Source organism: Cervus canadensis, chromosome 2 (assembly GCF_019320065.1).
Source record: "Cervus canadensis isolate Bull #8, Minnesota chromosome 2, ASM1932006v1, whole genome shotgun sequence".
NCBI classification, from domain to species: Eukaryota; Metazoa; Chordata; class Mammalia; order Artiodactyla; family Cervidae; genus Cervus; species Cervus canadensis.
In genome coordinates this window covers 50,795,549-50,915,904 of record NC_057387.1, presented here as the reverse complement: position 1 = coordinate 50,915,904, position 120,356 = coordinate 50,795,549, and the positions used below count along the sequence as shown (strand labels likewise).

General features: G+C 39.0%; 1 protein-coding gene and 1 long non-coding RNA gene across 4 annotated transcripts; one reads left to right on the top strand and one right to left on the bottom strand.

The window, feature by feature from the left end:
* Positions 1 to 10,200: 10,200 nt before the first annotated feature.
* Positions 10,201 to 33,015, bottom strand: LOC122436708. The gene is made up of 4 exons (XR_006268083.1): positions 32,727 to 33,015; positions 17,370 to 17,521; positions 10,998 to 11,059; positions 10,201 to 10,223 (listed from the first exon to the last, which is right to left on the bottom strand). It is a non-coding gene; the product is annotated as an uncharacterized LOC122436708 (long non-coding RNA).
* A 19,647-nt stretch (positions 33,016 to 52,662) lies between these two features.
* On the top strand, positions 52,663 to 87,257 carry ZNF326 (zinc finger protein 326). Of its 3 annotated transcripts, XM_043460711.1 has the most exons (12): positions 52,663 to 53,066; positions 55,376 to 55,420; positions 62,889 to 62,924; positions 63,021 to 63,132; positions 65,220 to 65,625; positions 67,989 to 68,187; positions 73,930 to 74,041; positions 75,833 to 75,980; positions 77,094 to 77,193; positions 80,943 to 81,073; positions 82,094 to 82,189; positions 86,081 to 87,257. In XM_043460711.1, exons 1-12 carry the CDS (start codon positions 53,051 to 53,053, stop codon positions 86,417 to 86,419), a joined length of 1,740 nt encoding a protein of 579 aa, XP_043316646.1. In that variant the 5' UTR covers positions 52,663 to 53,050; the 3' UTR covers positions 86,420 to 87,257. The 3 variants fall into 3 exon arrangements, with proteins under 3 accessions (XP_043316646.1, XP_043316647.1, XP_043316648.1); XM_043460712.1 differs by lacking the exons at positions 63,021 to 63,132; positions 65,220 to 65,625 and having other exon boundaries at positions 52,786 to 53,066; positions 62,889 to 62,978; XM_043460713.1 differs by lacking the exons at positions 52,663 to 53,066; positions 55,376 to 55,420; positions 62,889 to 62,924; positions 65,220 to 65,625.
* The last annotated feature ends 33,099 nt before the right edge of the window (positions 87,258 to 120,356 follow it).

Genomic DNA, 120,356 nt, shown 5'->3' with positions numbered 1-120,356 from the left:
ATTTTCTTGAACTCTGAAGAGTTCACGGTCAATTGATTTAAATGTCGCATTCCTTGCCACTGTTTGCAAATAGCCGTATTTTAAAAGAGGCTTCCTAAGAAATGCTGATTCATCCAACAGATTTTAAATGCACTGGGTCTTGGAGTCTCAGTAAAACAGCAGATGAGATTATGGGCCCAAATATACTATCAACCCATATGTCTTCACAAATTTATGTTGGCACTGCATGCTCTAGACACGGGTAAAGCACAAGTTAAAATGTACAAGTTTGGCTTACTAGCATTTTCGTATCTTCTAAAGTTCCTTGAGCACCACTTGAGGAAAATTATTTTGAAGTATCTTTAAATGTTCCATGTATACACGAATCCCTGAGAACCTGGCTTATTTTCAAATGTTTGACTTTTTCCCCATCAACATTCAGTTTTGGCTTAGCAGAGAGGATTGGCTTTTACAGGGGTTCAGAAAGATGAGCTGAGATTGTTACTGGGGCCCCATTTGTAGTAGTGATTTGTTGTTTAGTCTGTAAGTCACGTCTGACTCCTTGCAACCCCATGGACTGTAGCCCACCAGGCTCCTTTGTCCATGGGATTCTCCAGGGAAGATACTGGAGTAGGTTGCCATTTCCTCCTCCAAGGGATCTTCCCAACCCAGGGATTGAACCCACATTTTCTGTGTTTCCTGCACTGCAGGTGATTCTTAGCAATTTGATAATAGGTAGAAAGAGTTCATTCTCTGTAAGCCCTGGACAACATTCCTGATCGTTTGACATTTTTCATGTGCAAAGGAAAAGGTTTTATGTTTTATTAGTATTATTGCTAGTACTTTCTCTGACTGCCTCTCCTGGACTCAGCTTCAGCCAGCAGCTAAACTCAAAACTGCTGATGGAGCAAGTTCCCAAGTACCCTTGAGACCAGCGACCACTGGTTGTTTCCCTTCACCTGCTGAAGTGAAGCCAGAGGGCTGTCCTCTCCCTCAGACCTCTGGCAGCACTTGCGTCAGTAATTCATTCCAATAAAATGGTCCCTTTATCATCCTTAAACAAAGACTGCACTAACAAAAAGCCCCTTTCATGAAAAGAAGAAGGAAAAAAAAACCCTGGAAAACAGTTTTCAAATGTCCTCTAACTTGTGACTGTGACACAAAGAAGTGGCCCCATCTGGCCCAGCCAGCTGTGGCCCTTCTGGGACAGCACGTTAGATATTTAGAGCAGTGCCTGCTGGTGGGGAGGAGGCAGAAGGCCAGAGCCCTCGCCCCTCAAGTCTGGCCTAGGCTGGGGAGGTGGTCATACCACCAACATTGGGGAAAAGCCCCTTAACTCTCCATTCTTAAAACTCCAAAGAGGAATAGTGGTCCAATCTTCATCCTTACTACTTCCGGAAATACAGTAGAAAATTGCCCCACGTAAGCCACAACTTGCTGGTGGAACTGAGCAAGCTGTTTTGCTTGGTCAGTCCTGCAGGGCTTCATCTCTGATTCATGACTTGCCACCCTCCCACAGTGCAGGACCTCTCTGATAAAAACTGCCCCCGTCCTGCTTGCCATCTCTATCATTAGTTCTTTCTTTACTCCCAAGATATCAAGCTCTGGAGTGAGAGGGTCTGGATTGAATCCTGCCTCGGCCTCAGCTGTATGACCATAGCAAGTAACTTAACCTCTCTAAGCCTCAGTTGCTTTATCTGTAAATAGGAATAATGATGTGTGTCCATGTGTGCTCAGTCGCTTCAGTCGTGACTCAAAGTCAGGTATTGCGACCCCTTGGATTGTAGCCTGCCAGGCTTCTCTGTCCATGGGATTCTCCAGGCAAGAATACTGGAGTGAGTTACCAGGTCCTCCTCCAGGGGATCTTCTCGACCCAGGGTTGGAAACTGAGTATCTTGCATCTCCTGCATTGACAGGGGGGTTCTGTCGCCACCTGGGAAGCCTGGAAATAATGCCTTCCAATGGCATTTTTTTGTGAAGACTGAATGATTTAAGGGACACTGCCTGGCAGAGAGTAAGTACTCAATAACATTCAGCTAGCATTATTTTTATCCCCAACTGTGACAGAGACAATTAGCCTTCCTTAATATATATTCTCAACTTCCTTAGTCATGGGATTTTCAGTGAAAACCTGGAAACATATGTGTAAAATAATTTCCCAACCTTACTTGAGACTACATGTGGCCAAATGGGTTAATTCTAGCCCAGAAGGTGGGAATCAACGTGGAACATGCAATTTCTGAATCAGGCCCTTAAGGAGAAAGGCAACCTTACCTTTCATTCACCATGGCAACCAGAGAAAGGAAGGGTGATAGTTGACTGCTTATAATTATAATTAATTATATATCATTCTCCCAAGAACCTGAGGTTTTGAAGGTCCTACAACTGCTCTAATGACATACACGCTCGTGTGCAACACATGGACACCCTTCACAGGCTCAGGTAGCTAAACCCATTTCATTGTTTAACCTGCAGACTGGGTCTGGGTTAGCTGCTTGAAGCTCACCCAGCCGTGGGATGACCTGCTCAGAGCCTTTTCTGAATGTCCCTGGAAAACTGCCAAGTAGCCTGTCATGAAAATTGGCTGGAGTCGTTTCAAGGGTAGACCTGCCCAAAGGAATCACCCAGGTGTTAAGCCAAACTGTGTAGATACTGTAAAGAAATACATTTTTCACTTTGCCACTGGAAAACTGTAAATAGAAGCCACATGATTCAGTACTTTGAAATGAAGTACTGCCTGAGTGGAACTCTCTTTAAGACGTATCTTGAAGGGTTTAACTCAGATCTTTACAGCAACTTAGGACTGCTGGCTCTTTATCTGGCTTTGGTTGTGGTGAAAACAGCTGGTCACCAGCCAGATGATAACCCTCCATCTTCTTGAAGACGGTGATTAAATCACTCATCCTCTCTTCCCCAGGATGTTGTGAAGATTGTGTCAGCACAATGACTAGAGCTCCCTAGAGATAAACGGTGCCTAAATAGTTCGCTATTAATTTATCATCACGGTCGGCAGGAAATTCATTTGAAGACAGTGCTTTCATCTCTGCCTAACAAGTAGCTGATGCATAATCAGGCTTCTACCTTCCACTTTTCAATTCTAAGTAACTTCTGTTATTTTAGGAGATTATTTGGGAGATTATGTGTTTCAAGTTTCCATTTCTGAAAGTGGAAAAAGGAAGTAGATTGGACAATATAAGTAGGAATAATCATAGCTCGGATTCTATGCTAGATGAACACAACTCACTCTGATTTATTGACTACTTGTCACACAGACCTGGGAGGTGTGGATTATCCCTATGATAGAGATGAAGAAGACCCTGGTGCTGGGAAAAGATTGAGAGCAGGAGGAGAAGGAGGCGACAGAGGATAAGATGGTTGGATGGCATCACTGACTCAATGGACATGAGTTCGAGCAAATCCAAGAGGTAGTGAAGGTCAGGGAAGCCTGGCATGCTGCAGTCCATGGGGCGCAAAGAGTCATGACAAGGACTGAAGAATGACAGGAGATGAAGAAACTGTGAAGACAGGCAATCTGCCCAAGGTCACCTAGCCAGCAGGCGACAAGAATACTAAGTCAGACAATGACTTGTCTGATTTCATTTAATCCTCACAAGACCACCACAACAAAGGCATTATCCCCAGTTAGGAGATGAAGAAACTATCAGGCCGATTTGTCTCTGGTCCCACCTCATAAGTAGCAGATACTGGGCACAAACCAGAGCTCGGCTCTTCCACCCAACTACACGGCGGATGTCTGGGGCTTTGTCAGCAATTCCAAAAGAGGTTTTGAAATGTGTTGACATCCGGTTACATAAATCTGCCCCAGGCTAGGATTTTCCTTCATTCTTTAGTACTAGACAAAGTTTTTGATGTGTCTCAGCATCTGCCCTTAGCGTTGTGACTTGTTTCCTCTATTAGGCTGCCTGACAGTTGTGAAAGGGCACTCCACCCAAGGTAATGGAATTAGTTACCTTCACTAAATGTTCAAGGCATGACTGTCTTTACTCATGGTCATTTACTCTGAAATGAGAAAGCTCTGTCTGGGCTATGTGATGCAGAGTAAACGTGGTAGAGAGTGACATTCAACAGGTCCAGGAAGGTGAGTGCACAAAAACACAGTAATGTGTGCCAGGCCTTCTGGGCAGATGTGACTTTCCTGTCCAGCCTGGCATTTCAGACACAGATTCTCAAGCTGTTACTAACCCAGGAGGCACCCAGTGCCTGCATCATCCTGACATTTATTTTTACTGGATCTCTTCTGTTAGTCACTATACTCCACTATCTGGGCTGGAAGAGAAATGTGATATCTGTGGTCCATGTATAGAAAGAACCCAGTTTCACATAGAAGTATCTAAGGAGAAGAAATCAGGTACTGCCCACCCCCACCCCACCCCCCGCCCCGGCTTCACTGCTGGTATCTCTGTATCTACAACCACCACCTCCAGATTTGTATTTTGATTTTTTTTTTTGCCTTCCTTCCTTATCAATTTAAATTTGTTCTAATATCTTACCTAAAGTCAGCTCAGTTTGGTGGAACAAATTTTCACCAAAACATGAACTGCCATTTGAGAAACACTAATGTATGTTTTATAACTTGGACCCCTTGTAAAAAGTGAGTAGAGCTTTTACAAGCTAACATAACTCACAGACAACCAATACAAACAGAAGAATCTTGTCATTCGCTAGGACTAAATATCAAGTCTGTAACGACCAAGAAACTCTGTGTCTGGAGCATTAAGTCTGTGGGCCTGGGAAAAGGTGGAGATGTTTTTAAGTATTGTAAACAGTTATTCTATTATTTACAGAATAAAATTAGCCCAATGACACATTCTAAGTATGGCCTCAGTTCTTCCACCAGCCAGAGCTGAAGACATAGTAAATAATATGTGTGCTCAATTGCAGTGAATCAGACCTGTTGCAGATGCTTGGGGAAGCTTACAGAGTGAGTTAACCCTACTGATACTAACTTCTTAGTTGCTAAAATCTCATTGTGTGAATTTAATTTTCTTGGCCTCAGACAGAGCCTCATGCCAACAGTTCAGTGATCTGCTCTTTGTCACTGAAATGGAAAAACTGCAGCCTAGTGGCCAGGGTTCAAGCAACTGGAACTGTCTCACAGGCAAGTTACTTGACAGGGGTGTGCTTTGCTTCCTCATCTGTGAAATGGGGTTAATGATATATTTATCTCCTAGCATAGTTGTGTGGAATCAGTGAGTTAACACACATGAAGCACTTAGGATGACGTCTAGCATGTTGAATGCTTAGTATATTTTAGTGGTTTTTATTAATTAATGTTTCTAAAATACTTGGAGGATCTGTCCATAAGGAAAAAATAAATCTGGAAAATAAAGCTATTTAAATTATACTAGAACTCAGGAAGTGGACACTTCCCAAGTAGAAACTAATCATGCCTTTCTCTCCTTTCAAAAGCCAGCAAAGACAAGTCACTGGGGACTTTATGTCTCACAAGAAGCTTTTCATACATTTATTAATCTGTTTATTTTACTTAGCAAGTCAGAGGAACCAGACTTTGTATTAATAAGAACCCTCTTCAGTTGGTTATGAATGTTTCTAAGTAGTTCTCTAAACTTGGGTCAGACCCAATGACCCATCTGGCCAAAGGCCTGAAGACTGATTTCCAAAGAACAGCTGCAAGGAACTCGGTCTTGGGTTAATTTATTGGGTCCTTGTAAGGCATGTTGACTATTTTAGTTGTACAGGGGATGTGGAATTGGTTGCTGGTATAAGGGAGGAAAAAATGTATTTTCCCTCTACTTATCTTAGATTTGTTGGCAGGACCCTGTAAATCAGACAGAAAAGATACCAATAAGAGAAAATCAAACAAGTTTATTAATACGTGCATCATGGATACACCTAAAGATGAGTAATTCAAAGGAGTGGTTAGAGCTTGGGCTTATATAGCATTGTAACAAAAGAACAATAAAGTTTTAGAGAGGTGACAAGACAATGAAAATAGACTTTGAGCTCCTAAGGTGGCAAATTGTGGGAAGGAAAATATATGGGGAACCTAATGGTAAATAAGGGCTAGCATGCTACTGTGTGCATGCTTAGTCATGTCCAGCTCTTTGGAACCCCATGGACTCTAGCCCGCCAGGCTCCTCTGTCCATGGGATTATCCCAGCAAGAATACTGGAGTGGGTTGCCATTTCCTCCTCCAGGGGATCTTCCCCACCCAGGGATCAAACCTGTATCTCCTGCATTGGCAGGTGGATTCTTTACCACTGAACCACCTGGGAAGCCCATGAAATAAGGGCTAGTTTAGGTCAGACTTGTATAGATCATCTGGTGCCATCTCTGAGCTGGTAGAGGTCTAGAGTTGTCCCCAGGGATTAACTTCTGTCCTTAGTAAAGAGGAGGGACAGGAAACCTTTGCAAATGTAGTCTCAGTTTTAGGCAAATAGAGATGCACAGAGAGCTTTTCTTGTATTTGCTTCTTCTCAGTTTCCTTTAGCTCAAAATAATCCTCAGGCCAAAATAGCATATTTGGGGATGGCATATTCTGTCACCCTTTGCTAAGCTGACCAGTATTTTGTATTTCATTAACTTAAAACTTGTACCTAAGACTGGTCACTGGGGCTGAAACTATTCAACTTTTTCTCATTTATTCAAGAGGGTGAAAAAATCATCTCTGTGATCACAAATAGCTGGTCATTGCTTCCTTTAAAGAATTCATTTCAATAAATGTATGTGTGTGTCTTATTTTTAATATTTGATGACTGCAGTTTTAACACTACCAGTCTCAATCCACACTTAGAAATAAATGATTTAATGTAAAGAGTTATCTGAGAACCTCTGAGATCCTGAAAGTTCAGCCCAATTTATTACATTTTTTTATACTAGAAACAGTCATGAGGTATACAGGACTTAAATACTGTTTTATTATGTTAAAGATCAACCCTCCATTACATCCATTCTTTGTTTTAAAGATCCCTTTTAGGATTCAGTTTTACCAACAAAGAAGAGGGGAGAATGGAGAAAGCAAGGTGCAGAATAATTTAGGGAGTCTTCTCAGGTCTGTTCATTCATTTCTTCAAGAAATAACCTAGGTCCTACCGCACAGGCTGGGTAATATGCTCAATGCTGGGATGATCAGATGTACTTGATTCCTCTCAAGAAAAATTCAACCCAGGCTTTGTTTTCTCCTCTTGCCCCATCGTCTGCCCCATCTCTTGCCAGGCACCGATTGCACAGGCGTGCAATTACCAGTGGGCGGACGGAGAACACACAGGTCCTCAGAGAATCCAAGGGCAGTGCTCAGCAAGACAAGCATTTTAATCAGCTGCGATCTCTGCCTCCTACCATTTTCTTCCTCTTTCTCCCTCCCCTTTTTCCTCTGTACCCATAAGTTGGCATTAAAGCACACAGCTTGTACTTGTTTGTTTATTCTTATGTAGCCTTCTAAGTGTTCTAATGTCTTTTTTTTTTCCTGATTACAAAAGTAGCACGTGTTCATCATTACATAAAAGTCAAATATTTCAGAAATGCGTGTCCTTTGAAAACATATCACACCCCCCCAAAAAAAAACTGCACAGACTTTCCTTTTAACCGAGGGTAAAAGGCCACGCTTTGCAATGGTCTGCTGATTTGCACGCCTTGCTCTCTGATCTCGTGTCCTCTGGTTCTGCCCCTGTTTCCTGTGCTCAGCATCAACACTTGAGCAGGCCGTCACATCAGGGCCTTTGCACCAGCTGTTCCTTCTGGGGCCCTGCTCTCCCCCAGCTACCTGCCTGGCTCCTGTCTTAGTCTGCTCGGGTTACCGTGACAGAATACCCCAGACAGGACAGTTTAAACAACAGACGTTTATTTTCTCACAGGCCTGGAAGACAGAAGCACATATCAAGGTTTGAGCCAATTTGATTTCTGGTGAGAACTCTCTGCCTGGTATGCAGACAACCATCTTCTTGCTATGTCCACGCATGGCCTTTCCTCCATGCAACCTCATGACCTGGTTTAACCTCAAATACATCCTGAAAGGTCCCATCTTTGAGTACAGTCACACAAGGGTTAGGGCCTCAACATAGGGATTTGGGGAGGACACATACATTCAGGCCATAACAGCTTCTTCCTTCTTCTCTTCTTATTTACATTTCACCTTCTCAGAGATGCTTTCTCTGAGAAGCGTCTCCTTTCTCTGGCCTCGTAAAAACACTGATTTATTATTTCTCTCAATTCTGTAGATCAGCTGGGTTCATCAGGATAATCCTGAGGTGCAGTCATCTGGCAGCTCAACTGGGACCAGAACATATAAATTGCCTCATCTGCGCAGCTGGGCCTCAGTGCTGCTGAAGGCAGGGTTTCGCTCTTCATGGAGTATCGTATTCTTTTCTGGTCTAGTCCAGGCTTCCTCACACAACAGCAGGAAGGTTTCAAAAAGGCAAGAGTGGAAGCTTCCAGGCTCCTTAGGGCGCAGGCTCCTGATGAGCAAGTCAGGAACAGCAGAGTCCATTGCAAGGGGATGTGGATCCACGATGGCCTGATTTGTCAGTGGTCATAATTATCGCAAACTGCCACATGATCCGATTTAAAATTGAAATTCCACTCTTCCTCTTTTGCACAGTTACTATCGTTGGATAACAAACTACAAATTCTCCACAAAAAGTCTTTCTTCACTGATGTATCTCCATCACCTACAATGGAACCTAGCATGGTGGGAACTAATAAACATTGGTTGAGCTCATTGAAGACATTAATTTGAAGCTGTTTTCTGGAACCCTTCATCCTTAATGCTTTTATAACTTTGATTGTGCTTTTGCTGTTAAAAAGAACTTTCCGATAAAATTATCCCATTTTACTTTTCACAACAACTTCAAGAAACAGGCAGGATCAGTATCATTGCTCCCACTTTGAAAATGAGGAATCTGCGGCATAGACAGAAAGAGAACCTTGCCCAAAGTCACACAGCTGAAAAGAACAGGGCTTCTGACATCATGTCCCAGGCTTTCCACCAGCTGTCATGCAAACTTTCAGGTGAAAGGTACTTTCTGCCTCTTATATTTCCCTCCTCAGGGCTTCATGCTTGGAGAGCATGAAGAGTAAATAATTTCGGTTACCCAACTGGCTACAAGCCACAGGGCCAAGAGAAGCAGCACTATCTCTCTGAAATCTCTCCTGTAGAAACCAAAACTTAAAGGTCTTGATGACCCAGAGCCATTAAGGCACTAAAGGAAAGGCGGTCAGGACCTATCTTTATGGACCTTGCCCTGGGCTGCGTGCACTGTTTGTGTAAAGTTAAACTTTAAAGCCACGTGTCCAACCCATGGTTGCCAGGCTGTTCTGGTCTGGATAAGCCTTGGCCTGAGCCTGTAGGGAGCAGAAAACAATCTCCTCTCAAGCACTGAGTGCCTGTTCCACTGAGAGGTTTGATTAATAAGCAAATCTTAATATCACAGGGAAATGATACCAGATGGAGCAAGGCTACAACTCTATGTTAAAAATGTGTTGAAAGGCTTGTCCCCTTGCAGAAAAGTCCCTTGAGAGATCTCTTGCTGACTGGGGCTAGAAGCAAGTTAGGGGTGAAAGAGGTCATTTTTAAAATAGGAAGTTTTATGCTTTCTGCCTCATTCTTTCAACTTAATGATATTTTTAATTTGCTATTTAATATCATTCTAAGTAAAGAAAAAAGTTTTAGATTATTATCATAAATTTTACCATTCATCTTTTTATTGTGCAGTATCCATTTTAAATACAAATTTGAAAGCATTAAATGTGTACGGAGAACAATGAAATTACACAATTTGTATTTTGTAGCTCAAAAATACATGCAGATTTTGTGCTTACTAAATAAAACAGTAGAAACACTGGATAAAACTGAATCAACTGCTTTTATTTCATGTGTTGATACACACACATTCTCCCAAACCTTCACCTTTAGTTTACTGGTGAATAAGCAAAGGCTTGAAAAGAAACTGTGGGTCACCATTTTGCCCCTTCCTTCTATGTCATAGCTTTCCATGTTAGTGGTTAGCTAATTCAGGGAAGTAACATGAATAAGAAAGGATCCATAGGGTTCTTTACTCAATGTTTAAATTACATTTACATCTGGAGCACCATAAAAAAAGGCTGAGTACTGAAGAACTGATGATTTGGAATTGTGGTATTGGAGAAGACTCTTGAGAATCCCTTGGAGTGCAAGGAGATCAAACCAGTCAATCCCAAAGGAAATCAACTCTGAATTTTCATTGGAAGGACTGATGCTAAAGCTGAAGCTCCAATACTTTGGTCACCTGATGTGAAGAGTCAACTCATTAGAAAACACCCTGATGATGGGAAAGATTGAAGGCAGGGGGAGAAGGGAACAACAGAGGACGAGATGGTTGGATGGCATCACTGATTAATGGACATGAGTTTGAGCAAGCTCCAGGAGATGATGAAGGACAGGAAAGCCTGGTGTGCTGCAGTCCATGGGGCAGCAAATAGTTGGACATGACTGAATGACTGAACAACAACAACATATGTATAAATATATATATATACATATGTGTGTGTGTATATATATATATATATTCACAGACTGTTCTTTCCCTTTGCAATATGGATGTCCAACTGTCCATCCATTGATTGAGCCAGCCATCACCAAGCAAGCATTTATCTCCACAGATATCTATATGCAGATATAGATATAGATAATAAGCACCATTGCTCTATATCTAGATATCTAGAGCACCATTTCTTTCTGCATTCAAATCAAGTTCTGCTTCACACAGCAGGGCCTCTCAAGACTGTGAGTGCCCTGCCTCTCTTTCCCCCTCCAGTAGGTGGAACTCACTTATTGTTCTTGCCTTGAGTCTTGCTGGGCTCCCAGGCATCACAGAATCTGTGGGAGCTCTGTGCTCACAGGACATCCAGAATATTACATGCAAACAGAACAGCAAGAGAGAGCAGAAACTCATACTATACCTCTCTCCTCTGCTCATACAAGTTCCCTTGTCCCATCAGTGTGACTTGCAAAATCCAAGTCCAACGATAAAGTGATTTAAAATTTCAGAATGGGGACTTACCTGGCAGTCTAGTGGGAGCTGTTAAGATTCCATTTCCAATGCAGAGGACATGAGTTAGATCCCTGATCAGGGAAAGAAAATCCCACATGCTGCACAGCTCAGGCAAAAAGAAAGAATAATAAAAAATAGCAGTTTCAAAATTTAAAAATTTCAGAGCAGCAACAACAAAGCATTAAATTAAGTGTGGTGTGACCATACAGGTCTCATGACTTTAAAGCAGGACTTGCTCCTTGCTCCATCTCTGGGGGAAAGGGGAGTTTCTTCAGGAGCTGTAATACCCATCCTTCCAATTGAGTTCTCCATGGTTCTCATTATTTTCTCTTTATTTTCTTGGGCTCCAAAATCACTGCAGACAGTGACTGCAGCAATGAAATTAAAAGACACCCCTTGGCAGAAAAGTTATGACAAACCTAGACAGAATATTAAAAAGCAGAGACTTTGCTGACAAAGGTCCATATAGTCAAAGCTATGGTTTTCCCAGTACTCATGTACGAATGTGAGAGCTGAACCATTAAAAAGAGTTAAGCACCAAAGAATTGATACTTTCAAACTGTGGTGTTGGAGAAGACTCTTGAGAGTCCCTTGAACTGCAAGGAGATCAAACCTGTCAATCCTAAAAGAAATCAATCCTGAATATTCATTGGAAGGACTGATGCTGAAGCTGAAGCTCCAATACTTTGGCCACCTGCTGTGTAGAGCTGACTTATTAGAAAGGGCTCTCATGCAGGGAAAGATTGAAGGCAGAAGAAGAAGGGATGACAGAGGATGAGATGGTTGGATGGTATCACCGACTCAAAGGATATGAGTTTGAGCAAACTCTAAGAGATGGTGAAGGACAGGGAAGCCTGGTGTGCTGCAGCCCCTCAGGTCGAAAAGAGTTGGACTTGACTGGGCTACTGAGCAACAGTTCTCTTTACCTGGTCTCTCTCTGTCTTAGACCAGGAGAGTGTTGGTGCTTGTTTATGGAGTTCCCTATGTAGAAAGAGAGCAGGACAGGGACCCATCCTCCTCATAATTCATTCACTGCATAGATATTGATTGCCTACTGTGTATAAAACACAAATTCCTGATGTTCGGTTGTTCAATTTGACTCTCAATAGAAGTCAAGTAGAATGAGGGATTAAGGTTCAGGTCTTATAAAAGTAGAGGCAACCTATCCCTAGTATGGTTATTAAACATTCAGATTTTCTTGCAATCACTTGTCCTTTAAATATGTACTGTCTCTTGGTAGTGCTTCACCTAAGCCTAATTAGCAGATTTCAATGAACATTTTTGCCCTTAACATTTGTCATGTATAGGCAATGTTTCTTGCTGGTTAACTGCCATTGTATATTAATTTGTTTTGTATACACTTTGTTAATTTTTTATTATGAAAAATTTTAAGAATATACCAAAGTAGGAAGCATATTATAATAAATCATAAAAACACTTCATCCAACTTAACTAAATCAACTAATGACCAATATTTTTTCATCTATGATATATTTCTATGTATTTTCCCTGATTATATTTTTAATTTTTCCCCAGATTTTCATCTGAAAAAAATGTAAATCTATAGAAAAGTTGCAAGAATATTGTAATAGTGTAATAATCCACCCATGTATTCTTCACCTAGGTTGCCCAGTTTTTGTCATTTGCCTCATTTGTTTCTTCCCTCTCTTTCTCTCTTTGTCTCTCTTTCTATCTATATGTGTGCAAATATGTGTGTGTGTGTGTGTGCGCTGATAAAAGTTTAACAACTGGCTCTCGGGCAAGGTCGGGAGGAGGAGTCCTAGTTGTAGAGTTTGTTGGTCTTCCGTGGTGCGTAAATAAATGTGGGATCTTCCCAGGTCAGAGATCAAACCTGTGCCTCCTGCGTTTTCTGGCAAATTGCTTACCACTGAGCCACCAAGGAAGCCCCAATAGGGTGTTTTAAGTAGTTTTTATTTATGATTAATTTTGCTCAACCATTTGAGAGTGAATTGCTCATATTTTGATATTTCAGCTTAAATACCTTAGCACATTTCTCTTAAGAACAAGGACATTATAGTGATAATATTCAGGAAATTTAAATTAATATACTATTTCATCTAATATAAAATCTGTACCAGCCAGCCTCCAAGATGGCACCCAATCTTCATCTCTCTATATTCACATCTTTATGCAGTTCTCTCCTACTTTGAATCAGGGCTGGTTCTTATAACAAATATAATACAACAGGATGGAGGTGATGGTTTGTGATTTCTAAATCTAGGGGCATTACAATTTCCACCTTGGTCTCTTGGCTTGCCCATTCTGGGGGAAGCCAGTTGCCATGTAATGAGGATACCCAAGCAGCCACATGAAGAGGAGCCAATTTGGCAGCACTAACTTATACCGTTTGAGTGAATCACCTTGGAAGTAGATCCTGCAACCCAAGTTAAACCTCTTAATACAACCTCAAAATAGAGCCTGAGCCAGATCTGTCTAACCAAGCCACTCTCAAATGCCTAAGAAATTGTGAGAAATTAAATGATTATTGGGCTTTTAAGCCACCACGTTTTGAAATGACTGGTTACACAGCAATAATTAATACATAATTTGTACTCAAAATTTCCCCAAATGTCCCCAAAATGTTCTTTATTTTGACTCAGGATCTAATCAAGTGTCATGCATTGCATTAAGTTGTCATGTGATTATTTTTCTTCACGGGATATTATGTGATAATAGAAAAGATGTTGGTCTCTGCCTCTGGTCCCTGACACAGGTCTCCTAAATCCCTTATCAGCTCTTAAGTGATAAGACCAATAGGAGCATCTTTTAATCTTATGACTCTGGGTGGGCTCTGGGTAGGCTTCTGGATGGGGACCAATCACCAGAAAGACCAAGCAATGGTAAGAAGTTTGGAATTTTCAGCCCCACCCTCCATTCTCCAGAGGAGAGAGAAAGGCTGGAAATGGAGTTAATCCATGGTGGCTCAGACAGTAAAGAATCTGCCTGTGATGCTGGAGACCTACGCTCAGCCCCTGGTTCGGAAAGATCCCCTAGAGAAGGGAATGGCAACCCACTCCAGTATTCTTGCCTGGAAAATTCCATGGGCAGAGGAGCCTGGCAGGCTACAGTCCATGGGACCAAAAAGAGCTGGACACAACTGAGCTTCTGAGCATGCACATGCACTTGAGAAAGTCTCCATAAAATCCCAGTAGCATCGGGTTTGGGGAGCTTCCAGGTTGATCAGCACATCCACCTACAGGGAAGATAATGCACACCAACTCCATGGGGACAGGAGCTCCCTATGCTCAGGACCCTCCCAGAACTTGCCCTGTGTATCTCTTCATCTGGCTGTTGATCTGTATTCTTTATCATATCTTTTCATAAACTGGTAAACGTACTAAGTAGTTCCCTGAAGTCTATGAGCTATTCCAGCAAATAATTGAATCCAAGGGGGCAGAGATCATGAGAACCTCCAATTTGTAGCTAAGTCGAACAGAAGTTGTGTTACCTGGCAACCTAGAACTTTCAATTGGTATTTGAAGTAGGGTCTTATGGGCTGCTGCTGCTGCTAAGTCGCTTCAGTCGTGTCCAACTCTGTGCAACCCCATAGATGGCAGCCCACCAGACTACCCTGTCCCTGAGATTCTCCAGGCAAGAACACTGGAGTGGGTTGCCATTTCCTTCTCCAATGCATGAAAGTGAAAAGTGAAAGTGAAGTCGCTCAGTTGTGTCCGACTCCTAGCGACCCCATGGGCTGCAGCCCACCAGGCTCCTCTGTCCATGGGATTTTCCAGGCAAGAGTACTGGAGTGGGTTGCCGTTGCCTTCTCCGGGGGTCTCATGGGACTGAGCCCTTAACCTGTGGACTCTGATACTATCTCCAGGTGATACTCTCAGAAATGGATAAAACTGCAGGATACCCAGCTGATGTCATAGAATTCATGGGATGAGAAAAGCCACCAGACAAACCTCACACATCTGGTATCAGAGATGTTGTGAGCATGGCAGTAGTTTGGAGTAAAGAGGAAACCAGAATTGAGGCTTGTCACTCCACAGATATTGTTAAAATGCCTTTCCCTTCTTAATGGCCACTAATTGGTAATGTATTCTAGGCAGAATGATAAGAAATACTGAGCTCCATAATATTCTGTAATAACCTAAATGGAAAAAGAATTGACACTTGTGTATGTATAACTGAATTGCTTTGCTGTACTCATGAGACTAATACATTGTAAATCAACTATCCTCCAATATAAAATAAAATATTTAAAAAAAGAATTCAGGGACTTCCCTGGTGGCTCAGTGGTAAAGAGTCTGCCTGCCAATGCAGGAGACATGGGTTCGATTCCTGGTCCAGGAAGATTCCACATGCTGCAGAGCAACAAAGCCCACGCACCACAATTATTGAGTCTGTGCTCTAGAGCCCTGGAGTCACAACTACTGAGCCCATGTGCCACAACTACTGGAGCCTGTGAGCCTAGAGCCTGTGCTCCGCTATAAGAGAAGACACGGCAATGAGAAGCCTGCACACCACAACTAGAGAGTAGTCCCTGCCCACCGCACCTAGAGAAAAGCCCGTACAGTAATGAAGACCCAGCACAGCCAAATAAATAAATAATTATAAACAAACAAAAAAAGAGAAAGGAATACAGAACTTCAAGCCTCAGTCTTTTACAAGCTATAGAAAGTGAGAAGCTAGCATACTTTACACCACGGTGATGGTTTAGTTGCTAAGCTACATCTGACTCTTGTGACCCCATGGACAGTAGCCTGCCAGACTCCTCTGTCCATGGGATTCTCCAGGCAAGAATGCAGGAGTGGGTTGCCATTCCCTTCTCCAGGGGACCTTCCCGACCCAGAAATTGAACCCAGGTCTCCTGCATTGCAGGCAGTTTCTTTACCAACTGACCTACACCATGTAGGGAGCCAAATGGGGTCTTCTTTCCCTTATCTGTGCAAGCCTGTCCTGGGCGTTCCTGCCCAGTGCCATTTCATTCATTACCATGTCATCTTTCAAGGCCAGCCCTCTCTCTTTCCTGCCTTCCTTCAGTTAGGGTATGGCAAGCGATTTATGCTGAAATAACTGATTTGACTAGTTTTTCTGGCTGGCAGTTAGGTCAGCAAATCCAAATAAACAGAAATCAAAACCTTGTTCTATTCCACCATCTCATTGATCACTAAGATGAAGTATGTATTTTAATATTCATTCATCTATCAAATACCTATGGGGCTTCCTGGGACAAGAAGTAACAAGATCAAATTTAAGATCTTGAAGATCAAACTGACAACTGAGAAGAATGAATGTTAGAGGAACAAGAGTGGAAGGAGAAGAAGTTTTAGGAGACCAGAGTAGTACTCCTTGTGTAAGATGCCAGTGGCTTGGACCAATAGAGATAAGAGAAGAAGATTTTGGTTATGATTTAATGGCAGAGCCAACAGAACAAATGGATGGATTGGATATAGCGGAGGTGGGAAAGACATATCAAGGATGTCAACTAGATTTATGTTTTGATCAATAAGTAGCAGATAACACCATTTCCTAAGATACGAAACTAAAAACAACAACAAAAACCCAAACTTGTATTTTTGATAAGTGGGAAAAAAAATTATTAAGAATGACTCTTCCTTCTAAAGTGTATGTGTACTGATGCAATTTCATTCAGAAGCTGACATTAGAATAAAAGTAGAAGGGATAGAATAAGTTGGTAATTATCATTTAAAAAAAGAAGCTATCCTGATAAGTGTTATAAATGGTGGAAGTTCTCTGGCAAACAATATTTTTCATTATGATGCAAGTTTAATAGGCTCTTTTGCCTAAGCCTGGAATTTCCATGGAAAGGAGATGATTTCTTAGAACAGGGATGGATGGAAAGTTAGGGTATTTCTAAAGATCCACTAGTAAAAGCAGTAGTGTCTCAAGATTGCTTCCTTTTGGATTTCTACAAGTGATTTCTGTCATTTGAAAGAGTTTAAGAAAAAGTTAAATTTTTTTCTCCAGTTGAGCCTCTAACACATTTTTCTGGTACCACTAATATGATTATATTTCCAATAGAAAGGATGGTTCAGTAATAATTCAATATTATTGTTCAAGTCCTTTTTTTATTTTAAAGTTGTTTTTCCTTTAATTAGTTTCTTTGTCACTGGAAAGTTCAAGTGAAGTCAGTACTGAAGAAAAGGACAGAAAGAATGCCTTTCCATAAACTCTGAACCTCAGTGACCTAGTCCACAAGAATTCCCGGTAGGGCTCAGGGTTTTTAGGCTAAATCATTTTGGACAAATGTTTTCTTCCTTTGCCGTTAGGTAGACACAGCAAAAGAAATAATACTCTTTGTGTCAGCCTTTGTTCTAGCTTGATTTCTCAAAGGGAGATTGTAGAAACCATGGGAATGCCTCCCTGGATAATACAAAATTGCATTTTTACCATACCGTACTGCACATAGCAGATGCAGACATTCAGAAGATGTTAATTTAATTACATCTGGGTTCCAAGAATCTTCTAGAAATCTTAGATTGGTCCCTTTCATCTTGCAGATAGGGAGCTGGAAGTGGAGGGGGAGGAAGGGAGAGTAGCTCCTAGGCAAAAAGACACATGTTGGTTAGGAACGTCACTGTTTCCTTTGAAATCGAAACCTTCAGTTTCTTAAGGACACTTTATAGATCAAGGCCCAGAATCCATAAACATTCCATTTGCAGTGATCTTGCCAATTGTACACATGAACTTTAAAGTTTCTATTTACTGCTGGGGCAGGGTAAGCAGAGATCCTTCCCACCTCCCACTCCATCTGGGGAGAGCTTGGGGATCAAAAAATTCTATCCTAGGAAGTAAACATGCTCCACTAATGAAGGACCTTTCTAATGAAATAGATTTAGGAAGGAAACAAAAACTACTTTATCACAACAATGCCAAAATTTTAAAAAAAGGGTCAGGCCCAAAACACGTTAATACACTGAAAAATACTTTGTTCCTCTGTTCCTGACCTGCATTGTCTTTGGAAGAAAAGTAATTCTGACCATGCGGAGATATTTGTCCTTAGGTAGGTAATTCATGAAGAAACTTGCCCCGCACCAGCAGCCTCCACTGCCTGAGAGGGAAGGTACACCTGTGCTCCGCTACAAAACCAGCCCAGGTTCCTCCCGCTTCAGACAGAGCTGCAGGCTGGGCAGAGCAAACTTCCATCAACATCCAGCTGAAGCCCACGGCATTAATTTTTTCCCTTAAAAAGAAGGGACCGCGGCGACGTGGGGCCACTTCCTCTAGTGGAGAATAGGGTAGAATGGGACATTTTCTGTGGCAGAAGGATGGAGATGTTATCTGGGAAACTTGAGGGGAGCACATAAGAGGAGGACTGCAGAGGTCTGAGGAGAGAGAACGAGAGAGTGACATTTGGGATAGTTCCCGAAGACCTCAACTGTGAGTCCTTGTCCCATCTGCTCATCTCTACCTTTTCCCAGATGCTGTAGGGAGCAGGTTACTAAGATAGGATTATAACTACTAGTCTTCCTACTAGGAATGATTTTGCAGTACTTACCTGTGCTGTGCTTAATCACTCAGTCGTGTCCAACTCTTTGTGACCCAGTGGACCCACCAGGCACCTTTGTCCATGGGGATTCTCCAGGCGAGAATACTGGAGTGGGTTACCATGCCCTCCTCCAGGGGGTCTTCCCAACCCAGGAGCTGAACCTGGTCTCCCACACTGCAGGTGGATTCTTTGCTCTCTGAGCCACCAGGGAAGCCCAAGAAAACTGGAGTGGGTAGCCTATCCCTCCTCTAGGGGAATCTTCCCAACCCAGCAATTGGACCGAGGTCTCCTGCATTGCAGGTGGATTCTTTACCAACGGAGCTACCAGGGAAGCCCGTGATACTTACCTAACTTACCCTTTTTTGGTTATGTTATGGACCTGGGTTCTTGGCCTCCTTAATCAATAGAAATTGAAAAGAGGCCAGACAAGAAATTCAGGCAAGGATTTATTAGAGCTCCTGCTGCAGCAGGAGGGAGTGAAAACAAGTCAGCTTCCCTTAATCACTCCCCAGGTAGGGTAAGCTGGATCCTTATATGGGGTGAGGGTAGGGGAAAGTCCAGGGCTCAGGATGGCGTGGTGGCTGAGGTGGTTTGCCTACCCCTTTGGTGGTGTTGTGTTTATGTGCAGCACCCTGATTTTGCTCTGGATACCCTGTTTTTGCACCCAGTTCCTCAGAAGTCGCAGTTTTTGGTCTTTTTGTATCTTATTTTTCATAATTTGTCCCAACTGCACATGCTTGTGGTTAGTTTTGGTGCTGTATACCTAGACAGCATATTAAAAAGCAGAGATATCACTTTGCCAACAAAGGTCCATATAGTCAAAGCTGTGGTTTTTCCAATTATCATGTATGGATGTGAGAGCTGAAGAATTGCTGCCTTTGAATTGTGGTGTTGGAGAAGACTCTTACAAGTCCCTTGGACAGCAAGGAGATCAAACCAGTAAATCCCAAAGGATATCAATCCTGAATATTCTTGGAAGGACTGATGCTAAAGGTGAAGCTCTGACACTTTGGCCACCTGATGCGAAGAGCTGACTCATTGCAAATGACCCTAATGTGGGGAAAGATTGAGGGCAAGAGGAGAAGGGGACAACAGGGGATGAGATGGTTGGATGGCATCACTGACTCAATGGACATGAGTCTGAGCAAACTCCAGGAGACAGTGTAGGACAGGGAATCCTGGAGTGCTGCAGTCCATGGGGTCACAGAATCAGAAACGACTGAACAGCAACAATAATAGTTCCTTTGCATTTTGCAATAAAGGGTCTCAGTTTCCACCCTGTCTCAGTTCATCCATCAGTGTTTGGGGACTCAGGGAAACAGGTGTGGGTGGGTCTGAGAAAGACAGCAAACTCCCTGATCACTTGGTGTGTCCTGATGGAGACGGGTCTAAGAGGGACATGGGTCAGACTCTCTTTCATGATTAAAATAAAGAGAAAATTACAGGCCAGCAGGTGACTCCCTAAAATGGAAGACAACATGCCTACTTTGTCTTGATCCCCCCACAAGTGCTAGCAGTTCAGATACATAGCTGGACAGAAAGGGTTCATGGGATATCTGGGTCACATAACATTTAATTGTTATTATTACAAAGGTTTTCTCCCCTCTAAAGGATTTGTAGATGCTGGGCATAGTATGACCCTGAATATTCCTTCACAAATGCTAATTTAATCCCTTTAGATGGCAGACTTTAATCTGTGTTCTGAGCTAATCAATTCTCTTTGGTCTCTGACCTTAGTGATCTCATAATCTACTGGGGATGTCAACCATGAAGAGATTATTCATTTCAATTCAATTAGGTTGAAGAAAACACTGCAAAGAGAGTCCAATTAGTTCACCTAAGAAATGACAAGGATCTGAACAGATGCAGTGGCAAGAAGGATGAAATAGGAAAGGGAGGCTGAGTCTGAGAGATGTCTCTGAAGTTGTTTCAAGTAGATTTGATAGACAAATTGGAGACAGTAGGAAAGGGGGGTGTCAAACCTTAGACCACCACAACCAAAGGGAAGACTCTGCATAGTTAGGGTGGGGCAAGGGTCAGGGAGTCACTGCAGTTGTGGCATCGAGACATTAAGTATTCTGTGTCATGAAAGGTTGTTTGGCCTTTCTGGATGAGTGTGTGTATGTGTTGGAGAGTTTGCCGATTCTGGCAGTCCTAAAGGGGTGGGGCAGGGGACTAACCTCTGAGAAGGGATGGGAACAAAGAACACGGGCAGAGTAAACCTGTCCAACACCAACAGCAGATCCACCACCTTCCCCCTGGAAGAATGAAACCACCACCAAAATGAGGAAGATACATTCAGGAGGACAGTGAAGTGGCTGAGAGTATGGGCTCCTCAGTCAGACAGACTGGGCTGAGGAGGCTCTGGGCTCTTTACCCAGGGTGTCTGAACGCTTAGCAAAAGTCTGGCACATAGCAAGTGCTTAGCGAACATTAGCTTCTACTCTTCTAAGTAATTCAGGGCAGGAAAGGAAAGTCAGAAGTATTTTTTTCTAAACATGAACAGGAAGCTAGGAAAAAATAGCTTTCAAAATGGCAATAGAATGTAACTCCAGAGCAAAAGCAACAAAAGAAGAAAATAGATAAATTGGAAAGCATCAAAATTTAAAACTTGTGCTTCAAAGGATAGCATCCAGAAAGTGAAAAGACATCTCACAGAATGGGAGAAAAATTTTGCAAACCATGTATATCCAGTAAGAAGCATACATCTAAAAAATTATAAAGAACATTAATAACTCAATAATAAAATGACATATAACTGAATTCTTTTAATGGGCAAAGGATACTCCAATGACTAACAAACATGTGAAAATATACTAAACATCTTTAGCAAACTTGCAAACCAAAACTACAATGAAATGCTACTTCACACACACTAGGAAAACTATAGTGAAAATGATAAACAGCAAGTGTTGGTGAGGACGTGGAGAAATTGAAACAAACACTGCTTCAGTTCAGTTCAGTCGCTCAGTCGAGTCCGACTCTTTGTGACCCCATGAACCACAGCACACCAGGCCTCCCGGTCCATCACCAACTCCCGGAGTGCACCCAAACCCATGTCCATTGAGTCGGTGATGCCATCCAACCATCTCATCCTCTGTCATCCCCTTCTCCTCCTGCCCTCAATCTTTCCCAGAATCAGGGTCTTTTCAAATGAGTCAGCTCTTCACATCAAGTGGCCAAAGTCCTGAAGTTTCAGCTTCAGCATCAGTGCTTCCAGTGAACACCCAGGACTGATCTCCTTTAGGATGGACTGGTTGGATCTCCTTGCAGTCCAAGGGACTCTCAAGAGTCTTCTCCAACACCACAGTTCAAAAGCATCAATTCTTTGGCACTCAGCTTTCTTTATAGTCCAACTCTCACATCCATACATGACCACTGGAAAAACCATAGCCTTATAGGAATATAAAATGGTGTAGTCACTTTGGAAAATGGTCTGGAAGTTCCTGAGAAGCTCAAACATAGAGTTACCATATGACCCAGCAAATATATTTCTATTATACATGCAAGAGAAATGAAAATTTATGCCCACACAAAAACCCAAACATGAATATTCATAGCTGCATTATATAAAAGAGTCAAAAAGTCCCAAACATCCCAAATATCCATCAAATAATTAATGGATAAAGAGAATATGGTCCATCTCTACAGTGAAATATCATTTGGCAATAAAAAAAAAGATGAAGCACTGATCTATGCTCAACATGGATGAGCCTTGAAAATATTCTACTTGGTGAAAGAAGCAAAACATTTAAAAAATTGTGTATAATTCTACTTATATGAAATATCCAGAATAGGCAAATCCATAGAGACAGAAAGTAAATTAGTGATTTCCAGGGGCTGGAGATGTTTGAGGAGGTATGAAGTGTGAAGGATACTGAAAATGGAGATCCTTTGGGGTGGTAGAAATGTTCTAAAATCAATTATTGTGATGGCTGTATAATTCTGTGAATATACCAAAATATGTTTATTTTATACACTGTAAATGGGAGAATTGTATGATATATGAATTGTATCTCAATAAAGCACACACAGAAAACAGTATATTGAGCATTTTCCTGGGCTTCCCTGGTAGCTCAGTCAGTAAAAAATCTGCCTGCAGTGCAGGAGACCTGGGTTTGATCCCTGGGTCAGGAAGATCCCCTGGAGAAGGAAATGGCAATCTGTTCCAGTATTATTGCCTGGAGAATCCCATGGACAGAGGAGCCTGGCAGGCTACAGTCCACAGGGTCTCAAGAGTTGGACATGACTTAGGGACTAAACCACCACCACCAAGCATTTTCCTGGTTAAGATATATCACTTGGATGGCATGTTTCAGACTAATGTGTTAGTTAGTCAGTTGTGTCTGACTCTTTGTGACCCCATGGACTATAGCCTGCTAGATTCCTCTGTCCATGGCAAGAATATATCTCCAGGCAAGAATACCATAGTGGATAGCCATTCCCTTCTCCAGGGGATCTTCCCAACTCAGGGATCAAACCTGGGTCTCCTGCATTGCAGGCAGATTCTTTATTGCGTGAGCCGCCAGACTAATTGATTCACATTAAGTGAAAGTTTTCCAGTGACTGTACAAAATGGAAATTCATGGTCCTTGGATGGTCTACGTTTCTTGGGTTACCCAGTAAAAGACCACTTGTGCTAGATATCTTGCCCTTGCTTCTCCAGATCCACTCTCCACCCTCCACTCGCAGTAGAGGCTGATTTGTGTGGACTCTCCAATGGACTCCTATGACTTATGTTTGGGTCTGGCCGTGGGGAGCTGTAGCAGGAGACCAAGGAGAGGGAAGAGTGAGGAGGTTTTGGATGCTAACTGAAATACCACCAGTGTATAAGCAATATAAAGCAGGATCCAACAGGACCTGGGCTGGGAAGAACAATGGAGTGATTCTAGCAAGATCATGTTTAATAGGAAGTTCAAGTGAAGATGTGGTTACTACAACACAATGTGAAGTTGTGATTATTGTCAACTCACTGTGAATCAGGGGTTGACATGATGTACCCTTCCATGGTAAAATTGTAACTTCATAGTGCTCCAGATAAAGGAAAGTTTACATTCACTTCCTTTGTGGTCAGACCACTCTTGGAGTCCTGTGTTCAGTTCTAGGTGACATATGAAAAAATTCTCTGTGTTCAAACTACTGCAGGCTTTAATGCATCCATTTTATTTCCAGCTCCATCTTTTGGGTACTCAGACATCAGGAAACAGGAACTGGGAAATAATTTGATAGGTAGAAATGGGGCTGTTTTAAAGTTGCCTTCTCTTTCCAATTCTTAAGACATTGTTTTTGAGCAAAACTCTCACTTCCACTAGAGTAAATTCTTTCCCAGGAGGCTTCTGGAATCTTTATACAAATAAACTTAACTCATCCTACAGACCTTAAGCCAAACCAGACCTGTGTATACATTTTGGCCTCATGCATGTATGCATGCTAAGTTGCTTCAGTAGTGTTTGACTCTGTGCGACCCTATGGACTGTATGCCAGGCTCCTCTGTCCATGGCATTTTCCAGGCAAGAATACTGGAGTGGGTTGCCATGCCCTCCTCCAGGAGATAAACCTGCTGCATACTGAAGAACAATCTAATCAATAAATTTGATCAGAAATAATTTCTTAAAGGCCTGGTTTTAAATGTATGATGAAATTCAAGTTGAGGTCAAACAGTGTCAGAATGTTGATTCTAGAAGTATCTTTGATATCATTTAGTCCAGACCTCTGCCCTTATTAAGTAAGGAGACTGTGGCCCAGAGACATGAAGTGATTTGCCCAGAGTACCAGGACCTAGACAGTGGCAGGACCTAGACAACATCGGAGCTTTCCTGATTTTTAACCCAGAGTCTATTCACTGGGCTACACTGTTTCTCTGATGAAATCATGCTTCTAAAAGCTGATGCATTTGAGCCATCTTGTACTGGACTTGATGAGACTTTTTCTTCTTTCAATGTTTCATATCGACATTGTGATAAGGCACCACAGATCACGTATGCAAGGCATTTGTCTGCCTTAATTGAAACTAGAAAAATAGAGTGCTTGTAATGTTTACCAAGACACTTTAAAATAAAAAAGTTTCCCAATATTTCTTCTTACACAGGCATTCATTATACAAACATTTATTGAGAGTATTTTGTGTTAGGTAATATCCAAAAGTGTAAACACAACAAGTAGAAAAAAATCCTTATCTTCATAGCATTTATCCTGTAATTTTGTTTTTATATTTGTGGTGGACTTCAAGTAAATTGAGAGAATGCTTGTCTTGCTTCCTGTGGTAGCCAGCCTCCAAGTCAGTCTCCAGTGACCCCTGTCTCCCAGTATTCACTCCTGTGTATAATGCCCTCTCTGCTGTCCTGTATGCACAATAGAATACTGCAGAAGTGGCAGTGAGTGACTCTGATCTTCAGTCATAAAAAACATGGTAACCTCTGTCTTCATCTCCCTTGGATCATTTGCTCGGGGGGGTCATGTAGAAAAGCCATATGTAGGAAGGAATTAAGGCCTCCTATTAACAGCCAGCACCAACTTTTTAGCCATATAAGTGAGTCTTGGAAGTAACTTGGAAGTGAGTCATTGGTGCTGTCTTGGAAGCAGACCAGCTAACCTCTCTGAAGTCTTCAGATGACTGCAGCCTCATGAAAGACTTTGAGCCCAAACTGCCAACTAAGTTGCTCCAAAATTTCAGACTCATAGAGACTGTGAAAATATAGATGTCATTGTTCTCTGACATCACTAAGTATTGGGGTAATTTGTTATGCAGCAGTAAGTAATGAATACACTTCCCAAATTTTAGGAAGGCTCCCTACAGAAAAAAGATCTTATACATACCCTGTATATTATAAATTGGAAAGGAAGCAACATTTTCCTGCACTTCTGAGTCACAAGAAAACAGAACAAACTCATAGTGGGAAAGGCACCTACAAACATTGACTGTTTCAAACTCATGGTTTCTGATAGAGTGTTCTATGTTTTTGGTGCCACCAGAAATCTGGGGTTTCAAAACATGATTAGGAAGAGTGTAACGTAGATATACTTTTATTAATGGGAGAGAAGAGAGATGCATGGGTGAAGAAAAGATAGTCTTCTCCACTACAGTAAAAAAGGACTATAGCTATTAATTTAGGGCAGTTAAATTCAGCGGTAGGCATAGCAACAGAAAATTTTGTAAAAAGTGCAACAATTCAGCAAGACTATTTGCTGATAATTTATTTTCATCAAGAAAAGAGAAACATACCTTTGGAAACGTGCCAATTCTCAACAAGCTAATTTGTGGCAAGTCTTTCTTTGGGAAAAGAGATAATTAAATCTTTTTGAAGTTTTTGCTCTCTAACTATGATAGTCATTAGGGCTGTTCACCAATATTCCTCTTCTCTTTCCTTCCTGACATATGGTGGGTTGTACTTTCCCGCCCACTTGAAGATACTACGATGTGACTTGCTTTGACTGATGACGTTGAACGGAAGCTTTAAAAGTGATGATGCTTTGCCATTTTATCTTTTTTCCTGTCACGACAGCCAGCATATTCCTGCTGGTGGCTGCTCTGTTAGCCTAGGACCTGGAGTGAAGATGCAGTAGTGTGGGATAGAGCTTCTGGCTATGATAAAGAGCAGGATGAATGAAGAAATAAATCTTAAAATTTAAGTCACTGAAAATACAGAGCTACTTGTAACACAGCCTAATGTAACCTGTACTGACTGAAATGCTAAGTAACTGAAGTTCTTGTTCATCAGTCCTGCTCATCAGTTGCTGACTCAGCTGCTCTCAGCTGGTTGAGAAGAGCTACTATGTTTAAGAGTCTTACTGGGACTCTTGCATCTCAGTACATTCTCACAATAAACCTAAAAGGCAGGTATTATTAACTACATTTACCCTATAAGAACTGAGAAGGGAAATGACTTGCCCCAGCTCCCCAGCAAGCAGCAGAGCTGGGAGAGGAAGTCTGGTTTTCTGCATATAAAACCCAAGCAGCCTCACTAAGCTGTACTGGGGCCTCCTCTCACTGATTATGAACCAAGGTAATTTTAGCTTACTTGGTAGTTCAACTGTGACCTCTTCCTCTATTAGTCATTTTTGCATCCTCCCCCTTGCCTTTGCTTTTCTATCTTCCTTTAGAAGCTGAGCTGTGGGAAGCTCTCCTTCATCATGTTCCCTCACTTAGAGGTAATTGTCGCCCTCCCACTAAGTGGTGAGGAAATAAATCCTTGGTGTGCAGCCCCTGAAAAGTATGCTAAGCATTTTATATAGCTTGCAATTTTTTTTAGTCCTTATCTGAACCCTCTCGCAGTAGTATTGACTCTATGTTAAAAATGGACAAGTGAGTACCGGCATGTTATGGAAATAGTCTAAGGTTTCAGTTAATAATCATTAGTGGGTAGATTTCAAATCTTTGTCCCCCTGACTCCAAACTTCTTGCTCATTCCCATGCCTTTTCCCACAGTAATATTCCCTGTATCTAAATCCTTAAGGGAAAAAATAAAAACAGAATTGGAGAGGATTAAGACATCCTGCTTTCTGTTTAGATGGGCTTTTCTCTATAAGAAGTAGCTTTTTGGTAGCCCAGAGTCTGCAAAGATCCAGAGATCCTACCATCATGAAAGAACAGGGCCCTCCAAGCACCTCACGGTAAATCCAGGAGTAAGATTGGCTGGAAACAGTTAATTTCTTCTTTGAATTGCATACAGAAACTGCCTTTTTATGTATTTCTTAATAAATTTCAGTTCTCCAGGGGCTTGTCAAAGTTAATGTTAGACAAATGAGGCTTGTTTAGCCCTTGCAGCCTCAGGGTTTTAATTGGTCCTCTGAATGGGCATTTCCAGTCTCTGCCTTTTCCCATCAGCCTTTTAACACTTTTTTTTTTTTTTTTGCACTACCATGATCTAGGTACCAACTTCTTAGCCCTTGGTCCAGTTCTGCTCCTGTTTCACTTCTCTGTACATTAATTATCCAGATTCCTGTAAGGAATGAAAAGATGTTATGTTCCTGGGTATACAAGGCTAAATATGTGAGCAGTTGTTTACCATACTCCTTATGCTCAGCTGCTCATAGGTTGATTTGATGTGGTCAGGTCTTAACTTGTCCACACTATGAAGGACTCTCCTTCCTTGCCTTATCTGTATCAAGGGGAGATTCCAGAGGCTAAACCAAAGATCTTGAGGGCCACCTTTTACTTCTAAGGTCTTTTCAACTAGATCAGTTTCAACCTGAAGCCATGTCTGTGTTGGCTTAACAATTACACTGGTCACTCATTCAGTCAGTATTTACTGAGGGCTTTGCTTTGAGCCTCGCCCTCTTCTAGATGTTGGTGACAAAGCAGTGAGTGAGACAGACAAGCCCCTGGTCTAACCAAATTTATACTCGAGTGGGAAGAAAGAGATGAGAAACAAGTGAACATGGTAATTTCACTGTCATCATCACTGTGAATGAAATAAACAAGGTCATGTGACAGGGTACAAGAAGGGATGGGATCTGTTACTATACACTGGTGGTGATGAAACTCTTCTCTAATAAGAGATATTCTGAGCTAAGACTTCGATGATAAGGAACCAGATTGAGAAAGATCATTCCAAGCAGAGGGAATAGAAAGCCTCATGGTTCTCAGAATGGGGTAGGTTTGGGGATATACAAGCACCATAATAAAGTTGCAATATTACCATTCATTGATTTAATTATTATGGGCCTTGTTAGATATTTTCATATATTATTTCATGTTAATTAATTACAATACCCTACAAGGAAGTTGTTATCACCACTCCTTGGAAGAAAAGCTATGCAAACCTACACAGCATCTTAAAAAGCAGAGACATCACTTTTCCGACAAAGGTCCATCTAGTCAAAGCTATCGCTTTTCTGGTAGTCATGTATGAATGTGAGAGTTGGACTATAAAGAAGGCTGAGCACCAAAGAATCGATGCTTTTGAACTGTGGTGCTGGAGAAGACTGTAGAGAGTCCCTTGGTCAGCAAAGAGATCAAACAGTCAATCCTAAAGGAAGTCAACCCTGAATATTCATTGGAAGGACTGATGCTGAAGCTCCAATTATTTGGCCACCTGATGTGAAGAGCCAACTCATTGGAGAAGAGCCCAATGCTGGGAAAGATTTAGGGGAGGTGGGGGAAGGAGGCAACAGAGGATGAGATAGTTGAATGGCATCACCAACTCAAAGGACATGGGTTTGAACAAACTCCAGGAGATGGTGAAGGACAGGGAAGCCTGGCATGCTGCAGTTCCTGGGGTCACAAAGAGTTGGATATGACTTAACAACTGAATAACAACGTGTAGGTCATCAGTTTTATTAGCACTTGGGGATCCCTCATCTCTGTGATGATGCCCTAGGGAAGCGGTCTCAACTAGGGCTTTTTGGAAATTTGTGATTGGGCTCTACTGGTATTCAGTGGGTGGGGACCAAGGAGGAGAGGCAAGCTTCAATAGGTGAGATGCCTCACACTACAAAGAACCGTCCCTCATCATGGGTAATTCTCTAATGTCCTGCCAGATCAATGTTCACGTGGTGAAAAGCTGTTTATAACCTCCAAACCTAATACTTAATTCTCTTTGCAAATGCATAGGAAGCTGTGAAATAATAGCAAATATATAATTGGTTTTAGCTCCTGGCACAGAGCTCCTAAAGCCTTTGTAAATTCCTAAATGATAAAAGCACTAGGAGCATTCTTGTTCTAATAATTGGTCTCTGACCCTGATGATTTCTGACACAGAGCTCTCAAGTTCCTTGGGATTTCCTAGGTCCTAGGAGTGTTTTGTTCTAGTGAGGTGGTACTTGATGGGCTTCTGGATAGCTTCATGATGGTGACTGGTCACCAGAAAGATCGAGCCATGATTAGAGACTTAGAACTTTTGGCCACATCCCCCATCCTTTGAGAAGGGAAGGGAAAATGGAGATTGAATTAATGACTGATGAGGCACATGTGATTAAACTTCCATAAAAATCCCCAATGTATAGGGTTTGGAGAACATCTAGGTTGGTGAACACATGAAGGGGCCATGTAGAGTGAGTGATGTACCCCAAGAGTGCATGGAATACTCCACACCCCTTCTCACACACATTGCCCTGTATCTCTTCATCTAGATATTCAACAGTATCCTTTATCATATGCTTTATTATAAAGTAAACCAGTAAACAGGAGTATTTTCCTATATTCTGTGAACAGTTCTAGCAGATTATCTAATCCAAGGAAAGGATCTTGAGGATCTCTGATTTGTAAACAAGTCACACAGAAGTATGGGTAAACTTGGGACCTTCTATTGCAACTGTGGGACCCAATAGTTTCAACTGGCATCTCAAGTTGGGGTCAGGACAGTGTTGTTAGACTGAGCCCTTAACCTGTGGGGTCTGTGCTAACTTCATTTAGTGCCAGAATTGAGCTGAATTGCAAGGTACCCAGGTGGTGTCAGAGAATTTATTGGTATGGGGGAAGCAACTAGAAATTCAATCACCAACTAAATGGAGGGAATATCATATTCTGTTTTATTTGGAACTTTATCAAGAAATGGTCACCGTTTCAGAAAAATTACAATAGCTACTCTAACACTTGCTGCTCATGGTATTTGAGTCACTGGAATGACACAGCTGTATCAATCTGCCTTTGTAACTGTCATGGGCAAATATGTAAGAGGAGATCGGACATTCCTATCAGCAGACTTAAAATCCAGCATTTCTAACCTAGCAGAGACATATGAAATGCATTCTCTTGTTTCTCAATTCATCCATTGTAAGTGAGTGAAAGCAAATGACTACTTCAGTATGTCTTCTAATGTAACGTGGTCCAGGCAAAGGTTTCTAATGCACGTCATTTATTTTTAATTCCTCACCTTTTATTTTTCCTATATATCATACACAAGGCTTAGTGCTAAAAATCTAGTGTCCCAGAAAACCCCAATCCTGGATAAACCAGGATTGCTGGTCACCGTAGGTAGTGTTTTTTTTTTTCTGTAATTATATGTAGGTGGGTTTTATCACGTAAGAATTTAATTCCATGTTCACAAAGGACATGTTACAAAATATTGTAAGAAAGAAGTGTGGGGTCTGACTGTGTGGAGAAACACTGCCCTAGAGAAAGTCCTGACTCATGGAGTAGTTTAAGTATAGGATTTGTTTCCACAAGCTGTCCAAAATGGGAAACACCCAGCGAGTCCAGCCCTTCCTGCATAGATAAGAGTTGCACCTGTGAAGCTGGGCTAGTGTCTTGGGGCACAGAGGTAAATCACAGGGCGTTTGACATCTATATTCCCAGCCCACGCAACCTCTAGGACAAAGGCCTAATTGATGCATTCAATTATAATTTTTATTTTTGGAAAATTATAAGGCAGGAGAACTTTGTTTTTGCTGTACTCTTACCTTTTGTTGGCATTCCTATTCTCCCTACATTCTCCTGCTGAAAATTGTCCCCAGTCTAAGCATAGAAGTGAAGGTTTCGACCTCAGTCAGACTTGGATTCAGATTCTTGTTCTGACCTCATCATTCTGCTTCCTTCACTGTGAAATGATGATGATAATAATCTATCTACTTCACAGAGTTAATGTCAGGAATAAATAGAAGAAATGGGCTAACATCACTAATTCTTAGCATGACACATGGTATATGTCTAATAAGTTTTATTTATCACTATTCCTAGGACTCCCCAGCTCTGCCCTTCCCAGCCAGTTCTACCCTTCCTACTAGAGACGCATGAAGCAAAATTACTGGCATCTCCTCTCTCACCTGTGTCACTGATTTCATATTGTTAGTAGGAAACCATTCCACTTAATGAAGGAATTCATATTAAGGTGTGAATGATCAGTAGACCACTCTTTCAGCAGGCTGCCTGCATTTTAAATCTTATTATCCTTCACCAGAGGGCTTCCCTGGTGGCTCAGAGGTAAAGAATCCTCCTGCTAGTGCAGGAGACCTGGGTTCAATCCCTGGGTCCGGAAGATCCTCTGGAGAAGGAAATGGCAACCCACTACATATTCTTACCTAGGAATTCCCATGGACAGAGGAGCCTGGCAAGCTAGAGTCCATGGGGTCCCAAGAGCTGGGTACAACTTAGCGACTAAACCACCACGACCAACCTCCACCAGAGGGTTGTGCATAAGATATTTTTTGAACTGAGAGAAGAGTGGTAGCAGATTTTCCAATGTCCCCTGTTATGGACCAACTGTGTCCTCCCAAAATACATATGTTAAGCCCAAACCCTTAGTACCTCAGAATGTGAATGTACTTGCATATAGGGTCTTAGAATTGATAATTAAAGTTGAATGAGGTCACTGGGGTGAGCCCTAGTCCTATATAATTGGTGTCCTGTGAGAAGAGGAGGTTAGGTCCCAGACATGCACAGAGAGAAAACTATGTGAAGACAGAGAAAGAAGCCAAGGAGAGAAGCTTCAGAAGAAACAAATGCTGCTGACAACTTGATCTTGGAATTCTAACCTCTAGAACTGTGAGAAAATAAATTTCTGCATTTAAGTCACCCAGTCTGTGGTAGGCAGTCCTAGCAAACTAATATACCTCCTTATTTCTGTCACTGACCTTTTGCAGATTAAAATCACTGGGCCCAAATCCCAGTTAAGTTCCTTGAATTCCCTGTTCTACTTTTTCATCCTTCTGGCAAACCCCAGAGATTCAGTCTATGAATTCAAAACGGGGAGGAAAGGAATGATTACTTTTGAGTTCTACAGATGCCAGGCATTTAATCATCATGGTAATTTACAGGGTTATCATCAGAGATTAAGAAACTGAGGGTCAGAGAGGTTACCTTTCTTCACAAAAGTAACTGTTCATTCAACAATTTATTAAACATCCAAACCCACATCTATATATCAGGCAGTATAAAAGATGCTGGCAATATATCAGCGAACCAAACTGACTCACTCCCTGCTCCCATGGGGCTAATAGTTTAGTAGGAAAAACAAATTTTAAACAGATAATCACACAAATAATTATATAATCATAAATGTGATAACTTATAAAGGACCATAATATTTGTAGCAGAGCCAAATCAGTTTAATTTCATTTAATACAATTTTATTGAGCACTTGTTGCATGCCAGACATTGTGCTCAGTGCTTAGGAAATATTGGCAAACAAGAGAGACATGGACTTTACCCTCTTAAAACTTCCATGTCTAGTGGGAAAAGTCTCAAAAAAGCCTTGCAAATGAAAGAGAAAGATACTAAGAGAGATAACTTCAAGGTTACCTGGGAGTATTTAGCAAAATCTAAATGATATGATTTAGTATAGGAAATTAGGCTAGGCCTCTGGAGAAATTGCTATACTTACTGAGACTTGAAGAATCAAGTAACAGTCATCTGAGCAGAGGTATGCAAAGCTCTCTTCAGTCAGGCCATCTCCAGTTCAGATAATGCCTTTCTCCTTGTAGATTCTTTCTCTGAAGGCATATTTTCTCTGCCTGGTCATAAACAAATTGTTCAGCTAGAACTCTGAGCGCTAACCAGAGAGCCACTTCCACACTGTCTCATCTAGAATGGGATTTGTACATTTGAGAGGATAAGCCTGAAATTTTCCTATCTCAGCGGGTGAGTTAGGGCACTTCCTCTTCCCTGCTACTCTGTGGCAGACACTGCAGGTTGGCTTATCCAAAGCCTCTTTCCTTATTGCCCTCTACTACTAAAGCCATAAAAATCACACTATGTTTTTACCCAGACTCCTTTGCAGGGATGGTTGGTCACATGGTCCAGTTCTGGCCAATAAGCAGACATCACTGGGTGGGCTTTCCTGAAGAACATTTTTAAAGGGACAGATTGGTTTTTTCCCCTTTCCCCACATCGTCTTCTTCTTTCTTGCCTTGAATCAAAATGAATGAACTGGAAGCATAGCGGCAATCTTGTGAGTACAGGAAGGAAAGTCTTCTCTGCACGTGTGCCTGCTAAGTCACTTCAGTTGTGTCTGACTCTTTGCCAGACTATAGCCGGCCAAGTTCTTTGGTCCATGGGATTCTCCAGGCAGGAATACTGGAGTGAGTTGCCACGCCCTTCTCCAGGGAATCTTCCCAACCCAGGGATTGAACCTTCCTCTCCTGTGTCTCCTGCATTGGCAGGCAGGTTTTTTTTCCCACTAGTGCCACCTGGGAACCCCCAGTCCCTTCCTTGTACTTGTGTTAGTCACTTAGTTGTGTCCAGCTCTTTGCGACTCCATGGACTGTAGCCTGCCAGGCTCCTCTGTTCTTGGAATTCTCCAGGCAAGAACACTGGAGTGGGTTGCCATTCCTTTCTCCAAAGAAACTTCCCAATCCAGGGATTGAACACGGGTCTCCTGCATTGCAGGCAAATTCTTTACCATCTGAGGTACCTGGGAAATCCCAGTCACTTGCTAGGGATGCGGAATTGTGAAGTAAGGGCCTGTTTCCTCTCATGGCTCATGTCAAGCTGCTATATTGGCCCTGCCGGTGCCCTGACTTAACTGTTCTGAGAGGCTAGGGACTCTCTCAGACTAAGGTGTTTCAGGTATTTCTCCTCTTTATTGTGCTACTAACCACATCCCTGCAATGTGTTTAAGCTGTGATTCAAGCTGAATCATATTTGTTTGGACTATGATTCTTGGGATTGCAGAGCCAGCTGCCTTTTGAAATGTCTTAATTTAAGCACCTGGGGCTCTGGTATTCCAGGGCTTCAGGTTAAAACAGGTAAAAAGTATTCAGGGAGTGGCTCCACCCCGAAGTCTGAACACAATAAAGATGATGCAGATTAACTTTAGAAAATAATAGCTGAAGGAAAAGTAGGGGGGAAAAAAGTGAAGAGGATAAAAAGGTGAGGGTACAAAAACAAGTTTTAGGTAGTGCGTCAGATTATACTTCCTTTTGTAAGATCTCCAGAAGTGGGAAACATATCCTTCGGAGGGAAGTCTTTCTTTAAGACAGAAAACTCCTCCAGATATCTCCTTTTGTCCAAATATTACATCTTTTAATTACAGGGAAGTATTTACAAAGCAGATTTTCCAAGGCGATCACATTCCTCTGCAGTATAATTTCAAAAGGATTTTCTTACTGGAAAAAATCTGCCCTTTTATTTGCCCGCTGGAATACAATCCCAGAGTTTGTACATCAAAGCTACATATCGACCTTATCATAGATTACTTTCTCTGATTCAGAAATGTCGATCTCTGTGAAGGTGATCTTCAAAGAGCCAGACTAGCCTGGATTCAGTAGTGTGTTGTGTATGTTGTCTGCCGCACCAGCTGGACTGGAGAGACTGCAGTGAACTGAGTTTATTTGTTTGGCCGGATCCTGGACTTGTGAACAGCAGTCTGGAAATAAGGACAGCCACCTTCTATAGGGGGATTTGAAAGACCCACTTGCCCCTCTTCTCCTCCTTTTGGGTACCTTATAGGGGCCACTGCTTTGGGATAAGACAGCAAAGATCAGTGCAGGGTGCGAAGTGGAAAGGCTCCCTTTGTTTTCAGGAGAGAGAAACATGGAGGCCAACTTAGAAAGAGAGGATTTATCACGTATGTGAAACTGGAACCAGAAAGCTGATCAAGGGTTGAGTCAGCTACAGGAACTGGCTGTTCTTTTTGTCTCTCTCATGATTTGTCCCATCTATCTCTCGTGATTTCTCTCCCTTTCTTCCAAGATATGTCTGCTCTATTTTTTTCTCTTTATTAACAGGCCAGTTCCTCAATCCAAATGCCAGAAAGAGCAGTCCAAATGACTTTGCTCATTGACTTCGCCCCTTTGGGTAGAATTCTTTGCCAACGGCATCGCCACAAGCCATTTGGCAGCTAATGAACAGGCGGCCTCAGGCCAGGGGCCCACCTCAGTCCACTCAGTGGCCACTGATGCACAGACGCCAGCCTCACACAATCTGCCTGATCCGGGGGGCCTATGGCCAGGGTGGTTTATACCAGAATCACGTGTTAGGTAACGTAGACTCTGGGACTTGCGTTTAGACTGAGTCCAGTGTAATCATGTGACACTTAGCCCGACCAGCAGCACTCAGGTTTCTTTGTCTGTAAATAGAAGGATAATACTGAAACCTATTTCACAGGGTTGTGGTGAGGCTTAACCAGAATGATGTGTAGTAGAAAGGGCTTTGTAAACTTAAATATTATACTAATGATATTATTATCAGAAAGGGATAGCCTCAAGACATTTTGACCCATTTGGCTTCTCAAAAAGGCTAGTCATTTAAAAAGAGAACAGTGACAGGGAACAAATAATGGATGGAGAGTGCCAGGGACAGGAATCTCCTGCTCCCCACTGTGTGAAGGGGTGACTGGGATGGCTAGCCAGGAGTCCTACATTCAGGTCTCATAAGACTCTGGGTGCTTCATGAGTGTGTGTGTGTGTGCATGCGTGTGCACATGTGTGTAAAATGAGTAACTGAGAGCACAGGAACGCTTTTCTTCTACATGTTCGGAGTCTCTCCTCCTGATGGCCCCCTTTTTACCACTAACCTCTTTACCTTTCTTTAAAGACAAAGAGAAAAGTAGACAGGAACGTTTTTTAGAAAAAAGTTGATTTGCTCAATGTTCTGCATCAGCCTGGATGGGAGGGGAGTTTGGGGGAGAACTGATACATATTTACATATGGGTGAGTCTCTTTGCTGTTCACCTTCACTATCGTAACGTTGTTAATTGGCTATATCCCAGTACAATAAAAAAGTTAAAAAAAGACAAAACATAACATGCACACAAAACATAACATAACCTGTGAGTGCTCAGTCACTTCTGTCCTGTCTGACTCTTTGTGACCCCATGGACTATAGTCCTCCAGGCTCCTCTGTCCATGGGATTTTCCAGTCAAGAATACTGGAGTGGGTTGCCATGCCCTCCTTCAGGGGATCTTCCTGACCCATGGATTGAACCAGTGTCTCCTGTGTTACAGATGGATTCTTTACCACTGAGTCACCGGGGAAGCCCAAAACATAATACAATGATAAGTAAAAATAAATAAAATGAAAAAAAAAAAAGAGTTGAAAAGAGAAGGTGGCAGTGAGTAAGCAGAAGTAATGAGATATTGGGTGTGAGTTGCCTAGAAGGGCTGGACAGTTCAGGCAACAAAACTGAACTGCTGGGAATTTCGGCTCCTAACTAAACTTCCTGTGGCTGTGGGTAAATATCAGGCTCTTTGTGTGAAACACGGCCCTGACCTTGGGCAGAGCCTCCTGAGGGCACTCCTGGAACTCCCTGACTCACTGCGGAGGTAGCTGAATGAGGGCGGGGCGCTGGGCCAAGGACAGCGGGCTGCTGCTGAGCTCACCAGGTGCCCCGCAGGAGCAGGAGGAGAGGGCAAGAGCGGCTGCGCAGATGCCTCTTTTCCCGGGCCTTCTGTCCTAGATTGGACACTGGGGGCCCTATTTGAGTAGGGTCAGGTTGCTCACATTTAGGTTGTCAAGAAAGAAATATCCTGAAGTATAGTGGAAAAAAAAAAAAAAAACAACAAAAACGCATAAGATAGTCATAAAGCAAAGTTTTCCAAAACATACCTCAAAGTGGAATGTTCTGGTCCAGCAGAATTCTATAGTATGTGCAAAGCCACAGGGAGTAGGAAGATTATACAGGGGAGCAGCAGAAGTAGAAGCAAAGTTTTGACATGATCTTTCAAGAGGAATACAGGAAGGATAATCGAAGGGAGATATGGAAGAGAAGAAACAGATGAATCACTCTGTTCTCTACTTGACTAATTCCCTCACTGGCATTGGGGATATGACTGCTGAATCAAAGTCCTGGGGTCCTGGCTTTCTTCTTCCAGGGCTTGTTGTTCTCTGTTAATTAGGACATTGGAGAAACTGTCATGGTAATTATAGTATCTAGACTTGGGGAACTATGGGGAGCAGCAAGAATATATTTAATTGCAGAGCTGAGAGACGGTAGGGTTTTGAAATCCTGTTCTGAGAACACTGCTATGCTAAGTTGTGTTTTTTGGGATTGCCGTGACATTGTCTGTTATGTAAGGGGAATCTTGGATGTTTTGTCTGAGCATTTAGAGTTGTTAAAATGTTCGTTTTCTCAAGAGGACTCCAAGGATCGGCAGAGAAAGTTGTGCTTAAGTGTTCAGCTCTTTTTCAGTTTTACTGTCGGAGCGAGTCATCATGAAGGGTGGCAGAGGCAGATGCTCTTATGCATAGCTGATTGATTCCTTTAGAGCAATAGAAAAGTGATTAGGTTGGAAACCTTTTACTTTGCCAAGTTTGGTCATCATATTTTCCCTTCGATAAATTCAATGACATGTTTTATTTGGCTTATTGGTGGAAGAACAGAGCAGAATATTTCGCTTCCTAACATATAGTAAAATCCATGCCTATCGGTGTCCGGTTATCTAGAAACCTCCCTTTAGCCAGCATTTCCTTACTTGGAGGAGACAGTATGATTGGTGTTCATAATGATGCCCTGAAAGTTCCAGGCCATCCCCAAATGCCTTTTGCTTTTCCCAATGGAAGTATCACTATTGTTTCTGCTGATTATGCATGTAAAATTAGCTTACTATAAAGATTCAACATTGAAAAATGGGAAAGTGGAAAATCCCCTTGTAAATGTCTCATCCCATAGTTAACCTCCTAGTAAAACACTCAATAGTGTAACTCCCTAGGAAATTTTCATACACACAAATGTGTATATAGAATATATTTGTGTAAATTAGATCATACTCTGCATACTGTTGAGTAACCTACCTTTTCATTTTTAGTCATAAATGTCCATATCAAAAATACAACACTATCTCAATATTTTAATGCTTGCACAGTTCCTATACTTAGTTTCTTTTGATTTTTACTAAATATCTGTTGATTAATGTTTAGTTTCTTCCTTTTCTTTGTAATTATAAATTCTGCAATGACATCTTAGTAGTTCTCTGATTATTTTTTAGAGATTAACTGTATTACCCTTTCTAAAATTAACTTTATTGAAATACAATTTGTATACAATAAACTCATTAAAAGTGGACAATTCTGTGAATTTTTACAAAAGAATCCACCTATGTAACCAAAACTACAATCAAACTATAGAACACTTCTATCACCTCAAAAGACTTCCTCACATTCCACCTCCACCCTGGCTCTGGGCAATTGTTGCTCTGCCTTCTGTTGCTATAGATTATGTTATATTTTCTAGAGTTTTTTATAGATGGCCTTATATGCTATGTATTTTTTTAAATCTGGCTTCTTTCATTTAGCATAATATTTTTGAGTTTCATTCATGTAGTTGCCTGTATCATGAGTTCTTCTCTTTATATTGCTGAGTATTATTTCATTATATGAATATACCACAATCTGCTTTTCCATTCATTTGCTGATGAACAAATTGTTTCCAATGTTTGGATATTATGAACAAAGTTATATGAACTACGTAAAAGTCCTAGTGTAGACATTTGTTTTCATTTTTTAGGGTACGAACTTTATTAAAAAAAAGTGCAAACTGTTTTTCAAAGTGGTTGTACCACTTTACATTCTTACCATCAGTGTGGTAGAGTTTCAGCTACCTATATTTTTGCCAATATTTGACTTGTTATTTTTTCTAATTTTAGCCATTCTATTGGAAGTGTCATAGTATATCATTGTGGTCTTGACTTGCATTTCTCTGACTTTCTGATGGTGTTGAGTATCTTTTCACAAGCATTAATCATTTATAGATCTTATTTTATGTTACAACTCTTGAAATATGTTGCCCATTTAAAATAATTAGGTTGTCTTCTTACTTCATTGTAAGAGTTACTTATATATTCTAAATACATGTCCTTTGTTAGATATGTGCTTCAGAATTTTTTTATTTCCAGCCTGTGGCTTGCCTTTTTTATTTTCTTAATGGTGTTTTCCAAAGAGCAAAAGTTTTTAACTTTACATAAAGTTCACGAATTACAAATTATTTTTTTAACATCAGAGAGAGAGAGAGAGAGTGAGTGAGAGAAATTAAATGGTGGTTAGTGTTGTTTTTGTATTGAGTGCATACAATATTTTAATTCCTTGGAAATGGTTAACTATGTTAATCAGAGTATTGTATTAATCAAAACACCCCTTTTTCTTATTGTTTTGGGTAACAGAATTTGCTGTATTTATGTGCCCTCATGCAGTGACTCTGAAATTTAAATGCCATCTTAAATTCTTTTTTTAAAAAAGGGACTTAAATGCAAGGAAAAATGAATGTATCAGATATCTGATTAACATTTATTTCAGAATTATTTTTTTCCCTCAATGAGTAATCTACAAAAGTACGCCAAGAGCAATAATGAAAACATATAATGAGTACTTACTATGTCAGACACTGTGCTAAATGGCTTATTTTATTTAATACTCACAACCATGACCCTATGAATTGGTCATAATTTTTATTCCCTCTTTGTAGATGAATAAACAATTCAAGTTCAACTTACTACAGATCCAAATCCCAGATGATATGTGCCTGGATACCTTGACTACTGCCCACACTTCACTCATTCTCTGTGTTTCCTTCTGTGCATTAAGAGATGTATTGTACACCATCAATAACATTAACTTTACCATGTATTTAAATTGTTGCACCCTAATATTATTCACTACCCAATCTATGCTCTGATTTCCTAATGTGTCACCCAATATTTTTAATGCCAATATTTCACACGTAGAACATTAATGTTCCATGCTATTTGTGGGTTTATAATAACCAGCTATTGCATCTCAAACATACAGTCTTTATTTTTAAATAGCTTTTATATAATGTCATATAAAAGCTTTTATATATGACAATGATCTGTGTCATCATCCTTATTTAGGTATTCATTAGTTTTGAGGGTAAACTTTTGAGATTTTTAAATATTTCATTTTAGCCTCAAAAATAACTTTTTCAAAGTAGAAACTTAATTTTTGAAGTCACATTTGCCAATATTCTTAAGCAAAAAATTAGAAGATTCTAGTATTGACCGTTCTATGTCTCTGGCAAGGTACAGCTCAAAAGACAAGAATCTGGAAGGAAAGAGACGTTGCTATGGGAGACGAGGGCCGTACCTCATAAATAAGAGAGTTTGCTGAGTCACAGCTGTTGTCCTTCATTTTCAGATAAGTTAATGAGAATCAGTGGAGGCATGTGGAGGTGAGGTCTCAGTGCCTCACAGAGCTGGCTCCAGCTGAGGAGCAATGCACTCTCAATGTGGAATTCAGAGGGATGGTGATAGTACATCAGTGTCATGGCTTTTGATGGTCCAATCTGGCTTTGCTATTAGGCTCTCCGGTTCCATCCTCCTGAGGTTCTCTAACAGTTGCCCCAGGGGGAAATGTCTGAGTAGAGTTACAGTAGACAGCTGTAGGACCTCTTTCTCAGCACTTTGTGCTTTAAAAATTAAGTAAACAGTCAAATGTACTAAGAACATTTTTTTCTCCTCTCCAGTTTCCTGAATCAAAAAACATCAAAGAAATGAAAGGGTATGAAAAAATTCCTTTTACCTCATATTAATTACCAAACTAAATGTCATACCATTATGACCTTTCTTCTCTTAGTCATTCATATCGGCAGGAACATAGACAAATAAGAAAACTTTGGGGAGGATAGTGTACTGTGTAAATAGGAACATCCATTACCTCTGTGAGCATGATCATTCATTCTCAGGCCTAGAGCACATATTTTGTAAAACAGTTAGAGCCAGATCATGCCATCTATACTTTCTCTCTCCCAGGCAGTTTTGGGGTAAGGAAAGGAGTGGAGGGGGAAGAAAATATACCCAGAGCTTTGTTCACTGATCCCAGCCAGGGCAAGTAGATTTCTGGGAAAAAAGTAGGAACAGATCCCCTTCCCAGCTGTAATCCTCTTCTCCTCCCACTCCATCCTGCCCTTCTCTCTGTACCTCTTTTTAGAGTTCCTGAAAGGATGTGGTTGGAGGGGGGGAGATTGTAGAGAAACAATCGGAAAACAGCTATTCAAGACTCAGGGTAAGGGGTGCGTCAAAAAGCTCGTTGGATTAGATTTACTCATTTTCTAGTCTTATTACTTCTATTTATTAGCTGAGTGACCTTGGATAAGTACCTGAACTTCATTAGGCCTCCTTGTCCTCATCTGAAAAGTCAGGGGTTTGGACTGGAACTAGATGATCTCCAATGCTTTTCAAGATTTGACCACCGTGAGTCTCTTCTGTAATTCTTTTAGTACCACGTGCCCCATTTAAGACAGTGCAAAGCAGCATGTGCTTTTTCTAGGGGTCTGCTAAAAAAAGACCCTGACACCCTTCTTTTTAAAAGAATTCATTTTCTTACAGTCACATGTTTCTTTAAAAACAAATATAAGAGCCCTGGATTGATCATAGCAATATTCTTCTAGAAATATCTTGTGAAGGGAAGGCTACTTATTTCCCCTAAAGGACTGCGTATTGGCCAGAGTACCATTTCACATGCTTTTCATTTCTTTGAGCCAGAGCTTAGCTAGTATGCTCTTAGTAAGGACTGATGAAACTGTATGAAAGTAAGTTTCTTTAAAAGTAAGTTTCTTTTTAAAGACAGGAGAGTGAGCCTGTATGTACCTACTTCCCACCATTACTCTGCTGAAATAAAATTAAACAAGTACTGCCCCAAAGTAGGTGTTTGGAATCAGTAGAAACTCATGGACTGGAGATTTCAACAAATTTCTAAAAGATAAAAAGAGAAAGGGGGAAGATTAATGGTTGAATTGGCTGAAAATCCCACAGTCTAGAATATATAAAATAAAATGACAATTAGAAACTTGAGAGATAAGGAAATTCAGAACAACAAAGACCACATATGAAGTAAACTGCAACGAGGCATGAATCTAAGCAGTTAATAGACTGTAAGAAAAAGCAATCTATTTTTCCTTGATGCTGGAAATAAGCTTCATTTGAGAGACCCAAGGGTTATAACACTGGGTCCATGGAAAATATCATCCTAGCATATTAACATTGAACAATGTTTATATTGATTACAAAAAAATACATGCAGTATATTGGCTTGCTTCCAGTGTTTATTATATTTTAATAAAATTTATTTTTTAGAACAGTTTTAGATTTACAGAAACATTGTAAAGACACTTCAGAGTTCCCCTATTATTAACATCTTATATACCATTAATTTGTTACAATTAATAAATGAGTATTGATACATCATCATTAACTAAAATCCATATCTTGTGCAGATTTCTTTAGTTTTGATCTAACGTCTTCTTCTGTTCCAAGATCCAATCCAGAATACCACATTACATTTAGTCATCAAGTCTCTTTAGGCTCCTCTTGGCTGTAATAGTTTCTCTGACTTTCCTTATTCCTGATGACCTTGACAAGTTTGAAAAATACTGGACAGGTATTTTGTACAATGTCCTTTATTTGGGATTTGTGTGGTGTTTTTCTTATGATTATACCAGGGTTATGGGCTTTGTAGTGAAGACCACAAAGGTCAAGTGCTGTTTTTGTCACATCAAATCACTGGTATATACTATCAACATGACATCACTATCACTGACCTTGATAACCCGTTTGAGGTAACGTTGGCCAGGTTTCTCCAATGTAAAGTTTCCCCTTGCCCCCACTGTTTCATGCTGTCCCTTTGGGAAGGAAGAATATAGACTATTAACTTCTAAAGTCAACCGAGAGATAAAACAGGAAAGAATTTTTTGTGGTTGAAGTAAAGACTTGTAAGTATTAACAGTTTTGTTAGTGGTAAAGTGTTGCTGACAAAAATAAAAGGGAGAAGAAAAATGGAGGAATGGGAAGGGGGATCAATACCTACACTGAGAAATTATTTACTTACGGCTGCACTGGATCTTTGTTGCTGTGCACAGACTTTCCCTAGTTGCAGCAAGCAGGGGCTATTCCTCCTTGTGGTGCACAAGCCTCTCGTTGTGGTGGCTTCTCTTGCTAGAGCATGCGCTTCAGTACTTGCATTGCATGGGCTTAGTTGCCCCACGGCATGTAGAATCCTCCTAGATCAGGGATTGAACCTGTGTCCCCTGCATTGGCAAGTGGATTCTTAACCACTGGACCGCCAGGGAAGTCTAGTACCTGCATTTTTATAGAGGAAATCCATTTTGTTGTTGTCGTTCAGTTGCTCAGTCATGTTCAACTGTTTGCAACCTCAAGGACTGAAGCATGCCAGGCTTCTCTGTCCTTCACTGTCTCCCAAAATTTGCTCAAACCTATGTCCCTTGAGTCAGTGATGTCATTCAACCATCTCATCCTCTGTTGCCTGCTTCTCCTCTTGCCCTCAATCTTTCCCAGATTCAGTCTTTTCCAATGATTTGGCTCTTCAATCAGGTGGCCAGAGTATTGGAGCTTCAGCTTCAGGATCAGTCCTTCCAATGAATATTCAGGGTTGATTTTCTTTAGAATTGAATGGTTTGATTTTCTTGCAGTCCAAGAGACCCTCAAGAATCACACCACAGTTTGAAAGCATCAGTTCTTTGGCGCTCAGGCTTCCTTATGGTCCAATTCTCACATCTGTACACGACTACTGGAAAGGCTATAGCTTTGACCATATGGAACTTTGTCAGCAAAGTGATGGTTCTGCTTTCTAATATGCTGTCTAGGTTTGTCCTAGCTTTTCTTCCAAGGAGCAAACATCTTTTAATTTCATGGCTGCACTCACCATCTTCAGTGATTTTGGAGCCCGAGAAAATAAAATCCGTCACTGTTTCCATTGTTTCCCCATCTATTTGCCATGAAGTGATGGGAACAGAGGAAATCCATAGATACATTATAAAAATTAGAAATTTGAGTCTTTGTTTAAAAATGTAAACATTTAGTTCCAGTAGAGGATATAAAACACTATCACTGTTGTTAAACTTTGTGAAGAGAAGAGTAGATGAGATATACGCTGATCTCCACACTGTGAAATTGATTGATATTGACTAAAGTTGGTGGCCCTCCCCGTTTGTTCAGAAGTAAAGAATCCGCCTGCCAATATAGGATACACAGGAGACGTGGATTCGATCCCTGGATTGGGAAGATCCCCAGAAGAAGGGCATGGCAACCCACTCCAGTATTCTGGCCTGGAGAATCCCAAGGACAGAGGAGCCTGGCAGGCTATACAGTCCATAGGGTCGCAGGGAGCTGGACACGACTGAAGTGACTAAACACACGCAAAGTTGGTAATCCAAGAGAGAGAGAAAGAATGCAACGGAAGTGAAGATTGAGTGATCTAACTCCAGGTAAAACCAATTTTCCTCTGTAGAGAGAACTGAAGCTAACTAAGCAAGAAAAGAAAAGGTTAGAGTTTTTCACTGGAATTTTTTTTATACTACTTGATTTATTACCACGTGCACAAATTATTCGCTTTAAAGCCAAAGACAGTGGGTAGGGTGGTGTCAGGACTAAAACTAGATCACCCGGTATGATTCCCTTTGCCTTCAATGATAAAGCAAACCTATCAACTGCCTAAATATCACTCACACAAACCATACTACTGTATCATGTTTAGTTGAGGCAGGAACCTTACTTCTGAGAGAGCAAACGGGTAATCTTCTGAGGTCTTTGATTTGCAGGAAAGGCACTTTTGAAAAAAGCACTCCTTTTGTTTAGAAACAGATTAGGAAGATTTCAGTTGCAAGAGAAACTTTCTGAAAGATACATCAACTGTTTCTGGTTGTAAAGTATTGGCAGACAGTGGAATCCTTTGTGTGCTTCCTGTGTTTAGCATTATACAACATGTTTCGGTTTAAAAACCCTGTACAGTCATTAGCTAATTACCTCCCAAGGGCTGCAGGGTAGTTAGAGGAAATACTGGCACCAAGCCAGATTTTAGAGCTGAAGGATGTGTATGTGTTTGTACCAGCCCTGATTCAGGGCATAGTTGTTACACAGTTTCACATGCAGGGATCGATCAGTTAATGTGTGGCTATTCAATCTATAAAGTTTCTTTTCTAGACTCAGCATTTCCTTGAGAAATACAAGTTACTGAAACAGAAGAGAACTTATTCTGATATCATCTCTTATAAGTGTCTTGAAAATCAACATTGTTGACAGTTTTAGATTCATCATTAAATCAGAATCTTCAAAGTGAGGCCTGGATTATGGAATTTTTTAAAAGTACCCAGATTATTCTAGAGTAAAGCCAGGCTTGAGGACTACTGACTTCAGTGGAAAAGAGCTGCTTCTTTTCCTATCCCCAACACTAACTAAATCTACAATGAGAATGAAATACAATATTTGGTTAGGGAGAAAATTTATTAAAAACACTAATTACTGATACATATTTAATCTTGTATAAAATTTACATTTTACCTGATAGAAGTGCTCAAGAAATTTGGATAGTATAGAAGAGTAAATATCTATGTCTATGTGCATATGAAAAATCATCACAAAAAGAATCACTGTTCATGTTTTGGGATTTTTCTTCCCATTTTATTTTCATGCTTTGTCTTTTTAAAAAATATTGACATTTCTCTTGTAATTCCATATACAATTTTGTATCTTGGTTTTGAAATATACCAATGTAATAAGTTTTTTCTTGATTCATCCTTTAAAAGTCATCTCTAAAAATGAAATCTAGTGAAATGAGGCAAACAGGGAAATTTATATCCACAATTAAACCAAAATAGAAATTCAGGTACCTGTAGAGCACAGGCCCAGAGGAACAGTCTCTATGTCCGTTTAGAACACTCAGACCAGCCCTGTCTAGAACACCGGCTGAATTTCTGCAGCTGAATTTTGACTATATTTGGTGTGTGGTGCCCTCTACTGGCTCTCCCAGGGTTGTGCCTTTTTTTCTATTTGTAAACTTTGTGTTTGGGTCCTAGGTGCCTCAGATGGTAAAGAATCTGCCTGCAGTGCAGGAGACCTGGGTATGATCCTTGGGTTGGAAAGATCCTCTGGAGAAGGGAATGGCTACCCACTCCAGTATTATTGCCTAGAGAATCCCATGGACAGAGGAGCCTGGCAGGCTACAGTCCATGGAGTCACAAAGAGTCAGACAAAGCTGAGCAACTACCACTTTCACTACTTTTTCAAGGACTCTAAAGAAGCGTGTTAAATTGTATGTGTGCATGTTTGATTTTTGCATGTCTGTATTTTTATTAATATGTGTTGCCTTAGTGTAGAATTGAAGCTATCTAAATAAATAATTGGATTTGATTGTGGGTCTGTTTCATTTTTATTTATTCCACAAACATTTTCGAGTCTACTAGGGGTATTGTACTAGGGGTCTGGAGACAAAGTGGCTCATTATCTATCCTAGGCAGGATCACGATCTAACATGCTTTGGCTATTCCAGCAGAAGAAGCTGACTCCTTAAGGACCCTTGTCCCTGCTCTGTCTAGGAAAATCAGCCTCTTAAATGGCATGAGCAGTTTTGGGAGAGACAGGTGTGGCACAGCCAGGAAGAAAGAGGACACCTTTCCAGCAAGGCAGATCTACCAAGCTGATTCTGGCAACTGATTGCCAGATGAATAGATGTCACAGAGAGCTTGCTTTCGATTTACTTAGGGAATTAAAATTTATGATGGACCATCACACATTAATAGATAAAGTGAGTAGTAATAATTCAGAGGCTTAACTGAGCCCCTGTAAGGGAATAGACCTCATTTTCTAGAAATGTAAACTTCATGTAATATGTACGGAAGGAAGGGAGGTAATTATTACATTTTGAAAGCACTTTTGCATTTAAAATTTTACCTCCATTTGGGGGGAAGGAAGTGCCTATGAAAAGAATGGAGTTTTTCTAATCTGAGGAAAGCCAAAAGGATAGAACAAAGTGAGGAATTTCTAAAACATTCATGATCACCTCTTTTGATTTGTAGTTTCTTTGACCACACTATGTACAATGATGCAGATGATACATTAGCAAATCCCTCTCCTCTCTTTTTAACCTGAGAACCTGGATGATGATGTTGGGCCTACAAAGTTGACTCCATACACCAATGGATACAAGCATGACTATAAAACATTTATGATGAATATTAAACAAGTTTATATTTTATATATATATATATATATATATATATATATATATATGATATAAAGAGCCAGATATCCTGGAGTGCAAGGTCAAGTGGGGCTTAAGCAGCATCACTACAAACAAAGCTAGTGGAGGTGATGGAATTCCAGTTCAGCTGTTTCAAATCCAAAAGATGGTGCTGTTAAAGTGCTACACTCAATATGCCAGCAAATTTGGAAAACTTAACAGTGGCCACAGGACTGGAAAATGTCAGTTTTCATTCCAATCCCAAAGAAAGGCAATGCCAAAGAATGCTCAAACTACCACACAATTGCACTCATCTCACAGGCTAGCGAGGTAATTAATACTCAAAATTCTCCAAGCCAGGCTTCAACAGTATGTGAACCATGAACTTCCAGATATTCAAGCTGGATTTAGACAAGGCAGAGGAACCAGAGATCAAATTGCCAACATCTGTTGGATCATCAAAAAAGCAAGAGGGTTCCAGAAAAACATCTATTTCTGTTTTATTGACTACGCCAAAGACTCTGTGGATCACAACAAACAGTGGAAAATTCTTCACGAGATGGGATTACCAGAGCACCTTACCTGCCTCCTGAGAAATCTGTATGCAGATCAAGAAGCAACAGTTAGAACTGGACATGGAACAACAGATTGGTTCCAAACCAGGAAAGGAGTTCATCAAGGCTGTATATTGTCACCTTGCTTATTTAACTTATATGCAGAGTACATAATGTGAGATGCCGGGCCTGACAAAATGCAAACTGGAATCAAGATTGCCAGGAGAAATATCAATAACCTCAGATATGCAGATGACATTGCCCTTATGGCAGAAAGTGAAGAGGAACTAAATAGCCTCTTGATGAAAATGAAAGAAGAGAGTGAAAGAGTAGGCTTAAAACTCAACATTCAAAAAACTAAGATCATGGCATCTGGTCCCATCACTTCATGTCAAATAGATGGGGAAACAATGGAAATAGTGAGATACTTTATTTGGGGGGGCTCCAAAATCACTGCAGATGGTGACTGCAGCCATGAAATTAAAAGATGCTTGTTCCTTAGAAGAAAAGTTATAACCAACCTAGATAGCATATTAAAAAGCAGAGACATTACGTTGCCAGTGAAGGTCTGTCTAGTCAAAGCTATGGTTTTTCCATTAGTCATGTATGGATGTGAGAGCTGGACTAGAAAGAAAGCTGAGCACCGAAGAATTGATGCTTTTGAACTGTGGTGTTGGAGAAGACTCTTGAGAGTCCCTTGGACTGCAAGGAGATCAAACCAGTCAATCCTAAAGGAAATCAGTCCTGAATGTTCACTGGAAGGACTGATGCTGAAGCTGAAACTCCAATACTTTGGCCAAATGATGGGAAGAACTGACTCATTGGAAAAGATCCTGATGCTGGGAAAGATTGAAGGTGGAAGGAGAAGGGGATGACAGAGGATGAGATGGTTTGATTGCATCACTGACTCTATGGACATGAGTTTGAGCAAACTTTTCTCCCGGGCTTGGGAGCCTTGTGCTCGGCTTTCGGGAACAGCGGGCCTCCCGCGGGGAGGGAGCGGCGGCCGGCCGGCGAGAGTGCTTGCAAACCGGCCTTTGGAGGCAGCCGGGGAGGTCTTCCAGCGGGAGAGGGCCGGTTGTGCTCAGAGGCCCCACAGGCCAAGCCTGGCATACTGCAGTCCATGGGGTCACAAAGAGTCAGACGTGGCTGAGGGACTGAACTGAACTGATACCTAAGAGTATGAAAAAGTAGCTGGACAAAGAAGTACCTAATGAATTGCAACTAAAATTCAATGTTACTAACTGCTATTAAGGTAACATAGAGGGAAGGGGATTCTTACTAAGAAGGAGGGATTTAAAAAGATAAAACATGGATATTGAACCTTTAGAATGGTGGAGGAGAGGAGACGTAATAGATGCAAAGAGAACAAGACAAGCAAAGGCATAGAAATGGGAAAATACATGACTTTCATGAGGGACAGCAGATGATCCTATGTCACTGGAGCAGAAGGTATGTAGGTGGAGGGTTAGGAGATGAAGAACAAAGGTCCCTGGGTTCTCAGGAAGTCCACTCACCTGGCTTTTCTCAGGTTCTGGGGAGTGTGGGATGGTGGAGCTTCTCTGACAGCTCCGTCAGGATTGCATCTTAGGTGTGGCCCCTCATTTCCTCCTTCTCCCTGAAGTCTTTCCTTAGTCTCAGCCCACCCTTTAACCTCTGCATTTAAAAACCCCTACTCTCTTTCATTTTCCAAGGGACTCTGCTGGTCTGGTCTTTACTAACCTTGTGTCTCTTGCGAAATAGATGGAAGATGAAATGATGTAAGACTTTGTGTAAAACACTGGCCCCTCAGGGTAAAAATCTGAGCCTAGTAAAGCCGGAAAAGACCAGGTAGCCTAGCTAGACTCTGGGGAGCAGGAAAGAGAGGACAAATGGAGAAAACTATGTTTGGCGCATGGTCGGTGCTTAACCAAGATCTGTACAGTAAACAGTTGGTGGTGGTGTCACTTAGGTGCTAAGTCGTGTCCAGCTCTTTGTGATCCCAGGGACTGTAACACGCCAGACCCCTCTGTCCATGGGATTTCCCAGACATGAGTATTGGAGTGGGTTGCTGTTTCCCTCTCTAGGGCTCCTCCCAATCCAGGGATTGAACTTGAGTCTCCTGCATCGGCAGGCGATTCTTTACCTCCTAATTACTAGGGAAACCCAAAAAAATGAATTAGGGAATGACTTGATAGTCTCTTGAGTATTATGGAGTACCTCAGGTATTGCCACCTGCCTCTGCAAGAACAATTTGTATTAGGGAAGGAGGACGGAAGGAGGGAAAAGATCCACATATTCTGGTATTTCCTGGAGTTATGAGTTTCTTATCTGGCAGTTTTCTCTTTCAGGGGAATAAGGGGTGTGTGTGTGTGTGTGTGCACGCACGCACGTGCATGTGTACACATAATGTGCACATGATTCACAAAGTGACCCAATATTTATTTTCTTCCACTCATGCCAAGACCTGAAGACCCTGGATTATAAAATCACTTCTTTGCTATGATAACAAGAAAAAAAGAGTCTCAGGAGAACTCAGTTTTAATTGTTAAACTTATGTGCTTGGCACTTAGGATACCAACAAGACTTGGGTCTAATCTCAAAGGGCTTTTAATATGGAGAGACATAGTATTTTGTGCAAAGGAGACAGTGCTAGAGCAAGGCTGTCCTAGGAAACTCAGAGGAGGGGCTTTTAATAGAGCCAGGGCCTTGCTACTTATTCCAAGTATAGTTTGACTGCCAGCAGCAGCATCTCCTGGAAAATTGTGAGAAATGCAGACTCTCCAGCTTCAACCCAAACTGACTGCACATTAATATTTGAGAAGCACTGGTCTAGGGGCAGGGGTGGGATGTGAGAGTGTTCTTAGAGGAAATAAGTTTTGAACTGTTTTGAGCATGAGTAGGATTAACCAGGGGGCTTCCCAAGTGGCTCAGTGGTAAAGAATCCGCCAGCCAAAGCAGGAGATTCGAGTTTGATACCTGGGTCAGGAAGATCCCCTGGAGGAGATGGCAGGCAACCCACTCCAGTATTCTTGCCTGGGAAAGCCAATGGGCAGAGGAGGTGGCAGGCTACAGTCCATGGGATCACAGAGTCAGACAGGACTGAGCAGCAGAGGGAAAGCCTTAAGCAAAAGTTCAGAGTCATGAAAAAGTATTGGGGTGTTTTGGGAACTGTACATAGCTTAAAATTGCCAATCAATAGGGAAAGAGTAGGGGGGAGAGGAGGATGGAGAAATGCAGGAAGGTGGCAGGGTAGGCAGAGGCCAGACCCTGCTGGATGTGCTTTATGTTAGAAGCTTTGCCTTCACCCAATCCGTGATAGAGATGCATGATGTGTTCAGATTTGCCTTCATATCACTGAGGCCCTGAGGAGCCTGAGAAGGTCAAGGTGGAAAGATAGAGAAATTACTTAGGAAGCCAAGGCAACAGTTTAGGAGAAAGATAATGAGAGTCTAACTCAGGTAGTGCAGTGAATTGGAGATCATGGGCAAACTATTAGTAAGACATTTTAGGACGTAATAAGCAGATGAAAGACTTCGGTATGGATTGATGATGAGAGAATGGGAGACGGCTGAGTCTTGACTGCATTAGTAGTGGGTGGTTGCTCATGACGCCACTCACACAGCATTATTCACAGATGAAAGAATAAAAGTAGATGAACAGGTTTGAGGAAGGAAATTATGAGTTCAGTTTTCAACACGTTCTGCTCTGGCAAATAGAAAACGCGCATAGGAAGGAAAAAAAAGAAGAAAACACTATAAGGGTGGAGAACTGGGTGAATCAATGAGGGTGGAGAAGGAAAGCGATGAAGAAGGAACAGTGCCCTACCCAGATTTGGGGCTGTGCTCAGTTGTGTCCATGAACTATAGCCCCATGAACTGTAGCCCGCCAGGCTCCTCTGTCCATGGAACTTTCCAGACAAGAATACTGGAGTGCCTTGCCATTTCCTACTCCAGGGGATCTTCCTGGGATCAAACCCGCATTGCTTGTGATTCCTGCATTGGGAGGTGGATTATTTACCTCTGCGCCACTGGGGCTACAGTCATACAACTTAGTATACCTGTGAGTTTTTCCTTTAGTCCTGTTTCCAGAGACTGTTTTCTTGCAACTTGGTTCTGGAAACTCATTGGACCTCAAAAAAGGGCAAACGGCTTGATTCATGCTTTTCTAACCTGTGATCAACTCATCATTGACACAATTTGCTCTATGAAAAAATATCTAATCTGGAGTTCAAGCTGCTCCAGGATTAGAATGACCAAATAGTTGTCTTTTCCCACATTGTCTTATGGGCGAGTGACTGTCCACTGTCCTCAATACTATTTCCAAAGTGAGAATAATACAATGCTGAGTGATACTCCCTCTGTCGTGTCCGAGTCTTTGTGACCCCATGGACTGTAGCCTGCCAGGCTCCTCTGTCCACGGAATTTTCCAGGCAAGAATACTGGAGTGGGTTGCCATTTCCTTCTCCAAATACAATGTTAACATGTTAATATATAATGTATCAATATGTGTGTTTGCCCGTGGTTGTTCTTCAAGTTCTGGATGACTCCTTCCAAAAATCTTCCCTCTGTTAACTTTTACAACACTTTCATTTTGCACCTTGAAATTCAGAACTCGACCGTGGTCTGTCTTGGATCACACTCGTAACTTTCCTATTTAGCAATCTGTTCTCTGCTCACAGGGGTCTAAAAATATCCTGGCCTTCTGAATCTCCACGGCAGAAACTCCAGAAGGTTTTTTTTTTTTTTTTTAAACATTTTCCGATCAGTCATTATCAGCCAATAAAAAGGGAAAGGTCGGCACGTGGTATATTAGTTCGGGCAGGAGGAAGGTATTCCAAGCAGATCCTTTCGCTCTTGCCAGAATCAAACATGGCGGGCTTCAGCCCGACCTTCCAGAAAACCCGGCTTTCTTCCCCTTGAGCCCGGCCAGTCTTTGGGGTCCTTTCTAACCTTCCTTACCCCTCGGCGACTCCGAGAGGGTCAGCACCTGGAAGCGTGACAGCGGACCTGCTTCCCGCCCCCATTCGAGGGCCCGCCCACCAGCCCGCGCCAGCCAGTCGCGGGCCGCGCTGCGGCGGCTGGCAGCGCCGGCCGGGCCCGCCCCCCAGCCTCGCTGTGGCCTGCGGCTCCCGGGCCGGTAGCGCCGCTCTTGGTCGCGCTGACTCGTAGTGTGGAACCGCGGGTCACGGGTGCTCTTCTCCGGCCACAGATTAGCCAAGCGCCGCCGAGGCCGTCGGCCCCGAGCCTCCGCCATGGACTTCGAGGACGGTAAGCGCGGCCTCTGGCTGGTCACCGCGGCGGGCGGCGGGCGGCAGGCGGGGTGGCCTGCCCCCGGGGTCTGTTTACCGTCTCAAGATGGCCGTGTGGGCTTTGTTCTGCGGGCCTAGAGGCCGCCCGCCCGCCTGCCCGCCTCGGGCCCGGTGCCTGGAGTCGGCCTCGGTGGGGACCCGCGCGCCCGGATCGCCCCGCCCGGCGCCCTCTGCGGCCCGCGACCCTGAATTCCGCTCCGGCCTCGGCGCGGGGAAGGAAGCTCCCAGAGCGCCGCGGCCTCCCGAGTCCCCAGATCGGCCCCCGCCCCGCTGCGAGCAAATTGCCAGGAAGCCTCCAACTTCCCGTTCTGGGCGAGAGGGCGAGCGGGCCTCCCCCGCCGCGGCTCGCGCTCGCCCGGTGGGCAGCGACCCAGATCGTCCTTTTAGTAAATCCCCAACTCCAGGTTACTACTCGCCAGATAGAATTTTCTGAGGCTTGTTCATGATCATGTTCCTTGGTTGTCTTAGTTTTTAAGATGAGTTTAAAGGGCGTCTGTAAGTGATTAAGTATAGTAGATCTCTATCCAGAATGGAACGTAAGGTATTTCTGGTTAGCAAAGTGGGATGTTTATCCGCCAACAGACAGTGCCCGGGCGTTAATCCCTAAATTTAAAATGCTTCTGTGAACCAAAGTGTTTTCTCTGGACAGTGTGTTGTTAGTCAAAATTATGGCACAGCATCACATGCCCTTCAAATTCAGACCTGTACACAGCCGCCTGGGGGTGGACTGCTGATTAATTAAATGAGCAGTACCTTTCGGTCGTCTCTCACGCCAGTTCTTTAAGCCGTTTCATACGCTCACGAAATAAAATTAATTTGGTCTTCATATTATCTTCAAATCTTGCCCAACTTTTATAGTGATTGGTGTCAGGGTAAGATGAGTACGTAATGACAGCACTAGGGAGACATGAAAAGGGATGTGAATAAACTGAATTTAGTCCTGAGTTACCGGGCATTTCTGAATAAAATGGCTTCACTAATTAGTCGTAAGCCTCTAACCCAATCAAAAACATTAACTTTGAATATGCTGAGCCTGATTAAATGATCTTTTGACCTTTGATTTGATTTCATGCCACGAAGAATTAAAGCTGCCAAGTCTAAGTATATGAAAGGGGACTGGAATAACCTTTTGTGGATACTTTTAAGTTACTTTGAAATAGGAAGTTCAGATATTAACAGTAGCACACTCCAGTGTTTGTTTTAGTTGAACATTGACTCATTTTGATATCGATACCTTTAAACTGAGTATTTGAAATGCCAGAGTTGAGAATGAATTTTATTTTTTTATTATTATTATTTTTTTTTTCGAGAATGAATTTTAAAAATATGTTGCTGTGTTTTCACACCAAACTTTGGTGACAGTACTAACACCCAAGGTGCAGCAGAAACTACCAGTGTGGGAGAAGGGAGTGACGGGAATGGTCCCCTCCCCCCATGAAGGAACCCATTGTCTTAGCATGTTTACTTTTTTATTATCACCATCTGCCCACAGTTCTAAACAATGTGAATCATAAAATTCTAAACAGTGTCAGTGATAAAATGTTCCCTCTCTCATGCTCCCTCCTTACCCCTACTGCTTTATTTGAGGGATGGAATTTGCCTGACAATATGTGGGACTCTAGAGCTCTGTGGTGTAAGTTGGAGTCTATTGTATCCAAAGGACTGCTGTATTAAATTCCTATTTGTTAGTAGAATTAACTAAAGGGTTTAACAATTGCCAAATTAGTTTTGACAGAGAAATTATCAATATGATCTTTGGTGATGATGCCACATCCTGGATAGAAATAGCACACACAGGTATACACATATATGCATGCGCATTTCTCAAATAAGATCTTGAAATCTTATTTGAGAGCAAATTAAGTGCTAAGAGAAATAGTAACTTGGGAAGAAAATATATTGAATCGATTTTCACATGTCCCTGTTTTTTGCACTGTTTGATATATAATTTATCTGCCTTCCCTTTTGTTATGCTGTATAAATCAGTATTGGATCTCCTTTTTGGGCTGTAATTATATATCAAGTTTTATTAACTAATTTTTACATTACCATGATTTGGATGATAAACCTGCCATTTGGGGAGATAGTGAAAAGAAAGGGATATATATTTTCCCATATGAAGTATATATAATTATTAACACCCTGTTTTTGTAGATAGTTGAGTTAATGGCAGTTTAAAAATTGTATTTGTTTTTAGTAAGTGGGTATATAATTCAAGATTTTTGCTAATATTGCACTAATTCCTTTCTGTTAAATGTGTCTTCATAGATTATACACACTCTGCTTGCAGAAATACTTATCAGAGCTTTAATGGTGAGTATCCTCTTTCATTTGATCTAAAATACATTAAGGGAATGCATCTCCGTTTTTTTGGTCACCCATCTAAAGTATCAATGTAAAAAGGAAATTCTGCCTTGTTTCAGTCACTGTTTAGTCTTTTGATGTGTTAATGTTGTCATTACTACATATAGTATTTGAGTTAGGAAATTTGGAATCAGAAAACCTTAGGGCTATTCAGATTAGTTTGACTCTTTATTTGAATTCTGAGTTCTTTATTCCAAAAGGCCCTGACTGTATTAAGTGATGACTTATAAGAAACTAGCTGAGTTATTTTTGTTGAATTAGAGGCTTTGGTATTGAGTAAATGTAGATTAAGTGGATTATTGGCTTGGTTTTATATTGCTTCTTTCATAATTCATTTTGACCTTGTTTTTGAGGTCATTTGCTTTAATGTGTCCAAATGTGTTAGTATATTAAGAACTGTCTAGAGCATATAAAAAAGCCTTGTCAATATAAGCATTGACATCAGAGTGACTAAAGAGCTAGATAAAATCATGGCATATGTAGAATACAGTTGGGGTGGAGTTTTGATAGTTTAGATTAGAGTTAAGGCTTTGCCAGACAGGATAAGAACATAAAGAAGAGCATGGAACAGTTCAAGAGGTTATAAAAGCATTATATGAAGGGCCCCAGAGAGTGGAATTAAATTCCCTGATTGCCAGAAAAATGCAACTTTCAACTGTTGTACAGAATGTAATATATTCACAAAATAAAACTGAAGCAAATGTACTACTAAATGAAGACTGTGTCATTTCATGAGAATAATTACCATGCAGTTAATTGCTACTTATCATCTCTAGGAATTTAGAGAAACTTTGAATTTGATGTCAGCTAAAAAAGTTAAACATATAAGAATAGTCAATATATATTGAGTGCTGAAAAACATATTTTTGAGCAGGAGAGTGATATAATAAAGTTACCAAAAGAAGTTTAATTTTCATCCACTGTAGGTTATATTGAAAACTGGAGAATTATCAAGTTTCATAAATTCAGGTGTAAGAATTTTACACCTTGGGAGGTGATGATAGTAATTTTAAAAATATTGAGCCATTTCTTGAGAAAGTTAGCAGAACTTTCCAGGCTGCCTAGTAGTGAGTAGAAAATTGAGAAGGATGCATAAAAATGAATCCAGGATTGGAAACTGGAGTGAGCAGGACTAGTACTTTTACCAAAGAGATTTGGAATGATAGAAGGCCGTGATTTCCAGTAGGATGTACCAGAGAGTTGAATTTATGCCTCAATATAAGACTTTGAAATACAGAATCATAGAGGGTCAGAAGTTTATTTTCTTAACATACAGGATTGTGGGGGAAAAAAAAGCTTAAAATATTTCTGTCACTGACATTATGACCTTCTTTCAAAAACAAGCGCTTTAATTGAGGTGTAGTGGACATCGAGCATACTAGTTTTAGGTGTACAGCAGAGTGATCCCATGTTTGTACATGCTGTGAAATGATCACAGCAGTAAGTCTGGAAACCCTTGATCAGCACATATAGTTTTCCTGCAATGAGAAATTTTAAGATTTACTTTTTTTAGCAACTTTCAAATATGCAATACACTATTATTAACTATAGTCACTATGCTGTATATTACATCCCCATGACTTATTTATAACTGGAAGTTGTTACCTTTCAACTCCCTTCACCCATTTCAACCACTCCTACCCCCTTCTCTGGCGATCACCGATCTGTTCATTATGTCTACAAGCTTGGATTTGTTTGATTTGTTTTGTTTTGATTTTTTTTTTAAATTCTACATATAAATGAAATCATACAGTTTTTATTATTCTTACTTATTTCACTTAGCATATGCCCTCAAGGCCCATCCATGTTGTTGCAAGTGGCATGATTCCATTCTTTTTCATGGCAAAAGTAGTATTCCATGTATATACATACATATATATCACATTGCATCATCTTTATCCATTCATCTATTGATGGACACGTAGATTATTGCATATCTTGGCTATTGTAAATTATGCTGCTGTGAAAACCGGGGTTCATATATCTTTTCAAATTAGATTTTTTCTAACAGTTAAATGTTAGACTGTTTTTTTCTTTTAATTTTAGTAGTAGTTTTCATTTAAGGGTGATTGTTAGACTCCCCTGTGGAGCTTTTTCAAAATGTATCTATTTAGGTCATACTGTAGTCCTCTTGAATCTTAATTTTTAGGATAAATGGTCCCAACTGTGTCAGCTTTAAGAACTATCGATACTTTGAATCATTTTAGAATGCACCTCTGGTTAAAGAACACTGCTTGACAACACTTTGAGGCCTGAGTTATCTACATTTTATAAATGAAGAACTTAATTTCAGGGATGTAGTTTGACTTCATTCAACAGATATTTACTGAGTGTTTTGTATTAGGTAGTGTTATTGGAGCTGGCAATACAGCAGTGAACGAAACGGACAAACATTCCTGCCTTTGTAGTGTACCGTCTAGTGGGGTGAAATAGTAAACAAGAAGTAATATTTATTGTATTGCAGCAATTGCTTGGGAGAATAATAACACGGGACAGCTGTGTATGTGTGTGTGTGTGTGTTATACTTTTAAAAGAGATTAGCAAGGGAAAGACTCACTGACAGGATAATAAAGCATCGAGTTGAGGGAGGTGAAGGTACAAGCCGTGCCATTGTCTCCGTATTTCCGTACGTCTGTAAATAGACAAAGGGAAGGCATTGCTGGTAGAGGGAAAATAGGAACATAGGTCAGGCCGAGTGCTCTGTGCTTCAGAGTGACTGAAGAAGATGGGCTTGACTACAGCAGGTGATTTTTGCTGAGTGATCTTAAAATAAGGTTAGAATAGGGAGGATTATGTAGCCAGAAGGCAGTGAAAGTCAAAGACAATTCGCTTAACACACATGAAGTAGTAGAAAGTGAAGACCTGAAAGAACTGAGGGTGTGAGCAACACAGATACAGAGGAAGAGCATTCCAGGCAGAGGGAACAGTAGGTGCAAAAATGGGTGTGTACCTGTTGTACTCTAGGAATGGCAAGGGACCTAGTATGGCTAGAGTGGAGTGAATAAGGGGAGATCACAGATGATGAAATTAAGTGGAAATAAATCAAGTTAAGAGGTAATGGGAAGGATTTCTTAACTTTGTCTCTATTGACATTTTGGACTAGATAATTCTTTGTTGTGGGAGAATGTCCTATGCATTGTAGAATGTTTTAGGAGCATTCTTGGTCTCTTATCATTTGATACAAGCAGCACCCATTACTCATTTTGGTGACAACCAACAGTGTTTTCATTGTTTGACCCCCTCTGGGGTTCAAAATTGCCCATGGTTAAGAACCACTGATTAGGGTCTTACAGATTATCTAAAGGTTTGTTTACTTGGAGTAAGTTGGGAAGCCATTGGAAGGTAATGGGCATTGAACATAATTTAACTTACACCTTAACAGAATTCTTCTAGCTATTTTCTTGAGAATGAACAGAAAGGTTGCAGAAATGAAAACAGGAAAATCAGCTGGGGGGCTGTTGCAGTAATGTAGGTGAGATATGCTAGTGGTCTGTACCGTGATGATAGTAGTGTGGAGGTGATAAAAAGTGGTCTCATTCACGACTTAGTGTTACACAACTTGTTAATTACTTTGATCATGTCAGTTGTTTTTTGTACTACTCCACACCTCTTGTGAGTTAATTATAAGTGAACTTAGCATTTGTTGAGCTTATCATTTATGAAAAGTGAAAGTGAAAGTCGCTCAGTCGTGTCTGACTCTTTGCAACCCCATGGACTGTAGTCCATGGAATTCTCCAGGCCAGAATACTGGAGTGGGTAGTCTTTCCCTCCTCCAGGGGATCTTCCCAACCCAGGGATTGATTCCAGGTCTACTGCATTGCGATTCTTTACCAGCTGAGCCAGAAGGGTGTAATCAAATCAGTAGAGTAGATTTGATTTAAAATATGTCAGATTAATTTTGAGTGAATAGCTTTCTTATTTAATGTATATTTTATTCAGGGGTAATAAATATGGAATGCTAAATATGTCAGATATATAACAGTGATTCACAATTTTTAAAGGTTATATATAATATAGTTATTATAAAATACTGGCAGTATTTCTTGTGTTGTACAGTATATCCGTGTTCTCACTTACTATTAACAGTAAAGATATGTTATAGTCTTAATAACTTTATTTTTAGTGATTTTTAAATTCATTCAGTAACCTGGAAGAATATAGTTTATATGTAAGTGGTCATGGTCATCTTATAGACTCTATCCCTATAATCAACACTGATCATATGTAGTATATATAAAGACTTTCACTCTTTTCCTTTTTAACTAACTGAATAGTGACAGTACTGTGAACAGTAAACCAAGAGACACGGCTGTGTAAAGATAGCTCTGTTAACCCTTGTGTGCTCTCTAGGCCTGGGCAAAGGTGAGTGTTCAGTAAATGTTAGTAATTTATGACTTCGTAGTGAAGTAAAAATATACAGAATCAAAACCTCAAAGATTTAGTATCCAGAGGCAGCCTCTGCTGATTGAAAATAGAAATTAGCAGAAATAGCAGTTTAAGTTTTTCTGTTTTGCATACCTAACTGAACCTAACTCTGAAATTACTTTTTAATACTTTTTAGAGGAAAGCTTTTTATTTTGAAGTCTTCATCTTAATGTCAAAATTGTCCTCTGTTTGAGAGATATGAGCAACTTATATTGTATACTTATCAACTTTAAAGACAAATGACTTTTATTAGTCTGGAACTGTGTTATCTGATGTGGTGGACACTAGTAGACACTAACCATGTATGACTGTTGAGTAATTTCAGTGTGGATAATCTGAATTGAGGTGTGCTGTCTTAATATGAACTTGATTTGAAATCTTAATATAGACAAAAAACATTCAGAATATCTCATTAGTACTTTTTGTATATTGGTAAACTTTTTGTCATTAAAATTCATTGGTATGTGTTGTACTTTGAATGGATCTTTTTATGATGTGTAATCCTGTAATATCAGGTATTAGTTATTTGAAAAATACTGGTTTATAGAGTTGTTCAGATTTTTCAAATATTGGCAGATTTTATTGTAGAAATTAAAAAAATCATATATTCAGTAATACCAGTATCAATTTCATCAGAAAAGCTTTTAAGTATTGGGAAACTGTCAAGCTCAAGTTTTAAATTGTAATTTTCACATGAGTGCTTGAATTTTATCTTTGGCAACAAATACTATCACCTGTTTTCTTTCAAGTGACAGTTTCACTTCATTCATTTTTGAAAGAGTGTCTGCCAGATGCTCAAGTCTGAAAGCCATAGTTTTTGAATGTCAGTCTTTCCTTTTAGTAAAAACAGTATTCCTTGTAAAAAATGGCTGTCAGTGGCTTTTCCTAAAGAGAACTATGGCACTTAATGAAACTTTATGCAGTGATATGCAGCAAAATTGCTTTATGTATACTTTCCATTTTACTATCCAGAATATCATAAACTATACACAAAGGTCGTGATTTAATAAAATTGCTAATTTTTACTTCTTCATCAAGGACATTCTTTAAGTGAAGATTATGTTATTATTTTTATTATCTTTTATATTTTATTCTTTTACTGCAGGTGTGCAATACAGCTGTCAATACTAGTGTGGTCTGGTGTCACTGTCTTGATTTGTGCTATAGCACAAACCGTTTTACCCACCAATGGTTTCGCATCTTCAATGCAAAAAAATTTTCATCACTGTGTAAAAGGCAAATAATGTTTTAGTATCAATAATGTTTATAAAAATAGTTTGACCTTGTGGATCCCCTGAAAGGGGCCTGGCAACTTTTAGTGGTCAACAGGCTATTGAAACCTGCAAGCCTGGGGTACATAAAAAATTAGTGAAAAAGAGACCCTGATCACAAGACTAGCGTACATTTAAAGTGAGGTCACAGGACTTTCCTGGAGGTCCAGTGGTTTAAGACTACACACACCTACCTAGGGTGCATGGATTTGATCCCTGGTTGTGGAGCTAAGATCCCGCATGCCGCGTGGTGCAGTAAAAAAAAAAAAGATTAAAAAAATGAGGCCACAGATAGCAGGATACTGTATAAGGCAGAGTATCATAAACACCATGTGAAAATGACAGACTTTTGTAGATATTCAAAAGAAAGAGATGATAATCAATTGAGGCAACATCAGTAAGGTGTTCTTAAAAGGGTTAGTATTTGAAATGGACTTTAAAAAATTAAAGAATTTAAATAAGCTACTATTTGGGCAGTAGAGAGAGCCTTTCTTGTAGAAGCAATAGTGCGAAGCTAAAGGGGTGGATATTTATAAGACTTTGGGAAAATCATTTCATCTTTTTGGTTCCACAGTCTATCAAATGAAAAGGTTAAATTTGATCATTTAGGTTGCTTTCAGGTTTAAAATCGCAAGATTTTGTTGTTAGGACTAGAAGTATTTATGTAATTATAGTTAAAATTTAGTGTTTTTTTAAAAAATAAATGTAGTTGCTTTGTGTATACTCTTAGTACATAAAACTTAGGATGATAAATGAAGACTTTTAAAGGACTTTATAGGAAACACATTGTAAACGGTTTTAAAATTTTTTCAATTTTATAATCATAGTAAATTCATTTTATTACCTTTTTTGTTGTATTTGTTTTTCATGTCAGGTGGAGATGTAGGTGGAATTATAGGAATTGTAATAAAATATACTTTGTGCTTTGATTATAATTTTTTTAGTGTTTACATTGCTAGAATTCACATTCATTCCCTTTATTCAAAGTATTTGAGGATTTAAATATTTTTAATATTTAAATTTATATGTTGAGTGATTATTTATATGCAGAGTACCACATAATGGCCCCACTCTGATTTAACTTTTTAAAAATATCTATTTCAATTACTGTATGAACTAATTTCAATTGGGCAGATTTAAAATGAGGCTGTCTCTGAATTTTTAGATGTTTTGAGAGGAGTTAGATGCAGAAAACAATACTATGAAAATTTTTTTCCTTTGGACGTTATTAAATACCTTATTTTCTTGAGAATAAGAATTATTATGTACCATTGTAGCACCTGACATAGGAACCTATGGTAGTATCCTAGTCACATAAATATTGGCTAAATTGAAGATAATTTTAATATAGAGCTTTTTAGTTGATAGTTTTTTTTTAAAATCAGGTTTTATTGGCAAATCTGATTTTTCAATAGATTATATGACATAGGACCCTATGGTAGTACCCTTGTGTAAATATTGGCTAAATTGAAGATAATTTTAATGTAGAACTTTGTAGTTGATAGTTTTTTTTTTTTTTTAAATTAGGTTTCATTAGCAGATCTGGTTTTCCAGTAGATTATAATCTGTGTGGTTTTTCCTTCAGTGTCTAGTGTGAATTTAGCTAAAATGTTAGCAATGAATTATCATTTCAAGTGATTGACATGAATATCTTGTGTTTTATACAGAGATTCCTGAAGAGATGGTATTTTACTGACCTTTTGTTATTGACTATCTTTTAGGAATGGATCGTGATTATGGCCCTGGATCTTACGGAGGTCTGACATTCAAGGATATTTATCTAAAAATTCTTCTTTTGAGTGCCAGTAAAGGTGAGCATCATTTAATTTTTTTTCTTTTTAAACTCTTTATAGGGATGGATCGTGACTATGGCCATGGATCCTATGGGGGTCAAAGATCCATGGACTCCTACCTAAACCAGTCATATGGCATGGACAATCACAGTGGTGGTGGTGGGGGTAGCAGGTAAATTGCTTCATCACTTGGCCAAATAAGTAGATGACTATAAGATTCTAGATAATTTAAGTATTCTCTAGGCATGTTATGATACTTAAACTATATTTGGAACTGAATAATCACCTTAAATGTTTAAAGGTGTTAATGGTTATAAAAACTATCTCAACATCATTGGCAGACATTACTTTAGGAAAACCTCAGGAAAACCATTATTTCATTATACTAGAGTAAGATTTTCTGTCTTTAGCAGTGATTTTTTTTAACTCCTTGTCAGTCAAAATGCCCTAAACAAATGATATAAAAATATTATTGGAAATATTATTTATGAAGCTTTTTCTTATATTTTTTCAAAAATGTATTTACTAATGTGGAATGCTTTATAGAGTAGCAAAGCAGTCTTGGACTAGAATGAAGTTAACCGAACCTGTCTAGCAACACTCAATTTGTAAGAAACATTTAAGATAGTTATTCTTTTAATTTTAGTTTTAAAGTGAATTACAGGAGCATATTGTAATAATAAAAATATTCTTTAAATCATGTTTAGGTTATTTATTGGCAGGTTCTACTTATGCCAGAAACACTTGTGGTCTAGACTAGGAGCTTTATATTAAAGCTATGAATGAGTACAATATCTTTGTTTATTTTAATGCAGTACAGTTTTGATTGTACTTAATGTTTTATTGTTGATGCCGTGTAAAGCTTAAACCTAGCTGAACTGCTGTAGACTTTAGGGTTGACCACATTTTAGGCCAAGGAGGCACAGAGAGAGATTCCTACTAAATATTGATATAAGTAAAACTAGTTAGGAAACTTTTTGAAAGTATTGTCCTTCATAAAGTGAAGGATCTGGTTTCCTTAAGGATGGATTGAATGATGCTTACTTTCCTTTTTTCTGCTTAAGTGTGCCATTATGGTTTATAGTAGAGAAAAATCAGGAAAATAGATACAACAATTTGCTTATGTGATAGATGTTTTGAAAAATGTAGTTGAAAAGAGGAATGATTTTTATATGGTTACTAGGATTCTGAAGTAAAGTGCCTTCTATTTAGTGATCGATAAATAATTGAAGTAACGTAACACGTTTAAATATTTTACCTTATCAGTTGCTGCCCTGTTACATTGTAAATGTAATGTGTGTGATCTATGTAGATGTTATAATTTATCTCATGTAATTGTGGGCCTTTATAAAACTATGTTGTAAGATAAGCAACTTTTGTAATCCATGCTTTGGTGAGAAGTATGATTTGTTTCTTCTGTTCACTCTATTAAAACCTTGAGGAGACTGTGTGCTCCCTTTTTTAGAGTAGCTTTATGTGATAATTTCATGTGATAGTAGGGAATAATTTTTCAAATAATTGAAGACATTATAAAATGTATTCTTTCTAATCTGCCTTGAAAATTCATATGCAAAGGGTATATATTGGTGGTCTTTTATGTTCTGTTTAATGTGCTTATTCTTCTAGATTTGTAGATTTATTAGTATACAAGTAAAAAGTGACTAAGAATTGATTATTAACATTAACCAAAGTTTAGCAGGTTGTCAAATTTTATAACCAGATAATCCTCCCAATTTTGACTGCTGTAGACATAATGAAGCAGTTTTGTCATATAGATTATTGGGGGTGCGAAAGGATCTCTTCTGTGTCACAAGTAGCCTACAGCTTTGTAGTCTTCAATTTGTGTCCCTATTGAAAGCCAAAATGTTGTAAATATTTTGTATTTTACTATTAGAGATGGGTTCAAAGAAAGTTTGAGTAGTCTGTGAACTTTAACAAATGACTTTTTCCAAGACTAGGGCTGGGCTTAAATAATGACAGACAAATCTTTTCTGATAAAATAGAAAGCTGCCAAAAAGCAGATATTTAAGCTAAGGTTACTTAACTCAATTCATATCTAAACACTGACTCAGATAGCTTTCTATCTGGTCTCATGTTGAACTGCCCAGCCCTAATCAAGTGTGAATAAAAGTAGAACTGCAAACCAGTATGGTATAAATGAATTTTAGTTGATAAATGTCATCTGATAATTTGTCTTTTGAATTGTCTAACATTAGTAAGCTTACTTTTGTTTTTTCCCTCACTGTGCAACTCTTCCAGGTTTGGACCTTATGAGTCTTACGACTCCAGGTCTTCTCTGGGTGGGCGAGATCTGTACAGATCTGGCTATGGTTTTAATGAACCCGAACAAAGCCGCTTCGGAGGTAGTTATGGTGGTCGATTTGAGAGCTCCTACCGGAATAGCCTTGACTCTTTCGGAGGTAGAAACCAGGGCGGGTCTAGCTGGGAAGCACCTTACTCCCGTTCAAAATTGAGGCCTGGGTTTATGGAGGACAGAGGAAGAGAGAATTACTCTTCCTACAGCAGTTTTTCTTCACCCCATATGAAGCCTGCACCTGTAGGCTCTCGGGGGAGAGGAACGCCTGCTTATCCTGAAAGTACGTTTGGAAGCAGAAACTATGATGCTTTTGGAGGACCATCAACAGGCAGAGGCCGAGGCCGAGGAGTAAGTACAACAGAATCTTTTCAGATTCTTTTCACTAGTCACTCTTTTAAACCCTTTCAAGACCATGGTTTTCAACTAGAATAAACACTGTTCATCCCAGTGTATTTTGAAGCAAAAGCTGAGTCATAAGCATAATTTTTAGGTTGCCTGTAAAAGTTTTCCCAGTACCTCAGAAAATACATGGCAGTGTGAGATGACTGTTCATATAGTTTTGCTAAATCTCCCTTTATTAAAAAGGTGAGGATATTAGGTTTGGTCTAAAAGGGGTTAAAAGGAGTTGCATTTTTCCTTGTAAACACTAGCAGTTTTGCTAGTGGGACAGTTCTTGGATTATTTTAAAGGTAATGAACCCTTTTGGAGTTTCTGAGTAGGTTAAAGGTGCAATGTATGATAAAACGTATATACTTTGCTGCTAAACTCCAGCACATAGAATTTCTTCAAAGCTTCATATTTCACATTAAACACAAGAGAGACTAACAGTTGGTGATAGCTGAGGGTACTTTAGCTGTGTTTACATGGTGAAGAAGTTGATACGTATAGTAGACTGTAGATGATTTGTGGTCAGTATAATTTTGCTAACTCACTCTCTTACAGTATGTTCTATTGCTGGGTGTTCTGTCTTACCTCTGTCACTAGTTCTACTATTGAGAAATAATTTCCTCCCTATAGAAACATGTCTATGGCTCCTTCCCAGGAAGTAATATTTTGTAAATTACTGCTTAAATGAATAAATATGCTAGTCTTCAAATATTTAATTTCAGGATATATAGTATAAAGATTATGCCTTTACATTCTTAGGTAATTTGACTGACAAGAAATTTTACCTAGGAAGTGTACACAGATTGTGGAGTTATTATGTAGTTTGATTTTATAAAGAATATTGTATTTTTGCCACCATGTAAGAATTGTTTGTTTTTTTTTTGAAGTCAGTTGCTCTTAATATTCTCTTTGCAGAGGAAGGTGCTTCTGATAAAAAAATGTAGTAGGGCACATGTTTTTGACTGCTCATTAATCTTTGGTACATCAGCATAGTTTGTCATACTTGTGTAGAAATTTTGCATTTATAACAGTTACTCTTTACTTATGTAAAATGCATTGCACCTTTAATGGATAATTAATAAAGATTTTTCTGATGTGACTAAATCACCTGGAAACAATTTATTCAAGGTTAGATAGGTATTCCTAAGCATAGTATACAAATGTAAGCAACAAGTATGTTGCTGTTCTACCATGCTTTATGGTTGTAGATTAATTGAAAATAGTTGGGATAACAGGCTTTGGATTTTGAAATTGAAAATCTGTTCCAGTTTGAAAATTTGGGAAACTCTTAATGTTTTCCATGCTGTATGTTACTTTAGGCAAATGATTTTTTTCCTCAGAGAGACTTCAAATACCAATTTTGTTTCATGATAGAAAAAGAGGTATTCCTGTACTTTGTTTCCACCATTCTAGTCGAAGTGGACTTTTCTTTCTTTCTTCCTGTTAATGAAACAGATGAACCAATAGGTCTTTCCTTTTTAATCTTCACTTGTACAATTCCCATTGGATTCTTCTCTTCAGATTACTCCTCAATCTTTATCTTCTAAAAGTGAGGTTAGTAGGATAAATTTGTATGAACATGTGGCTTCTTGGTGTAGTGGGTTTTGTTAACGACGAGAAGAGAGGACACAAAGAGTCGTTTGGTTGCATGACTCTTCGTCTGCAAACTTTTGCTTCTTGGGCTTCTGGGTGAGAACATGTTTCTCTAGGTAAGAATGTGAATGGAACGTCAGATGCAATTCTTTATCTGAAGTGTGTCTTGGAAGTTGATGCATGGTTATGCTTTAACTCTCCTATTTCATACTAATGTTCCATCTCGCCTTCTCATCCCTTTTTCAACAGGGAGAAATCCTAAATCATTTCTGGATCTTTTTTAACTTCAAACTTCAGATATGGTCTTCTTTGTGTATCTTAGTTTTAAGCCAGGTTTTAGTAAAGTAAAGATTTCTTTTAAGGTCTTTTCATGGGAAAACATCGATTAGGAACTCTGAAGAGGAGTTGTCAGAGAGTTGTACAAGTGGTAATATTCTGACAGGCACATAACGTTGTTTATAATCTCAAGTAATTTTGAATCAGAAGACTCAAACAATAGGAAATATCCATATTTGTTCTTCTGGAAATAAAAATACTGATTCACTGGATTTGAGTTCCTGTAATAATTTACAGAGTTTTTCAGTGTATTTAGAGTGGACTTGTAAAATTTAGTTACATTCTGAGGAATTTTCAGGTGAAAAATTCTAGATAGATAAAATGTAATTTATATATGAATTCATACTTTTTCTTTGGATATTGTGCTAATATTTTTTGATTTCACAAATTTGCAGCATATGAGTGATTTTGGAAGCATTCATAGACCTGGAATTGTTGTTGACTATCAAAACAAACCCACCAATGTGACAGTTGCTGCTGCAAGAGGAATAAAGAGAAAAATGATGCAACCATTTAATAAGCCTGGTGGAACCTTTATCAAGAAACCCAAGCTAGCAAAACCTGTGGAGAAGATGAGCCTCAGCAAATCACCCAGTAAGTTGGAAAACATAATTGCTGTGGTTCAAGGCAGTTTACATTATTTTTTTAACTCAGTGCATTTAAATAATTTTTTAATGTTTATGTAGACAAATTGTATAATAATTACAGTTGTAGAAATTAGATCTGCAGTTGCCCTAATCAGTCATTGATATCAAAATTACCAAAAGATATTTATAAATTCACATACCCTGATTCACCCGTTTTCCCTTAATCTTGATTTAGGGTGGAACCAGAACATCTATATTTTTACAAATATCTTACACATTATTTTGATTTGGATTCCTTTCTTGGGTGTTATATTTATTGTTGGATAATTATTGAGGAAGTGGTATGTTACATTACATAGAATCTCCTGCATGAGGTCAAAGGCAAGAAATTTTTTATCGTCCTTGGTGCCAGGAAAAGCTATGTATTCTAGAAAATTAATTTGCCTTTTGTCTTCTGGACGTTATTCTTAGAGATAATCATACTTCCATTTTTACATTGTTAAAAATTAAGAGCCAGTCTGAAAGTGAAATTAAGAAAACAGTTCATGGTAGCATCAATAATTAAATACTCAGGAATAAATTTAACAAAAGAATAAAAATCTTATACTTTGAAAACTATAAAACATTGTTAAAAGAAATTAAAGAAGATCTAAATAAATGGGATACTAAATAAATGTTCACATATCAGAAGACTTAATGTTAAGATGGTAATACTCCCCAGACTGCTCTACTGATTTGGCCCAATCCCTGTCAGAATGTCACCTGACTTATTTGCAAAAATTTGACAAGTTGATTCAAAAATTAATAGGGAATTGCAAGGAACCTACAATAGCCAAACAATCCTAAAAAAAAGAAGGAAACAGAAAGACTACTGCTTCATGATTTCAAAACTGCAAAGCCACAGTAATCAAGACAGAGTGGTACCGGCACACGGACAGACATGTAGATCAGTGGAATAGAGTTGAGAGTCCAGAGAGAAACTCATAAATCTATGGTAAAATGTTTTTTTTTTAGCCAGGATGTCAAAATTATTTAGTGAGGAGAGAATAGTCTTTTCCACAAACACTGCTGGAACAACTGGATAGCCACATGCACAAACTAACATACAGCAACTAAATGCAAGGGCTAGAACTATAAAACTCTCAGAAGACAACAAGAGTAAGTCTTCATGACTTTGGATTTGGCAGGAAATTCATCTGACACTAAAAGAGCAACCAAATGAAAAACAGGTAAATTGGACTTTGGGCTTCCCTGGTGGCTCAGCTAAAGAATCCGCCTGCCAGTGCAGGAGACGCAGGTTTGATCCCTAGGTCAGGAAGATCCCCTGGAGAAGAAAAATGGCAACCCATTCCAGTATTCTTGCCTAGGAAATTCCGTGAACAAAGGAGCCCGATGGCAATAGTCCAGAGTTGCAAAAGAGTTGGACACAACTTAGTGACCAAACAACAGTGAAACTGGATTTTATCAAAATTTAAAACTTTTGTGCTTCAGAGGACACATTAAAAAAGTGAAAAGATAGCTCACAGAGAAGGAGAGAACATTTGCAAATTATACCTCTAAGAGACTTGTATCTAGAATATATAGAATTTTTTAATTCAATAAAAAGACAAATAGCCCATTTGAAAAAAGCATCTGAACAGACATTTTTTCCCCCAAAAGATATACAGATAGCCAATAAGCCCATGAAAAAGTGGTCAACAGTTAGCAGGGAAATAAAATCAAGACCTTGTGAGATTGATCACTTTTACTTATCTGAATGAATAGAATCGAAAAGATAATAACAGGTCCTAGCAAGGATGTGGAGAAATCTTCATATACCATTGGTGGGAATGTAAAATGGTCCAGGCACTTTTGAAAACAGTTCCTCAAATGATTAAACAAATTACCACATGATCCAGTAGTTGCACTCTTAGGTATGTATCAAGAAATATGAAAACATGTCTACACAAAAATTTATGTACAGATACACATAACATCATTATTCATAGTAGCCAGAGGTATAAACAACCCAAATGCTCATCAGTGGATGAATGGTTAAACGAAATGTGGTTCGTCCATAGAGCAGAATATTTTCCAGCCTTAAGATGAACCACCGTTACATGGTACAACTTTAATGAACCTTGAAAAGGTTAATAAAATGGAAGAAACTAGTCACAAAAGTCCACATATATGATTCTTTTCATTTGAAAGTCTAGAATACAGAAATCTATAGGGTTAGAAAGTAGATTAGTGGTTGCTTTGGGCTGTGGGGGTGTATAGGGAGTAATAAATAACAGGATACCAGATTTCTTTGTGAGGTGATGAAAATGTTCTAGAGTTGATTAAGGTGATGTTTGCGCATATCTGAATGTTCTGAAGAGCATTGGATTACATACTTCAAAAGGGTGAATCATATGATATGTGAATTATGTCTTAATAAATCTTAAACATTTCAGCCGGATTATTGTTACATTCTCTGTTACTGTATTTTATTTAACTTTGTAATATATCTCTAAATGAAATCAAGTGCATTTGATCAAAATAGATTGTCAAGAATATACATAAATAAAAGGTAAGGAAATGTCTTTTTCAGCATTCTTTGTGAAAACATTATAGCAAATATGATACAACAGATACTATACCTATTTTTGACTGTACACTGAATTATGTTTTGTTTTTTATATTTATTTTATATTTGCCTTGATGATTGAAAAATATTTTATCTTTCCAAATTAGGTGACATTACAAGGGATTAAAAATTTCTCTCTTTAGAATTAATGTTGGATTACCTATTATTGTTGGGACTGGGCAAGGTGAAGATCATAGTAATGAATGAATATTTCAAATTTTTGTGATCTAATTTTTAAAAATCTTTGCATCCAGTTTAAAAAATAAGATACATTAATTGTTAAGATGAATTTATTACTTCCTTTGATGTTGGAGGTACTAAACAAGTCATGATAGCCTTCAAATAATTATTTAAGAAAGAGGGTAGAAGGGAAGAAGCAAGGAGGCCTAGATAAGTCCTACTTTAAAACAGGTTTTTTATATATTTTTGGATACTGACAGTATATTTGTTTTGTTCTTTGAATTTCATTTCTATTTAAATCGCCTCAGGATGAATACATGTATCCAACTTGACAAAAGGATTGTACCAATTGCTAGTAAACTAGCACTTAACTGCATGCTTATTGCACACTAGGCAGCGGTGTGTTAAAGGGCATAACAGGCATTGTTTATGCAATTCTCACGTCAGCCTGCCCAGGTGCAGGTGGCGTACCAGACCCTCTGCAGCTGAAAAAGCAGGAACAGAACATAAATTTGCTGCCTGGGTCAAACAGCTGGCAAAGCCAGGGTTTATTCAGGGCAACTCTTACTCTGGAGACCCTTCAGGTAAAGCTCCATGTGATTGTAATGGAAAATTACTTTGTATTACTTTGTATTATATTATCCTTATTTAAAACAACTTTTTAAAAATAATTACATTACAGACATTATAATATATCTTATCAAAAATATGATATTTGAAATTGCAAATATTGGATTTTTTCCTCAAAATTATGAATTATAATCCAAAACTCAGTAACACTTTAAATAGTATTTTTAAATCTACTTTCCTGCCATGCTTTGCATTGGACATCTATATTATTTAGTAAAAAATAGCAATATTCTGAAATTCTAGAAACCTGATTATAGAGTATGTGTTAGTAGGAATAAGTTTTATACTGTTACTTGGTGGATTGTTGTTTACTGAATTGTGTACTCTAAATATTACTAGAATAGGCAATTCAGTTGATCTTGGGATAGATTTTTGCAGGTTTAGTTAAATAATACAAAGTTTGATATAGATACTTATTTGTCACTAAAGCAGATATATGTGACTTAACTTTTTTTTTCTTTTTAACAAAACTTGAGAGTAGTGTAGTATTTAAGAATGAAACCAAAATTCTGTAGTCAAGTCAGGCTTTCACTGTCAGGCATGAGGTGGGCATTCTGAACAATAACCGCTGAGTATTCAGGAATAAGAAATCTTGCTATGCTATAATATATAGACTGTATGATTTGTTGAAATGCAGTAGGAAAGGAATCATATTCAGTCATTTGGATAGAGGTATAGTGTATATCAGCTTTAGCTGATTACTGATTCCTTTTACTGATTTTCAGTAAAAGGAAAATGAAATTGCTTCTAGTTTAAGGTCATATGCGACCAATTTTTTCCATAGAGTGAGGGTTTCATGGAAACTGAAAGAGGATATTGAAAATGGTTAATAAAATAGGAATGTATGTTTAACCTCTTATAAAATGATGAAGGATAATCTAGATATTGTATTTTAAGGTATTGATTTTATACGGTTTTGAAACATCCTGCTGTATGCATAGCAGATACTTAATATTTGTTTATTGTTAAGTTCATGAATCCCCAGGTGTTCATGATTTTGTATGAGATATTTTGCCGAAGGTAATCCAAAAGGATAAACAGTGTATAAAAGGAAAAGTTTGAGGACAGATGAGTTTTTTAAGTCTAAAATTAACTATATTATAAGAAAGAACCTTTTTTTTTAAATACAATGAAATATCACTTCCTATCACACGTGAAATTGATGGTCTTAAAAAAAAAAGAAAATAACAAGTGATGACTATGTGGGGAAATTAGAACCCTTATACATTACTATGAGAATGTAAAATGGTGTGGCTGTTGTGGGGAACAGTTTGGTGGTTCCTCTAATGATTATACGTAGACTGACCATTTGAACCAACAATTCCATTTCTAGATATGTACTTCAAAGAACTGAAAAGAAGTATTCAAACAAAAACTTGGATACCAAATGTTCATAGCAGCATTATTCACAGTTGTCAAAAGTTGAAACAATCCAGACGTTCATCAGTAGATGAATGAGTGAAAAGGCAATGTGATGTATTTGCACAGTGAAATATTATTGAGCTTTAAAAAGGAAGGAGGTACTAATACATGGTACAACACATGGAAGAGCCTTGAAAACATTATGCTAAACAAAAGAAGCCAGACAAAAAAGGCCACATACTGTATCCTTCTATATGCGATATCCAGGATGTTAAAATCTGTAGAGACAGAAAGCAGATTAGTAGTTTTGCCAGGTGCTTTAGTGACTTCTCTTTGGAGTGATTAAAAAGTTCTGGAGCTAAATAGTGGTGATGGTTGCATGATCTTGTGATAAACTTAATGTCACTAAATTGTACACTTTGAAATGGTTAAACTAGTACATTTTGTGTATTCACATTAAGACATGTTTTGAGAAAAAGAGGAAGAACCTGCTTTTAGAGTTTATTTATTTTAAGAATTTTTTTTTTTAAGAATTTTTAAGAGAGCTTTATAATAAATGAGTTTTTGCATCCAAGGCGCTCTTTCTAGTGCACATTATTTTTCCACTTTCATGCAAGGTTGGGTTATTTGTCAAATGTTTCCCAAGGTGTGATAATTCAAAGTTATTTTAGGTAATATGGATATTATTGCTTAAAATGAGGATAAGAAAAAATGAGTGGATCTAGAGAAAAATAATGTAGCAAATAATAAACATAGGTGAGAAGTAAATAGACAAAATTTATGGTGATGGTATTCATGTGAATGAAGTTTCAGAAATACTGAGTAATCTCAAACTCTGATTTTTCTGGTGAGTTCAGTTTAGATAATGATCACCAAATAAATCATCTGTCTGTAGTTTATGAATTGGGGACTGGAAAAGGAGAATGGAGAAGTGATTTTTAGTTTTAACTTTTTTGTCTAATCCTCTAGCAAAAACTGATCCTAAAAATGAAGAAGAAGAAAAGCGGCGAATTGAAGCTCGGCGAGAGAAACAAAGACGCAGAAGAGAAAAAAACAGTGAGAAGTACGGAGATGGATACAGGTTTGTGCTTAGTAGAGTCAGAAAATTGGACTCATTAAGAAACTGTTTCCAGGATTTGAGGGTGGGAAAATTGAGTAAAGATGGCCAAAAGGCACAAACTTCCATTATATGATAAATAAGTTCTGGGGATATATTGTACAGATGATGACTGTTGTTAATAATACTGTATTGTATATTTGCGATTGCTAAGAGAGTAGATCTTCAAGGTTCTCATCACAAGAAAAAAATTAGAACTAGTGAGGTGCTGGACATTAACTGAACTCATCGTGCTCATCGTTTCATAATATATACATACATCAAATAATTATGTTGTACATCTTAAACTTATACAATGTTATATTTTTAAAAAGATTTTATAAATAAAATTTTAAAAAAGATTGTATTTTAAAAAAAACTACTGTTGGTATTTTAACCTGGTATTACAGTTACTCTACAGTTATGTAGAGTTAGCCTATGTTTGATACCTGTCTCAAGGATATTGACAGATATATTCAGTTTGCTACTGTTCATCTCTTGCATAACTGTTTGCTCTTCAAGGTCTAAAAGAATGCTTTATCATTGTCCTTGAGACTTTCAAGCCACTGACAATCACTCTATATAGATTTTACAACTAGAATTCCTGGTTTTTCTATGTGCACAAGCAATAATCTATCTGACCAAAAGAGATTGTGATGTTTCATTAATTTTATGATACAGACTGATTTCAGAAATGGAATCAGGAAAAATATGTCTTAGAATCAATACAATACTATGTTTAAGCATCAAATAAAACAAAAAAAATACCTAAACATGTTTGCTAGAAAAGGCAGATAAATTAATTGGGATGTGAAAAAATTCCTGAGAGTCAAATGAAAAGGATTGATCAAAGATATATAGGAATGATTTTGATTTTTTGATATTTATAGTCATCCCTTGATATGCACAGTGAATTGGTTCTAGGATCACCACCCCCTCTACCCAGCCTCCACATCCCCAACCATTTGGAAGACCAAAATAAGAGGATGGTCTGTGAGAGTTCTCACCTTGTTAAGATTAGAAAACTAAGGCCCAGGGAATTTAAGTTGCCTAAAGTCACTTAGGTGTGATAAACCCAGCAGTAGATTTCAGATTCTATACTCTTACTCAGGAAAATAAATATAATAGTGCTGTAAGAAATTAGTTGGAAAATGAAGACTCAAGATAAAGAAACCCATTAGGAGACTATTGTCATAATTTGAAGAAAAGGAAGTAACAAGGATACATGAGGTAAGAATAATTAAATTCATTCTGGAGTGACTCTTGAGCTTTTCAATGAGTGCTTATGTCCAGTTCAGGCCTGTTAGACATCTGAAGTGATTTTTGATCATCTAAGAGCTCTAATAGAGTGAATTATGGTTTTCTGGTGTCCTACCTACCTTTGTTTCTACTTCAGTGATTTGGAAGCTTGAAGATAGAAGAGTGTAATGTTAGTGGAACTTTGGAACTTGATACTGCTTGAAGTTTGCTTTGGCTTTCTGATCTAGACTTGAAGTGGATAGTTAGGGTTAGATGAAATAGATCCACTGATTCTGTTTTTCATGCTCAGTAGCTCCAGTGTGGTCCAGAAATAACAATTAGTATGATGACAGTGTTGTCCAGACAGGTACTTAAATGCTATTTCTTTCCTGACTTGAGCTAAGTTTAAATCAACCATTACTTGGAAGAGAGGAAATCATTTATGCTGGTAAAATTGATTTCATGGTGTAGTCTTATGAATGCTTTCTAAGTAAATAAGGTAATATTTAAAGAAAAAAATTTTTTTTCCCTTTACAGAATGGCATTCACATGTTCATTTTGTAAATTTCGAACATTTGAAGAAAAAGATATTGAACTTCATCTGGAAAGTCCTTCACACCAGGAAACATTAGATCATATTCAAAAACAAACCAAATTTGATAAAGTAGTTATGGAGTTTTTGCATGTAAGTAGTTATTTTTGGAGAGGCACTTGATCAGACATTTGAATTTCTTATATTTTCATCATTAGTCATATTTCTCCTGTTTTATGTTTCTAAGAATTTAATTTACTGTTCGCTTAAAAAAAGTTGTCTTAAAATTAGCTTAGAAGTAGATGTGAATTCCTCTTTCATAGATTGTAGATTTGTGATTTGAGAGTATGTTTTACATTTTTTACAGAAGTTTCTGATAGATGTGTCAGGAAAATCCCTTTAACAGCTGTTTATTGATATCAAATCAGCTATCATCTATTAACAGTCTTCCATGTACCTGGTGGTGTGCTGGGTAATTTTCTTCATATTTCATTTCAACCTTATACCAATTTGTCTTTATCCTAAAAGATAGTGCTCAGAGCAGTTTAGTGACTTTCAATAAATGGAAGTCTGAATTGAATTCAGAGCCAGAGAGCCTGATGTTTGTTTAGCGTCCTTTATCAGAATGTGGTCACCAGTTCAGTAGTTTTTCTTGAATACTTAAGAGTAGGTGCTATGCAGGCACAGCACCTGAAGACACTGAAGACACAGACATTCCCTTTGGTGAACTAACAGTAATTGTAAATCACACACACACACAGATGACACTATCAAGTAGAGAGCCCTGAGTGATAGTTTGGGCCAGGACTGGAGCTGGACTGCTAACTGTACTTGCAATTAATTTGGGCAAAAGAGATGGAATTGTTAGAAGGTTAGAAGTACAGAGATCCTGTATCCTCTGTATCCTTGGAGAGTTGTGTACCTTAATTAAATTTCTTTCTGTAATTTTGTTTAACTGGTTCCTGTCATTTAGGACTTAAGTATTCACTTGCTCTGAGATCTCTTGCCTATTCCAGCTGTCTTTGATCTCTCTCTCTCTCTAATATATGCCTAAAATATTAATACATCTTGAAAAGTAAATACTTTTTTTAGTTTCCTGGTACTTCATTATAGTCTTTTCAATTAGATTATAAGCTCCTTGAAAACATTTACCAGTTCTTATATAACAGGTACTATTATTTTTCATAGGCCAAGCATGGTGCAAGCATGGGCCTATACTACGTAATCACTAAAAAATTTTTGGATCCTTTCTATTTTGTTTTCTAGGAATGTATGGTAAATAAATTTAAGAAAACATCTATTCGTAAGCAACAGACAAATAATCAAACAGAGGCGGTCAAAATAGTAGAAAAGGATGTTATGGAAGGTAAGTTAACAAATTGATTTAGAAATTTGCATATATATTTTATATACCATAAACTATGTCAGTGTAAATGATGTCCGTTAGAGTGATACAGTACGTAGTCATGTATGGTAGGCCTGAGTGGGTTATCAGAAATGAACTTCTTTGATTTCTGTTCTCATGCTTACAAGTTTATCACTACCTTCTCTTACGTCTTTAGCTTCATTTCCTTCATAGAGGAAGTATCAGCTTTGCCTCTACTGGAAGATACAGTCATCCCTAGGTATCTGAGAGAGAGAGGTTTCAGGACCTGCTTGAGGTATCAGAATATGCAGATACTCAAGGCCCATAGCTGGTTTTCCACTATGTGTAGATGGAGAAGCCATGGATACAGAGGGCTGCCTGTACTTCTGTATGTCATGTATCTCTCTTATTCCTTCTCATCTCCTTAAAGACTTCTGCTCAAATTGTGAATTCTTCTCTTCTGTTTTTCAATCTTTCTTGGTCTTTTGATTCTGTCTCTGAAGCCTATACACTTACTTAAACAAACAAACAAATTAAAAAAGACCTAAAGAAAAAGAATAGAAAAACATAGACACTAACTCCTCTAGAACCTGCTTTTCTTTTTAGACACCCTCACTTCTCTAAGCATAGTCCACACTGGTTTCTGTTTCTTCAGTCTCACTTACTGCTTTACCCACAGTGGACAAGTTTCTGCCATCATTAGCGTACTGGAGCTGCCATGATGGAGGATACCAACGCCAACTGCAGTTTTATTCAGCAGCATTTCCCACTGATAACTCTGTTATTTATGAATCTGTTTCCTCCATTGGTTTCTGTGATGCTCACTGCCTCTCTTTACTCCCTTGTCGTTTTTCCTCTTTGTGCTTTTCTTTCTCTGCTAAGCTTTTAGAAGTTGATATTTTTCAGTATTCTGTCAGTCCCATTAACTTCTCTCTTTATATTTCTTCCTGATGAATTAATTTATATACAGGATTTAAATCAACATCTATATGTTGATTACTTACAGATCTATATCTTCAGCACAGGTCTCTCTTCTGAACTCCAGTCTCCTACATCTAACTGCTTACTGACATCTCTCTTTAGCAGTCTCACAAATTGAACATACTAAAAAAATTTATCCTTCCCTTGAGCATCCCCTACCCCATGAAGAAAACAAGACAAAACATAACAGGTATCTTCTTCATTTATCTTGGAAAGTGGCCCCATCAATGCCAGAACTGTGAAGTTAATGTTAGTACTTACATTTGCTTTATGTAAATGTATGTAGACATACTACTATGTCTGTAGTATTTTGTTCTGTTGATTCTATCTTTTGAATATGTACCAAGTCTGTTTTCTTTACGTCTTTTTTAAATACTGAATTTGTTAAAATCTTTATGTGTTCTATTTTTCTAACTAGTGTCCTTCCTTTCAGTCTTATCTCTTATTCTACTATGTGATTTTATTACTTGAAGAATTCAAGTAATAAAGTGGCTTCTGCATCCTCCACAGAATAAAGTTCAAATTCCTAGGCATGGCATACAAAGCTCTTCATGATCTTGGCCCTGTTTTTTTTCCCTTTTGTTCCTTCTTTAGTCTGTGCCCCAGCCATATTGAATTACTTGTAGCTCCCAGAAAGTGTCATTTTCTCTTAGATCTTTCCTTTGCATAGACAGCTGTCTCTCTGGGTCTGACAGAGGTTGGTTCTAGGACCTTCCTGCAGATACCAAAATCTGTGATGCTCAAGTCCCTTATATAAAATGGGTGTAGTATTTGCATATAAACCATGCATGTCTTCTTATATACTTAATTTTTTGGATATTTTCTTCAATTTTATTTTAAATTTATTTATTTTGGATTGGAGAGTAATTACAGTATTGTGTTGTTTCTGCCATATTTCTTATGTCATCTCTAGATTACTTATGATACTTAATGTAAATAATTGTCAGGGTGGAGTTTTGATTTTTTGGAACTTTTTAGAAGTTTTTTTTTTTTTTTTAGTATTTTCTGTCCATGGTTGGTTGAATCTGCAGACCTGGAACCAGCAGATACAGACGATCACTGTATAGTACCTTACAGTATTACTTCAGGAATGAAATGTGAAAGATCATGCAGATCTTTTTATTTAGTTGAAGCTGCATGTTATCTATTGTTTTCTTAATCAAATGTCATGATAAATTCAATTGCCGAAGGAAGAGCCAAATCAGTTTTTCTCAACATAAAAAAATACATGATTCTTTGAAAATGATATAATTCTAAGGAAACTGGTGTGTTAGTTTTTCATATGCAGCATTTAAAGAAAATTCCTGTGAACATACATGTAACTTACTAATTTAACATATTTACTAAAGTCCTATTATGTGGCTGGCACTGTTCCAAGGAACCAGAGATACAGTGATAAGCCTGGGAGCCAAAGCTGTTTTTTTTTTTTTCTATTAAGTTGTGTAGAAATCAACAAATAAAATAGGTTTTAGAAACATATAAAGTAGCCTTCACTTGTAATAACCCTCAATCACCATTTTTAAGATCTAACATATATTTGTGGCCTTTATGAATCCAATTTTGACTTATTTTTCCCATTTCTACCCACCCACATTCATAAGCATGAAAATTCTTATTTTACTACAGAATCAACATTTTTATGTTATATTTTTGGGGGTTGAACTTAACAGGCCTCAGAACATCATTGTATAAGATGAGTAGGAAATATAATGTAGTTATACTTTATAATTTTAATCTTTTATCCACATAGTTTTTTAACTTTTTTAAATTATAAAAGTATAATACACATTTACAGGAGACTTGTAAAATACAGAGCAAAATTATTCATAGTTCCACTATATATTACAATTATTTTTCTTAAGTAGATAAATTAAGATTTTTTGGTTGCTGTTTCAATATTAAGCTCTCAAATATTAATAGAATGAGTAGGTAGAAAATCAGAATGATATAGTAGACTTGAAAAGCCCAATGAACCAATTAAACGTAATTAAGATTTATGCAACTTTCACATAACAGCAGGACACAAATTCTTTTCAAGTTCCCGTAGACTGTAAACCAGGAGACATTGAAAACATATTCAAGGATATAAAACAAGGTGTAAAAATGTCATGGTCTAAAGGTATTGAAATCCTAGTCCGTTCTCCTATCACTGTGGAGTTATATTAGAATCACTGTGGAGGTATGTTAGAAATCAATATCAAAAGACGCTTGAAAACTAACCCACATATTTTAAAGTGCAATGTGACATTTACCAAGAGAGATCCTCGACTTAGCTATTGAAAGCCTCAGTAAAGTTCACAGACTGAAAAAACACAGGTGATGATTGTAGAGAAGAAAGCATTTAAATGAGAAATTAATGTCAAAATGAGAGAATATCAAAGATACTTTAAAAACCTCATGTATTTAGAAATTAAATGTCCACTTTTAATTGATGTGTGTATCTAAGCAGCCATAACAAGGAAAATATTTGTAACAAAAACGAAGAGAGAATTTATCAGGTTTTGTTGCATGCATTCTGAAGCTGCTCAGTGCAACTAAATACCATGTGGAATCTTGAATAAAGTATGAAAACAAATAATTATCCGTATTGTTTTTAATCTGTGTTTGCAGATTTATGAGATTCGGTAGAAGAACTCAACCTATATACTCTGATCAGTTTTTTTGGAAGAAGGAGTATAAATCATAATGGAAATGAAACAGTGAAAACTTATTTGTCAGAAGTATATGAATCATTGCTTTTCTTATTAATAGTTGCATTTCTTTTGTAGGTGTTACTGCAGATGATCACATGATGAAAGTAGAGACTGTTCACTGCAGTGCTTGCAGTGTGTATATCCCTGCTTTACATAGTTCAGTTCAGCAGCACTTAAAATCTCCTGATCATATCAAAGGAAAGCAGGTCAGTTTTAATCTACCTTAATGAAGTCATTGAATTATTTATTTAATCCCTTATTGCCTTTTAAGGGCTATTGTTTCACACCTACCTACTTGTGTACAATCCAATTAATCTCATGAGTGACTTACTATAAAGATGCTTAGAGAGTCAATGTAGTATTGTGGGCTCCAGAGCAAGACTTCTGTGAATCCTGGTTTAGTACATACATATGTTAAGCAAGTAATAAACTTTTCTTTGTCTGAGTTTCCTTATCTATAAAATAAGGATGGATACATCTTATGTGATTGATTAAGGATTAGTTTAATTAAAATGTAAAAGGCATCTGAAGTAGTACGTGGCACATAGTATATATTCACAAAATCATAGCTGTTATTGAACTGCTGTTTTTATTGTTAACATTTTTTAAAGGTGGTGCAAAATTGTTTTATGTGTGTTTGTGTATTTTAAAACAAAAAAGAAAGACTTGTTTTTTGATGACTGGGAAAAAGAAAAAGCCAGTTACTTTCTATTGTTACATTTTTAGTAGAATTTACTCAGAAATTCTAGGAAACTTACTCTTTTCTTCTTGATTAGTGTTATTTTGCTCCTGTGTTGGTTAGTTCAAATTTATTTCAAATAAAAATATTTATTTTGTGAGAAATTTATTTGAAAAGCAAATTTAAAAATTCAAGTATTAAAGACTTAAGTTTGATAGCATGAAAATTAATAGTTGGAGTAGCTGGGGCTGGGGAAGGTAGCTTCCGAATAGATAGGAGAGAAAGCAACTGTTTAGTAGACCTAGACTTAAAAAGTATTTAGTGACTGGGTGTTTTTTGTTGAAGTTCACTGGCTTTTTGAATCTTCATTGTTTTAATTCATAGATCATTTGGATTATAATCACAATAGCTTTTGTTGTTCTATAGCTTTACTTGACAGAAATTAAATCATTTAATTCTAAGAATTTGAGCATGCAGTCATTTTAATTAAGGAAAATTTTTTCATGGCATCGTTTGCAAGTGTCTCAGTGTGTTCTGTTTTTCATAGGCTTATAAGGAACAAATAAAAAGAGAGAGTGTCTTGACTGCTACAAGCATTTTAAATAATCCAATAGTGAAAGCACGATACGAACGTTTTATTAAGGTAAGACTTTAGAGCAAAAACTGGGTTATATTGTAATGTTGTAACAGTTAAATATAGCATGGTAACTCTTTGTGATATTTAATATAGTACAAAATTAGGAGAATTTTACTTGATATCGTATATACAGGTAAAATGTCTGTTTTCCTAATTATTGGGATTTGTTGGGGGAGGGAGCAAGACGCCATTCCTTTCTCTTTCCCTTTCTAGCTCTAGGTCATTTGAGAGATACTCAAGAGTCTTGATAGAAGACCCAAATGTCAGCTTTATCTTGATTTTTTTTAAAAAGGGGGACTTGGATGATATGCCTTAGATAGTTATTGTGGACTTTCTAGTATTTCAGTCCTAGTATTTCACTTACCTCTCTCCAGCTTCTGTGACCGCTTCAGCTGGATAGCAGTAGGATTCACCTAGTCGACCCCATGAGCAGACTAGAACAGACTAGAATGCACCCTTTATGTTGCTTAGAAGACAAAAAAAAGGGTCTTGATGCCCAAGTGAATCCCTTCTGTCCCCTCTTTTGGGTGTTCCTAGTGAAGGGGAATTCCAAAGAGGAATGACCTATCCAATTGGTATTTCTTCTTCTGAGCATACCAATTGGATAAGCCATTCCTGGATAACACTTGGAGGGGAAGCAGGAAGTTCAGATATTTTGCTTTAGAAACAAAGCTCCTGCTCATAGTGTAACAAGACCAGAAGAAAGGAGGTTTGCTTCTGTTAGGAAACTCAGAGGTGAACAATTAGGTAGGTATACCTGGCCTACTGCTTCTCAGGATTTTTACCATATATTATTCCAGTGATCCTTCTTTACATATTATTCCTCAACCAGATGACTTCCAAGCTGAATAAATCTCAGTTCTTTCTGCTTGTTCTAGAAGGCCCTATTTTCTGATTATTCTATTTGGCACCGTTTACTGCACTCTTGACACCATTTTTAAAAGGTGAATACAGCCCTAATTTGAAATCATATTTTGTTGGAGATATGGTGTCAAAAAGATTAAAGCATCATAGCTAAATTAGGAAAGATTAGATTTTTATTATCCTTGCTATATCATAAACTTGAGAGGTTAATTGTTTCTAATGATGTATGAAGGTAATTTGTAATGAGAAAAGAATACAAAGTAGAATTTCTGTGTAAGGTTTTCAAGCTACACTTTAGAGTCACTTCATGGAATGGGAGATGTTGGAATATCTTGCCTCATGTGCATACTGTGAAGAAAGTACCTTAACTGAGAATCTTCTAGAACCTTGTTACTCCATGCAATCCAAGGATCAGCAGCATTGAAATCACTCTGGCAGCTCTTTAGACATGTAGAATATCAATTCATACCCAGGCCTATTGAATAAGAATCTTCATTTTAAAAAAAGGTCATAGTTGATTTATATGCATGTTAAAATTCAAGAAGCATTGGTGTCTCATTACTTGGAGATGCTCTTTGTCTGGCTTTTTTGTCCAGCAGTCCTGTCTGCTCTGTTTCTTGCTGTTCTAGAGTCCACAGAAAACTTCTGCTCATAATCAGCTCTGGTCATGGCTTTAAAACACTTCCATCTTTAAGTGCTTAGAATGACAAAATGCCTTTTAAAATCTTTGTCCTGTGAAATAATCAGTTCATCAGTTTCTCCCAGGTCTCCACTTACATATGTTGTTCTGCCTTCACTCTGGCCTGGACACTCACAGTCAGCCCTTACAGCAGTGCAGTGCTGCCATTCTAAAACTCTTAATTTTTTCTACTGCTTACTAGTTCTCAACTCTGCCATTTATGGTTAGCTTTACTGTCTTTCCTGCTAAAAATATCATGGAATTGTGCCAGTACTATGTTTGCCAGATTTCACTGCAGTTCACAATAGTTTTAGTTGCTATCAATCAATGTAATGTGCTTCTTGTAGTGATTGTTTCAAACTTTTCACTCTTCACATATCCAGATTTTATTCTTACTCCCTTCACTTACATATTCTTATCTCTTCTCTCACTCTAGGGAGATTGAAGACCACTGGATATGAACTCTAACTTTTCTCCTTTCTACTTCAGAATCATGTATTTATTTCATTGTTATATGTGAAGGAAAATACTCTTTTTTTTTGCTTCATCTCTGTTCTTGTTTCATCAGTTATCTCCTTATTTTCATCTGATTTTTTTCCCATTTATTATCTTACTTTTTCCCAAAGAGACATGTTTATGAGTTCCTTAAACTGAAGGAACTCATTCATTCCTAAAAATGACTGAACTTTTCCTAGACTTCAGCCCTTCTTATCTCTTCTCTTACCATCATACTTGAAAAGGTAGCTTACCCTGCATTGTGCTCTTTACTTCCTATATATTATTCACTCTTTAATCTAGTGTGTCCCGATAGGAGGTATATGATTAGAATCCCCTGTGAAGTTAAAATCAATTAAAAGCTACCCAGGCCCCTTATAAGACCTTCTGAATTAGGGCTTCTCAGACTTTTCTGATAAAGATCTCTCTAAATGCTTCTTAAATATGCAGATTACCAAATTTCTTTCCTGGACACCTGATTCAAGAAGTTTAGGTCTGAAATTATTTCATTTGTGCTTTTAGCAAGAGCTTCAGTACTTGATTAAATCGATATCTCGGAGTATGGGGTCTGGGCCAGTGTGTTTTGAGAGCTTAAGAGGGAATTGTGAAGATTCATTTATGGGCAGTCATAGCTATCCAACTTCCATTTACATTATACTTTTGAAACTCTTCTTTCTAAGATTACCAGTGACTTAATTTTCAAATAAAAATTTGTAACATTTTATTGTTTGTTATTTTAAACATACAGAAGTTAAGGGGATAGTACAATAAATCCCTCAGGTACCTTTCCTCAGCTTTAATTATTATCAGCTTTGGTGAACTTTTTCGGTTGTTTTCTACTGTTACTTATTTGCATCATATAACACTGTTGATCTGTTAATTCATTCTTGAAACTTTGTTTTGCTAGATGATATTCTATAATCCTAGGTTTCTGCATTGAGTATTCCTTTTCTAACTTCTGTCCCCAGGTACAGGCTTTTTCAGTAGGCTTTATTCTCAGCCATTTTTTTTTCTCATTCCTTCAGCTCTGCCCTGAGCTATCCTTTTTAAGACCTGGTTTCACTATTCACTCTGTGCAAGCAATTCACAAATCTAAATATCTTACTTTGAAGTCTTTCCTCTTCTGAGTTGCAAATTTATAGTTGCCCTTTAAATATTTAGACATCTTAAATTCAGATTATATATAGTATATACCTGCTTCTTTTCCCCATCTTAATTTACCCATTCTGCCAATGGTGTCACTTTTACCCTTTCGTTTCCTGGGCTGTTAGAGTAGCACAGTACTAATATTTTTTCTCTTGCTATAGCCACTCAACCTGCGTCTTCCTACCTAGTGTATCTTAAAGTGTAGCACCAGTCTTATACTTCCCTGTTTTAATGACCTTCATTGCCTCTTTATTTCTTACATTATTAATATAGCCTTCTGATAAATGTCAATTTATGAGACATACTAAAGTTGTGACTGTTTAGTGAATTACACATTCATCTTTTTTAAAGTAAAACTAAGGCATGATACTTAATTTGTTTCTGATTTTTATTTGAGTTTTCAAACGTACTGATTTTCATTTGAGTTTTTTAAAGAGAACTTGCAACAGTAGTGCATTGAATACTGATACAATTAAGTAGAACATAAATCTTCATCTGCTTTGTTTTATGGACTATTAAGTACTGACTTCAGGAATATATATACCCACATTGGTATGAAATAGATACTCAAAAAATACTAAATAGATTTAATATAAGTTGAAATTAAGTTTCAAATAGTATTTATTTTTAATGATATAGCAAATAGCAAATAAAAATTTCACTGATTAAAAAATAATTGCACTCTTTTAAAAGCTTTTTTTTCATGTGTTTAGGGTGAGAATCCCTTTGAAATTCAAGATCATTCTCAAGATCAACAAATAGAAGGAGATGAGGAGGAAGAGGAAAAGATTGACGAACCTGTGGAAGAAGAGGAGGAAGAGGAGGAAGAAGAGGAGGAAGTGGGGGAGGTGGAGGAAGTGGAGGAAGTGGGGGAAGGTGGAGGCGTAGAGGGAGTGGGGGACACCGAGGAAGGAGGGGACATAGAAGGAGAGGGGTGTGTGGGGGCCGAGGGGGAAGGAGAGGGAGAGGGGGAGGGAGTAGGGGAAGGAGAGGGAGAAGAAGCAAAGGAAGAGCCTGTCAGCTTTTCTGTTGACCAAGCAGAAGAAAATTAAATATAAGGTATTAGTTTTAAAAGAAGCTTTAAATTTTTGTCCCAATGTGGAAAAGGGTAAGAATTTCAGTAGTTTAAAATACGAGAGTTAACACCCATGTTGCATGCATTCCACGCGTTAACAATTTGTTTTATATAATTTCTAAATGTTTGGCATTTGTTTACTAAAATGAAGGTAAGACTATTTTAGTTTAGTTTTTATAGCTATCTAACTTAGTTTCGAGAAATTGTTTGTATAATTTTTAAGCTTAATTTTTATTCCTTTATTGGTGTTGAGGATAACAGATGTGTATTGTTAGTATGTCTGTTCTAATCATTTGAACTTAAATGCTGCTCTTGGGAGTATATATTCAAGTGTGCATTAATGTTTTGAATACTTACCCTAGAAGAGATAAGTTGGGCAAGTATTTTGTGCTCTGTGTATTTTTTTACCGCATTGGACACTGAATATAGTAATTTGCGTTAAGATACGCTTAAAGGCTTTTTGTGACCATGTTTCCCTTTGTAGCAATAAAATGTTTTTTACAAAATTTCTCTCCCTGGACTAGCAATTTAAAATGAAACAGAATTAATTGATCAAATGACTATATAAAATTGGAATTTGCCTTAATATATGAGTTCATCTTGGTATATGAGTGTTTTAAGATAATTAAATTGACTTGAATTAAAGAAAAAAATTATTTCACATTTTTTAAAGTATGATTAAAATATTTTTAAACATATTTCAAATAGAGATCAGCCTGTAACTGACCTGTTTATACTTGTTTTAATTCACTCATTTTCTCTGTACCTGTGTCAGATCTTGAAATCTTCTTGGAAATACATTTGAATACAAATAATTTTTCATAGTGATGTTAATTCTTTTGTCATGCCTGCTTTTGGCTGAAGAACCAAGAAGCAAACAATCACTTTTTAAAAAAGAATTATTTCTCTCTTGAATATTTCTCTCCTTTTTATAGCTCATATGCTTCATACTCAGAAGATGAGATTGATAGATTATGTGCTCAGTCACTTCTGTCGCTTCAGTAATGTCTGACTTTTTGTGACCCCATGGACTGTAGCCCACCAAGCTCCTTAGTCCATGGGATTCTCCAGGCAAGAATACTGGAGTGTTTGCTATGCCCTCCTCCAGGGAATCTTCCAGACCCGGGGATCAAACCTGGGTCTGCTGCATTGCAGGCATATTCTTTACCGCTGAGCCATTGGGGAAGATAGATTGATTGTCTATCTTCAAATGACTGTCTGTGTCACTGAAAAAAGTATTGCTCTTATTTGAATCTTAACTCTGGTAAGAAATCTTTTGAGAGGGGGATTCTTCCAGTGAAATTAGCTTCTGAAAAATTTGAGGCATTGGGTAGATGAACATATTGGTAAGTAAGTAATTTTAAGGCATTAAGTGGGTGAGTATATGGGCATTTATAGACTTTCACAGATAATTTCTTTTTTTGTGTACAACAGACTTCTAAAAATAGAATTTCTTTTTAAGGTCAATTTGGGTTTATTGTAGTGGGCTAGATTAGCTTATCTTTAAGCTGGGATTGGGAATCAAATAAGAGAAGGTTAGTTGAAGATTGGAGAAATATAGATCCTACTTAGGAGTCTCTGTTTACTTAAAGAGACATCAGAGAGCCTTTGTGCTCAGAAGTTATAGGACTTGATAGATCTTCCTATTTCTCATTTATTTAAAAATTTTGGGGAATGATTAAGATAAAAGGAGACTAGATCTCTTTAGATTAGAATTGCAGCCGGTCCTCTGTATCCACAGGTTCTATATCTCCAGATTCAACCCACTGCAAATCAAAAATATTTGGGAAAAGAAAATTTATAAGCTTCTAAAAAGCAAAACTTGAATTTGCCAAACACTGGCAACAATTATGTGGCATTTACATTTTACATAATACATTGTATTAGGTATTATAAGTAACCTAAAGATGATTTAAAGTGTAGGGGAAAATATGCATAAGTTATATGCAAATACTGTGTCCATTTTATGGCTTTCTAAGTGGTTCAGTGGTAAAGAACCTGCCTGCCAATGCAGGAGATGTGGGTTCCATCCTTGGGTCAGGAAGATCCCCTGGAGAAGGAAATGGCCACTCATTCTAACATTCTTGCCTGGATAATCTCATGGACAGAGGAGCCTGGTGGGCTGCAGTCCATGGGGTCTCAAAAGAGTAGGACTTGACTTAGCAACTAAACAACAACAAAATGTCCACTTGGTATAAGGGACTTGAGCATCTGTGGATTTTGGTATCTCTGGGGGTCCTAGAACCAACCCCTGAAGATACTAAGGGATGACTGTGTTGGATTCTTTTGGCGCACTAGTAGAGTACTTTTTTAAAAAAAAAGGGTCCCAGGTAATTTGATATGTGAAACTTTTGGAAAGATTTCTGTTTAACAAGAGTTTCTGTAAAACTTCTAAACGTTTTAGAATGAGAGATAAAGAACATCTAAGTAGTAATTTTTGTCAGGAACATGTAAAAACATGTATTCAGATTAGTTTATTTGCAAGGTATTAATAAAATACATTGTGTTGTGCTTAATTCAGAGATTTAAATTTTGTATATCTTTTCAGATAATTGGTAGATAGGCAGTTTAGTTTGCAGGCAGATTAATTTTTGTGATTCTTAGTGTTTACATTTTCAATATTTTTGTGATATTACATAAATGTAATACTTTAATACACTTTTAACTTCTGTTATCCAAGTATTATTTGTTTTCTTTATCAAAAGGCTAAACATGTAGTTCTGTAACCAAAGAAATTTATTTACAACATACACAGTTGTTTAAACGAGATGCCTAGGGACTATCCTATAGTATTCTCTTTTTATCACTGTCTACTTCCAGTGTCCTTCCAATGAATATTCAGTGTTGTTTTCCTTTAGGACTGACTGGTTTGAATCCTTGCATTCCAAGGGACTCTCAAGCATCTTCTCCAGCACCGCAATTTGAAAGCATCTCTCAGCATTCTTCACAGGCCAACTCTCGCATCAGTATGTGCCTGTTGGAAAAACCATAGCTTTCACTGTATGGACCTTTGCTGGCAAAGTGCTATCTCTGTTTTTTAATATGCTGTCTAGGTTTGTCATAGCTTTCCTTCCAAGGAGCATCTTTTAATTTCATGACTGCAGTCACCGTCTGCAGTGATTTTGGAGCCCAAGAAAATAGTCTGTTACTACTTCCAGTTTTCCCTCTTCTATTTGCCATGAAGTGATGGGACTGGATGCCATGATCTTAGTTTTTTGAATGCTGAGTTTCAAACCAAACTTTTCACTTTCCTCTTTCACCCTCATTAAGAGGCTCTTTAGTTCCTCTTCACTTTCTACCATTAGAGTGGTATCATATGCATAACTGAAGTTGATACTTTTCCTGGCAGTCTTGATTTCAACTTGTGATTCATCTAGCCCAGCATTTTGTGTGATGCACTCTGCATTTGGACTTCCCTGGTGGCTCAGTGGTAAAGAATCTGCCTGCCAAAGCAGGAGATGCAGGTTCAGTCCCTGGATCAGGAAGATCCCCTGTTGAAGGAAATGACAACCCAATCCAGTATTCTTGCCTGGGAAATCCTATGGACAGAGGAGCCTGGTGGGCTATAGTCCATGGGGTTGCAAAAGAGTCAAGCATGACTTAGTGACTAAACAATAACCACCACCTCCAGTCTACCAGGAGGTCTATGTTTTCTACTTCCTGAATTTATCTGCTAACTCTTCACCTTAGCTGCTACCAACTCCAGTTCAAGTCACCATCATCTCCTTCCTGAACTATTGAAATAGCTTATTAACTAATCTTGCTTCCACTCTTGCCCTGTTAGGATTCAGTTTTCCACACAAAAGTATAATCTTTTAAAAATGTAATGTTTCCTGGGGGCTTTTTTGGTACCTGTACAGTCCAAACCCCTTATCATGACAGTCAGGCCTTATTTAGCACTCTGACTTCATATCATTCTTGCCACCAGCTCTGATGGCCTTTTTTTAGTTTTTTAATGAAACTTGCCTATCTTCAGAACTTTGCATTTTCTGGAACCTGTACCTGTCAGCTTTCATTAGTAGACACTTCATCCTTAGGGTACCTTAAATGTTAGAAGAGGCTGCTCTGAGGAAAGATAAGGATAGTAGCTCTTAATTTTTGTAAAAGTGAGAATTTAGGGGCATCTGTGCCCCAGATGTCCTAAGTCACATTCTTGGGCAGTGGTGTCTTTTTAAGAGGTATCCCAGGTGATTCTGTGGGTAGTCGTCATTAATTGCATTTGAGAATATTTGTACTGCTTTTACAGAAATTTTAGTGAATTTACTGAAACTCTCATATCAAAGCTGGGGCATTTGTCCTTTAATAAGCTGTTATAAGTTTGAGAGAGTCTCCATAATATTTTATGAAAGCATTGTTACAGACCTCTGGAGTCAGAAAAGGGTCTTGTTTGTGTTCTTTCTCCTCTTACTGAATTATTTCTTACAAGCATTTTGTAAAGTCATAATAGGAGGAGTAGTTTCTCCATATAATGAGGTTTCTTCTGTGTCATTCCCCTACTTATAATCCTTCATTGGCTTTAAATACCAGTCAGTGTAATTAATGTCCAAATCTTTTTAGGGTGGCATCTGTGGCTCTGTGTTTTGTTCTTCTTCTGCTTCTTTGGCCTTATATATCAGTCTTAACATATTTGTATTAACTGCCTCTTCCCATAAACATTTGAATTTATGATCCTACCTCAGGAGACAGGAGTGGTTCTCAGAGTAGCCAAGATTTGACTATAACCTGACCATATTATAACATCTGGATATTCTATTTGTATTTTACAATATCACACTATTATAGAACATACTTATTTATATCTTATATTTTATAGTAGTATATAATCATGTAACATAGTCCTCTCTTAAGAATGAGGTTGAAGTAAAAATGAGAAAAGAACAGATATACCCATCTGAATGCAGAGTTCCAAAGAATAGCAAGGAGAGATAAGAAAGCCTCCTAAGTGATCAGTGCAAAGAAATAGAGGAAAACAATAGAATGGGAAAGTCTAGAGATCTCGTCAAGAAAATTAGAGATACCAAAGGAACATTTCATGCAAAGATGGGCACAATAAAGGACAGAAATCATATGGACCTAACAGAAGCAGAAGATATTAGAAGTGGCAAGAATACACAAAAGAACTATACAAAGAACTATACAAAAAAGATCTTCATGTCCCAGATAATCATGATGGTGTGATCACTCACCTAGAGCCAGACATCCTAGAGGGCAAAATCAAGTGGGCTTTCGGAAGCATCACTACAAACAAAGCTAGTGCTATTTCAAATCCTGAAAGATGATGCTGTGAAAGTGCTGCACTCAATATGCCAGCAAATTCAGAAAGCTCAGCAGTGGCATAGGACTGAAAAAGGTCAATTTTCATTCCAATCCCAAAGGCAATGCCAAAGAATGTTCATACTACCACATAATTGCACTCATTTCACACACTAGCAATGTAATGCTTAAAATTCTCCAAGCTAGGCTTCAATAGTATATGAACTGAGAACTCCTAGGTATTCAAACTGGATTTAGAAAAGGCAGAGGAACCAGAGATCAAATTGCCAACATTTGTTGGATCATAGAATGAGAATTCCTGAGAAACATCTGCTTCATTGACTATGGCAAAGACTTTGACTGTATGGATCACAACAGACTGTGGAAAATTCTTCAAGAGATGGGAAGACCAGACCACCTTACCTGCGTCCTAAGAAATCTATATGCAAGTCAAGAAGCAACAGTTAGAACTGAACGTGGAACAACCGACTGGTTCCAAATTGGGAAAGGAGACGTCAGGTCTGTATGTTGTCACCCTGCTTATTTAAATATGCAGAGTGTATCATGGGAAATGCCAGGCTGGATGAAGCACAAGCTGAGATCAAGATTGCTGGGAGAAATATCAATAACCTCAGATATGCAGATGACACCACCCTTATGGCAGAAAGCGAAGAGGAACTAAAGAGCCTCTTGATGAAAGTGAAAGAGGATGGTGAAAAAGCTGGCTTAAAACTCAACATTCACAAAATGAAAATCATGGCATCTGTTCCCATCACTTCATGGCAAATAGATTGAGAAACAATGGAAACAGAGACTTTATTTTCTTGGACTTCAAAATCACTGCAGGTGGTGACTGCAACCATGAAATTAAAAGACGCTTGCTCCTTGGAAGAAAAGCTATGACCAACCTAGACAGCATATTAAAAAGCAGAGCCATTACTTTGCTGACAAAGGTCCATCTAGTGAAAGATGATTTTTCCAGCAGTCATGTATGGATGTGTGAGTTGGACCATAAAGAAAGCTGAGTGCCAAGGAACTGATGCTTTTGAACTGTGGTGTTGGAGAAGACTCTTGAGAGTCCCTCAGACTGCAAGGAGATCAAATCAGTCAATCCTAAAGGAAATCAGTCCTGAATATTCATTGGAAGGACTGATGCTGAAGCTGAAACTCCAATATGCTGGCTCATTAGAAAAGACCCTGATGCTGGGAAAGATTGAAGACAGGATGAGAAGGGGTTGACAGAGAATGAGATAGCTGGATGGCATCACTGACTTGATGGACATGAGTTTGAACAAGCTTTGGGAGATGGTGAAGAACAGGGAAGCTCTTTGGTTCATAGAATCCTTCAAGTGAAAGCCATTGCCACAGCTTGCTTTTGCTAAGTGGAGTGAGACTTCTGATGTAGGAGACTCCCAGAGGTTGTATCTAAGGGCCATCAAAGTGTGGCAACACCTTATGTGTTCTGTGGATACCACAAGGAGCTTCGATTCCTCATACTTAGAAAGCAGGCAAACAAAAACCTGGGGGCTGTCCATTTCCCATTTCTCCTTCTGACTTCCTCCCTCCTTCCTCAACAAATATTATAGGATTCTACCTTCCTCAAAATAAAAATAAACCAGGTAACAATAGTGAAAAAATCTAGTAGTTGGCAGACTACCATCTGTAAGACTTCCTCTGCCAGTTTTCATATGAATTTTATATTTTTAAAGGGCTTTAGGAAGCAAAAATGGATTACATGATACCCCTCAAAGCCTAAAATATTTGCTAACTGGCCCTTTACAAAAATCTTGCTGATCCCTAGGTTTTCATATTAGACAACAACCTAGAAGCAACAAAAATTGAAGGGAAAGAGCAATGTGAAAGATAGGCAGTAATCTTAACAAGCAAATAATTCCTAGAAAAATAAAACAGGAGGGAAAAAGAACCTCAGAGTAAGTATAATTAGTATTATGTGAAATAGTAATTATAATAGTGAACTTTATATGTAATCCTTGGGCAGTGTTATGTATTTTAATCTTCAAAGAGATTTGAGAGATCTAATTTTAAAAAATGCAAACTGCTATGAAGAGGAAGTATCTTGAAAGTAAAAAATAGTTGCTAAAATAAAAATTTCTCTTTTAGGCCAAGTAGTTGAATAAACATGACTGAAAATCAAAACTATTGACCTAGAATTTTGACCTAAGAAATAATTACAGAATCTTATAAAATCAAATAGGTGAAGTAAAGAATATTGACCTAAGAATTTTGACCTAAGAAATAATTACAGAATCATAAAATCAAGTAGGTGAAGTAAAGAAAATCAAATAGAGAAGTAAAGAGACATAGACGATCCAGGTAAATATGATCTGTTTAAAATAAAATTTGATGAATTTAGAGGCCGCGTGCAGTCAGTTGCTCAGTGGTGTCTGACTCTTTGAGACCCCGTGGGTAGTACCCTGCCAGGCTCCTCTGTCCATGGGATTTCCCAGGCAAGAATTCTGGAGTGGGTTGCCGTTTCCTTCTCCAGGGGATCTTCCTGACCCAGAGATCTAACCTACTTCTGAGTCTCCTGCATTGACAGTCGATTTCTTTATCATTGGGCTGCCTGGGAAGCTTAGGAGCCATATATAGAGAGAATTTGCTATGATACATCACAGTGCCAGGTGTTTGGTAAGTGATCAATATTTTTGAATGAATGATTCATGCATGTATATGGGTATAAGTTCCAGAAGGTGAGGACAGAAAAAAGAAAAAATTTTAATTAATTAAGATGGAAGGGATATATATGCATAATTATGACTGATTTGCATTGTTGTATGGCCGAAACCAACACAACATTGTAAAACAATTTTCCTTCAGTTAAAACAAATTCTGATGAAAGATTGATCTCATATTAAAAAGCCTATTAAAAATTAAAAAGTACTGAGAAAAAATAATGGAAAAGGAGACATTTGAAAAATAAATCCTGACAAAATTTATTTGTAATTCCAGGATAAAAAGGCAATCTCAAAGTATCTAAAGAAAACTTATAAGGGGAAAAGAATAACACTGGTCTCAGACTTGTTATCTGTACATCGAGATACTAAAACATACTGTTACTTTTTAAAGATGTGAAGACAAATTGTTTTGAATTTAGAATTCTGTCAAGTCAAACTTTTATTTTGAGAGAGTACACAATGAATGCATTTTAGAAATTCTAGAACATGGAAGGATTTGGGAATTAACTGTCATACTATGTTCTCAATAGCATGTTCAATTGCTCAGTTGTATCCAACTCTTTGCAACCCCATGGACAGCAGCACACCAGGCTTCCCTGTCCTTCACTATCTCCCAGAGTTTGCTCAAGCTCATGTCCATTGAATCAGTGATGCCATCCAACCATCTCGTCCTCTTTTGTCCCCTTCACCTCCTGTCTTCTATCTTTCCCAGCTTCAGGGTCTTTTCAGTGAGTCAGCTCTTCAATTCAGGTGGCCAAAGTATTGGAGCTTCGGCTTCAGCATCAGCATCAGTCCTTCCAATGAATATTCAGGGTTGATTCCCTTTAGGATTGATTGGTTTGATCTCCTTGAAATCCAAGGGACTCTCAGGAGTCTTCCACAGCACCGCAGTTAGAAAACATCAATTCTTCAGCACTCATCCTTCATGATCCAACTCTTCCACCCATACATGACTACTGGAAAAATCATAGCTTTGACTATATGGACCTTTGTAGACAAAGTGATGTCTCAATAACATGAAATCAAGTTAATTATGTGATGAAAACTATTGACAGAAATAAATTTGTTATCATAGCTAAGTATTTGAACATGGCTCTTTCAGAAATTTTTAGATGAAGAGTTCAAAGTTGAAGACACAGGTTTTGTATCATACAATTTTAAAACTTTAATAGTTATATTTATTTTAAAATACTATGAAAAGTAATCATAAAGCAGGCCACAAAGAAGTCATATAGGTTCCATTCTATTATCACAGTGTAATAAAGTAGAAATTAATAGGTGGATAACAATCAGTAAAAGTCAAATCAGAAAACTCTTTCCTTGTGATGCTTGCTTTAAAATAAAAATGAAATTTCAAGAAATAATTTCCATTTTATTTAAACTATTCCAGATTATACAGAAATCTGAAACACTTCTGAGTTTGGTCTCTGAGACTAGCATTACTCATTCCAGAAAGTTGTCTGTTAAAGATAACTATAAAGCAATCTCAGGAACAAATGTAATCCTTGAAAAAAAACAATAGCAACTTAAGTCTGAAAGACTATGGTCATGGGAAAGTAGGATTTATCCAAAGAATACTAAATAATCTGTTAATGTAATTCAATACTATGACTTCTATAAAAGGCAGATTAAATGGGAAAAAATCATATGATAATCTCATCAGATGCTGGAAAAATATTTTCTGAAGTTTAACACTCCCTGTAGATTTAAGTCTTGTCAGGCTAGGAATAGAGAAAAAAATTTTTTTAATTGGCTAAGGACATTTACAAAAAACCTTCAGCAAATGTTCATGTTCAAGTCAAGATCAAGCCTGTTGGTTACACAACAATCATTTAACCACAAAGAGATATAAATATGAGGGAGAGACAACAATGTCATTTCAGGTAATATGATTGTGGAGATAGTACCTCCCAAGAGATTCAAGTGAAAAGCTATTAGAAGTTATGAAAGGTAGCTTTGTTTAATAGTTGAACATACAAAAACCTGTAGCTTTTTATGGGTTGGTAAGGGCCAATTTGAAATGTAATTTTAAAAATCCTATTTGCAATAAAAATCTGTACTATATATATACTATTTATGAATAAACAATTGGAAAGTATAAGATCCATTTGAGGAAAACTGTGCACTTTAATGAAAGCTGTAAAACAGCTAAAAAATAAACATTTTATGTTTCTGTTGGTAAAAACTCAGTGTTGTCCAGATGTCAGTTATCTTCAAATAAATTCATGAATTTACCACCCGCATGGGTTTTCCACAATGGCCACCAAGCTCGTTTTGAATGTTTGAACCATAGTTACTCCATTTTTATTTTTATTTTATTTTTATTTATTTTTTTCATTTTGATTTTTAAATGCATTCTTTCCTTAAATGGTTGAAACAGGTGTACAATGCATGTTTAGTAGACCACAAACTGGCTGTTTTGATTAGCCTAAAGTTCAAAAACAAGACCAGGAGCTGACTGTGGCTCAGATCAGGAACTCCTTATTGCCAAATTCAGACTTAAGAAAGTAGGGAAAATGACTAGATCATTTAGGTATGACCTAAATCAAATCCCTTATTATTATACAGTGGAAGTGAGAAATAGATTTAAGGGACTAGATCTGATAGAATGCCTGATGAACTATGGACGGAGGTTCGTGACATTGTACAGGAGACAGGGATCAAGACCATCCCCATGGAGAAGAAATGCAAAAAGGCAAAATGGTTGTCTGAGGAGGCCTTACAAATAGCTGTGAAAAGAAGCGAAAAGCAAAGGAGAAAAGGAAAGATACTCCCATTTGAATGCAGAGTTCCAAAGAATAGCAAGGAGAGATAAGAAAGCCTATCTCAGTGATCAATGCAAAGAAATAGAGGAAAACAACAGAATGGGAAAGACTAGAGATCTCTTCAAGAAAATTAGAGATACCAAGGGAACATTTCATGCAAAGATGGGTTCGATAAAGGACAGAAATGGGATGGACCTAACAGAAGCAGAAGATATTAAGAAGAGGTGGCAAGAAGACACAGAAGAACTGTACAAAAAAAACTTCATGACCCAGATAATCACGATGGTGTGATCACTCACCTAGAGCCAGACATCCTGGAATGTGAAGTCAGGTGGGCCTTAGAAAGCTTCACTATGAACAAAGCTAGTGGAGGTGATGGAATTCCAGTTGAGCGATTTCAAATCCTGAAAGATGATGCTGTGAAAGTGCTGCACTCTATGCCAACAAATTTAGAAAACTCAGCAGTGGCCACAGGACTGGAAAAGGTCAGTTTTCATTCCAATGCCAAAGAGAGACAATCCCAAAGAATGCTCAAACTACCGCACAATTGCACTCATCTCACATGCTAGTAAAGTAATGCTCAAAAGTCTCCAAGCCAGGCTTCCGCCATACGTAAACCATGAACTTCCAGATGTTCAAGCTGGTTTTAGAAAAGGCAGACGAACCAGAGATCAAATTGCCAACCTCCACTGGATCATCGAAAAAGCAAGAGAGTTGCAGAAAAACATCTATTTCCGCTTTATTGACTATGCCAAAGCCATTGACTGTGTGGATCACAATAAACTGTGGAAAATTCTGAAAGAGATGGGAATACCAGACCACCTGACCCACCTCTTGAGAAACTTATATGCAGGTCAGGAAGCAACAGTTAGAACTGGACATGGGCCAACAGACTGTTTCCAAGTAGGAAAAGGAGTATGTCAAGGCTGTATATTGTCACCCTGCTTATTTAACTTCTATGCAGAGTACATCATGAGAAACGCTGGGCTGGAAGAAGCACAAGCTGGAATCAAGATTGCCGGGAGAAATATCAATAACCTCAGATATGTCATCTGCATAGATGACACCACCTTTATGGCAGAAAGTGAAGATGAACTAAAAAGCCTCTTGAAAGTGAAAGAGGAGAGTGAAAAATTTGGCTTAAGGCTCAACATTCAGAAAACTAAGATCATGGCATCTGGTCCCATCACTTCATGGGAAATAGATGGGGAAACGGTGGAAGCAGTGTCAGACTATATTTTCTGGGCTTCAAAATCACTGCAAATGGTGATTGCAGCCATGAAATTAAAAGACGCTTACTCCGTGGAAGGAAAATTTTGACCAACCTAGATAGCATATTAAAAAGCAGAGACATTACTTTGCCAACAAAGGTCCGTCTAGTCAAGGCTATGGTTTATCCAGTGGTCATGTATGGATGTGAGAGTTGGACTGTGAAGAAAGCTGAGCACTGAAGAATTGATGCTTTTGAACTGTGGTGTTGGAGAAGACTCTTGGGAGTCCCTTGGACTGCAAGGAGATCCAACCAGTCCATCCTAAAGGAGATCAGTCCTGGGTGTTCATTGGAAGGACTGACGTTGAAGCTGAAACTCCAATACTTTGGCCACTCATGCGAAGAGTTGACTCATTGGGAAAGAGCCTGATGCTGGGAGGGATTGGGGGCAAGAGGAGAAGGGGATGACAGAGGATGAGATGGCTGGAATGGCATCACCGACTCTTTGGACATGAGTTTAAGTAATCTCCGGGAGTTGGTGATGGACATGGAGGCCTGGCGTGCTGTGATTCATAGGGTCGCAAGGAGTCAGACATGACTGAGCGACTGAACTGAACTGAACTGAACTGAAAGTTCAAGTTAAATTATGTATCAGCTAGAGTGATTTCCCCACACCTCAGTATGTGAATATTACTTCCATTAATCCCATTGCTTAAAACACCCACATGAACACACCTGTTAAGAAGGTGGGGAATTGTATATATTTTATATTGTTGTGTTTCTGGTAAAAAACAGGGGCCTTTTATTCAGGTTTTATAGGGAAGGCAAAAATGGATGTTGGGGTACTAATAGCAGCATGTGCCGTTTAAACTGATTAAAAAATTCATACGCAAATAACCAAGAAAAACAAACTTGAAAAGACAACAATGAGGAGAATTTGGCTTATGTTTCTTAGTAGAGATGAACAACAAAACTACAATAATACATTAAAGATAAATAGATCAGTAGATCAATGAAATGGAGTAAAGAAACAGACATATATGTAGATACATAAGATACGATGAAGATACCAATTTGAACCAAGGGTAAAAGATAAAGTACATGGAATGATTTGGAGACAGTATAGAACAGTCACACTGGAGGAAGGTAAATATCGATGTCACTCTATACATAAAATAAATTTCAAATGGATAAAACAGATGTAGTTAAAAAAACCTACACAAGTACTAAGTTAAAATGTGGGAAAATCATTATAATTTTGGGATGGAGGTCTTTCTAAGCAAGATATAAACCTCAGAAGACATTAAGAATAATGCTGACAAATTTGGGACATGAAAGAAACTATTGCAGAGTGAAAGACACCCTGGATGAAGTTGAAAGGTGTGACAGAAGTGGAGAAAATATTTGCAATATGTAGAAGCGATCAAAGATTAAGTCAAAGAGCTCCAATTTATCAACCATCATGTTGATAAATAAATAAATTTATAAATATTTATTTATAAATAAATTCAAATAACCACTTTGGATGAGGAAAGTGGGCCCTCTTTCAGATGGTGGATGGCTGAATAAATTGTTTCACCTTATCTAGGAGGGCAATTTGGAAGTAACTTGCAAAATTTAAAAAGCACATATTATTTGATTCAGCCCTTTTCATAAGTAGCTATTCGTTTTCTTGAAATCTGAAATGCACATGAATGCAAAGATAACTTGTTACATCTAATATAAAATGTATTGAGGTTGATGCTCTTTAACTATTACGAGAAGGTGTCAAAAAAATGTCACCTGGTTGACAGCAATCAAGAAATTCTGGAGAGGGTGTGGAGAAAAGGGAACCCTCTTACACTGTTGGTGGGAATGCAAACTAGTATAGCCACTATGGAGAACAGTGTGGAGATTCCTTAAAAAACTGGAAATAGAACTGCCATATGACCCAGCAATCCCACTTCTGGGCATACACACTGAGGAAACCAGATCTGAAAGAGACACGTGCACCCCAATGTTCATCGCAGCACTGTTTATAATAGCCAGGACATGGAAGCAACCTAGATGCCCATCAGCAGATGAATGGATAAGGAAGCTGTGGTACATATACACCATGGAATATTACTCAGCCATTAAAAAGAATTCATTTGAATCAGTCCTAATGAGATGGATGAAACTGGAGCCCCTTATACAGAGTGAAGTACGCCAGAAAGATAAAGAACATTACAGCATACTAACACATATATATGGAATTTAGAAAGATGGTAACGATAACCCTATATGCAAAACAGAAAAAGAGACACAGAAATACAGAACAGACTTTTGAACTTTGTGGGAGAATATGAGGGTGGGATATTTCAAAAGAACAGCATGTATACTATCTATGGCGAAACAGATCACCAGCCCAGGTGGGATGCATGAGACAAGTGCTCCGGCCTGGTGCACTGGGAAGACCCAGAGGAATCGGGTGGAGAGGGAGGTGGGAGGGGGATCGGGATTGGGAATACATGTAAATCCATGGCTGATTCATATCAATGTATGACAAAACCCACTGGAAAAAATAAAAAAAAAAAAAAGAAAGCTGTGGTACATATACACAATGGAATGTTACTCAGCCATTAAAAAGAATACATTTGAATCAGTTCTAATGAGATGGATGAAACTGGAGCCCATTATACAGAGTGAAGTAAGCCAGAAAGATAAACCCCAATACAGTATACTAACGCATATATATGGAATTTAGAAAGATGGTAATGATAACTCTATATGCAAGACAGAAAAAGAGACATAGATGTATAGAACAGACTTTTGGACTCTGTGGGAGAAGGCGAGGGTGGGATGTGCTGAGAGAACAGCATCGAAACATGTATATTATCAAGTGTGAAACAGATCGCCAGCCCAGGTTGGATGCATGAGACAAGTGCTCAGGGCTGGTGCACTGGGATAACCCAGAGGGATGGGATGGGGAGGGAGGTGGGAGGGGGGTTCAGGATGGGGAACACATGTAAATCCATGGCTGATTCATGTCAATGTACGGCAAAAACCACTACAATATTGTAAAATAATTAGCCTCCAACTAATAAAAATAAATGGAAAAAAAAAAAAAAGTCATCAATTGCATTCCAGTCCCAGAGTTGATAAACTATGCGGGAGGGGAGAAATGTGTCTAGAAATTGCTGAAGCAGAATATATCTAAAGAAATGGTCTTTGCAATATTGTTTGTAATAATGAGAAATTGGGAACAACCAAAATATTTAATAATAAGGGGAGTAATTAAATTATAGTACAATCATGACAGTTGAATACTAGATAGCCCTTAGAAAGAATGAGAGAGACCTGTACATTTTGACATGGAATAATATCCAAAGACAAGCAAGTTACAGTATAATGATATATTAGAGTTTTACTTGGAAAAACTGCATGTGTATGTATATGTGTGTGTGTATATATATATATATATAAATTCCAAACTGCATATTTGTATGTTGTTGGTGTTTAGTTGTTAAGTCATGTCTGACTGTTTGCAACCCCATGAACTGTAACCCGCCAGGCTTCTCTGTCCATGGGATTTTCCAGGCAAGAATACTGGAGGGGGTTGCCATTTCCTTCTCCAGGGGATCTTCTTGACCCAACAATTGAACCCACGTCTCCTGCATTGGCTAGTGGAGTCTTTACCACTGAGCCACCAAGGAAGCACATATTTGTATAGAAGTGCATAAATGTGTTTACACAGAAGAAAGTCTGAAAGTATAGTGTTAAATGTAAAGTGGGAAATTTCATTGGGAAAGCAGTAACTTTTTGTTTTTAACTCTACCTATTTGTTTTCTTGTTTTCTAAACAAGGATATAATCATGTTAATACTGTTCCTTGAGGTAGGAGATGCAAAAAGAACAAGTTTAGGTGAGATGGATGATAAATGAATTTGGGGGCATGATAGGTTGGTATTCCCTGTGGGATATTGAAATGGTGATATCAAGTAAGCAGTTGGATACATGGGTGTGGAGCTGTGGGGAGCTTATAATCAACTTATATTATTAATGTTTTCTCTTTCAGGTGATGAGTTTAATATTCATGTGTCTGACAAAAATTAAAATATAATTTCTTGTGGTAGCACAGGGTAACACAGCTTCTTAGCATTGGAATGAAACAGATCTTTCTTCTCCTCTGTTCCCCACCCCATGGCAGTGGTACCATGTTCTAGTTTTGCCCATCTTGAGAAAAACATTTAAATTAAGAAAAGCTTCAGTTTTCTCATATATAAATAAAAGACACTATTATCTTCCTTGTATGACTGAAGCAAAGATTAAATGAGTGTAAGTTAACACGTAGTACTGTCTGGGGTGCTTAGCTGGCTTTCAGCATTTACATTTTACTTTTCTTACTGTTACCCAAGTGTCAGAGTTTATTTATTTATTTTTACTTAGAGATAAAGAGAAAAAGAAGGGACTTCCCTGGCGGTCCAGTGGTTAAGACTTCATGCTACTGATGCAGGGGACCTGGGTTTGATCCCTGGTCAGGGAACTAAGTTCCCACATGCCCTGTGGTATGACCAAAAGATTAAAACAATAAATAATAAAAAAATTGCTCATTTAAAAAAAGAGAGAGAAAAGGAAGTATTGGCTTCTAAATCTTTATGTAAAATTAATACAAAAATTTAGTTTTTTTTTTCACACTTATTTTAACCAAGTCCTGATCTTTCATCATGTGTTTTGGAGATTATATCACATCTACGCATTTCTCCATAATGTTTGCATAGGCCTTTGGGCAAAATTAATTATGACCTGATAATTTGATATAAAGGGAAATGATAAATGGCTCATATAACAGAACCAATCATAGTTGTTCCTAATAATTTTTTTCCTTCAGTATCAGGTCCTCCACTGTCAAGGATATTATTAACCTGCTAATATTGGAGCTCCAAACTCAGCCACCACAAAGAGTAAACAACTCTCCTCAACTGGGGTTTGAATTGCTTGTCAGAGCCGAGGTCAATCTCACTGTTAAATGACAGATGTTTGCCTGCAAATCCCTTGTATCTCTTCATGGGATATAAAGTTCAGTGCCTGGAACAACAGGGTGGTATTCTTTAATAACTGTTAAATTTATTCTTTAGAGATTTTACAAAGATGTCCTATTGCTCCTGGAGGGCTCCCTTGACACCCAACTCTGCATTTTCTTTTTGCATAATGCCTACAATTTAGAGCCACCAGGCTCCCTGTTGAATAGCTCCTGTATCCTTGGTTCAGTATAACCAAAATACTCATAAATCTCCTTTTCTTTCAGTAGCTTTCTGCAGCAGCTGGGGTATGACAGTGATGTCCCTGATCTATAATTCCAGACAGCCCTGGGGTGAACAGACAGACCAATCCAGAGCTACTACGTCAGATAAAACGATGTTGTTTGCACAACCCAGTGTCCTCAAGAGGTAGTCATGTAATACTCCCAATTTGTATTCTGCATAAAACTCCTTTTACAAGTTATAAACTTCCTACAGGGAACAAACGTATCCAGCTAAAGGATGCTGAACATACGACATTGTAATGTAATTTTAGACTCAAAAGGAATGTGCTAAGCCTTTTACATCCTATAAGCTGAAAGCTATAAAAGAACCTACAATTTCTGTTTGTGTGACATTCTTCACTTTGGAATTCTAATCAAGCAGTGTTTTCCTAAGACCTTGTGTTTGATATGCAGTGCTAGGAACATGGCTGATTAATATAAATATTTGAACTCAAGATATACATATCTTGAGACTTTATTCATAGTTATCAAAAAAAATTGTTTCATTACTTGTGTTTTATTGACTTACATTTGAGTTGGCTATTAAATGATCCTATTATCACATTAATTATATTAGAGAAATTTTGATTAAATGATTTACTTGTATTTTTATTTCCATTGTTGTTGTTGTTCAGTCCCTCAGTCATGTCTGACTGTTTGCCACCTGTGGACTGCAGCACGCCAAACTTCCCTGTCCTTCACCATCTCCCAGAGCTTGCTCAAACTCATGTCCATTGAGTTGGTGATGCCACCCAACCATCTAATCCTCTGTCATCTCCTCCTGCCTTCAATCTTCCCCAGCATCAGGGTATTTTCCAATGAGTCAGTTCTTTGCATCAAGTGGCTAAAGTATTGGAGCTTTAGCTTCAGCATCAGTCCTTCCAATGAATATTCCGGACTGATTTCCTTTAGGATTGACTGATTTGATCTCCTTGCAGTCCAAGTGACTCTCAAGAGTCTTCTCCCAAACCACAGTTCAAAAGCATCAATTCTTCAGCTCTCAGCCTACTTTATGGTCCAACTCTCACATCCGTACATGACTACTGGAAAAACCATAGCTTTGACTACATGGGCCTAGGTTGGCAAAGTAATGTCTTTGCTTTTTAATATACTGTCTAGGTTTGTCATAGCTTTTCTTCCAAGGAACAAGCATCTTTTAATTTCAAGGCTGCACTCACAATCTGCAGTGATTTTAGAGCCCAAGAAAATAAAGTCTGTCACTGTCTCCATTATTTCCCTATCTATTTGCCATGGAGTGATGGGACCAGATGCCATGATCTTAGTTTTCTGAATGTTGAGTTTTATGCCAGTTTTTTTTCACTCTGCTCTTTCATCAAGAGACTTTTTAGTTCCTCCTCGCTTTCTGTGATAAGGGTGGTATTATCTACATATCTGAGGTTATTGATATTTCTCCTGGCAATCTTGATTCCAGCTTGTACTTCATCCAACCTGGCACTTCTCATGAAATACTCTACATGTAAGTTAAATAAGAAGGGTGACAATAAACAGCCTTGACGTCTCCTTTCCCAATTTGGAACCAGTCCGTTGTCCCATGTTAAGTTCTAACGGTAGCTTCTTGACCTACATACAGGTTTATCAGGAGGCAAGTAAGGTGATCTGGTATTCCTATGTCTTGAAGAATTTACCACAGTTTGTTGTGATCCACACAAAGGCTTTGGTGTAGTCAATGAAGCAGAAGTAGACATTTTTTCTGGAATTCTCTTGCTTTCTCTATGATCCAACAGATATTGGCAATTTGATCTCTGGTTTCTCTGCCTTTTCTAAATCCGTCTTGAACATCTGGGAGTTTTCAGTTCATGTACTGTTGAAGCCTAGCTTGGAGAATTTTGAGCATTACTTTGCTAGCATGTGAAATGCGTGCAACTATGGTAGTTTGAGCATTCTTTGGCATTGCCTTTTTTGGGGGAATTGGAATGAAGACACCTTTTTCAGTCCTGTGGCCACTGCTGAGTTATCCACATTTGCTGGCATATTGGTGCAGCACTTTCACAGCATCATCTTTTAGGATTTGAATAGCTCAGCTGGAATTCTATCACCTCCATGGTACTTCCTAATTCTTCTCTCATTCGAGATCATGGATTCTTAATCTTGGCACTGCTGACAGTTTGGACAGAATAATTCTTTGTTGTGGAAGGCTGTCCGCAACATAATGTCCTGTGCATTATAAAATATTTAGCAACATGCTTGGCCTCTGTTTCATATATTCCAGTAGGATACTGCCAGTCATGACAATTGAAGATGTTTCTAGACATTGGCAAATGTCCTTTTGGAGGCAAAATCTTCCCTAGTTAAGAACCACTATATTAAAAACAGCTGGGTGTGGAATTTGAAAATGTTTTGCTTAAATATATTAGGATTAAAAAAAAAAAGGTAGTCTTAGATTCAGTTCTAAGGAGCATGCATAGGCTTTTTCTTTTTCCTTGTCCCTCTCTACCCATCAATAAACCATACTGTAGGTATTTCTTTCTCCACTCTGTGTTGTAGGCCTCTGCACCCCAGAGGCATCTATGCCTTACTCTTTTTTCTTTTCCCTGTCTCCAGCTTCTAGTACAATGCATTGTACATGGTAGGTGCTCAAAAAAAATGAACTGGTTGTATGACTGAATGTTACAGTTATTTTTCTCTTGGAAGTACATATCTGTAAATATACAGACCTTTTTGAGAATAGATGTGTCCAGCTATTTTACTGTGTTTTGTGTTATCTAACTTTTATAAGTTGGAGACTATTTTCATGAAGCATTTAAAAAAATAATTTTATTTATTTTTGGCTGCACTGAATCTGCTTTGCTTTGCATGGGCTTTCTCTAGTTGTGGGTAGCAGGAGCTGCTCTTCATTGTGGTGCATGCCCTTCTCACTGCTGTGGCTTCTCTCGTGGTGGAGCCCAGGCTCTGGGCGTGTGGGTTTAGTTGAGCGCAGACTCGGAAGTTGCAGCTCGGGAGCTTTAAATCGCAGGCTCAGGAGTTGTGCACACAGGCTCGTTTGCTCCTCAGCATGTGGAGTCTTCTGGACCAGGGGTCAAACCCATGTCCCCTGTACCAGCAGGCAGATTCCTATCCACTGCATTACTAGGGAAGTCCATGAAGCATTATTTGTTCACCTCACATACACTGAGTGCTTATTAGACATTAGACACTAGAGCTGAGGATACAGTTAAAAATAGTCCTTGTCGTTGGAAGTCTTACCAAGGCTGAAGTGGGGCAATTACAATTCGGGAGTGACCTGCTCACTTAGGTCTATCTGACAGCATTGGTTTCCATAAAAAATAAAAATTGTGTGTGCCTAGAAACCACCTCTGGATACATGGCATGTTATAAACTTGTCCTCTAGACTTTCCGGGTTTCCCTTCTGCTTCAGAGATCCTAAATGATTTCTTTTAGCTTTTCCCATGCTCCAGAACACCAGAAGAGGAAATCTGGAGCCAACAGCGGTGGGGTTATCTTTGGGAAGTAGTCAGGAGGCAGTGCTCTGGTCTTCAGAACACAGGGCCTGCCAGGAATGTAGAGGCAGCAATCCAAGGAAGCACAAGATGTTGTGTGAGAGAAGAAAGTGCAGAATAGTTTTCTTTCTCTAGTTTCAGATGCCTCCCTACGTTTCATTAGGATCAACTGGCTGTGGGATACAGTAACAAAAATATTTCAAATTCTCCTGCTCTCACCCTTACTTTCTTATTAACTTATTCTCTTTAGTTCAATGTAAAGTCCTCACCCCCACTCCAGCTTTCCACATATACCAGGGAAACATTCTACCCACGTGTTCATGAATATTTGCTCACACTGCTTGTGATCACTGCCAGACACTGAGCTCTCCCACTGCATGACATCTCTGAAAGCTTCATTTGAATCTACATTTGGTATCCTGCCAGCAATATGTGATCCTACAGAGGTCTTTCTGACCTCATCTTCTACCTTACCGAGTATGCTGCCAGTACACTGGCCTTCTATCACTTGCTTCTGTCTCATGGCCATTGTGTTTAGTGTTTTCTCTGCCCAGAATGCTCTTTGCCCAAACCATGGCATGACTGGGTCTCTTTCCTCATCATGACATTAAACTCAGAGAGGTCTTCCCATGTAATCATCCTCTATCCCATTACCCTTTTACTACTCATTAGATCTAAAATCAGGACTTCCCAGGTGGTTCAGTGGTCAAGAATCTGTCTGCTGATCCAGGAGACATGGGAGATGCAGGTTTGATCCCTGAATCGGGAAGATCCCCTGGAGAAGGAAATGGCAACCCACTCCAGTATTCTTAACTGGGAAATCCCATGGACAGTGGAGCCTGGCTGGCTACAGTTCATGGGGTCGCAGAAGAGTCAGACACAATTGAGCATGCATGCATGACAGCACGAGATCGAAAATCATTTTACTTACTTGTTTCTCACCTGTCTGCTTCAGGAGACTGTAAGGTCCATGAAAATAGAAATTTCTTCTTTTAATTCAACCCTGGTTCCTTGGCATCTGGAATGGTGACAGGCATTCACTAAGTATTTATTCATGTAACTAGTTAATCAGTCAATGTTGCCACACACATACATAACCCCAGGTGTTCTTTTGGCTGAGTAGAGGTATGTGGCAAAATGGGAAAGAATATGTCATCCTTGTTAGCATTTTACTTTATTAGGACAAGGTTTCTCAAGTTCAAAACTACTGACGGTTTGGGCAGGATAATTCCTTGTTGTGGAGCCTGTCCTTTGCATTGTAGGATGTTTAGCAGTGTTCCTGGGATCCACCCACTGGATGCCACCCATCCCAATTTACTACAAGCTAAAATATCTCTGGCTGCTTGCTAAGTCACTTCAGTCACGTCTGACTCTTTGCAACTCCATGGACTGTAGTCGGCCAGGCTCCTCTCTCTACATGGGATTCTCTAGGCAAAAATATTGGAGTGGGTTGCCATTTTCTTCTCCAGGGGATCTTCCCGACCCAGGCATTGAACCCAGGTTTCCGAATTGCAGACGGATTCTTTACCACCCAAGCCACCAGGGATCCCAGGAAACATCTCTGTGCTATGCTTGGTGGCTCTGTAAGGTCTGACTCTTAGTGATCCCATGGACTGCGGCCCGCCAGGCTCATCTGTCCAAGTCTCTAGATGTGCCAAATATCTGCCTGGGGGCAAAATTGCTCCTGGTTGAAAACCACTTTATTAAAGAGATCCAAAGCCAGGAAAGTTGAACATCTGTATCTTACAAAGTTGTTGGAGACATAGTTTTTTACGGTTATTTTTATGATAATGTTGAGTAATATACCCTAAACTCAATGGTGTGCAGCAATATACATGTTTTGTTTTGTTTTCCATTTGGTTTTTCTCACGTCTGCAATTTTCCTGGATTTGATATAATATTGGCTGGGCTAGACAAGGTTTGACTTCAAGCTGCCAATTTGATCCAGTCTGTTCCTAGTATCTCTCTTTCTCTTTGGATCAGTGGCCACCTGAGTCCATTCATGATGAAAAGCAGATGTGCAAAAGGGAAAGCCCAATCATGCTAGTGTATTTCAAGCTTCTGCTGTTGTCACATTCTCAAAAATATAATTGAAAAAACAAGACACATGGCTAAGACCAAAGTCAAAGAGCAGGAAATACATCTGCAGAGGGAAGGGGAAGGGGGTTGAGTATTTGCTGAATGGAAATCCAAAGATTCACACAGATCCTTCAGTTTCACTCACAGTTCTCTATTTAGACATAGAGCAATAGACTAGAGCAGGAGACATATTTAGGTGATAATCACACTGAAATCTTCCCTGACAATTCAGATTTTAGTAATGAGTGCTTCTAGCTTTTCCCCTCAGGATTAGTTGATTTCAGGATGACTCTTAGTTTAATTTTAATCTTAGACTTTAAGGTAGAACACTCCTATACAAAGTTTTGATAAAAGTATTCGACTTTTGTCCTTTGGAGGGTCTTTAAAGAACAGAGCTGTTATTAATTTGCTTTAAAAATAGAGAGATTTGTTTGTTTATTTACTTTTGGCTGTGCTGGGTCTTCATGGCTGCGTGGGCTCTCTCCAGTTGTGGCGAGCAGGAGCTACTCCACAGCTGCAGTGCTCAGCTTCTCATTGCGGTGGCTTCTTTTGTTGCACAGGCTCTAAGGTGTGTGGGCTTCTGTAGTTACCGCTTCTGGTCTCTAAGGCACAGGCCCAATAGTTGTGGCACATGGGCTTCGTTGCTCCACAGCATGAGGGATCTTCCGGGACCAGGGATCAAACGCGTGTGCTCTGCATTGCAAGGCAGACTTTCAACCACTGGACCACCGGGGAAGCTCGAATTTGCCTTTTCATAATGTTCTCTTACACATATCATAAAGTCCATTAGGAGGTTGAGTCAGTTGTGATTGTGTTTTATTGCAAATGATAAAAACTGATTTACATTGGCTTAAACAAAACAGGTTTACTTTTCTCACATGAGGAATCTGGAGTCAGACAACTACTGATGTTGGCTCAGCTGCTCAGTGTTCTCTGAGTCAGCCTATCGATTCTTCTGGCCTTTCCCTCATCATCTCAAGACACTTCTGCAGCTCCAAGCAATGTGTTTTCTACATTTAAGGCAGGAAGAAGGGATGGCAGGAAGGCAGTTCCCAGACATATCCATCTCTGTTAGTGGGAAGGCAAATATCTTTCTGGAAATTCTCTGGCAGATGTCTGCTTGTGTCTCTTTGGCCAGAAGTGATCACTGGCCAACTCTAGCTCTGCTGAGTGGAAGATGGCAAGAAAGAAGATGACTGGAAAAGACGGTTGAGTCAGTTTCCCGACAAGCCCTGAGGAATGGTTTTGATATGCTATGATTCAGAGGTAAGCAATAGCAATAAATAAATAGCTATAGTAATAGCCTCACTTTGTCAAACATGGACACGTCAGGGACTGTGTTAGTTGCCTTACATTTATTGTTATTTAATCCTCATCCAAACTTGGCTCAGGAAAACTGAGGCTCAGAGTGGTTAAGTAATTCCCCCAGATCCATCATAGTGCAGTACACACAGCTGGTAAATAGAAAAGCTGTAATTCATACCAGTTCTATCTGATTCTGAAGTTTGTGCCCTCAATTTTGTTATGAGTACACTTTAATAGGTGAATACTTTTAAAATCAAGAATTCATAGATTTTTTGCACTCTCCCACTTAGTGGAGTTGACGAAATTCCAGTTGAGCTATTTCAAATCCTAAAAGATGATGCTGTGAAAGTGCTGCACTCAATATGCCAGCAAATTGAGTGGCCAGCTCAGCAGTGGCCACAGAACTGGAAAAGGTCAGTTCTCATTCCAATCCCAAAGAAGGGCAATGCCAAAGAATGTTGAAACTACTGCACAATTGCACTCATCTCACATGCTAGCAAAGTAATGCTCAAAATTTTCCAAGCCAGGTTTCAATAGTACATGAACCGTGAACCTCCAGATGTTCAAGCTGGATTTAGAAAAGGCAGAGGAACCTGAGATCAGGTTGCCAACATTCATTGGATCATAGAAAAAGCAAGAGAATTCTGAAAAAGCATCTACTTCTGCTTCATTGACTATGCCAAAGCCTTTGACTGTGTGGATCACAACAGACTGTGGAAAATTCTTCAAGATATAGGAATACCAGACCACCTTACTGGCCTCCTGAAAAATCTGTATGCAGGTCAGGAAGCAACAGTTAGAACTGGACATGGAACAACAGACTGGTTCCAAATCGGGAAAGGAGTATGTCAAGGCTGTATATTGGCACCCTGCTTATTTAACTTATATGCAGAGTACATCATGTGAAATGCCAGGCTGGATAATGCACAAACTGAAATCAAGATTGCCAGGAGAAATATCAGTAACCTCAGATACACAGATGACACCACCCTTATTGCAGAAAGCAAAGAACTAAACAGCCTCTTGATGAAAGTGAAAGAGGAGAGTGAAAAAGTTGGCTTAAAACTCAATATTCAGAAAACTAAGATCATGGCATCTGGTTCCATCACTTCATATCAAATAGATGGGGAAACAATGGAAACAGTCAGAGACTAATTTTGGGGGCTCCAAAATCACTACAGATGGTGACTGCAGTCATGAAATTAAAAGATGCCTACTCCTTGGAAGAAAAGCTATGACCAACCTAGACAGCATGTTAAAAAGCAGAGACATTACTCTGCCAGCAAAGGTCCATCTAGTCAAAGCTATGGGTTTTCCAGTAGTCATGTATGGATGTGAGAGTTGGACTATAAAGAAAGCTGAGCACCAAAGAACTGATGCTTTTGAACTGTGGTGTCAGAGAAGACTCTTGAGAGTCCCTTGGACTGCAAGGAGATCCAACCAGTCAATCTCAAAGGAAATCAATTTTGAATGTTCACTGGAAGGACTGATGCTGAAGCTGAAACTCCAATACTTTGACCACCTGATGCAAAGAACCGACTCATTGGAAAAGACCCTGCCGCTGGGAAAGATTGAAGGCAGGAGAAGGGGACGACAGAGGATGAGATGGTTGGATGGCATCACCAACGCTATGGACATGAGTTTGAGCAAGCTGCAGGAGTTGGTGACGGACAGGGAAGCCTGGCGTGCTGCATGCAGTCCATGGGATGGAAAAGAGTCAGACATGAGAGAGTGACTGAGCTGAATTGAGCTTAGAGTTACTCAGTTCCTTAAGTTTGGGAACTGAATAATGACCCTAATATTCAGCTGTCTAGGTACCCTTAATACATTTATTGGTTTATTCAAATACTTACTGATTAATAAACACAGGTAATACACTCTGCTTGGTGCTGTGTGTGAGAAAGGCTTAATAAGTGTTTGGGAGATAGAAGCATTGATACTCATTTATGAATTTTTCAGGCTAGAAGGGAAATATATACACAGGAAGAGAATATAAGTTGGAAAGTATAAATATTAGACTATAAGATACACAAAGATGGTGAGCATGTCTGTTTGTGTTTCTTTCAATGTCCCCAGAACCGGTATATTCCCTTACACTGTAAGAGCTCAATAAATATTTGCTCACTTGAACTGAAGAAAGGAATAGATAGAATGTGATTGGACTTCAGAAAAAGCTTTGTTCTAGTTGAAGAAAGTAGAGAAGGCTGTGTGGAAAAGTGGCATTTGAACTAGAAATTGAAAGATGCAAATGACTTGGATGTAAAGAACTGGGGAAATGGAAGTGGTGGAAGAAACTCTTTGAAGGAAGAGGTATCAAATGGAGTGAGGCACAGAGGAAACCTTGGACTTTCTGGGAACCAGCATGAGCCTCCACGTGGCTGCAGTGTGGGACTTGCCCACGGTAGCAGAATTGGATGGTGGCAGATCCTAGAAGGCCTTGATGCAGAGTGAAGTCTTTGCAGTTTATTCTCAGACGAGAGGGAAAGAGTAGGGTGACATGGGCAAAGCTGAACTTCAGAAAGATAAATCCTTCAGCAGTTTTAAGATGTACTGGAGTAAAGAAAAGCGAGTAGGAGGTGAAGACTGTGGATGGAGGGTTAGTGGAACATTCCAGATGGAAAGTAAAAGGCCAGTGATGCCTCACCCAGGCTAACAATGGAGAAGCAGTAGGTATGAACAAAGTTGCAGTTCATGTGATGCTGGGGCCTAGGGAGAGGAAGCAAGTCAAAGACTGTGTGCGATTTTTTTGCTTCAGTGACAATAGCAGTAGTGCTGTTAAAACAATTGAGTTCATTGGAAAAAAAAACAACTTTCTATTGGTTGACTTGTGAGGGAAAAATGTAGCTAGTTTTAGTCATTTGGGGTTTGAAGGTGTTGGATATCCAGATATGAGTGAAGCATGGCTGGTGAAGGTAGGAGATTCTCAGTCATCCTGACACAACGGCTCGTCAGAGGATTGAGGCAGGAAGAGCACAGAGGGGAAGGTGCTGGGAGTCAGGTCTATTCAGCCAGCTGCCACTACCTGGGGCCTCATACTGCTTATCGCTGCAAGCAGGTAGCCTCTGTTTAGGTAACAGTGGTGCTAAGAGGATGGAGGATGTTTTTAGAACCCCTAAGTTTTGGGGTGTGTGCACATGTTGGGCTTCCCAGGGGGTGCTAGTGGTCCTGGGACACCTGCCAATGCAGGAGACGAAAGAGATTTGGGTTTGATCCCTGGGTTGAGAAGATCCCCTGGAGAAGGGAATGGCTACTCAGTCTAGTATTCTTGCCTGGAGGATTTCATGGACAGAGGAGCCTGGCGGACTACAGTCCATGGGGTCGCAAAGAGTCAAACATGACTGAAGCGACTTAGCATGCATGCATGTACATGTATGTGAGAGGAAGTGTCACAGGGAACTCCACTCAGTGCTCTCTGGTGACCTAAATGGGAAGGAAATCCAAAACAAGAGGGGATTTAGCTGATTCATTTTGCTGTACAGTAATCCCTATACTTTGGCCAACTGATGTGACGTGCCATTGGAAACGATCCTGATGCTGGGAAAGATTAAAGGCAGGAGGAGAAGGGGACGACAGAGGATGAGATGGTTGGATGGCATCACCGACTCAACGGACATGAGTTTGAGCAAGCTCTGGGGGATGGTGAAGGACAGGGAGGCCTGGTGTGCTGCGATTCATGGGGTCACAAAGAGTGGGAGACAGCTGAGCGACTGAACAGAAACTAACACAACACTGTAAAGCAATTATACTCCAACAAAAAATTAATTAAAAAAAGGAAAAAAGTGTTCTTTAGTGATTTCCAGGAGAAGGAAATGGCAATCCACTCCAGTATTCTTGCCTAGAGAATCCTGTGGACATCCTCTCAGCCCACAGAGAATCCTGTGGGCTGCTGTCCATAGGGTTGCACTCAGTCAGATACGACTGAAGCGACTTAGCAAGCACGCATGCATTGGAGAAGGAAATGGCAGCCCACTCCAGTGTTATTGCCTGGAGAATCCTGGGGATAGAGGAGCCCGGTGGACTGCCGTCTATGGGGTCGGACAGAGTCGGACACGACTGAAGCGACTTAGCAGCAGCAGCAGCAGCAGCGATTTCCAACTCCATCCTCAGCATTTTTTATAGTGGCAGGCAGGGGGCAGCAGAGTCCCACTTTTCAAAGGCAACTCAGGCTCTAACTTTAAAAGAAAGGTTTTTTTGTTTGATTTTCCTTGAATCTTTTTTGTTAATGAAACCACATCCTCCTTTCAAGTCGGAGAACATAGTTTGTTTCTTAAATTGCTGTCTTTGAGTACAGCAAATGAATCCCAGCTTTTACTTTGGGGGGTGTGTCTCCAAGGCGATTGTCAACTTTTTTAAGGAAAGGAGTCAAGAACTTATTTATTGGTGAAGTAAGTAAGTGTTAGTCGCTCAGTCCTGTCTGACTCTTTACGACCCTATGAACTGTAGCCTGCCAGGCTCCTCAGCCTGAGGGATTCTCTAGGTAAGAATACTAGAGTGGGTTGCCATCCCCTTCTCCAGGGGATCTTCCCAACCCAGGGATCGAAGAACCTGGGTCGCTGCATTGCAGGCGGATTATTTACCGTCTGAGCCAACAGGGAAGCCATTTACTGGTGAAGGTCCTGTGCTATTTCAGTGGAAGGCTTTGGGCTAGATATTTAAGGGGGAGTTTTAGCCTGAGAGCTAACTCTATTCTGAAGACAATGGTTTGTATTTAAAGAAAGAAAAAAAAAAAAAAAAGGTCTACAACTGCAGCACTTTCAAGATACAGTTGCTGTGATGGCCTCAGTCTATAAAAGCACAGCCCACAGTCCTTGTTGCTACTGTTGGCTGGTTTTCTTTGGTCAGATTGATCTGGGGTAAGTGTGGGAAATGAAACCACATCCACAAATAGAACATATTCCTTTGGTCTGTAACCTGACTCACTATTGCAGTTCTTGTAGTCCTCTCCGTTAAAAAAAAAAACTTTTTTTTTTTTTACCTTTCAGTCTCTGTCTACCGGCTAGCTTGCCTGAGAAGCAGGAGGCACAGAGATCTCTCATTTGTTTCCAGTGCTGAGCCGAGCTGCCTGTCACCAGGTGGTGTCACCACTGGGCACCTGAGCAGTGGGTCTTACTGTGGCCCTTCTGTGTGCCAGTCATGCCGACCCCATGCAGAGCTGTGGGGCTTGCTTCTCCCTTTGCATTTTGCTTTGTTACACAGACAAGGAGCCTCTCTGCCTTGCATATTACCGTATCTATAACACCAGCACTATGCTTGCTATGGAATATGTGCTTGATCTTTTTATTTGACTATTGCTGGAGAGGCACCAAAGCCTCTTCAGCTCACTGTCTTATAGAATTTTAAATAAATTAAAACAATTTCCACCACCCCACCCCACCCCGCCCCCCGCCCCACCGCCCAGTTCTTCTACTTGTACTTCCTCTCTTTTCAGGCATTAGATATGGGTCCATGGGGATAAGTATAAAGGAAAAACTCTCCTGGGTTCCAGGAGGAAGGAGGGGATAGTGTGCAGATAACTGGTGCTCAGTGCTAATGGTCACATTGAGATGAGCTGGCGGAAGGATCTGCCCTGAGTATCGCTGATGTTGATCTATACTCCACACTATCTTCAATTATTTGATTATGCCATTCCTCTTATACTTCCAGGTCTTTTGTTCATACTGTTTTTCCCCTTAGAAGGTCCTTCTTCTTTTCTGTTTCATGGGCTTGTTGTTCTAGTCCTACTTTTTCTTTTCCCTCATGGCATTTATCACTTTTTTAATCAACTTATATAGTTTATCTATTATGTTTGTTGTCTGTTCTCCCATTCTTCTACTAGAATGTAAGCTCTATGAGTGTGGGGATCTTTGTTTTGTTCACTGACAAATCCCAAGCACCTAGAAAACTGCTTGGAAGATATACAAACTCAATAATTACTTGCTAGATGAGTAAATAGATCCTTACAGGCTCGACTCAAAAGTCTTTCCCTCTGTGAAGACTTCCATGTCTGACACCTACTCCCAACTCTGGATAAAATTTATCTGTCTTCTATATTACCTTAGAGATTGTATTATACCACTTACCCCAGTATATGATAGTTGCTTTATATTTCACTAAAAATGATAATTTAAAGTGTAACAATATGAAATTGAGAGTTTTGTTTGAGGCACTAGAATGCGATAAGTATGAAATTTCAAAGTGAGATAACATCAAAAGAGGCAAATTTCCGTGAGTTTCTCATGCAAGTTTCCACAAGTTGACTTAAAAAAAAAAAAACCCCACCCACACTATGATATTGAAGGATCTAGAGAGTAACATTGTACAGAGGTTTTTGAGGGGGATTTCTTTTGCAAGAGCTGTGCTCTGAGTCTTCCATCCCTACCAGGAGGAGCATGGAGAATGCTTCACCTTCAGAAGAAGGATTTCAAAATGACTAACGGAGATATGTGTCCCTGGCTGTTAGGGAGACAGAGTGTCTTGTTGAGTCTTGCCTGGAAATTATAAAAGACGAAAGAATTTTATGCTTTTGATCTGTTGTACTGAAGAAGACTCTTGAGTGTCCCTCGGACAGCAAGGAGATCAAATCAGTCAATCCTAAAGGAAATCAGCATCAGGACTGATGCTGAAGCTAAAGCTCTAATAGTTTTGCCACCTGATGCGAAGAACTGACACATTGGAAAAGACCCTGATGCTGGGAAAGATTGAGGGCAGGAGGAGAAGAGGGTGACGGAGGATGAGATGGTTGAATGGCATCATTGACTCAATGGACATGAGTTTGAGCAAACTCTGGGAGAGAGTGAAGGACATGGAAGCCTGGTGTGCTGCTGTCCATGGGGTTGCAAAGAGTTGGACACAACTGAGTGACTGAACAACAACGAGAACAAAAACCTGGCTGGCCAGATGCTCTGGTGTCAGGAGCACGGGGACACTCCTAGAGACTGTTGGGGAGAGTCAAGAGTTCCCTTGGAGCAAATGTGAGCTGTGTCTGGAGTCATCATTTTATTTTACTTAAAATTCTTCATTTTTCTGCCTTTGCCACACAGCATGTGCAATATTAGTTCTCTGAGCAGTGATCGAACCCGTGTCTCCTGCATTGGAAGCATAGAGTCTTAACCACTGGACAGCCATGGAAGTCCCTGAAGTCATTATTTTAAATCCTTCCCAAGATTGCTGCCTGGAGGCTCCCCTACAAGAGAGCCATGAAGAAAGGAAGTGGTCAGTCAGAGGCCAAGATTTACATTACCCTTTTCAAATATTCCTAAGAATATTGAAGATTCTGTGAAATTGTTAGAGAGAAAGGGTTATCTTTAAACACCCAAAAGCAAGGTTGTCCCCAAAGGTGAGAAACTGTCCCTAAAGAGAATCAGTCAAAAATAAAAACTTTCTGCCTTCTGCCTCTCTTCCTTCTCACTTTTTTTTTTTTTTTTTTTTTTTGCCTCTGACAGGGTGGAAAACCTAGTGGCAAACTGGGGAGAAGTAGAAATGATGAAACCGGGAGAGAGGGAGCCACGGAGAAGAGGGCAAGGGTGAGGCCTGTCTTTCTCCCTAAACACAGTCGGCCTTCAGCAGAATGCTCCCAGAAACATTCTCACATTAAACCAGGTTAGAGGCTGTACTTTTTTTTTTTTAATTAATTAATTTATTTTAATTGGAGGCTAATTACTTTACAATATTGTGGTGGTTTTTGAGAGGCTGTACTTCTTACATGGGACTGGACATTCTGATTTCTGAATTAAGATAGTTATTAATGATTTCATTTGGGACTCCCAAATGGCACTAGTGGTAAGACTCTGCCTGCCAATGCAGGAGACGCAGCAGATGTTGGTTCTATCCCTGGGTCCGGAAGATTCCCCGGAGGAGGGCATGGCAAGCCACTCAAGTATTCTTGCCTGGAGAATCTCATGGACAGGGAAGCCTGGTGGGCTACTGTCCATGGGGTCACAAGGAGTTAGAGACAACTGGGTGTTGGAGTCACAGCCACATTAATGACTTAGAACGATCTGAATACTCTTTTTATTACTTGGGAATCTTCAGAAATGTGATAATGTCTGAGACTTTACCCAGGACCATTGGCAGTCCTTTCACCTCTGCAGGAATTTTAAAGGAACAGTGAAGTCAGGCTTTGTGATTACCTCCCAGGAGCCTTGCTTGCTCAAAGTGTCAGTGATAATAATCAGATTAGTTAATTTTATTGTGTGTCCATCATTTTCTGGGCACTCTGCTAACTGTCTCTGAGCACTATGTATCTGTCTCATGATTCCACCTGACAACCCTCTGTGGTAGGAACTCTTATTGTATTTAAAATGCAGGAAAATTGAAGATGCGTGGCATTAGCTGACTTCCCCAAGGTTTGCACACCATTTAGAAGTAGAGTTAGGATTTGAACCCAGGTGATCTGATTAGGCTTCATTCTTTACTAGCTTCACATTTACCCAGGAACAAGGGTTCATTCATGTCCACTTTCCCCATGCAGAGCATAGGGCCTGACTTTCAGTGTCCCACAAAGTCTCAAGTATGAACAATAGGTACATATATGTTGTTGGTAATATTTCATAGTAACATGTATACAAAATTAAGCAAAATATAGTATGGAGGAACTTAGACATTAGAATCAATTCAAATTCCTGTTTGAATTGTGGTTATACCTCTTCACAGCTGTTCTGTCACTTAACGCATCCATGCCCCAGTTTTCCCATGTGTAGAATGGAATAATAATACCCATATCATATTTTGTGCTGAGGACCAAAGAAGATAATAACTATAAAGCACTTAACAGTCCCTAGCATTTAGCATATAGTAACTGTACTTGCCATAGCCTGTGGCTCAACAGTCTAGTGACATTAACTTATTTGAGTTTTGTATTGTATTGGATTTCTGATTTAGCAGAGGGAGTTTGGTAATGGTAGACAGTTAAGTCCCTTTGAAGGAGGTTGACATTACCACTCATTACCCCTACATAATTTGGCCTCAGGCCAAACTACAGGGAGGGAATACAGCCCCAACCATCAGCAGAAAATTGGATTAAAGATTTACTGAGCATGGCCCTGCCTACCAGAGCAAGACCCAGTTTTGCCCACAGCTGGTACCTCCCATGTACCTCAGCTGCTAAAGAATCTGCCTGCAATGCAGGAGACCCAGATTCAGCCACCGGGTTGGGAAGATCTCCCTGGAGAAGGAAATGACAACCCACTCCAGTATTCTTGCTTGGAGAATCCCATGGACAGAGGAGCCTGGTGGTCTACAGTTCATGGGATGGCAAAGAGTCAGACACAACTGAGTGACTAAACCACCACCACAGTCCCTCCCACTAGGAAGCTTCCACAAGCCTCTGATCCTCATCCGTCAGAGGGCAGACAGAATGAAAACTACAACCACAGAAAACTAACCAAACCGATCACATGGATCACAACCTTGTCTAACTCGATGAAACTATGAGCCATGCCATGTAGGACCACCCAAGATGGACGGGTCATGGTGGAGAGTTCTGACAAAATGTGGTCCACTGAAGAAGGGAGTCGCAAACCACTCCAGCACTAGTGCCTTGAGAACCCCATGAACAGTATGAAAAGGCAAAAATATATAACACTGAAAGATGAACTCTCCAGGTTGGTAGGTGGCCACTATGCTACTGGAGAAGAGTGGAGAAATAGCTCCAGAAGGAATGAAGAGGCTGAGCCAAAGCAGAAACAACACCCCATTGTGGATGTGTCTGGTGGTGAAAGTAAAGTCTGATGCTATAAAGAACAATATTGCATAGGAACAGGGAATGTTAGGTACATGAATCAAAGTAAATTGAAAGTGGTCAAACAGGAGATGGCAAGTGAGAACATCGACATTTTAAGAATCAGTGAACTAAAATGGACTGGAATGGGCAAATTTAATTCAGATGACCATTGTATCTACTACTCTG

What these genes read in the sequence shown, in the direction of transcription:
- ZNF326 (XM_043460711.1), top strand. An exon ending in GAGCCTCAGCAAATCACCCA is followed by an intron (nt 68,188 to 73,929) that starts GTAAGTTGGAAA and finishes CTAATCCTCTAG; the next exon opens with CAAAAACTGATCCTAAAAAT. An exon ending in GATACGAACGTTTTATTAAG is followed by an intron (nt 82,190 to 86,080) that starts GTAAGACTTTAG and finishes TCATGTGTTTAG; the next exon opens with GGTGAGAATCCCTTTGAAAT.